At 37.0% G+C, this 141,590-nt stretch overlaps 13 protein-coding genes, 2 long non-coding RNA genes and 2 pseudogenes across 33 annotated transcripts; 9 read left to right on the top strand and 8 right to left on the bottom strand.

The window, feature by feature from the left end:
* Positions 1-11,314: 11,314 nt before the first annotated feature.
* Positions 11,315-14,285, top strand: LOC103443593 (cyclic nucleotide-gated ion channel 1-like). Of its 2 annotated transcripts, XM_008382470.4 has the most exons (6): positions 11,315-11,726; positions 11,821-12,259; positions 12,342-12,542; positions 12,723-12,985; positions 13,098-13,212; positions 13,345-14,285. In XM_008382470.4, exons 1-6 carry the CDS (start codon positions 11,701-11,703, stop codon positions 14,071-14,073), a joined length of 1,773 nt encoding a protein of 590 aa, XP_008380692.2. In that variant the 5' UTR covers positions 11,315-11,700; the 3' UTR covers positions 14,074-14,285. The 2 variants fall into 2 exon arrangements, with proteins under 2 accessions (XP_008380692.2, XP_008380700.2); XM_008382478.4 differs by lacking the exon at positions 12,342-12,542 and having other exon boundaries at positions 11,498-11,726.
* On the bottom strand, positions 13,711-20,540 carry LOC108174172 (uncharacterized). Of its 3 annotated transcripts, none has more exons than XR_011583807.1 (4): positions 20,190-20,451; positions 14,725-14,777; positions 14,397-14,509; positions 13,711-14,161 (listed from the first exon to the last, which is right to left on the bottom strand). It is a non-coding gene; the product is annotated as an uncharacterized lncRNA (long non-coding RNA). The 3 variants fall into 3 exon arrangements; XR_011583808.1 differs by having other exon boundaries at positions 13,736-14,161; positions 20,197-20,538; XR_011583809.1 differs by lacking the exon at positions 14,397-14,509 and having other exon boundaries at positions 13,736-14,161; positions 20,197-20,540.
* A 2,862-nt stretch (positions 20,541-23,402) lies between these two features.
* On the top strand, positions 23,403-27,384 carry LOC103417875 (cyclic nucleotide-gated ion channel 1-like). Of its 8 annotated transcripts, none has more exons than XR_011583798.1 (8): positions 23,431-23,729; positions 23,825-24,263; positions 24,346-24,552; positions 24,679-24,941; positions 25,060-25,174; positions 25,320-26,128; positions 26,309-26,400; positions 27,016-27,384. XR_011583798.1 is itself a non-coding variant. In XM_070826990.1 (6 exons), the coding sequence occupies exons 1-6, from the start codon at positions 23,704-23,706 to the stop codon at positions 26,055-26,057; spliced, it is 1,788 nt and encodes a 595-aa protein (XP_070683091.1). In that variant the 5' UTR covers positions 23,431-23,703; the 3' UTR covers positions 26,058-27,384. The 8 variants fall into 8 exon arrangements, 1 of the variants encoding a protein (XP_070683091.1); XR_011583790.1 differs by having other exon boundaries at positions 25,320-26,135; XR_011583794.1 differs by lacking the exon at positions 26,309-26,400 and having other exon boundaries at positions 23,403-23,729; positions 25,320-26,135.
* On the bottom strand, positions 25,378-27,871 carry LOC139198365 (uncharacterized). The gene is made up of 2 exons (XR_011583799.1): positions 27,610-27,871; positions 25,378-26,109 (listed from the first exon to the last, which is right to left on the bottom strand). It is a non-coding gene; the product is annotated as an uncharacterized lncRNA (long non-coding RNA).
* A 4,943-nt stretch (positions 27,872-32,814) lies between these two features.
* On the top strand, positions 32,815-36,443 carry LOC103443541 (probable protein phosphatase 2C 76). The gene is made up of 9 exons (XM_008382418.3): positions 32,815-33,116; positions 33,443-33,806; positions 33,968-34,095; positions 34,596-34,694; positions 34,956-35,114; positions 35,290-35,376; positions 35,503-35,594; positions 35,905-35,979; positions 36,168-36,443. Exons 2-9 carry the CDS (start codon positions 33,481-33,483, stop codon positions 36,324-36,326), a joined length of 1,125 nt encoding a protein of 374 aa, XP_008380640.1. The 5' UTR covers positions 32,815-33,116; positions 33,443-33,480; the 3' UTR covers positions 36,327-36,443.
* A 147-nt stretch (positions 36,444-36,590) lies between these two features.
* Positions 36,591-40,081, bottom strand: LOC103443558 (uncharacterized). 2 transcript variants are annotated; one of them, XM_070826983.1, is made up of 9 exons: positions 39,929-40,081; positions 39,272-39,362; positions 38,864-39,004; positions 38,654-38,759; positions 38,247-38,429; positions 37,612-37,774; positions 37,260-37,492; positions 36,997-37,086; positions 36,591-36,852 (listed from the first exon to the last, which is right to left on the bottom strand). In XM_070826983.1, the coding sequence occupies exons 2-9, from the start codon at positions 39,284-39,286 to the stop codon at positions 36,806-36,808; spliced, it is 978 nt and encodes a 325-aa protein (XP_070683084.1). In that variant the 5' UTR covers positions 39,287-39,362; positions 39,929-40,081; the 3' UTR covers positions 36,591-36,805. The 2 variants fall into 2 exon arrangements, with proteins under 2 accessions (XP_070683084.1, XP_070683090.1); XM_070826989.1 differs by having other exon boundaries at positions 39,272-39,390; positions 39,929-40,065.
* Positions 40,082-41,356: 1,275 nt separating this feature from the next.
* On the top strand, positions 41,357-45,231 carry LOC103443572 (uncharacterized). Of its 6 annotated transcripts, none has more exons than XM_070826975.1 (3): positions 41,501-41,531; positions 42,470-42,709; positions 42,820-45,231. In XM_070826975.1, the coding sequence occupies exons 2-3, from the start codon at positions 42,664-42,666 to the stop codon at positions 44,904-44,906; spliced, it is 2,133 nt and encodes a 710-aa protein (XP_070683076.1). In that variant the 5' UTR covers positions 41,501-41,531; positions 42,470-42,663; the 3' UTR covers positions 44,907-45,231. The 6 variants fall into 6 exon arrangements, with proteins under 6 accessions (XP_008380673.2, XP_008380669.2, XP_070683069.1 ...); XM_070826969.1 differs by lacking the exon at positions 41,501-41,531 and adding an exon at positions 41,817-41,913; XM_008382451.4 differs by having other exon boundaries at positions 41,357-41,527; positions 42,470-45,231.
* A 5,763-nt stretch (positions 45,232-50,994) lies between these two features.
* On the top strand, positions 50,995-61,305 carry LOC103445424 (probable trehalose-phosphate phosphatase C). Of its 2 annotated transcripts, none has more exons than XM_029104307.2 (10): positions 50,995-51,399; positions 58,994-59,206; positions 59,332-59,472; positions 59,565-59,636; positions 59,745-59,870; positions 59,986-60,039; positions 60,153-60,254; positions 60,349-60,426; positions 60,536-60,676; positions 60,767-61,305. In XM_029104307.2, exons 2-10 carry the CDS (start codon positions 59,000-59,002, stop codon positions 60,965-60,967), a joined length of 1,122 nt encoding a protein of 373 aa, XP_028960140.1. In that variant the 5' UTR covers positions 50,995-51,399; positions 58,994-58,999; the 3' UTR covers positions 60,968-61,305. The 2 variants fall into 2 exon arrangements, with proteins under 2 accessions (XP_028960140.1, XP_070683056.1); XM_070826955.1 differs by lacking the exon at positions 50,995-51,399 and adding an exon at positions 56,605-56,733.
* An 8,725-nt stretch (positions 61,306-70,030) lies between these two features.
* Positions 70,031-73,212, top strand: LOC103443519 (abscisic acid receptor PYL8-like). 2 transcript variants are annotated; one of them, XM_008382402.4, is made up of 5 exons: positions 70,031-70,270; positions 70,354-70,674; positions 70,764-70,931; positions 71,701-71,916; positions 72,577-73,212. In XM_008382402.4, the coding sequence occupies exons 3-5, from the start codon at positions 70,770-70,772 to the stop codon at positions 72,793-72,795; spliced, it is 597 nt and encodes a 198-aa protein (XP_008380624.1). In that variant the 5' UTR covers positions 70,031-70,270; positions 70,354-70,674; positions 70,764-70,769; the 3' UTR covers positions 72,796-73,212. The 2 variants fall into 2 exon arrangements, with proteins under 2 accessions (XP_008380624.1, XP_008380616.1); XM_008382394.4 differs by lacking the exon at positions 70,031-70,270 and having other exon boundaries at positions 70,322-70,674; positions 70,747-70,931.
* Positions 72,877-75,034, bottom strand: LOC103445416 (protein spt2-like). Its single transcript, XM_070813908.1, has 6 exons — positions 74,892-75,034; positions 74,660-74,780; positions 73,862-74,566; positions 73,678-73,754; positions 73,488-73,589; positions 72,877-73,401 (listed from the first exon to the last, which is right to left on the bottom strand). Exons 1-6 carry the CDS (start codon positions 75,032-75,034, stop codon positions 73,275-73,277), a joined length of 1,275 nt encoding a protein of 424 aa, XP_070670009.1. The 3' UTR covers positions 72,877-73,274.
* A 2,750-nt stretch (positions 75,035-77,784) lies between these two features.
* Positions 77,785-85,729, bottom strand: LOC103406582 (polypyrimidine tract-binding protein homolog 2-like; annotated as a pseudogene).
* Positions 85,730-90,276: 4,547 nt separating this feature from the next.
* On the top strand, positions 90,277-92,394 carry LOC139192226 (pentatricopeptide repeat-containing protein At2g13600-like). The gene has a single exon (XM_070813880.1). The coding sequence runs from the start codon at positions 90,277-90,279 to the stop codon at positions 92,392-92,394; it is 2,118 nt and encodes a 705-aa protein (XP_070669981.1).
* Positions 92,395-93,104: 710 nt separating this feature from the next.
* On the bottom strand, positions 93,105-94,718 carry LOC103406642 (bidirectional sugar transporter SWEET3). The gene is made up of 7 exons (XM_070826917.1): positions 94,590-94,718; positions 94,446-94,482; positions 94,135-94,357; positions 93,838-93,999; positions 93,623-93,742; positions 93,322-93,519; positions 93,105-93,220 (listed from the first exon to the last, which is right to left on the bottom strand). Exons 1-6 carry the CDS (start codon positions 94,615-94,617, stop codon positions 93,340-93,342), a joined length of 750 nt encoding a protein of 249 aa, XP_070683018.1. The 5' UTR covers positions 94,618-94,718; the 3' UTR covers positions 93,105-93,220; positions 93,322-93,339.
* Positions 94,719-103,390: 8,672 nt separating this feature from the next.
* LOC103443499 (MYB-like transcription factor TCL1) lies at positions 103,391-105,661 on the top strand. Its single transcript, XM_008382374.4, has 3 exons — positions 103,391-103,579; positions 103,674-103,761; positions 105,277-105,661. Exons 1-3 carry the CDS (start codon positions 103,516-103,518, stop codon positions 105,434-105,436), a joined length of 312 nt encoding a protein of 103 aa, XP_008380596.2. The 5' UTR covers positions 103,391-103,515; the 3' UTR covers positions 105,437-105,661.
* Positions 105,662-112,367: 6,706 nt separating this feature from the next.
* Positions 112,368-114,831, bottom strand: LOC103445389 (RNA polymerase sigma factor sigE, chloroplastic/mitochondrial-like; annotated as a pseudogene).
* Positions 114,832-127,760: 12,929 nt separating this feature from the next.
* On the top strand, positions 127,761-129,791 carry LOC103406579 (probable WRKY transcription factor 53). Its single transcript, XM_008345563.4, has 4 exons — positions 127,761-127,889; positions 127,982-128,361; positions 128,453-128,581; positions 128,978-129,791. Exons 2-4 carry the CDS (start codon positions 128,021-128,023, stop codon positions 129,549-129,551), a joined length of 1,044 nt encoding a protein of 347 aa, XP_008343785.3. The 5' UTR covers positions 127,761-127,889; positions 127,982-128,020; the 3' UTR covers positions 129,552-129,791.
* A 1,246-nt stretch (positions 129,792-131,037) lies between these two features.
* Positions 131,038-133,921, bottom strand: LOC103417877 (transcription factor SPEECHLESS-like). Its single transcript, XM_008356029.4, has 3 exons — positions 133,288-133,921; positions 132,260-132,907; positions 131,038-131,584 (listed from the first exon to the last, which is right to left on the bottom strand). Exons 1-3 carry the CDS (start codon positions 133,771-133,773, stop codon positions 131,519-131,521), a joined length of 1,200 nt encoding a protein of 399 aa, XP_008354251.3. The 5' UTR covers positions 133,774-133,921; the 3' UTR covers positions 131,038-131,518.
* Between the last annotated feature and the right edge of the window lie 7,669 nt (positions 133,922-141,590).

Raw genomic sequence — 141,590 nt, 5'->3', positions numbered from 1 at the left:
CAGGATCGCTTTCTCAAAAATCGAAGAGGCATCGTTCTCCGAATCTCGAGAGCCAGATCCCCGACATGATTGCTTGTTCGAAAACCGAAGAGGCACCACTTTCCCAACTTCAAGAGCTGGATCTCCTTGGATAAAGCTTGTCTGTAATCTTCACACGCAACATCAGCTTTCCAGATACCACAGACCACTTTTTCAAAGTGCTCTAACAGAGTTAAAACATGTGAAGCTGGCAGCTCCCACTACTGTGTTATGACCAAGCAGGGTAAAGGAATAGCATTATTACTTGATGTTAGGGAGACTCCTATATATGTCGACCTCCATCCCTAACGGACAGGCAGACCTGCAAAAATGCTCAACCCTTTCTCTTATCTGAGAGGGCACTCCCAACGAAGCCTTTCGAAATATTCAGCTTTCTTTCCCCCCGATAATACCTCTGTAAACAAGCTATACTAAAGCAAGAATATCTCATATCATCAGGGTTAAAAGCAAGAGTATCCCATATCATGCTTTTTCCCTGTCTTTTCCTTTGGCCTTGTTCTTACCTGCAAGACAAGGAGAACGAGAGCAATCAGTCAGCACTTGGAATCAAGCTTCCAGCCAGGAACTGACTGCCTGGAACCCCTTACCTGATTACTTACCTGGCATTGCTCTTGAGTACCCATCTTCAACATCTTATGCTTCCAGGGAAGATAACGCATCTGCCTGAGGAACAGATAGGGCAAGTGAGAAGGATACAAGGAAGCATGTGGAGACAAGCGTAACAGCACACGTGGCGATACATCCACTACTCTGTCAAAAGCAACAGTATCCCATATCAGCAGGGTCGAACGTACTCTAGATTTGATGGACTTGTTTTGACCCTCAAATTCTTCAGTCGGCCTTATACTTTGGAGGAAACCAGAAAACCCTGCAGCCCGGTTCAAGAATAAGCATGTGGAAAGTTACTTCTTCAAAAGCAAAAGTATCCCATATCATCTCTTCTCATTTTTCTTCTCTTTATCCTTCATACTGCCTGCAAGATAGGGAGAATGTGAACAATCAGCTGGAGCTCTGATTGCTTACCTTGTCTGTCACCTCTTTCAGCAGATCCCCTAGCCCGGCGACTTGGGGGACTCCTACTACATGGTTTGTATCGCGCTTGACCAAGCCTGAAACTACAAGTAAGCTTCAAGTGAAATTGATACATTACCTTGTGCATCTCCACCAGTTACAGATACTACCCCTGGATGGAGGAAAAGTACTTCCAGAGAAGATGCCACATCTACCTATAAGACAGATAAGGCAAGTTAAGACGATACCACACTCCGGTACTTAGAAGTTTCGTGGTTACGAGATCATTCTCCCACAATATTTCTTAATGTCATTTGTACTAAATCATTCACTTGTACTCACTAAAGGAGAGCTTGAACCTATGTACTTGTGTAAACCCTTCACAATTAATGAGAACTCCTCAATTCCGTGGACGTAGCCAATCTGGGTGAACCACGTACATCTTGTGTTTGCTTTCCTAATTCTATCCATTTATATACTTATCCACACTAATGACCGGAGCAATCTAGCGAAGATCACAAAAAGTGACCGTTTTCGCTACCTAGGATCTATCTTGCAAGAGAACGGAGAATTAGATGAAGATCTCAACCATAGAATACAAGCTGGATGGATGAAGTGTAAGAGTGCATCCGGCGTGTTGTGTGACCGTCGTAGGCCACTGAAGCTCAAGGGAAAATTTTATAGGACGGCAATAAGGCCAGCGAGGTTGTATGGCACAAAATGTTGGGCGGTGAAGCATCAACACGTACACAAAATGGGTGTAGCGGAGATGAGGATGCTTCGTGGGATGTATGGGCACACGATAAAGGATAAGATTGGGAATGAGGATATCCGAGGTAAAGTAGGAGTAGCCAAAATTGAAGGAAATATGAGAGAAAATCGGTTCCGGTGGTTTGGACATGTGCAAAGAAGGCCTACTGACGCTCCGGTTTGAAAATGTGACTACGGGACAGAGGTTCAGGGCCGAAGGGGTAGATGAAGACCTAGGAAAACTTTGGAAGAGACCCTAAGAAAAGACTTGAGTACTTGGATCTAACGGAGGACATGACACAAAACCGAGCACAATGGCGTTCTAGGATTCATATAGCCGACCCCACTTAGTGGGAAAATGCTTTGTTGTTGTTGTTGTTGTTGAACAAGGAGCATTGGTTCGTGCAGTTTAGGCTCGTGCAGGCGAGGAGCCTCGTGTCCTATAGTTTAGGCTCGTGCAGACAAGGAGCTTTGGTTCGTGCAGTTTAGGCTCGTGCGAACAAGGAGCATTGGTGAATTTGTCAAGCGATTTTGGAGAGGCGTTCCTCACAATCATCATAGCAAGGAGCCTTGATCGAGTGATTGAAGAAGTCTTCAGGAAAGAAATCGCGCATCGTGATGGGGATGGACGATCTATGTGTTGAAATTTCATCATTTTCAACATGTTCACGTTGCTTTGAAGGTTGACAAGAGCTGCTTTGCCCCCTTTCTGATTGGCTGACTTGTGGAGGAGACGTATGCTTCTTGTGCAATTTCTTAGGAGTGACTTGAGTCCATCATTTAACTTTGCTTGTCTTTGAGGATGCCCCCAGCGGTTGAGGTAAAAACTTTGAGTCGGAAGAGTCAGAAGTGATGGTGGTATAGTTTGACTTCAGCACATCGTCAAGATCTAGCTCGATGATTCCTTTCTGAGCCAGCTTCATCATGAGATCTTTCAGCACGAAGCACTTTTCTGTCGGATGACTGATGAAGCGGTGGAATTTATAGTACCTTGGACTGTTGGTGCGATTCATCTCTTTTGGCCGTCTGTACTCAGGCAAGCCGATCACCTTCTTTTCCAGCAAGTCTTCTAACATGGCAACCACATCAGAGTCGGGGAATGGATAAGTTTTCTCCTCAAGCTCCTTCAAAGTGCGTCTACGCATCTCTTGATCACGAAAGCCTTCGGCTTGAATCGCCTTACCTCGTGTAGGGATTTTGACGGGAGCTGTGTTGACTGTCATTGCTTCCTTGGTGGATTTCCACGCAGCCTTCTCCACCTTTGTCTCAAGAACTTTGTCGTTCTTGTAGTCGGCGATCGGTTCCTTCTTCCCATGATGGGCGATGCTCAACTACATGTCATGGGCGCAGGTGGCCAATTCCTCGAAGGTCCGTGGTTTAATGCCTTGAAGGATGTATTGCAAACCCCATTGCATGCCTTGGATGCACATCTCGATTGAAGAGGTTTCTGAGAGCCTGTCTTTATAGTCGAGGCTTAGAGTGCGCCATTTGTTGATGTAGTCAATGACTGGCTCGTCCTTCCACTGCTTTGTGCTCGTTAGCTCTAGCATGCTCACAGTGCGGCGGGTGCTGTAGAAGCGGTTTAGGAATTCCCTTTCCAATTGTTCCCAGCTGTTGATGGACTCAGGCTCTAGGTCCGTGTACCACTCAAAGGCGTTTCCTTTCAGCGAGCACACAAACTGCTTGGCGAGGTAGTCTTCCTCCGTCCCCTCGTTGTTGCAAGTTTCGACGAAATGTGCAACATGCTGCTTTGGGTTTCCTTTTCCATCAAACTGCATGAACTTTGGTGGTTGATATCCCATCGGCATCTTTAGGGCATCAATCTTCTTTAAATAAGGCTTTGAGTACAACCCGGAGGTATTTGAGCTCCCTTCGTACTGTGCCTTGACGGTGCTGGCAATCATCTCTTACAACTGCTGGATAGAAAGAGATCCCATGAGTGCCGCTTCTTGGTCTGGCTCCGGCTTCACATCGATTCTCTCCACCGTAGGCTCATCTTCTGGGTTAGGGTTCTCGCCGTCCTGTGGTTCCAGTCGACTGACGAGTGCAGCGATTTGCAAGTCTTTTTCTTCCATAGTTCGGGTTAGCCTTGCAATTGCTTCATTCATTTGAGCCAGTTGTTCTTCGATGGAGGTAATGCCGATGGTCATGACTTGTGCAACCAATAGACGTGACTTTCCTCTAGACATCCAAGATGCTGACGAAGAACGTCGTTGGTTATTTTGGGATGTCATCTTGTGTGCCTCAGCAGCATGCTTCGGTGCCCCCAGCGAGGTCAGGTTGATGACAGACTCACACCTTTGATGCTCCCTTTGCTCTTTTAGCGGCACCAACTTTGAAGTGGCATATTGAGGAGCGGTTGTGGCGCCAATGGATTGTCCATTTGCGGCAGAAGTGCTTAGGATCCTTCCCTCAGTGATTGCGAGAACGGCTTGTCCCTTGCCTGATGCCATTGACTTTAAGGTGTGTTTGGATTCCTTGAACGGAGAAAGAGATTAGAGGTAGAGATTATCTCACTGGGCGTGCCAAATTGTGAACACGGAAAATTCCTGAAACGAAAGAGACAAGAACAACGTGCACAAAATAATATTTGTGTTTGATGATTTTGGGTTACAATCTCTCTCAAATTTGATCATCTGATTCGATCTCCGTAAGGTGTTGATTTGTGGATGTTTCGTTGATCCAAGGGCCGTCGAGGCTTGATCTTGGATGAACTGTTAGAAGTTTCTTCAAGGGGCCGTGGGCTTGATCTTTGAAGGTGGATTTGAGCGGATCTTCAAGGAGCCGTTGGGGCTTGATCTTGAGGATGAGTGTTTCTTCAAGGGCCGTTAAGGTTTGATCTTGAATAACGGTGATGAACGGATCTTCAAGGGCTTTTGGGCTTGATCTTGAAGAACGGTTGGATGTGTGGATTTGTTGATGTTGTTAATCCAAAGGGCCGTCGGGGCTTGATCTTAGGATGAACAGTTGTGTGGATTTGTTGATGTTATTGATCCAAAGGGCCGTTGGGGCTTGATCTTAGGATGAACAATTGTGTGGATTTGTTGATGTTGTTGATCCAAAGGGCCGTTGGGGCTTGATCTTAGGATGAACAGTTATGTGGATTTGGTGATGTTGTTGATCCAAAAGGGTCGTCGGGGCTTGATCTTAGGATGAACAGTTGTGTGGATTTGTTGAACACTTTCTTCAAGAGCCGTCGATGTTTGATCTTGAATTGGTGGAAGTTCTTCAAGGGCCGTTGGGGCTTGATCTTGAAGGAGAAATTTCTTCAAGGGCCGTTAGGGCTTGATCTTGAAGGAGGATTTGACGAAGAACGAAGAGGGCTTTCTTGATCCTTCAGGATTTGCTTGAATTTGGGAGGTTGGATGCTTGAAAGCTTTAGAGTTTCAAAGCTTCAAAAATTTTGTATGTGTGGGGAGTATTCTCTTCCATTTTGGAAGTAGAGAAATGTATTTGTGAATTGGTTCTTGATTCTTTGATGGAGGAGCCTATTTATAGGCTTTGGGAACAAATCACCACCATCCATTTGTTTTGGTGGATGTTGTAGGTGAATTTTGGTGGATGTTGTAGGTGAAACTTGGTGGATGTTTGTAGGTGAAACTTGGTGGATGTTGTAGGTGAACTTAGTGTATGATGTAGGTGAAGTGAATGAATGTTGTAATTTTAATACAATGGTCAACATTTATTTCACCAAAATTTCAATGTTTACAAATGTAATCTTAATGCAATGGCTAACATTTATGCCACCGAAATTTCAATGTCTACAATCAGACGTCACCAAACAATAAAGTCTGAGAGCGACTAAGTGAACAGATTGTCCATGGCGGAAGAACCCAAACAGAAGCTTCTCCTTGTGATTATCTCCCAAGACCCATATAGCTTTTCGTGCTGGATATTCAATCAGTGACAGAGAGAGAGAGAGAGATTGATTGATTAGAGAGGAAGAAGAAGCAAAAGAAGAAGAAGACGAAGGTTCTCGGAAATGCGTAGGAAGTGAGTCAGTGGGTCTCCGAGTCAAGTGAGTCGAACACTCCGTCGTGATTAAATTATAGATTTTGAGACAGGCGTTCGGACAGAGACGGGGAGAGAGAGAGGAAGTCCAACAAAGTTTGTGATTAGGCAGATGAACAAAGTCTTGTGGCCTGGATCCCACTCCCGTGAACTAAAATATTTTGTGCTCTCTCTCTCTCGCTCTCTGCGGTTGCAATTCGCAACGGTGCTTAAGTTCGCCGATGACCGAAAAGTGAATTTGTGCCCGCGTGCTTCCCGGGAATATGGCTGCTTTTTATCTTTTTTTATTTCCAGTTTCAACCGTTTTCTTTTCTTTATTTTTTTGGAATTTAGAATTTATTTTTTACTAACCTCTCGTCAAACTCTAATGCGTGCAACAAATTTTTTTTTTAAATTATTGGTATTTTAAATATTTTATTTTTATTTGAAAAATCTATCTTGGGTGGGGTTATTTTCTTTCGATTGTTTTATTAATTTATCATGATTTAATTAAAGTATGGTGATATTTACACCTTTTTTTTTTACATTTTACACAGACTTCTGGATTTTTAATCGTCGAAACGAATAATTAAAGAAGATTAAAAGACATAAATTAACAATGATTGTGTGAAAGATAAAATAAGTGAATAAATAACGTCACACTAACAAAATTCTTCTTTTTAAAATTTGTAAGAATGTAGGACTATCATAAATTTGCACTCCAAATCTCTCCCAATTATTTTCTGGCTTTCTATTTCTGAAATTGAAAAAGAAAATCCCACTTAAATATTTTTTTTGTTCTTTTGGTTATACCTGAATAATATCTTTTCAATTAGGTTTGTACGTTTGAATCCAAAATTGTCTTTTTATTAAGCAATTATTACAAATATTTAGTATTTTAAATCCCACGTGAAAAGTATTGCGTGAGCAATGATGGTTAGTCGATATTATAAACATTTTTTGGTTGGAATTGTCGATAATTTGTATTCGAGAGAGCCACAACTCACAAATATCGGATTAGGATGCTCTTCGTATCTCTTTTATCTGGATTCTCCAAATCCTTTAATCATTTTCTTATTTCTTATCTTATTAATTTCATAAAAAATAAAGCAAAAGCGGGTAGCAGTAATCGAACCCGCATCGTTAGCTTGGAAGGCTAGGGGTGACACACCCCGACCTGGAAAGTTCAGTAGGATTCCGAATCAAGCTGTGCTGGTCGACACCTGTAATGTGACGAAGTTATAAAGTGTAGTGATGTGGAAAATGTGAATAATTTTAAACTTAAACGTGCCTAATTAGGAGTGCGCTGTGAGCGGGAATGAACTCATTTCACACGTGATGTCAGAGCATAAGTAGAGTACAGTAGAGTGAATTGTGAATCATACCATTATAGGTAATCTCCAATACTAAGATTTGCCACGAATCCTCGTCGATAAGAAAGCTCTGCTAATAAAACATGGAGGGATGAAAAACAAATCAGAGTGAATGGGCTTGAAATCAAAGTTTTAATAAAGATCTTTATAACCCTTCGTTGTAACACATGTTTAGCTTCCAGAAATTCATGACACGCCCCGACCCTGATATTACCCAAATACCAGGATAGGCACGTGCTGGCCGACACCCGAGGGTGACGAAAGCCATTTATTAAATGCAAAAGCTGAGAATAAGGAATAAATACGGGTTATGAATTAAAAAAAAAACAATGAATTAACAATTTAGGAACGTGTTCAGAGCATACAACTAAACCTAGTCACTAACAAGAATTAAGATAAGATTGAATGAACAAAGGAGTGGGTCCTACCCCGAGAGGACTCGGAAATGCCGCTGCGGAAGTACCTTGATGCCAGGATTATATGCCTTGATTCAAATTCCTGAATGGGGGCGCAAAACAAGGGTGAGTGGACCAAGTTTATATACATACATAGTACGAAAACAGTTATGAACATACTAACCCCCACAGTTTAATAATGAAAACTACTAGAATAATAAGTGATAAGCTTTTCAGAAAACTCTGGCATGCCATAAAACAATTCATATATCCATCTGCAAATCAATCTTAGAAAATCATATCAGAAATCATATCAGGAAGCATAACACAAGTTGTGCTGCTAGTGAGTGCACTGAATAATAATACTCCCGGCCCAATGCCTGCACCTTAGTCTCTGTGCCCGTAGCCAGAGATATCTCCCTCCCGGCCCAATGCCTGTCTCCGTGTCCCTCGACCTTTCGCTAGGGATTATTTCTCCCGGCCTCAATGCCAACACCAGATCCTCGCCCTAGGCGGCATAGTGTTCACTAGGTACCCACAAAACATAATTCATCTCTAAAATACAACTTCGTAGAATAAATTCATCGATCCTCTATACTACGAAGAGGTGTTCGAAAGTCATTTGGAACACATCCTTAGCATCCTATCGTCATCGATCAGATAGTCTACCAGAATGAGGGTTCTATAGAAAATACAATATAATGAAAATAGTTCAAAAAATATATATATAATCAATCATAATTAAATCATCATGCTTCCTGTAAAGTATTCCTCAAATCAATAATTCTGCAAGGCATGCTATTAAATTATGCAATTCTATCAATAAAACATGCAATTTTCGAAGGTGGTCCACTCACAGTATTTAGCTGCCAAAAGATACACCACTAGCGAAGACGGAAACGTTGCAATAATTGCCCCTAAGCACATAAAGGGTACAATTAGTCATAAACTCGTAAGGCATGCTATTTATTTATGCAATTAAACTATGAAATCATGTAATTTTAGAAGGGGTCCACTCACCGTACACAGATGGTGTACAGTTGTACCAAAAAGGAATAACGGAATCACAACTAATAATTGCACCTATTCATATAAAAGGTTACGTTTAGTCAAACTCTATTCAAATGATTGAATTTAGGAAAACGGACTTCAAAAACGGGTCCAGGACGTCGAAATTAGCCTAAGAAGGGTCCCGGACGAAACCCTGAAAAGTCAACGTTGACCGTTGACCAGTCAAAGTCAACTCCGACTGTTGACCGAGTCAACGCTGACCGTTGACCGAGTCAACAGTCAGAGTCAACTGGTCAAAGGGTCAGACTAGGCTTGGATTTGGGTTGGGTCGAATAGGCCCTAAGGGTTTTGGGTTTAGAGGGTTTAGGGAAATAGGTTTAGGATGTTGGGTTTTTAGGGTTTGGGCTTAAAGCCCTTAATAGAAGTGGCCCAAGGGCCCTAAGGGTTTTTAAAACAATTACTTTAAATAAAAAGAAGATGGGCTTAATGGGCTTGAGGCCCGAGTTCCTCCTGGCCCTAAGGCTGGAAGCCAAGGGTTTTTGGGTCGAAGAAAGAACGGGCCGAATGGCCTATTAGGAACGGCCCGAAGACCTTTGGGTCTTAAAACAATTAAAACAACCAAAATTAAATAACTAAACTGAAGGGAAAAAGGGTTTTAGGCTGAGCTCACCACGGGCCTAAGGCTCGAGTGTTTTGGAAACGCCCTGAAAGACCTGGGTGCACCGGAGAAGAACGCCGAAGCTTCTACAACTCCGACCGACTGCAAACAACGACCCTAGGCTTCGATCTAGGTACCAAAATGAAGCACAAGACAAAGGAAGCAATTTTATACCTTCCTTTTTCCGTAGAACGGCTGGAGGCGACCGGAAAATCCCTCGACTCACACGGGTTCGCCAGAGATGGGTGTGCTTTCCCCCAAACTGATTTCGTTCTAAAACCTCAACAACAACGCAATAAAACCCATTTAAAACACATTCATACTTCAATCTAGAACGAAAAGAAGGAAGTTCAAGGCTCACCTAACCGAAAAATTAAGAAAACCTCGCCGGAGGTTTCTGGGGTTTCGTCGTCCCTACAGCAATAGGAGAGAGAGAGAGAAAAAAAACTGCAGAGGTTCTGATGATGATGGTGGTGTCTTCCTCGAGCAGGAAATGCAGATGGGTGCGTGTGGGTGTGTGTGTGTGTGTGTGTGTGTGTGTGTGTGTGTGTGTGTGTGTGTGTGTGTGTGTGTGTGTGTGTGTGTGTGTATGTGTGTGGAGCTCGGGCAGAAGGAGAGTGCAGAGAGAGAGAGAGCACGGGGAAAAGGAAGAAAAAGATGACTGAGAGGGAAGAGATAAGAGAGACTCGGGGGACAAAAAAATCAAGGGTGGGCCCCTTAGGCTCACCAATTAAAAACTAAAAACCATTTTTAAATAAAATAGGGGTGGGGTGTAACAGAACTGCTGACGAATATATATAAGCCATTCTTGGAGTTGCATGCATTCATGCTATCGTCAAGGTCTTAACTGGTTCTTCAACTCTAGGGTTGGCAAAGATAAGTGTATAGTCTGTCCATATATGTGCAGTGCAGATCACATAGTCATTCCAATCCTTTTTACTTTTTATCTCCCTTTGTAGTTGTAATGCTTCTTCAACATCAAATGTTCGGTGATAAAGACTTTTTCATAGAGTTATGTATGCAAGCCGATCCTTCGAAGCGAAATTGATTCTTCTAATTACTTCAAGCATAAGTATAGCTAATAAGTTAAGCATGCTCTTAGTTTTAACTTTTATAATCAACGTCCTAGAACCAGATGTTCAGATGTGCATGTGAGCGATCGTCCTTTAATATCACACACACAAAAGTGTATGTGAACTTTGAATTAAGCAGATGCATGTTAAGCAAATTGGTCAAAGCAGTGCGGTCAGTTTGAATTCTTCTTCTTGTCAATGCGAAGTTGAACCAATGACGGATCCAAAAATTCATCCTTGAAGGATCACCTTGTACAAGCATCCAAAATTTTTTAGATGAAACCATTGTTGGAGAACAATTCAGAAATAAACAAAATAACAGAAATTCTACTATTTTATTAACCAAAATATACTTGTTGTGCAAAATGAAAATTATACAATGAATACAGAAATTAATGTTACTAACTTGATTACAGAAGGTAGAGGTTAGCGTAAAAGCTACGTCCTTCGAACAGTATTTTCGTCCTACTCTTGTGCTTGTGGTTCTTCGACGTCTGCTCGACCAGGATTCAACTATCTAATTCTACAATCCGCACTGGATTCTAGAACTCTAGCGAATTTGCTTTTTGTGTGTTTACTCTCTAGAAATTCGTACAGATGAAAGGAACAAGAAAAGATAATCCATTTGGAAACTGTGATTGCAAATATATAAGTTGTTTCACACCCTTTCAAATACCTGTTCAGTGTAATTGAAGGTACACAACTCTTTCTAAGAGCTGTGTCTTTTAATCAAAACGTTTTTAATTAATAAATTAATTAAAAACTTAATCCGAAAATTAAAATTAATGAATCAGATTAATTTTAAATTCCAAGGCCCAAGGCCCTTGTCTTGATTAATTAATATTAATTGTATTTAGGCTATAATATACAAGCCTAATCCACACAACCATAAGGCCTAAGCCTTCAATCCATTTCCAAATAGCCCATGTTGTAATTACTAGATTAAAGCATTAAATCTATATAAATGTCCTTGTGAATCTTTTTTTCTCCAATGTGGGACAAGAGTCTCAAAACTTTCAACAACCACATTTAAAAATTAAACGATAATTAATGTCATAAGCCCAAGTCATCAGACTCAGAAGACTGGTTGACTTTATTTGTTGCCTTGTGAGGAATGAAATCTCCTCGAAGTTTCTTTGAGAATACTGTGTAAACTGGATCCATGCCCTTGAATGGGTCTGTTGACTTGAAGGAACTAGTCTGTTTTAGCACTTCTTAGGGTCGCTGTTGCTGCTGCTTCCTACGTCCAACATATTGCATTTCTTGGAATTCAACCGGTTTTCATGAAACCTTTCTGACACTTGATCATTTTACTTCTTTCTTCTTCCCTAGTTTTCGAGTCGTTTCTTTTCTTTATCCCGGCAAATAATCTGCTAGGTTAGAATTTGAGGCACTGGCAAATGGCCATGGTGGTTCAAATTCCGCGGTAAGCGAATGCTATCCTTTTTATGTTTGCCATTTTGAATTTTAAGGGTAAAAGTTCTAAGCCAATTTCTGTTTGTAAATGTTGTATAATTCAGGGTACATCACTGTGACTTAGAAAAAAATGCTGCAGAAAAATTCCCAAAGAATATTAGGGAAGCACAGAAAAAATTCCCCATGAAAAAGCGTCTTGATTTACGGGAGTTCGTCCTGCAGAGGTGGAATCAGATACTTTTAGTTTTCTGTGTTATCGCTCTCTCAACCGATCCTTTGTTCTTTTACCTCCTTACGGTTAACAACGAGCAGAATTGCCTTACCCTGGACAAAACATTGGGGACCGTAACTGCGCTTCTGCGTTTCAGCATCGATTTCTTTTATATATTTCATATCATTTTTCAATACCGTGCAAGCATTGTTGCTCATTCTTTTCAAGCCTCTCGACAAGGCGAATCGGTTGCAGAGACTCGGGCAAGAGCACGGAAATATTTGTCGTTGTACCTGCTACTCGACGGGCTTATGATTCTTCCATTTCCACAGGTATGGAAAGCCGTTTTATATATAGTTAAGCTATAATATTTACAAGGTATGCTAGCTTATATGCTTGCTCTGATATGTCCAGGAGCTAGTTTTTGCTGTCTTTCCAAAACGAAATAACTCGAGCGTTTCCGGTGAAACAAATCTATTGATCTTGATGTTTATGTTTCAATATCTGCTAAGGGCTTTTCGAATCGTCTCTTTGTTAAAAGTATCTCTAAGGGGTTCTAGCATCTTCGCCGAATCTGCATGGCCTGATCTCTTTCTTTTTATGCTTGCGGGTCATGTAAGTTCCATAACCATTTTGATATATAGAAGGAATTCAATCATCAACCGCCACATCATGTGTTTTACAAAATATGGTCTAAAAAGATGGTCTCCCTATCATTTTCCTTTCTAATCAGTTCTTCAACATTCTGAAACACTTTTGTTCTTCTATATTCCAATTTTCTGGTTCTGTACGTAGGTTGCTGGAGCCTTTTGGTATTTTTTCTCTTTAGGAAGAATAGCAACGTGCTGGCGACAAGTCTGTGAATCGCATGGAGATGCGCATTGTTATTTATATTGCGATGACACATTTGAAGCTAAAGCATTCGCATACGACTCTTGCTCTACAGACACAATGAAATTTGGAATATACTCTGATGCCCTTAAATTTGTAGTTCTGGATTCAACTCCTTTTGTAAAAAGGATTTCTTACTGCTTCTGGTGGGGGATACAAAATCTAAGGTTTTGCTTATCCAAATTATCCTACTTTTGAGAGAATCTCTTTTATACTGCTTTTGGATTCAACAATTTTGAGGATCTCCTCTTATATGTTTTGTTGTAACGTGTTATGCAGTTCCCTCGGCCAAGGCCTCAAGCCCGCTACAATCGACGTATGGGAGGTATACTTTTCACTACTTGTTTCGATATCTGGCTTGGTGGTAATTGCAATTCTTGCTGGAAATCTGCAGGTTGGTGCTAAACCATTCCCTCCTAGTTCTTTATCTAATTATCAAATGACCGATTGCGTATTGGTTTATCAGATAATCTAATTTACTTATGTAAACCTGATGAGCAGCCTTTTGTTGTCGCTTGTCACACAGAAATATTTGCTGTCAAAAGTTGCGAGATCGGAGGAAATGAGATCGAAGGAACAAGAAATAGAATTGTGGATGTATTACCATTCACTTCCGCGGAGTCTTAAGGCGCGGATTTGGCAATCCATGAAACACAAACTGAAAGAAAACATACGCAATGAGAATTTTCTTCACCTTCTTCCCGTGGAACTTTGTAAGGATATAAAATGGCATCTCTGCTCAGGTCCACTCAGAGAAGTGCCAATACTTCAAACCATGGACGAGCAACTGTTGTTCGCCATCTGCAAACATCTCACGCCGGTGCTGTACGCGAAGAACAGCATCATTTTTCATGAGGGAGAGCCACTTGCTGAGATGCTCTTCGTCACATGCGGTAAGCTATTGACTTACACCGCCTCTGCTACTGCTAGGGTAAGATTTCTTGGCAAAGGTGACTTCTATGGAGAAGAGCTTTTCGATTGGGTGCTGATCCACCTTGCCAGCTTATCTAACTTCCCCTTGTCAACTGAAACTGTCAAGGCGCAAACGGAAGTTGAAGTGTTTGTTCTAAGGGCGCAGCAATTGAAGACGGTAGTCTTTAAATTCTGGTGGCTTTTCACCAAAGAGCAACGCCACCACTCGAGCCTTAATACTAGCTTTAACGTGGAGCAATGGAAACCAAGGGCAGCTTATGCTTTGCAAGCAGCTTGGCGTCGCCATAAAAAGGAAACCTCGACGGTGCGAAGGACAAGTTAATTATTGAGAAGCTCTCCATTGTGCTGCTACTTTGTAACAAGTAAATTTTACTAGCAAGAGTACCCGCACAGTGCTGCAGGTTTTCAAACTGTACAAAACATGTATAAAGTTTTAAATGTATGTATGATAAGCCATACTACTTATATACATGTGGAAAATGTACTTACAACACTATCTACAATAAGGAACATGAGTAGCATTCTTTAATCTAATTGGTTTGTTTTCATTTTGCTTAGCATTGTTGACTGAAATCAGGTGAGAAATAGTAAAAGAATTTCAGAAATTGTCTATGAAGCAAACGAATTCAACCCAAGATCTATTACCTATAAGGAAGAAGACTTGGTAAAACCATTTTACAATCAGGAAACGTCTGCTCAAATGATTTGTAAATTGCAACAAATTTATCTCCATCACCAATGCCTCGAACTTGCAAGATCTAAATAAATAAATAAATTAATAGCTATTAATGGACATTCATCACCAAAAATGAAATCATAGACCCTAAAACTACCATCATGGCGAAAAATATAAACATTGCGCAACTTAAAAGAAAACAATTTTGAAAACGTAAATGAGAAGAGGGATTACATTGAATGGAAACAGCAAACACAAACCGAAACAATTCTTATAGGATGAGTCAGTCGAACTTACAAAGTAGTGAAGAGTGCAATCTCACTGCCACATTTTAATCCTTCAAACTGTTCCTGAGACAACAACAACAACAACAACAAAGCCTTTTCCCACTAAGTGGGGTCGGCTATATGAATCCTAGAACGCCATTGCGCTCGGTTTTGTGTCATGTCCTCCGTTAGATCCAAGTACTCTAAGTCTTTTCTTAGAGTCTCTTCCAAAGTTTTCCTAGATCTTCCTCTACCCCTTCGGCCCTGAACCTCTGTCCCGTAGTCACATCTTCGAACCGGAGCGTCAGTAGGCCTTCTTTGCACATGTCCAAATCACCGGAACAGATTTTCTCTCATCTTTCCTTCAATTTTGGCTACTCCTACTTTACCTCGGATATCCTCATTCCCAATCTTATCCTTTCTCGTGTGCCCACACATCCCACGAAGCATCCTCATCTCCACTACACCCATTTTGTGTACGTGTTGATGCTTCACCGCCCAACATTTTGTGCCATACAACATCGCTGGCCTTATTGCCGTCCTATAAAATTTTCCCTTGAGCTTCAGTGGCCTACGACGGTCACACAACACGCCGGATGCACTCTTACACTTCATCCATCCAGCTTGTATTCTATGGTTGAGATCTTCATCTAATTCTCCGTTCTCTTGCAAGATAGATCCTAGGTAGAGAAAACGGTCGCTTTTTGTGATCTTCGCTAGATTGCTCAGGTCATTAGTGTGGATAAGTATATAGATGGATAGAGATAGGAAAGCAAACACAAGATGTACGTGGTTCACCCAGATTGGCTACGTCCACGGAATAGAGGAGTTCTCATTAATTGTGAAGGGTTTACACCCGTACATAGGTTCAAGCTCTCCTTTAGTGAGTACAAGTGAATGATTTAGTACAAATGACATTAGGAAATATTGTGGGAGAATGATCTCGTAATCACGAAACTTCTAAGTATCGGAGTGTGGTATCGTCTTGACTTGCCTTATCTGTCTCATAGGTAGATGTGGCACCTTCTCTGGAATTACTCTTCCTCCATCCAGGGGTGGTATCTTTAACTGGTGGAGATGCACAAGGTAATGTATCAATTTCACTTGAATCTTACTTGTAGTTTCAGGCTTGGTCAAGCGCGATACAAACCATGTAGTAGGAGTCCCCAAGTCGCCGAGCTAGGGGATCTGCTGAAAGAGGTGACAGACAAGGTAAGCAATCAGAGCTCCGACTAATTGTTCACATTCTCCATATCTTGCAGGCAGCATGAAGGATAAAGAGAAGAAAAATGAGAAGAGAAGAAAAATGAGAAGAGATGATATGGGATACTTTTGCTTTTGAAGAAGTAACTTTCCACAGACTTATTCTTGAATTGAGCTGGAGGGTTTTCTGGTTTCCTCCAGAGTATAAGGCCGACTGAAGAATTTGAGGGTCAAAACAAGTCCCTCAAATCTAGAGTACGTTCGACCCTGCTGATATGGGATACTTTTGCTTTTGACAGAGTAGTGGATGTATCGGCACGTGTGCTGTTACGCTTGTCTCCACATGCTTCCTTGTATCCTTCTCACTTGCCCTACCTGTTCCTCAGGCAGATGCGGTATCTTCCCTTGAAGCATAAGATGTTAAAGATGAGTACTCGAGAGCAATGCCAGGTAAGTAATCAGGTAAGGGGTTCCAGGCAGTCAGTTCCTGGCTGGAAGCTTGATTCCAAGTGCTGACTGATTGCTCTCTTTCTCCTTGTCTTGCAGGTAAGAACAAGGCCAAAGGAAAAGATAGGGAAAAAGCATGATATGGGATACTCTTGCTTTTAACCCTGATGATATGAGATATTCTTGCTCTAGTATAGCTTGTTTGTAGAGGTATTATCGGGGGGAAAGAAAGCTGAATATTTCGAAAGGCTTCGTTGGAAGTGCCCTCTCAGATATAAGGAAGGGTTGAGCATTTTTGCAGGTCTGCCTGTCCGTTGGGGATGGAGGTCGACATATATAGGAGTCTCCCTAACAACAAGTAGTAATGTTATTCCTTTACCCTGCTTGGTCATAGCACGGTAGTGGGAGCTGTCAGCTTCACATGTTTTAACTCTGTCAGAGCACTTTGAAAAAGTGGTCTGTGGTATCTGGAAAGCTGATGTTGCGTGTGAAGATTACAGACAAGCTTTATCCAAGGAGATCCGGCTCTTGAAGTTGGGAAAGTGGTGCCTCTTCGGTTTTTGAACAAGCAATCCTATCGGGGATCTGGCTCTCGAGATTCGGAGAACGATGCCTCTTCGATTTTTGAGAAAGCAATCATGCTGGGGGTCTGGCTCTCGAGATTCGGAGAGCGGTGTCTCTTCGATTTTTGAGAAAGTAATCATGTTGGGAGTCTGGCTCTCGAGATTCGGGGGGCGGTGCCTCTTCGATTTTGGAGCAAGCAATCTTGTTGGGAGTGTTTTCTCGAATGTAAGTAAAGGTTGGGCATGTTTGCTAGTCTACCTTTCCACGAAGCACAGAGGTTGACACACAGGGACTTTCCAATTATCCAGCAATGGTACTGTTCCTTTACCCTCTCTTCGATTTTTGAGAAAGTAGTCATGTTGGGAGTCTGGCTCTCGAGATTCGGAGGACGGTGCCTCTTCGATTTTGGAGCAAGTAATCTTGTTGGGAGTGTTTTCTTGAATGTGAGTAAAGGTTGGGCATGTTGCTAGTCTACCTTGCCACGAAGCACAGAGGTTGACACACAGGGACTTTCCAATTATCCAGCAGTGGTACTGTTCCTTTACCCTTGTGGGTAATAATATGGTAGCTAGACCTTCAAAATTTATGTGTCTAAACTTTGTTAGTGCTGTTTCTTTGCTATTCTTTTACCCTTCTTGGTCAGAGCGATGTAGTGGGAGCTGCAAGCTTCACGTGTCTCAACTTTGACAGAGAACTTTGGCAAAGTTATCTGTGGTACCCATGAGCTACTGTTGCGTATGAGAAGTGGGTGGTTGAACAGTAAGATTCATGTGCTTTCTACTTCACCAGAAGTCTTCGACAGAATGCCCATAATTTCCGCAAAGCTGAGTGTGCGTGTGACAGGTGCTGACAAGGCTGGAAAAGTAGGTGCCTCTTCGATTTCTGAGATCGGCCATCGTGGTCTCTGAGCAGCCCAGCTTTTGAGAAAGCAAGCGCCTCTTCGATTTCTGAGATCGGCCTTTGTGGTCTTTGAGCAGCCCAGCTTTTGAGAAAGCAAACGCCTCTTCGATTTCTGAGATCGACCCTCGTGGTCTCTGAGCAGCCCAGCTTTTGAGAAAGCAAACGCCTTTTCGATTTCTGAGCAGGCGCCTCTTCGATTTCTGAAGCTCCGTCGAGTGCAGATTTTTATAGGGGCTGACATTAAGTTCCAAAACACACTTGAATTTCCACCAGTAGAAGCTCCATTCCTGCACTTCTAAGATCTTGATTTGTCCGACCTCTTCTCTCTTCAACACCTTTGAAAATGTCTGGCCCCTCCGACCGTCGTTTTGACTTGAACCTTGTTGAAGAGGCAGCCCTGCCTTCTCCAGACAACATATGGCGCCCATTCTTCGTCTCCCCTACTGGTCCTCTTACCGTTGGGGATTCCGTGATGAAGAATGATATGACCGCTGCGGTGGTGTCCAGGAACCTTCTCACTCCCAAAGATAACAGACTACTTTCTAAACGGTCTGATGAGTTAGCTGTTAAGGATTCTCTGGCTCTCAGTGTTCAGTGTGCAGGTTCTGTGTCTAATATGGCCCAACGCCTATTTGCTCGAACCCGCCAAGTTGAATCAATGGCGGCTGAAGTGATGAGTCTCAAACAGGAGATTAGAGGGCTCAAGCATGAGAATAAACAGTTGCACCGGCTCGCACATGACTATGCTACAAACATGAAGAGGAAGCTTGACCAAATGAAGGAATCTGATGGTCAGGTTTTACTTGATCATCAGAGATTTGTGGGTTTATTCCAAAGGCATTTATTGCCGTCGTCTTCTGGGGCTGTATCGCGTAATGAAGCTCCAAATGATCAACCTCTGATGCCTCCTCATTCTAGGGTTCTGTCCAGTACTGAGGCTCAGAATGATCCCCCTCCGGTGCCTTCTATTTCTGGGGCTCTACCGACTGCTAAGACTTATCCTAAGCAACCTTTGTGAAGGCTCCCTCTTGTTTGTTTATTTTGACTCATGTATATGTACATATTTGTAACTTATCGGGGATATCAATAAATAAGCTTTCCTTCATTTCAACGTATTGTGTGAAATACACCAAAGCCTTCTTCGCTAAGTTCTTTGAATTTTCTTTTGTTGAAGCTTGTATGTTGAAGCTTTGTGAGTGGAGCATGTAGGTTGAGGTAGTGTTCCCTTAATTTCCCGAGTGAGGAAAACTTCTCGGTTGGAGACTTGGAAAATCCAAGTCACTGAGTGGGATCGACTAAATGAATCTTAGAACGCCATTGTGCTCAGTCCTGTGTCATGTCCTTCGTTAGATCCAAGTACTCTAAGTCTTTTCTTAGAGTCTCTTCCAAAGTTTTCCTAGGTCTTCCTCTACCCCTTCGGCCCTGAACCTCTGTCCCATAGTCGCATCTTCTAATCGGAGCGTCAGTAGGCCTTCTTTGCACATGTCCAAACCACCGTAACCGATTTTCTCTCATATTTCCTTCAATTTCGGCTACTCCTACTTTACCCCGGATATCCTCATTCCTAATCTTATCCTTTCTCGTGTGCCCACACATCCAACGAAGCATCCTCATCTCCGCTACACCCATTTTGTGTACGTGTTGATGCTTCACCGCCCAACATTCTGTGCCATACAGCATCGCCGGCCTTATTGCCGTCCTATAAAATTTTCCCTTGAGGTTCAGTGGCATACGGCGGTCACACAACACGCCGGATGCACTCTTCCACTTCATCCATCCAGCTTGTATTCTATGGTTGAGATCTCCATCTAATTCTCCGTTCTTTTGCAAGATAGATCCTAGGTAACGAAAACAGTCGCTCTTTGGTATTTCTTGATCTCCGATCCTCACCCCTAACTCGTTTTGGCCTCCATTAGCACTGAACTTGCACTCCATATATTCTGTCTTTGATCGGCTTAGGTGAAGACCTTTAGATTCCAACACTTCTCTCCAAAGGTTAAGCTTTGCATTTACCCCTTCCTGAGTTTCATCTATCAACACTATATCGTCTGCGAAAAGCATACACCAAGGAATATCATCTTGAATATGTCCTGTTAACTCATCCATTACCAACGCAAAAAGGTAAGGACTTAAGGATGAGCCTTGATGTAATCCTACAGTTATGGGAAAGCTTTCGGTTTGTCCTTCATGAGTTCTTACGGCAGTCTTTGCTCCTTCATACATATCCTTTATAGCTTGGATATATGCTACTCGTACTTCTTTCTTCTCTAAAATCCTCCAAAGAATGTCTCTTGGGACCCTATCATACGCTTTTTCCAAATCTATAAAGACCATGTGTAAATCCTTTTTCCCATCTCAGAAACTCATATATAATTCCCATACGATGTACCTGGCCGTGATTTCAAGGCATGGTGTGCCCAGATTGGACTAAAAATTCGTCGGAAAGCCAGTCTGAACTCCGGGGTTGGAGACGAAAATAAAGACCGATATTCTCAAAGTCTTGCGCTGGCGATTGTGAGATCGAGATAAAACGGTCGAAACAAATTTGAGGGGTTTTGACAAAACGTCGAGACATCTGGGTTTCCAAGGATCGACTCTTCCTCCGAATATGGAAGCCGCAAACAAAATTCCTAGAACAACAAAAACCAGGGTTTCCTTTGTGGGTGTGTTGTGAGAGAAAGAACGCATGGTTGGAGAGCAAGGGAGGGTGAGATCGAGAGAGATAGGATAAGAGATTTGTGAGAGAGTTGCGAAACAGAAAAGTGAAAAATGAAAGGTAAAGCAAGCAACCCAGTCGAAAGAGAGAACCCAGCGATGATCAACGCCTAGATCAAATGGGCGAAACCGACTTTTAACTGTTGAAAAGTGAAAAGAAGAAATCAGGGGCATTTCTGTCCTGTCACTGTTGATCGAAGGAGATGTGCTGGCACTTTTGCACGAATCTGATCTGGTACTCACGGATGAATGTCATTGAAATGATTGTGAATAAGATGCGAATTCATATATACATATATATATTTATATATATATTTAGGAGTATGCTATTCACACACCTCTTTTTGTTTTTTTTTCCGTGGACCTATAACGCAGATAAGAAGTGATGGGCGGATTGAGGAAGAAGAGTGGAAGGAGGTTGTGTTGAAATGAATCTCCCGCATTTAAGTAAGCAATATATTTAGAGTGGAAGGAGGTCAGTCGTTACTGTTACTGCCTCTACGTATTGCTTATTTCCGTTCTATTTCTTACCACTTAGCAGGGATATAACATGAGTATTTCCTAACTTAAATTAAAAGCATTTGACGCCCAATGCAACCAATCCATGTCAACTTATAACATTTCGGTTGGAAGAAATGTTGTTGTTTTAATGTATCGGTTGGAGATGCTCTAAGAAGTTGGATTAATTTATTTTTTATTAATCACATTAAAAGTAGTTTTACGCAATTAAAATCTCAAAATGATTTTGCACACTCATTACATAATTTTGTTTGTCTTTTTATCTCGATTTACTTAATTTATCGAATTCAAATGTCAAAAATAAATAAGTGTATGTGAGGAGAAAATGAGTTTGCTGATCACTTTCTTCAATTATATACTCATGAGCTATGCAAATTTAAATTTTAGATTTTTATCTTTGGACAAATGATAGATAATATGTGCTAAATTTATCTAAATTATGAGGAGACATGGCAAATGTTGGTTGCTATTTCGAATCACAATCGACAACATCAAATACAGTACCGCTATCACCTCGCTCCCACCAGAGTAGCCAAATCAAGGTCAATCATCGATTGGCAACCGAGAAGAGGGCATAGAAAGACGAAGCATAAGCTCAAATCATCAGAATCATTAAACTGGTTGTACGGGTGAGTATAAAAATCGTGGAATCGCAAAATCGAATAGAACAACTATAAGATAAACTGTAAAAGATAGTGTTGACAAAAAAAAATCAACTTAGGTTCAAGAACTAGACCGAACCGTTCAATGCAGTTTCGATTTCGATTTTCATGTTGGCGGAACCGCTTAGAACTGAACCGAACTGTAAATATAAATAATTAATTGGGTTTTAAAAAATTTCTGAATTTCAACCGTTTGATCATGTTTCATAATAAAAGTGCTTCGGTCTTTGTTTTTAGATTGTTAAATTAGTAAACCATAATAGGTTTGGTGAGCCAAATTTGTTAGTTATGTGTTTTTGTTTTGTGAATTGTTGATATGAATAATATTCATTAACTTTATAAAGTTTTTTTTTTTTTGGAAAAAGACTTCTTCACTTTTATTACAAACTAAACCATACATATAAGCAAACCCAAGGCCCAAACAACACAAATAAACAAGCAAAATACGGGCCCAAAAAACAAACTACAAAGGGTCAACCATAAGTTGAAGCCCAAAACGCACAAAAGACCACAAACACCAAAAAGTTCTACACCAGTCGTCGCCGATCTCGATCCGACAAGTCCTCGTCCATAGCCAAGCATCGCCAGAGTAAATGCAGCATCTCACCTCAATGAACATCCCGAGCACAACCACAAAGAAAGGATAGCCAGCAAGTGGTCGGAAGAAGCCAATTATCAAGATGAAGTTCGTGGCAACCCATGAACAACACTGCCAGAAAAGGCAGAGACAGTGAGAAGGTGGTGGTGTTGAACACCCGAGCAGGTGGGACCACCGGAACTCTACACACCATCTCAAAGTACCGCAACAAATCGCAGTTTTGAAACTGCTGCAAATCGGAGCAGAGATGAACAAGGAGGAACGCCACTGGGGGTAGGAAGAAATGGCCAGATCGGAAATGAGAGCAGGGGAGAAAAGGGAGAAGCATCGGAAGAAGCAAAAAGAAAAGAAGAAGAAGAAGAAGAAATATAGAAGAAAGAAGAACTAGCAGAGAAGGGAAAATGAGGAGAAAACAGGAGGAGGAAGGGAGAAGGGGCGACCAACTCTAGCCGAAGCTAGAGTCAGCGTCGAAGAAGGTGGGCAAGAGAAAGACCCTCACCAAAACGGGGGGGGGGGGGAAGAAGGTCTCTCACAGAGAAGAGAGAGTTAACTTTGTATAGTTTTGGTGCCATTTAACTTTTAAATCTCTTTCAACTGTAGTTCATAATTTTTTATGATTGATGATGCCTGTTCTTCGTTATGTGATCCAATTACTATACTATAAAATTCTTTGACTTTTTTATGTGCTCTAAATTTATGTTTGTAAGATTCAAATGATTTAGTATTCGGAACTGTAAACCAACATAAACTGAACTGGAGCTGTCGTAAACCGAATCAGGACTATTTTAGTAATAAATTTAAGCAAAACCGCACCAAATCGAACTGTTGATATTTTCTAATTCCGATTCCACTTTTAGGGTAGAGCTAGACCAAACTACACCCCAACAAGATCCTCTCTGAATCTTTTTGGTGAGGATCTTGGGGATCCGTAAAATGTCTGTTCATTGTATATTGTGCAGTCAATTTTTATCAAGTACTATTTGTATATAATTTTAAATAAAAGTATTTAAAATAATTTATAATCGTACGATGTACGATAAACGAACACGATTCACGAATTCCCGAAATCCTCAGAAAAAGGATCCAGCGAGGATCCAAATTCAACCCCTAACTAGGTGACTTGGATTGGTTGACTTGTGAAAAATGAAAGCTCCTGGAGGTTTCTTTGACAATGTGTGTGTGAAGGACCCGTGTGTGAATTGGATCCATGGCCTTGGCCGGCTCCCTTGACTTGGCCGGCTCCGCTGCTTCAACTTTTTACTTCCAACTATTGCATTTCTTGGAACTCAACTGGTTTTCATGAAACCTTTCCGACACTTGATCATTTTACTTCTTTCTTCTTCCCTCGATTTCGAGTCTCCCGGCAAATAATCTGCTAGGTTAAAATTTGTGGCACTGGCAAATGGCCATGGAGGTTCAAATTCCGCGGTAAGCGAATGCTATCCTTTTTATGTTTGCCATTTTAAATTTTTAGGATAAAAGTTCTAAGCCAATTTCTGTTTGTAATATGTTGTATAATTCAGGCTACTTCACTGTGACTTAGAAAAAAATGCTGCAGAAAAATTCCCAAAGAATATTAGGGAAGCACTGAAAAAATTCCCCAAGAAAAAGCTTCTTGATTTACGGGAGTTCGTCCTGCAGAGGTGGAATCATATACTTTTAGTTTTCTGTGTTATCGCTCTCTCAACCGATCCTTTGTTCTTTTACCTCCTTACGGTTAACAACGAGCAGAATTGCCTTACCCTGGACAAAACACTGGGTACCGTAACCGCGCTTCTGCGTTTCAGCATCGATTTCTTTTATATATTTCATATCATTTTTCAATTCCGTGCAAGCATTGTTTCTCATTCTTTTCAAGACTCTCGACAAGGCGAATCGGTTGCAGAGACTCGGGCAAGAGCACGGAAATATTTGTTGATGTACCTACTACTCGACATGCTTATAATTCTTCCACTTCCACAGGTATGGAAAACCATTTTATATATAGTTGAGCTATAATATTTACAAGGTATGCTAGCGTATAAGCTTGCTCTGATCTGTCCAGGTGCTAATTTTTGCTGTCATTCCAAAAATTAAACATTCGAGGGCTTTCTTTGTCGCAAGTGTATCGAAAAATATGTTTGTCCTTCAATATCTGCTAAGGGTATTTCGAATCGGCTCCTCGTTAAAAGTAGCTCTAAGGGGTTCTACTTCTAGCATCCTTGCCGAATCTGCATGGGCTAATCTCTTTCTTTTTATGCTTGCCGGTCATGTAAGTTCCATAACCATTTCTAATTCGGGTGATGCTTGAGAGACCATTTTGATATAAAGAATCAGTCCTTCGACATCTGAAACGCTTTTGTTGTTCTGTATACCAATTTTCTGGTTCTGTACGTAGGTTATAGGAGCCTTCTGGTATTTTTTTTCTATAGAAAGAATAACAAAGTGCTGGGGAGAAGCCTGCGAATATCATGGAGGTGCGCACTGCTATTTATTTTGCGATGACACATTTGCAGCTAAAGCATTCGCAGACGACTCTTGCTCTACAAACACAATGAATTCTGGAATATACTCTGATGCCCTTGAATCTATAGTTCTGGATTCAACTCCTTTTGTAAAAAGGATTTCTTACTGCTTCTGGTGGGGGATACAAAATCTAAGGTTATTACTTATCCAAATTATCCTACTATTGAGAGAATCTAAGGATTTCTTACTGCTTCTGGATTAAGCACTTTTGAGAATATCCTCTTATATGTTTAGTTGTATCGTGTTATTGCAGCTCCCTCGGCCAAAGCCTCAAACCCACTACTGCCTACGTATGGGAGATAAACTTTTCAGTTATTGTTTCAATATCCGGCTTGGTGCTACTTGCAATTCTTGCTGGAAATCTGCAGGTTGGTGATAAACCATTCCCTCCTAGTTCTTTATCTAATTATCAAATGACTGATTGCGCATTGGTTTATCAGATAATCTAATTTATCTGATAATCTATTGGTGTAAACCTGATGAGCAGCCTTTTGGTTATCACTTGTCACACAGAAATATGTGCTGTCAAAAATTGCAAGATCGGAGGAAATGAGATTAAAGAAACCAGAAATAGAATTGTGGATGTATTTCCATTCACTTCCTCGGAGTCTAAAGGCACGGATTTGGCAATCCATGAAACACATACTGAAAGAAAATATACACATTGACATGGAGAATTTTCTTCACCTTCTACCCGTGGAACTTTGTAAGGATATAAAATGGCATCTCTGCTCAGGTCCACTCAAAGAAGTGCCAATACTTCAAACCATGGATGAACAACTGTTGGAAGCTATCTGCAAACATCTCACGCCAGTGCTGTACGCGAAGAACAGCATCATTTTTCATGAGGGAGAGCCACTTGCTGAGATGCTCTTCGTCACACGTGGTAAGCTATTGACTTACACCGCCTCTGCTACTGCTAGGGTAAGATTTCTTGGCAAAGGTGACTTCTATGGAGAAGAGCTTTTCGATTGGGTGCTGATCAACTGTGCCAGCTTATCTAACTTCCCCTTGTCAGCTGAAACTGTCAAGGCGCAAACGGAAGTTGAGGTGTTTGTTCTAAGGGCACAGCAGTTGAAGACGGTAGTCTCTAAATTCTGGTGGCTTTTCACCAAAGAGCTACGCCGCCACTCGAGCCTTAATACTAGCTTTAGCGTGGAGCAATGGAAACCAAGGGCAGCTTATGCTTTGCAAGCAGCTTGGCGTCGCCATAAAAAGGAAACCTCGACGGTGCGAAGGAGATGTTATTGAGAAGCTCTCCATTGTGCTGCTACTTTGTAACAATGAAACATGTCCATCAACACTGCAAGAGAAACATCTAGGTGGTTTGTATGTATCTCTCTCCGGGTTATATTTCTTGACATGTTTTGATTTATCCAAATAAGGGGATCTAGCATTACTTCTTCTCATGCCATATCTCCTTGTGATTCTAGGATTATAGTCATAAGCTGCTTGGCTTTCGCCTTGCGTAATTGCTTTGACTTCTTCTTTCTTTTCTTTAGGAGCACGAACTGTAGTGCCCTTTCTTCCTCTGCCACGTCCTCGTCCTCTTCCTGAAGAAGATCTTGGATTCTTTGGTGCAGAAGTATGAGAAGTAGGTTTTCTTTTCTTAATAGGTTTAACATATTTAGGCCTGTGAGGATCTCTATCATACTGCTGAGCAGTCCAAATATCTTCACAGTAAGGTTGTCCTTTAAGTTCGGACTTTGTTTTTAATTCTGTGCATTTCTTTTCTAACACATCAGAAATGAATATAACTGCTTTGTGTATTGTCATTTGAGACAATTCTTCTTCAGTTAATGTGGTTAAATATTGTTTCCACATGCTTTCAATTTCCCTTCCCAATGTATTAGGGAGTTTAGAGAAAACTCTATTTATCAATGGCAATGCTAATGCATTTCCAGAGAACACATTTCTAAACCAATTGTGATGGTAAATTTTTTGAGGATCTAATCCTTCTAATCCTTCTTGTTCAAATTTCTTTAAATCTTGAGTTGGATCTATTATCTCAGTAAGTGAGCTAATAGTTGGTTCCATAGATTTCTTTTTAAACAGACTTTTAATACCTGTTTCTTTGCTTTTTTGATATTTACTATCATCAATGCGTCCGTCGACAGCTTTGGGCCGTTCAACTGTGACTATTGAATTAGAAGTACTGGGTTTAGAAGTCATTTTATGGCTTGTAAGCTTCTAACCTATTTTCTCGCAGGGATCTGATTTCTGATGATTCGCTTCTGCTTGCCTTTGTTCTAGGCGCACGGTTGGTGTTGTGGATGATCCTAGTTGTAATTTTACTGATAAGCTGTGTGCTTCTAGCCATTGTATTTAAGGGCTTCCGTCCTGGAGTTCACGGATCTTTAGGATTTCGGATAATTTTATTTGGGGTTTTGGGTTGTGTTTCTCTTTTATTAGATCAAACTTTTCCATCTGTCCAAGGTATAGATATCCTTTGGATAATTGAAAAGATGTGTACAGGATGTACTTTGATCATTATTTTTATTGGTACAATTGTAGCTTGTAAATTTAGTAGAACTATGTTCTTGTGTTAATTGGAATTGATTTTGATTTGTGACTTGAATATTTTGTAATTCCATAATCTTTTCTTTGAATCTAAAACTTTTGCAGAAAAACACTTTAAATCTTTTTAAGGTTAAAAACGATCTGAAGATGATTAATGTTCTACTCGGTACTTCTATGCAGATAATAATATGAATATTAGATGAACCTCTTTTTGAATAAAACAAAATAAACATGCGTAAAAACATATACAGATCTAATTGCAGAAGATTAAGATAGCGCGTACCAGATTTCTTCAAGCTTTAGTCTTCCAAATATCTTTCAGGTACCAACATAGCTGCCCGTAGTGGCATCATATCGTAAGATGTCCAGATCCAGTCCTTATTGCAGAAACAACCTAGCCCCTGGTCCCAAAGCGGCTACTGAACGGCTGAGCGGCATCTATGTGCCTTGGCGCCTCATTCACCTGACGGGTAACGTACGAGCATCGGCAATTCCGGCAAACTCTATGAATCCTTTCACCTTAAAGACGAGTTTCGACATGCCTGCTGTGCAATTTGGCATACAAAAGTTGAAGTACAACAGCTTGTAGATATGATGTCTAATAAGCCTAAGCAAATAGAAATCGAAACAATATTTTGGATGAAACTGAAGAAGGTCCATTAGGTCCTTCTAATCAAACTCAGATGGGTCCTTTGGTAGATTCAATACAAAATATGAATCTAAATTATCAAGACTCAACTGAATTTGAATATACCATGCCCGCTAGGCAATATCAAGCGGAAGGTCCTTTAGGAGAATCCTTTGGGGATCGTTATGGAGTTGATACAGGAGGATTTATTCCTGGACAAGGATCAACTACTTATTCTGCCAATTCATTTATGCCAAGACCTAGAGTCTATCCCAAAGACGAGAGGGAAATGGTTGGAGGAGAATATGAATCCTCAGGGATTAGAGGCAGGTATAGCCACATAGGAGAACACAATGCTCATCCTGTGTTAATGTTACCATCAACTGACCTTCAAGCATGGAGAGAAGCAGTTGAATTATGGAAAGGACGTGCATTAGCCGCCTTTGAATTAAGAAAAACACAAAGTATGACTACGGAAGAAGTTTTCCGAGTTATGGAAGGATATATAGGTCCAGATCTTAGAGCAACTTGGGAAAGCTGGAAAAAGGAGCATAATGCCAAATCAAATCCGATCTAATAGATGAGAAAACATGCCTTAGCTTACGTAATACAGAACATCATCCTTCTTGAAGAGTTACGTACTACCACAAATCCGATCTAATTGATGATGTAACAGTATTGTGCTATGCATAGTCTAACACAACATCATCCTTTGATATATGATAGGATTTTTAACGTCTATGCAAATAGGGTCAAAATCACATGAAATACTTGCAAGAATACAAGGATGTTGTAGTATAGATGCTCATGCAAGATCGTTTTCCTCAAGGACTATTTGGATAATTTATGTAGAAACAATTCCTAATCAAAATACTTAGAATTAAAACTTGAGAAAATAGAGTTTGAGATTGGGTAAATTAAAATCGAATTTTAATTAAAAACTAATATAATCGAAGAAAGATTTTTAAATACCAATTTATAAAGGCACTAGGGTTCCACCATCACCTAGCAATTCTATGAATTTCTACCAATTACTTACGATTTACACATGCCACTTCAAAGGTTAGGTTTTCCTAATACATATTCTCCTCGTGATATTCAAGCAAGAACGTATATCTAACATGCAATCCGTCTGTGATATTCAGATCAAATATGAACATGCAAGACTCATTAAGTTTTATGAAAACCTTTTGAAGACCATGCAACCCCTAAGAACGTGATATTCGCCTTAGATGAAATTACAATTATCAGTCACAAGAAGCAATACTCAATCCTCCGGTGATATTCCGACCGAATTGCATCCAATTACTTGTCTAAACATCCTAATGGTGGTCAATCATCAAGATAATTAGATAGTTTAAAACAGTGATCAATAACTCAAAGTGTGCATGCAATCAATCATAAGTAATTAAATAAAAATTACATATTCATGCTAAGGCTCAAGGTTTCGCCCTAGCAAAAGGAATTAGTTATGCATATTCATAATTGAAATCATAGAAAATATTATTACAAATAAAAGGAATGAAAGCACCTTGAAGTAGAAAATCTCCAAGAACCCTAGCCAAGTTCTTTGTCTCTAAAGTTGAATAATAATAAGCGTGGTCCAAAAATTGTAGACGGCCCAAGCAATATATATGCTCAGCCCTCACAAACCCTAAGACATAGGTTTTTTATTCCAACTAGGAAACTAAGAAAAATAATAAAATATCTTAGAAAATAAAACCCTAGTTAAACTAGGAGAATCTGCCAAGTACTTGTCCAGCCACGTTTTGGCCTCAAATCTCCTCCAAATCCGGCCCAAGATAGCTTGTTTTAAATATAAGGACCTTCCGAACACATCTCCAGAAGGCCACGAAACCATCCGAGGTCATCTTGGGCTCCAAAAAGGCAATTTAAGCCCAGAAACGTCATTTTCCAGCACCGCGCATCACTCCTTTATTTTATCGCCAGAAAATAACCGCTTGATGGAAAAATCCAAAATTTTGATACGACCAAGCTAAGTGACTCACGAACGTCTTCCAACTGGAATTACTCCAAAATTCATCCATTTGTCCATGTTTTGCTTCAGAGGAAGTCGAAAGTCCTATATTGAAAATACAATTCAAAGTATCAAAATTCTTCCAAAATATTAACCAAAATATACTAAGAATAGGGTTAAATATATAATATAAAATTCACTTATCAATATACTGTTCTCATATTTTTATGAATTGTCATTAGACTTAAATCATGTTCAAAGGAAGGAGCAGTCCTTATAGACAATATTTGGAAAGCTTCTTATTCTGATTTGAAAGACGCTATGATAATGGCGTTAAAATGTGCTGTAAATTATATCATGTGTTGACCCTAAAAACTACCAAGCCTACGTGGCGCGCAGGCCGAGTAATTAGTAAGTTAACTACGTCCTTCGGTTGTATGCAGCATGTGGGATGGCATGTCCCCATGCAGAAACTGCAAATTTGGTTTTCATAAGCAGAGTGCGGGCTATTAACTGAAGCCGCTTGATCAATGCTTCTGCCTCTTCGATATCTGGAATCGGCGCTTCGACAAACTGATCGTGATTTCCGCAAAGCTGAGTTTGCGTGTGACAGGTGCTGACGAGGCTGAAAAAGACTTGGAAATTTTTGGCCAATTGTTGACTAATAGCCTCGCCTCTCGAAACATGGGTAAAATGAAAGGGATGGGCCGGGGAGGAAAGGGGGAGGGACGAATCGAAGCGACGCATGGCTGAATCTCAGTGGATCGTGGCAGAGTGGCCTTTAATCCCAAGTTTGTCCTAGGATAGCCTTATCTTTGGGAGGTGTTATCATTCTAATTCCCATAGTGGCTAGGGATTTTACTAAATCATCATTTTCTATTTTGTAGCTAAAATGTCCAGTTGCACTGCCTCTTCCGGCAATAGCAATTGTTAGCTGTATATTTTTAAATTCTGTATCCCAATCAGAATATCCTTTAGCTTGGATTCCTATTTCCATCCGAGCTATTCCATCTTCTAATAATGTCATAAAATTAGGTGCACAATAAAATATTGCTGCTCCTGCTCTGAGATCTATCGATAACCCCACTTCATCTTTCAAAATAGCTGAAATACCAGAAGGTATTTTACCTTTAGAAAAACAAATATGGGGAAAAGTTGAAGAAAATATTTACTCTGACCAAGAGAAATATTATGAAAATATAATTGCTGAAGCCTCAAAAGAACTGGCCAAGGCTGAAAAAGAAAGTGAATTAGAGTATATATAGCAAAACAATTGTTGTCCCAACAGAAATGCATAAACACATCAGTTTTTCTTCTTCTCTAAGTAATTGTTGCCTTTGTATTTCTTCAGAGCTAAGTCTGATACTTTCTGAGTCAGCAACTTTTACTTTTGATAAACAAGTCATTTTCTGTCATGTTTTAATATTAATTCTATGAATTCGGAACTGTCAGAGATCCGAAAAAATGGTTAAATTCAGGATTACAGCCTGATGTTCAGTACATTAAAGAAAGTTTGGCAAAAATACATTTTATATCTATACAGATATAGGGTTAAGTAAAGAATCATTAGTTATTCGCTCAAGCACCCGAGGTTTCGTGTTCGTAACTCTCTTCCCGTGCTGGAGGTTGGTTTCTCTCAAGTCACACTGGTCATTATATTTCAACATTCGAAAGACCATCGAGAACTTGCGCCATCGAAGTTTAGAAGTAAGAAGTATAGCTTGAGGTACTTCATAGACGCCAGAGCCAGAGAATGATGAGCCGTCGATAGAAATTGTAGCAATAAAATTATTCAAAACGTTGTTTTTAATGTGCCTCGTACCACTAATTGATTTTAGGACGGATGCTCTTATGTATTTTAATGAGCTTTGCTCTCATATAAGCATCAAAACACTAAAAAAAGGGGTTGAGATTTAACTAAATCTCAATCGTTATTTCATGAAACAAATGTGCCGGTGATAATCATGCATATTCTAATATGGTATCGACATATTGTACATTAATAGCCTACAATTAAACTTCTATAAATTAATAGCCTTGGAACCAAGGAAAATCTATTAATCTAGCAAATATTAAATTTATCAAGGTATTCTTTATTTTCTTAAATATTGTACATTTTATTAGTTTTTCGCCCTACGAACTAACAATTTTATATATGTTTAACCAAGTAAAATTTATGCATTTGCTTTTTTTTTTCTAAAATAGATTGGTCATTTTTCAATGTACTAATTATTCTATTTTACGAAAATTTAACCAAGTGAAAACTCTATTTAAATAAACAAAAGCTATAGTAACACAACACATCATACATGCAACAATGGTTTCTAATCTCAACCATGTAAAGAAATCACAAAATTATTAATTTATATATGTTATGTGAGACCTATATGAAACTTTGTATAATGTATTATCTTATAAATTTAGTGAATTATTAATTTAGCACGTTATCTCCAAGTCGAGACTTATTATTAATGTCGGATATTAAATTATCGAGATTGTATTTACTTTCTTCCACTTATATAACAACATACGACGTATTTCCTTGTATTCCTAGCAATATTACCGCTTGAGAAATTTTTTATTGTGACTGAAACATGAGTGGTATACCATGTGTTTTTATATATATGATAGGAAATTTTATTTTTTGAGTTATTAACTTTTCATCACACGTATCTAATCATTTATACAGTAACACATGGTGTATCACTACGTTTACTGGTCACACTAAAAAATCTCTCTTACCGATTAAGGAGAGGAAGCAAAGTAGAAAAACACGTGGCATACAAGTATTACGAGTCTCAAAACCCCTCGTGGATGCGGCTGCACCATATGACTCCTAAAGTGGATGTATGAAAGCCGCCACGTGGCCACCTCTATTCACTGACAAGCTGCAAAAAGCATCTCTCTTTCTCACTTCGTTTACTCTCTCTCTCTCTCTCTCCTCTCTCTATCCACCGCCTGAATCGCACTCGCTCACTCAGTCTCTCTCTTATTTTCTCTCTCTAGGGTTCCATATTCTATCAGGTTTTTAGAGCGAGAAAATTGTACTTTAAACATTCCTGTGCACGCATGGAGCTGATTGGATCACACTTTTAGATTCGGATCCTTGCCGTCTGCGCCCGGTTTATCAATCCGATCCGATCCGACTCGGTGCTCGAACTCGAAGATTTCCATCCACAATTCTGTAATCAATTCAACCTTTTCTCCTTAATTTCATCGCGAAATTTGATCGAATTTAGCTCTTGATCTGCTTTTGATTACCTGTGGACGTGCGTATGTGTTTTCTGTTTGTGAACTTGTCAATTAACTTCCTGTTTGGTTGCCGAGAAAGCTGAGGAGGAAAGTGATAGAAACTAGAAAATGTTGTTTTCATTTTGCATCTTCCTGTTGCTTGTTTATGAAATTAGCTTTAGCTCAATCGGAGTAGGCTCGATTAATCGATTTACTCGAAATTTTGTTAGTTACGTTGGCATCTTTTGGTGATTTTCGATTTCTGCTGTGCATTTGCAGAAGATCTGGTTTCCGCTGGTAGACCGGTTTATGTTTAGATGATATGCAAAAGTTACATAAGGAGTGTGATTGTTCATGCTGGGCATATCGTAACGTCTACGAAGGCAAGGGTGCATTTCAACAATACTGATAGATTTTGCATGCTTGCCAATTCGCGGAACCGAGCATTTAGGGCGAGTTTAGCAAGGGTGCATTTCAACAATACTGATAGATTTTGCATGCTTGCCAATTCGCGGAACCGAGCATTTAGGGTGAGTTTAAGGATGATGGTTGATACAGGTGCGACGGATAACCAGGGATCCGTTTTTGATGTGCTGCCTGACAAAGATGAGGATGGTGAATATACCAGTGGAGGGTGTAAAAGGTTTATATCGATTCTCCTTATTTGTCTTTATTTTTTGGGTAAAATTTATAGGCGAAAGTGATACCCTTATTCAGCTATAAGTTGACCCGTTCTGAGATTGAATGATCTAACTGGTGCCTTTTGGACTTACCTTCATGTTCCTGTCTTTGTCTCGTTGACAGCGAAGGTGGAAAACTGAGTTGCGGTTATTCAAGTTTCAGGGGAAAAAGAGCAACCATGGAGGATTTTTATGATGTTAAAATGTCCAAAATTGATGGGCAAATGGTCTGCCTGTTTGGAATTTTCGATGGTTAGATTCTCGTTATATTCCTTTTTTGTTTTAGATAACGGAATATGTTCTGATTACTAAAAGTCTTAAATGTAGGGCTAAAAATCATTCGTTACAATGTCTATGGAATGCTGTCTACATAAGAATCAAGAGTGTTTGGACACGTGGAGTATATTTAGGTTTTTCGAACATATTTGGGACCATTTAGTGGCTGAACCCTTAGGAAACTGCAGTGGCAAACGGTTGGGCAAAACTGATAACTTTTGCTGCTTTAGATGCTACGTGTGGTAACTTTCCACGTAAAGGAAAAAATCAAAGCTTGTATCATTTTAATTACGGAGTCGGTTGATATTACTCGCATATATCTGAGGGTACTGCTACATAACTTTGACCTTATTCCTAAGATGTAATTGTCCTGAGATTTCAGTCAAATATAAGCATTTTGCCTATTGGCTGAAGTAGAAAGTACTTGTCCTATGTATGATGCAAGGTTTTCTAATTTTTTTTGTCTGTCTTTACAGGTCACGGTGGTTCTCGTGCTGCTCAATACTTGAAGGAGCATCTATTTGACAATCTCATGAAGCATCCACAATTCATGACAGACACAAAGTTAGCTATTAGTGCGTTCCTTTATACCTAAATTTGTGCAGCACATACAATAAAGTGTTAGGGTGATATGGTTGTAGCATGTCTATTGTTCTGACACAGGATCCCATACAAGTGGAATTATTTAGTTTTGTGTCCTCTTAGTTCATTTGGAAAGAGATGAAATTTTTTTACACCTGTCATTTCATCAAGCTGTGGGGTCCTGCACTGAACACTATTCTACCCTGTGACATAGGTCTGTTTGGTTCTTCTGGGTAACTTGGGTGACCTTGCAGGTGAATCGTATCAACAGACCGATGCAGACTTTTTGGATTCTGAAAGAGATACATACCGGGATGATGGTTCTACTGCTTCAACAGCAGTCTTGGTTGGTAACCATCTATATGTTGCCAATGTTGGAGATTCACGTACAGTAATATCAAAGGCAGGAAAAGGTATAAATTGAATCCTTAGTCATTGAAAAGTGGTTAAAAATATTATGATACGTAACAGAATTCATCATGAAGTATATCCGACACCTTTCCATGCTGACAATGTTGAATGTAAGAGTTTAATATTTTGATATGCTGGATATCTAAAATTAACTTTTTTTTTTCCCATTTTGGACAGCTATTGCTTTATCCGAGGATCATAAACCAAATCGAAGTGATGAGAGGAAGAGAATTGAAAATGCTGGGGGTGTTGTAATGTGGGCAGGTAATGTGCTATTCAAGCATCAGGTGTTGATTTTATTCATGGGCTTGAAAATTTCTATACGGTTTCACTGTTTACAACATTATGATAAATCAGCAAGTGACCTACTTCTTTCTGCTATGTTCTCAGGCACTTGGAGGGTAGGAGGTGTGCTGGCTATGTCTCGGGCTTTTGGGAACCGCATGTTAAAGCAATATGTTGTTGCAGAACCTGAGATCCAGGTGATCATTGAACTTGTCGCTGTTTGATTCTGGATTAACTTATTTCTTTATTTGTTTTCTGAGGATTTAATCTGTCCGTGTGGTGAACCCGTCTTTACTCTTTCTGAATGGTAAATGGTAATTTCCTACTAATTGTTGTATCCGAGGAGTCTTATTTTGGTAGCGTATATCACAAAATACTTGTTTACTCGTGGATGTTACATATATTTGTATCCCCTAGATTGGAAGATTTTTCATTCCCGATTTCGAAAACCAACACAGATTGGAAGTTAAAGCAAAATTTTCATCAGTTTTTTTCTTTCTATTTCAGGACCAGGTGGTGGATGATGATTTTGAGTTTCTAGTGCTTGCTAGTGATGGGGTATGGGATGTGCTAACGAATGAGGTAAATCCTATCCTGGCTGTTACCTTCGATTTTGACACATATGCAGACACAAGGCCATTCACCGGTCCTTTCACGATCGGACATGGGATGGGCGAGTTCTTTTGTGTAGGCGAACGGTTGTTTTGCAATATTATTGCAATGATAAGAACCCTGGCTCCCTGCTTATCTATTTCTGCCTCATGTTTCAGGTTGCTGTTGAAGTTGCCAAAACAGAAGAAGAACCCGAGGCAGCAGCTCGAAAGTTAACGGCGGTCGCCTTCTGCCGTGGCAGTGCCGACAACATAACGTGCATTGTGGTGAAGTTCCGGCATGACAAAGCAGAGCCAGCCAGCGCTCACCAAGATTAGAAATTTTACATATTGCATGTGTGGTTTTGTCAACATTTTTAAGAAAACTGAATATTACATTTGCGCATGCAAATGGATGAATGTGCTTATAGAAATTAAAGCAATTTTGTTTATTCATTAGTTTTGTATCTAATTTTTTCGATTTCCTGTACGTAGAAGACGGGGTTTTCGACCTGTTTTGGTTGCCGTATTTGTACATGTTTGCATTGTATACCTCTTCTGCATAGCTGTAAAATGTCGGATCGGGTGTTTTGAGTGGCGCACTTCATGTTTTAGGGCTCAATCCCTAAATTATTAAACATGTAGAGTCTGAAGTCGGACCCGTAAAAGTCGAACCCGAAAAAGTACGTACAAAAACGAAGAGAATCGAGACTCAAAATTTACATGTACTCATTGCTCAAAAATAGCATCTACCTCATCCTAAACAAAAGAGAGCTCCAAAATACACGAGACCGCGTTGCCTTGGCGCGTAAGAAAGGTTACTCCGATTGAGAGCCTTCACCAGGGTCGACAAAGAACTCTTCCACTGCGAAAATAACGCGTAAGGTAGTACTTAGTTTTCTTCTCCAAACCAAAGAATCATCGATGCAATCAAACTAGTAAGAAACGAAAAGAATGTTCAAATGGAAACATCGAGGGACGAAGCATTTGAGTAATGTGGTTTTAGTACCCATGTCATTTTGCTCTGGAGAATCAAGCATTATGTCCGAGTCGGAAGGCAGAAAGGGTGAACCCGAATAGTTTCCAAGTGATCCAAGATCTGTTCATGAAATAAGTTGAAGAAGAATCCATCAATAAAAGAGGAAACGGTTAACAAGCGCACCATGGCTTCACACCCAAAACTTATTAGAAACTCTAGTTCGGTATACTAAACTGTTTCCCGTGTCCATGTTCTTCAACATAAGATTGTGCATCAAGGAAAACTGTTCTTACCTGGTAAGTTTGGCCATCCAGCAGTATCAACGAGGCCGAAATTCCAAGGAGCCTGTCCCGATAACTTTCCACCATCTGTTCCATTACCGAACCTCTCCAAATTTGCAAAGTGAGTAAATGCAGGATCAAGCATCGATGTGTCTGCGCCTAGCCCTGATATTTCTGATGTAGTGTAAGGAAACTGGCCATTGGACACTGATACAGGACTCGAAACCATCTCTGTCTTGATACCGCTGTCAATGATGATCAAGAACACATCACAAACGACGGTCACTGTGTGCGTGCGTGACAGAAACTTTACTGAATGTTTAGAACAACTAAAGAAAAAGTGGATGCGAGATAGAATCCTCACTCTTGACATAAGTTTAGGGGCATATGGTGGAAATTTCCATGAGCAGGGATTCCATTGACCAAATGACAACTCGATATAGTGCCCATGGAATTGATTGGGTGATGACCCTTAGACGGAAATGGAGGTTGCTGCATGACGGGGTATCCCATAGGTAAATTGTTAACTGCACTAAATATAAACAAACGAGGAATAAGGGATCACATTACATTTAGATCTATGGCATAGAATTCAGTTAGAAGTAGCCGACAACCTTCCAATAAACCAACACCAAAAGTGAGAAGGAATTTGAATACGAGAAGACATGCATTTTAGCCATTTGCATTCAGTATGGCTTACACTTTACATGACCATGCTCAGGAAAGAAATGTCTCAACAAATAAGCCAAACAAGGTGTATCTCAATTACGAGTAAATTCCCCCTGAATATTTTTCCGAATTTAAGTATAATTTCCTCCTGAATATTTTTCCGAATTTAAGTATAATTTTCCTTTTTACCAAAGTTGGAATTGGAACTCAAAAACTGGTCATTGGCATTGAAAGAAGAGAAAACGGAATGCAGCTCCTACTCCTTTCTTCTACAAAAATTTAAAACGCTGACGTGTGCCTATACATTCAAGTTCTCGGAAAAGAAAATACCTGGCATGTAATGCATCCCATTATGCAAGGGAGGCAATGGAACCTCTGGAGGCTCTTGCTGTTTCATCAGATGGTATTGTTGCTCAAGCAAACGGTTGTACATAACAATTTGATTTTTCAGCTTTAGCCTCGTGTAGTAAGCCTTGAAAAATTCTGCATTTTCTACTTCCAATTTCTCAAGTACTAAATAAAAAAAATAAAAAATATGACAATTAGAGCAATTCGAAACATATAGCAGCAATATAACGACAAAGTCAAAATCTTCCTTTGCGCCATCAACTAGTAATACTTATGCATTGCGAACAATGAAGAAAATTGAAGATGTCATATAAAAGGGAATGGAAAGCTTTATTTCCATGTGTCTGGAGGAAGAAAAAACAAAGGAAATTATGTATGTAGTGGCATACCCAAGCTTGTAAAGCCCGGCTCAATCCTAGCACGATCTAACAGGGTATTGATGACTTCATTTTTGTTCATATACAACCGCAGACATCTTTCAACCAAATTCTGGACCTACAATGTTCATTAATTACCCAAGCAAAACAATGTAATTAAGTTTCGTCCTTGGAACAAAATCAAACTCAAGCTCAAACAAGTAAAGTAAAAATATGTCTTACAACTTCAATATCTTCACGCGTGACTTTTGTACTCTTGTTGCTGGAAATAGATACTGAACCAGAGTCCACCGTAGGAACCTCGCTGACGCCATTTTGTTGGTCATTATGGGGAAATTGCTTCTCCATTGACTTCTGTTTATCCTGTGAAAGTCCTCTTGCTTAGGGATACGAAGCTCAAAGAAGTAAACAAGACTTGCGAAATAAATGTACTGTTTTGAACTCATCAAAATGTGAGGCTATCTAGGAGGGGGGAAACAATTCAGTTGTATGGTTTATGGCAACAAACAGCTAAGAGCTTTTCATACAACAACACTGGCTTAGAGAAATTCGGGTGCTATCATTGTCTGTCAGATTAATAAAATCAACGATAACTCGCAGATTGAGAATACATATAAATGATGCTAAAACCTGCAATATCTTCATTTCACTTCAATGCACCTAAACTCCGAGCTTTTGTTTGGCTCGAGATCTTCTGTTCAACTTTCTACGATGGCTAAATCTGAGAGACCAATAAATCCAATTATGACCTGAAATATCATAAAAATTGTGTACAAAAGGATGAACAATTGGAATGTCGAATATGCAAGACGGGCAAATTTTCATCTAACAAGATTAGTATAACATGCCAAACAAGGAAATGGATTGATTTCACCACTTCCAATCATCCATTTATGTAAAAGGAACAACTTTGTTTTTCTGTTTCTGGAATTAATTGGTAAATTACAATCCTTCTCGTTTTCCATCAACTCTCGGCATCTAAACAGAGAACAAATCTCAGAAACCAACAACCAATGATCACTTCCCCCTGAACCCTTGTTTGGTTGCCAAGAGAATCCAAGAAAGAAAAAAAGAAAACAACACATCACCCCCCCCCCCAAACCCAAATCTCCAACTCAATTCTCTTCTTTTCTTCCTACCCTTTTCTCAGCAACCAAACAAACATCAAAATTTATGATAAGAGAACTGAAAGGAAGCATCTTGAAGCAAAAACAAGCAGAAAGATAACCCAGAAAAAAAAACAAAAATCGTGTGGGGGGAGGAAAAAACAAAAAGGTTTGGAGTTACCATAAAATGGAAGGCTTCGGAGAGGAGGACTGCTACTGCTACTGCTAGGGTTTCCAGAGGCAGGCTTTACTGAAACGTTGGTGACAGAGCTTAGGCATTAGAAATTTAAAACCAAGTGGGAAGGGAAACAGAGTGAAAACGTCGGTCGCAGGCAGGTGGTGTTTTGTTTTTTTGTTTTTTTACTACACGATATTTTTACACCAGATAAGAAGTTCGGTTAAGTCACACAATAGACAATTTAATTTGGTATCGAATTCGTCATTTATGAGATTCGAAATCTCTCATTTTCGAGTGAAGAGGTATACTATCAGATTAGTACTGAGTGGCAAAAGAACATGCGGTGTTTTGTAGTTTTTGTGTTTTTATGGGGGTGAAATTTTGAGTAAAGCTGCTTGTACCATGTGCCGTTGATGTTGTACGTGGCTTGGTCCTTTTGGTTTTCATTTTGTGTTTTGGTGACAACATATGGTGTTTCATTTGACCTAGTTGTGGTTTTCACCTTCATTTTCTAGTTACAATTATTTTGACAAACAATAATAATATTCTACATTTAATTTATTTAAATTACGGAAGAGAGATATGACCATAGAACGTTAGATGCAAAAACGAATACTCTTAACTAATCGAATTACATACTATTTACCAAATGAAATTTGGTTTACAGTTGGAAGAGTGCATACTAACCTATGCTTAAAATTATAATATGACTAAATGTTAATGTTTTATTGATATTTAATTATCTTATTTCTTAAAAATGTAATTTATATATATATATATATATATATATATATCTAATGTAATTTAATCATTTAAAATTTAAGAATGTTTGGAATGTAACACTTATCCACATTATTGGCAAGAGTTAGTCTTTTTCTTGCCAACCCAATTGCATATAAAATTTGTGTGTACCATATGTTTAAAAACAAATTAAAGAACTAAAGAAATATGGTAGTTGCATATTTTTTAATTAAACTAAATTTCTACCCACTAAACGGAACACGGTCGCAGTACGTTTTTTAAAAGTTAATATGCGCGTTGAGAATCGAATTCAAGACATGTTTCGATTATAATTTTAGTTCTCTCACATGTACAATGTCTGGCATCCATCTGGCGTGACGATTCTCTTACATCTAGAATGTGTCATTCATCTGGTGTAAATCTTACGCCGAGGTTAAAACTTAACCCTAGTTAGTCTTCTATTTGGCGTAACGGTTCTCTTACATCTAAAATGCACGGTGACCATCTAGCGTAAACCTTACATTGACTTAACCCTAGTTAGTTTTCCATCTGGCGTAACGGTTCTTATATATCTAGAACGTGTGGCGTCCATCTAGCGTAAATCTTACGCCGAGGTTAAAACTTAACCCTAGTTAAGCTTCTTGGGTTAAATCAAACCACTATATATTCTAAACAATACTAGAGCCTAGAGGCACCAAAACGCGTCCCTACTTTTTCCCTAAAAATTTTCAATTTTTAAATCTGCAATTAAGAAATTTCTCTAGGGGTCCAGGGGCTAATGGGTCAGTGTCAGTGTACCTGGCGTTGATGGTCGTCTCAGAATCAAACTCCTTCAAGTCAGACTCGTCCTCTTCCTTCTTTGTGGGTAATCACTTTTTCTCGTCAATTTTCGCTTTTGCTAAGTGCTTTTCTGGTTTTGTTCAATTTTTGGAATTGGCACAGAGCTAGGGTTTGTAAGACTTTCTGAAATTTTGAAAGTGCTAATTTCAGACCTTTCCCACTCAAAATATTGAAGGTTTATATCAGAAGTTCGGGCGGTGTTACTGAAACCCTAAAAGCTCTGTTTCTGTGAACCCGCACAGAATTCTGATCATTATTTTGTTGGGGACTTTTTCCTCCAAGTGGGTTTTGGGGATTTTTTTGGAGGGGATTTTTTTTTTTTTTTCCCTCGAAAAGTTGGCTTTTTTATTTGTTGCATTTTGTTGATAATGTGACATGTTGTATGCATTTGGCGAAGCTTCATTATGGTAATTTCTTGTTGAATTTCTTGTAATAATGTGCAATGGCGTGCCATATATGGCTTCATCAATTGGTTAGATCTGTTGGAAATTGTAGTGGAATTGTTGTGTTGGGGAGTTCTGTTGGTGTAGTTCCAAGTGTTTGATGAAAACGCATGCCTAGCCTTTGTAATGAAGCGGAATCCTTTCGTCCTTGAACGGGGAAGTCTGTGGTTCAAGTCGAAAGGCAGAGATTAAGAATGCATTGCTAATTTGCTACGGCATCTATCGAGATTTGAAGTTAATTTAGTACATTATCTGTTTCTGTCAATAAAAGTGATACTTGTTTCTATTCAATGTGATGGGATTTCTTATTTTCTAATGTTATAGCAAAGACTTGGTTTTGCTCGGTGTCGGTGGGGGAGGGTTTTAAATTCAGTATTCGAACAATGTTCATTTCGATATGAATTTTTTGTTTCTGCATCCAACTTTAAGTTTTTAGCATAACTGTATTGGGTATTATTTTTCTATTCAACAAGGGTTGTAGAATCTAATACTTTTTCTCATATTATGCTTACTGCTCTAGTTAAGTAAAGAGGAAGTGTACTGAGACTCTCAAGGAAACTATGGAGTGCAATAAAGATGATGCGGTCAAGGCTAAGGAACTTGCTGAGAAGAAGTTTGCAGAAAAAAATTATGCTAGTGCTAAGAAGTTTGTTTTGAAGGCTCTAAATTTGTATCCCGAGCTTGAGGGTCTCTCCCAAATGTTGACTATACTTGATGTTTACATCTCTTCGGAGAATAAAATTAATGGGGAAGCAGATTGGTATGGAGTACTTAGTGTTACTCCATATACTGATGATGAGACTATTAAGAAACAGTATAGAAAGTTGGCTTTCATGCTTCATCCTGATAAAAACAAGTCTTTTGGTGCAGAAGGCGCATTTAAGTTGGTTTCAGAGGCCTGGAGTTTGTTATCAGACAAGGCCAAGAGGGTAGCATGTAACCACAAGAGGAATGTACAAGGGTTTCAACAGGAAGCAGCGTCCCGTACTGGGGGTCCGTCCGTGCAACCTAGTGCAAGCACCTTTCAAAATTCTATGAATAGTGTCAGGAAGACTGTAAAAACGTCTCAACAGGAAGCTGCACACTGTAGTGGAGGTCCGTCAACGCAACCTAGTGCAAGTACTTTTCAGAATGTTATGAATGCGAAGACCCAGCAACCTAGTGCAACTACCTTTCAGAATGTTACGAATGCAAAGACTAAGCAACATAGTGCAACTACCTTTCAGAATGTTATGAATGCAAGGACCCAGCATGGTCCCACCCTGATAACTTCGTATGCAAAAGCTGCTACTTTTTGGACTGTTTGCAACCATTGCAAAACTCATTATCAGTATGTCAGGATGTATCTTCGTCATCTTCTTGTCTGCCCTAATTGTAGGAATACTTTCTTGGCTGTAGAACTGGCTCCACCTGCGGAGCTTTTCAAGGCGTCCAAGAGCTCTTCTTCCCGGCAGCATCAGAATTCAAGACAACATGCTGCTGCTGGTAACTCAAATAGTTCTGGAAGACACTGCGCTGCAACTCAAAATGTGGGAGCTGGGGGGTCTTTGGGTCCTAATTCAAACAACAACACAAACTTAAACCAGGGCTCTATCTCCAAAATGACTAGTATCAGTAGCACGGTTGCATCGGGTCATGTTGCTGTGGACGGGGGTCAGCAGACAAGTGAGAATGTAAAGAGGGATGCAGAGCGGAGACAGTCAATTGCTGAATGGGAAAGGAGTCAAAATTTGAACGGAAATCCTTCATTGAAAAGGAGAAGAATGGACGATCCTCATTTGAACGGCTATGATAAAAACAAGGCGAATCAAATGTCCATGGGAAATGGTGGAGCCGACTTGGGAGCTATATCTGAGTTGAGTAAAGGTAATGCTGGAACAAAAAGAATTTATGGTTTCTCTAGCACATACGATAGGCCTAAGGTCCTCAGAGAGGTTCCATATCCGGTAATAAAAAAAGCTTTGGTCGTGATGGCACTAACTTCAATTCGCAATTTTCTTGAGCGGAGCTCTGCAACTGAAGCAAAGCAGGCAAACAAAGAGCAAGAAACTGTGAAAGTAAATAAGAAACAGAAGAGCGTGGGAAATGTTGACACAAGTACAAACAGTGGTCCAAATGTAGAGGATAAGTCACCAATGCCGATCAACGTTCCAGATCCCGATTTTCATAATTTTGACTTGGATCGAACTGAAAGATCCTTTAGAGAGGACCAAGTTTGGGCTGCATATGATGATGATGGTATGCCTCGTTATTATGCTCGAATTCAGAAGGTGATCTCCTTGAGGCCGTTTAAGATGCGGATCAGTTGGCTTAACTCGAGAAGCAACAATGAATTGGGTCCGCTGAACTGGGTAGGTTCTGGTTTTGCTAAAACCTGTGGGGATTTCCGGCCTGGCAAATATGAAATTTCTGGTACTTTAAATTCTTTCTCAAGCAAGGTTAATTGGACAAAAGGCACACGAGGGGTGATTCGTGTATTTCCTACAAAGGGGGAAATCTGGGCTCTATATAGGAACTGGTCCCCTGATTGGAACCAGCATACCCCAGATGCAGTAATCAACAAATATGACATGGTGGAACTGCTCGATGACTTTACTGAGGAACACGGCGTGTCTGTCGCTCCTCTATCTAAGGTTGCTGGTTTTAAAACAGTGTTCCGTAAGCACACAGACCCCAAGGAAGTGAAGAGGATTCCTAAAGAGGAGATGTTCCGTTTCTCGCATCTGGTCCCTAGTCTCTTGCTTACTGGCGAAGAAGCTTATAATGCCCCAATGGGTTGTTGGGAATTGGATCCAGCAGCTCTCCCTTCGGAACTTTATCAAGTTATAACAGAAGTTCATGATGCACCAATGAAACAGAATGATGTTAAAACAGATGAAGAAATTCCAAAACCTCAACCAATGATGACCGACGACAGTGGTGCATGCCAAGTTGGCCAAGTTGGCCAAGGAAACTGAAGCTATAAGCGCAGCACCCGTAGATTATGGACATTGCTAGAAGATAATACCGGTTGTCTGGATAGGTTTGGCCATTTTTGTTTATGCTAACCCTTTTTGTTTTTGCTAAGACCCGTTGCAAATGTACATGCTGCCGCATTATTTGCAGCAATTGGTTAGCAGGTTGGTGGTGATACCATCTTTTTTTTTGCATTTTTTGTGGAAAATGAAAGGTCAGATGGTCATTGGATTTTAGGAAAGTTGAAAACTTTTGTATACTCATGCCTGATCTCTCTGAAGATCAGTTTTATAATTGTAGTTTGGAAAATGAAGGTTATTTTGCATCTTTCAGTGGACTAGTTACTGCATTAATATTTGCTTTTTCATCTGTGAACTATGATTTGGCACACAGATACATCTTCTCTGTAGCGCCCGGCATTGACATGGCTTTCCGGTTGCCTCTGCCGGTTTTGTTGGTTTGGCGATCGGTTCCTCCCACACGGTTGGGTTATCGGACCGTGCCCGTCCCTTATCTGTAGTGGCTTTAGCAGGTTTGGAATGGACATCCTGGAAATCTTTTAGACTCAAACACGAGCCCACGCGCACACTGTACAATTTTTCTGTTAAAAGCCCAATGCGTTTATCTCATTGCACGTTTACGACTACTTTTCGGCTTTAGATTAAATAAACCAAAAGAAAAATCAATTGATAACAGTAAACAAACAGAAAGAGATTGCGGAAATCGTATTCCTTTCTGAATCCTGACAAAGTGGGATATATTTGTTTTTGTATGGGGAAATCGACACGTACAATAATAGAAGTTCAATGCTCTACTCCACTTGTCAAAGAAAAAGAAAGGATTACGTATTTTTCAAAAAGAAAGAATGTGTGCGACTGCGTCAACACATATGGTCTAAAATATCATTGGATTCATCCGGAATTATCAATATTTTTCACCAACGATTACGTATTTGTAAAGATTTAACAATGTACCCTTACTGTCACGACAAAGTTACAACTTATATCGGCATAAGGAGTTAATCACAATTAGGTGTATTCTCGTCATCCATAGCATCATTCTCGTCATCTGGATTAGTCGAATCCAAGACTTCATTCAATTAAAGGAGAAAAATACCAACGCTGGTTGGTCGGATTTAAAAAAGAGTTTAATTAGAGATTTTGTCTGTGTGTAAGAATTCGGGAAGGAGGCTTTGAATACTGGCGTGTCTTCGTGCAAGAGTTACTTTACATACAGTCATCCATGCAACAATGCAAAGAAGTTTTACATTGCCTTGCATGAGACGGAGAACCTTCTATTTATATTATAAAATTGCTTTCATCACACTTTATAAGGTTTTGTCCTTTATAGAAAGTAATTGGAGTAATAGGCCTTGGAGAATACAATTGAGCTCACACTTGGGGTTGGACTTTGGGGTGCACTAATTAATTGGTAATTAATTATATTTAATATATATTTAATTATCAAAAGATGGGCATTGGCCCTTCGGGCTCTTGCGCTCTGAAAATTAAATTCTTTAATTAATTATTTTTAATTAATTTCGAATTTAATTAACTTAATTTTTATGAAAAGACTCATCATTTCAGATGAAGTCTGAGAGTTCAGAAAGAACGTAGAGCAAAGCACCCCTTATGAGAAGATGCTTTCCAACAGATGTATCTCTTCCCCATACCTATTGCGAACAGGCTTAATCCCTCTATATATATATATATATACATTCGTCTGCATGACATTTAGAGTACAGAAAAACATAAATCTCCTATAATCCATAACATTCTTACTGAGAGTACCATACAGAAATTCGCCAGAAGTTAAGTTTTCCGGTACTGGAATTCTAACTTGATCGTTGAATCCTAGTGAAGCAGACGTCCGTAGAACTACAAGCACTGAGTAGGGACGAAATTTCTGTTTCAAGGACATTGCGGTATGCAAGCCTCGATCATCAATTTTTCTGTTTAAATTTATTTCGTCGTTCATACTCTGTTCAATAATTTTTATATTCGCATTTATTGTTTATTAGCATATATATAATTAAATCATGGATTGTTGACATACACCAACAATATGGTTCACATTCAAGGAACTTGCTTATTCTTGTCGATGAACAATTGAACAACTAAAAGCTAGAGGCATTGAGCAAATTACTCATGCCTGTTCTCTCTGACGATCAGTTTTATAACTGTAAGGTTGTTTGGCATCGTGGGTTTTAACTTTTATTTACGTCTTTCAGTTGACTAGTTACTGCAGTAATATTTACCTTTTCATCTGTGAACTATATATGGTCTGGCACACAGATACATCTTCTCTGTAGCGCTGGGCATTCTTACCCAAAAACCACGAAATTGGCTGAACCGACATGGCTTTCCGGTTGCTTCTGCCGGTTTTGTTCGTTGGCGACCAGTTCTTCTCACACGGTTGGGTTATCGAATCGTGCCCATCCCTTATCTGTTGTGACTTGGCAGGTTTGGAATGTGCGTCCTGGAAATCTTTGACTCAAATGCAAGCCCACGCGCACACTGCACATTTTTTTTCTGTTAAAAACCCAATGATCTTTTTCTCATTGCACATTTATGCGTATTTTTCGTCCTTAGATCAAATAAATCAATTGCAAAAATAAACAAAGACGTGTAGAAGCAGAAAGATTGCGGAAATCATCTTCCTGAATCCTGACAAAGTGGGATATATTTGTACTGGTATCAGGAGTCATCAAGTAAAGTGCTAAGCAGCGAAGGACACGTACCAAAATAGAAGTTCAATGCTCTACTTGTCAATGAAAAAGAAAGGAAAAAAAAATAATCACATATAATTGACACCATGTAAATTTTGACTGAACACAAACATTTGCATCTGCTATCGAATGTGTGTGACTGTGTGTCTACGTACATGGTCTAAAATATTATTGGATTCATCGGAAATTATCAATATTTTCACCCACGATTATGTATTTGTAAAGATTTCACAATGTATTATGACACAACGACGTTAGAAATTATATCCACATAAGGCGTTAATCACAATTAGGTATATAACTCATCTCTTGTATCATTCTCGTCATTCATGTCAGTCGATTTCGAGACTTCAAACAACAACAAAAAAATCTTATCTCACTAAGTGGGGTCGGCTAAATGAATTCTAAAACTGTGCTCGATTTTGAGCTAAGTATTTCGTTCGTAAGGATTACATAAATAATATGCATACACAAACATGCATACGATGACAAAACAAAAAGGAAATAGGATTACACAGACCATGCCTCTGTGCAGCAAACAAGTACAACATGCATTTATGCAATATAAGTTTTACGTGAAACTTACTTGAAGAAGCCATTGCAAAATTAGTTCGTCTTGTACTTTCAGTACTTCAAAATATCTCTCTGCTGTGAATACGGTTTAGCGTATTTTGAGAGATTGGGGGTATGGAAGCATGAACATAACCATAGTATTTATACCATTAGGGTTTTCATCACAGTTGGCCTATTATTGGTTGTGAAAACCAAACCCTATCACTTGAGTGTTTAAGTCCCACCATGATTCTATATCTTCATAGTGAAATCTATCCGATTTCTTTAAGATCAATTGCAAAGGATAAGACTCCATAATCCTTATTTCATTAGGATTATCAGATCACTTAAGTTGTTAACAACCCGATAGACAAGTGGCCTACAACATAAGTAATCCAATACAGCATTCATTGTCATTCACAACCTTACATCGTTAGCTCTTAGTACTCCATGTTTTTTCTTATAATCTATTTCCAAGTCTTCCTAAGTTCATCTACCATTTTTGTCTTGAGCCTCAATCTCATAATTGCATCTTCGAACGCGAGCATCTATAGGTCTTTAGTTGACATGTCCAAACCACTTTAACTAATTTTCTCTTATCTTATCTTCAATTGCGGTCACTTCTATTTTACCTCATATATCATCGTTATTAATCATATCCTTTTTGGTGCACCCACACATTCAAGCCCCAACTAAAAAGAGACAAATACCACCAAATTAAAGGCTAATTAGTCGGATATTTAGAAAATAGTTAATTAGTGATTTTGTCTTTGTCTTTGTCTTTGTCTTTGTGTGTAAGGATTCAGGAAGGAGACTTTGACTCTCAATACTGCGTGTATTCGCGTAAGAGTTGCATTACATACAGTCATCCAAGCAACGATGCAAATAAGCTTTGCATTGCCTTGCATGAGACGGAGAATCTTATATGCGTGTATATATATAAATATACAGAAGAGGACGACCAATATATGAATAATTTATGAACATCTGGGTTGATTTTCATCGTCAAGTCATGTGGGTCGAAGGCCATGCAAATGCCGGCAGCTCCTGAAAATTCTAAAGTCCAAGGAAGGTTCACACGAAAATTCCACCATGAATGTCGAACCGGAATCATCATATACAATTTATAATTTGTATGGTCCACATACAAGGGACTTGCTACTAGCTTATTCTTTTTCAGAAACAATTGAACGAATAAAAACTAGAGGAATTGAGCAAATTACTTACACATTCATACGTGGACTCCTGTACTTTAGTATAATATTCTACCTTTTTTGTCAGAAACAAAAATTAAATTATACATCAATATGCCATTTAGTAATACGTAATACGATCTAGTGGTATTCATATTCACTTATAGGTGAAAGCCTGAAAGGTCTTAGATTCATAAATCGTAAATGATGAGTTCAATACCAATTTATTTTTTTCGCATTAATATATTAGGTCATTCTAGGAGACATACGTTAGGTCTAGTACCCCATGGGCAACCACCACATGGTGGCTCAGTGAGTTAGTGGTTTGAGACGAATTTCATGTCTGTATTTCACATGACATGTTCTAAGTTCGATTCCTGGTACTGGTAAATCACATGATATAGGGCTGTTTGTGTAACTTTATCATGTATATTGAACTGGATACTACTAATTTTATTGTAATTTTCTGTCTAATTTTTTTTGTTGACGTAGAATAAGCCCCCACGGTGAATGCCAAACCTAATCTTGTATATTGCCATCTCTATCTCCTTGTCATGGTCGTACATAATTTGTTTCTCAATAACTTAATTTGGAATTCACGGACGAAATAGGCATTCAAAACATAAGAAATTTGTAGGTCAAACATTAACATTAAATACTCCTACAACTCAAGGTTTTTTTTTTTTTTTTTGAACAAATGATACTAGGAGTGGACTTAGCCTCACAATGGGCCATATCACTTTGTTTAAAATAAATAAATAAATAAAAAGAAAAAAAAGTGAATTTGTAGAATCACGGTGATGACATTACTGCACGGAGTAGGATTCTCTCCCTTCCAAATTCTTTTGTCTCTCCTTGGAGGGAGAGAATCCTACTCCTTAATGCACCTATCAATCCAGGCAATCACGGCTTTAAAATTCTCGATTAGAAAATCATGATGAGTAATGAGACTTTATTATTACATGGTATAATTAAATACAATGAATACTCACATATAAGAGAAGATTACGATTTAATTACATACCAAAAAAGAAGATTACGGTATTATACTTTGTTTGTGTATGTATATAGCTGGTACATGCGACTAGGTTAATAGCTCTCATTATTTCTCTCGAATTTTTTTATAAGGATCGGGAACATTAGCCACGTGGTATATTATTCCACGTGTTATAATATTGAGAAGTCGGTGCTCTGCACTCTCATTCAAGTCTCAATTCCCATATTATAAATTTAATTAATGTATCTCAAATGATTTAGGGAAATATGAAAAGTACCTTGCGCCTATTTTTGTGTAGAGAAATGCTAATGGGATTCTCTTAAAATGAGACTTCTCATGAATTTTCTGTTACCTTACAATTTAGCGTCAATTCTTGTATCAATATTATAAAATATTGTTGCAAAAAACATTAGCGACAAAGAGTCCCTAAAGAATCTCACCTTCGAGAGAGTATCATTAGCATTTCTCTTTGGTGTAAGCAGTTAATTGATTAAAGTCCAACAAATTAGAAGACTCCCTCAAATAAAAAAGTGGGGTTGGGGTAAATTTTGTTGTTGGAGGAAGTTGTAATGCAATGCGAGACTGAACCCATATATGTATATCATGTGGCATACATCCACGTCTCCTTTTGTCCTTACAAATAAACCCTCCCTTCTCCTCCTCCTCCTTCCCCTCCCCCGCCCCCTCCTCTCCCTCCTCTCCCTCCTCTCCCTCTATAAATAAAACCCCCTCCCCGCTTTCCTCATCCCTCCTTTCATCCTCCTCCCCCTCCCCCTCTCTCACATTGAACCTCTCTCAGCCTCCCTCTCTCTCTTTCCCCACCCCCTTTCTCTCTCTCTCTCTCTGAAAACTCCTTTTATTTCTTCACCTCCATCCTGCTCCTTACTCGCTAGGTACCACCCCCCCCCCCCCGCCCTTTTCTCTCTCTCTCTCTCTGAAGACTCCTTTTATTTATTCACCTCCATCCTGCTCCTTACTCGCTAGGCTAGGAAACTACAAGCTCTAGGCAACGAAGATTTCATTAGGTGAGTCTTTCTTTGCTTACATTCCCGTACTTTGATTTCATTATTCATTATTATGTTATCACGTTTTTATTAGGAAAAGAAAATCAAAACTGAAGACCTGAGTGCAAATTTAAATACCCGTTAACCAACTAAGCTATGAAACTTACAAAACTTTGTTATCAAATTTATTATTTATATTGTTTCGTGTATGTTTTGGTCTCGTAGAATGTTGTAATTCAAATTGGTGTTTGAACAATTTACTCGTTGATTTAATATTCTTTTTGTGTGTTGAAGTTTTGAATTTATTTATTTTGCTCAATTATTATTTAAAAGTCAAAGTTTTCGGTTTTTACGGTTTTTTTTTAATGGAGAACTCAGCGGTCGAACAAGAAAGCGGTTGGTGGTCGTTTCGTCTGACCTCCACCTCCTAATCAATTTAATTGTATTTCGGTCCTAATCAATTATTCGTTTGACCTCCAACTTTAAAATAGATCATAAATTTTGTTTTGTTTTTTTTATTTTTTTTAAGATTTCTAGGACGCAAAATTAAACATTTGCTGGCAATATGGCCACAACATCTTTCTGGTATTTTCCTTTTATTTTAAAATTTTAGTGTGATATAATATTTGTATTTTTTGTGTGTTATATATGTATACATATAGATTAGGATCCGAGACAACACGTTATTTACTCACATTTTAACACCTATTTTTAGGGTCTGCTTTGTTATGTATTCCAGTGAACCGTCTATATTTTAATACATCATTCATAAATCATCCTTGCAAAAAGTTAGACAAATCTAAAATCATTAAGTCATTCATGTTTAATAAATAAAATAGACGAATAGGGTTCTACAAAAAACACTAAATTTAATACAATATTCATATATGATTTAGGAATTGGGTGATTTTTGGAAGATATAATATTTGAGGTAAAACATAAAAGATAGTCAGCGTTTGAATCGTTGAAATACATTACGAATATGTCCAACAAATGTTTCTCATAATTATATTTGGCAGAGATGAAATTTGAAGTAAAGATCGACAGATGTGTGTCAAAATGTATATTTGAATTATATTTATATATTAGTAGATCATTTACATAAGCAATTGATTGCTTGTTTTATTGTTTGTTTACATAAACAAATGCTTGCTTGTATTATTTGTATCTTGACTATGTTAGCTAGCTTGTTCGATTTGCTAGTATACCCAGAACCGTTGGAAATTTAGAACAAACATAATTTGTTTTATGTTTTTTCCATTTTATATTTATTGCATCTTTCATAGATGAATTATCTTGGAAGATTTTTTGTGGAAATTATTCTGGAAAAAGATAGTTTTAGCCCAGTTTTCTAGAATTTTTATAACCTTATTCATAATTGAGGGGTTCTCAAGAGAATTCGGGCGTGAATGAATGTTTGAGTAATGTTAATGGAGGCTCGAGTGACTATATTCCTAAATGTTGAGAAGATAGTTATGAGTTTTTAGGTATACTAACAAGGAAAGTAATTTTTTTTAATTTTTTATATATTTATATTTAATTTTAATCCTTAATTTATCCAATTTAGTGCTCGTAAAAAAAAGGTGGGAAAATTATTTTGATGTTAACAACATGATTAGTTTTTCCACTTTGTCAAGATTTGTTTATGTGGGGTCCTAAGTGCTTGCTTTTTCTTTTTTCTTTGAAGTCCTCTCTTTTCTCTTTCAAACATACTTTGAAAGGTCTGGTCTACGTATTTCACAACAGAATAAGGTTTGGTCGGTACTTGATCTGTAAATTATTGAAAGTGAGAATGCCAGGTAGAAAAATTAACACTTTGCATGTATGCTTCATATAAAGTTTTGCTTCTTGAAACTATTATTTTTATTGTCAATTAATTGTATAAAGAATTCAACTCTTAAATTAGAACTAGTAAAGCTTCCTATAAGTTCTCATATGTTCTAGTTTCAATGTTTGAATATTTAAACATACAAGTCCCATTATTGGGTCTCTTTTCCTCAGTACAAAACGATGAAATGCACATCATATGACCTACACGAAACGCGTCGCACACAAAGTCATACGAACTGACCATCTTTTCACTTTTTAAATAGAGAAATATTATTCCTCAAGAACACTAGTTTTGTCGTCTAATTAGCATAATTATATATCTAATTAGCTGCTAATATTATTTATAGCACTTTCATTTCACTTCCTGGTAGTTTCATTGTGACTTGGACAGTTCGTCCTATTCGACATGTCTGGTTCTAAATTCTGAATACTACAGCTGCCATTTTCTCTTCTCCAATCTTTGTTTTAGACGTGGCCTCTGTATACAACCAAAACGTACAAAGCTTGTCGATCCAGTCGACAAGTTAAAGTTGTTCTCTATATATATTTGCATCCATGGCTTTCCCCATATTTCCAACATTTGAACTTTAGGTTAGGAAAAGTCAAGGGTTCAAACCCTCTTTTAAAAAACAATTGATATGTAATTTTCTGAAACTTAAAGGGCCATGTCAGTTGAACCAAAGAAGTAAAATTAATTAGGAGTGGTCAATTGTTGCTTATTTGGATACACGTGTGTCCCACGGCAGTTTTGGGAGTGCATTTTCGTTATGTTCAGGACATGATCACATAGAATAATCATTTAACTTCGTTTATAACACTTGAATTTGTTTTACTTTTAATTAATATATATTATTAGTATGGCATATCACTTATGCCCATTACCCTTATTTAATCATAAAATAGTATACTACGTGACTTGTTTGCTTTTCATAAATGTTTAATGAAATTTTGTTTTAAGGCTTATTTTTTGTATGCCCCTAGAACTCAACACTAATTTCATATTGCTTTCTGAAATTTAAATATTATAATTAGCCTCTTAAACTCAATTTTCACTTCACTTTGCAAGATTTCGTCAATTCCATCAGTAAATTTTGTTAAATATCCTACATGGCATGAGTGAAGCCCACTAGCTTGATGACATGTTTGCCACGTGGCTACCCAGTTGCCACCTCATCTCCTAACTCGAAAGAACGCATCCTCTTTCATCATTGCCATATGGTGATATTTAAGTTTTTAAAGGGCAAAATGTGATTAGAGTCGACTTTCAAAGGGGCATAAAAAAAAAATTAAACTGATGAAAAGTTATCAAAAACTTTAGTTTTAATGAAAATGACAAAATTAAAATGTAAGTTAATAGTACCAGGTGTTAGATCCCACATCGTCCAGGGGTGTGGATCATGTAAGCCTTATATGTATATTGTCATCTCTACCTAGTACGAGGCATTTTGGGAGCTCACTAGCTTCATGTTCCATCGGAACTCCGAAGTTAAGCAAGTTTAGGTGAGAGCATTTCTAGGATGGGTGATCCAGTGGGAAGTTCTGCTCGCGTGAGTTCCCAGAAACAAAACCGTGAGGGTGTGATCGGGGCCCAAAGCGGACAATATCGTGCTACGGCGGAATCGAGCCCGGTATGTGACACCATGAGTGACTTTTCAAGGTAAAAATGTCATTTTCGTTAAAAGTGAACAGTATCGAGACCATTTAATTAAGAATCCCTAAAAAAAACTTGTTTTAATTTCTATCATCATGTGTGTTTTAAATAAGGGAACTTTAACGAAAAGCTCCTGGTACTGTTCACTTTAACGAAAAGTTTCAGGTACTGTTCACTTTAACGAAAAACTACATTTTAACACTAAAAAGTCAATCCTGGTATTATTCATTTTACCATTTATTTTGTCGTTATTTTTAAAACTCAAAGTTTTCAAGTCATTGTAATTAGTTTTCCTTTTAAATAAATAAATGGTGGACGTCCCACAACTACAAAAGGCTACAACCCTATGTTATTTTATCAACGACCTTTTTTATTCTGCATATTCAAAGAATTGTATTTGGTTTGTTCAAGTCAGTTGGTTATTTATAAAGTGGGTTTTGAGTCAGCTGAAGAACTTTAATAAACAAAAAAACGAATAAAGTATGTTCCCTGATTGATCTTGTATTAGTTAATTCGGTTACAGCATTAGTAGTAGGAAGATGAAGGAAAACATCGATCATGCCGGGCCCTCCTAATAATTTAGGGGTTGTGAGAATTCGTATTTTGAAAATATTTGTTTAATTATTATTATTTTGAAAAAGCTATTATTGTGTTCCTTATATAATATATTTGCTTCCTATATGTCCATCCACACATTTATATGATTATAAGTAAACTTGGCCACTACGGTTGCAGCGACCTCCTATCGCTATAAATAGGGAGCTCTGCCCCATTGTTTTTCCATAGTAAAAAGTAAGGCATCATGCAGAGCATGCATTTAGAGTGTCACGTGTAGAAAAGAAAGTAAGAGAGTTTAGGTGTCAGTGGCTTGTCAAGGTTCAAGCTATCTATCTATCGAGGTAAGTGGTTTATATACTATGTCGTAAAACTTCTTATTTATGATACATGTGAAAACCATGAGCTATATCATGGAGTTTTCTCTATTTTCAAGTCAAGCATGTTTAGTTTGGAAATTTCCTTTCAGAGTTATTATATATCTGATTAGTGGATTGTTGAGGGAGCATGAGAACTTTTTTGTTGCTTTATGATCTTAAGGATAAATGTAAACTGTACACAAAGACATCAGGGCAAAAAAAGCCATTAAGGGTCACGTGGTGAGTTATATTTGATGAAGGGTATAATAAACACGTACAGAAATGATGTGATGAAATTATGTGGTATGTGATTTTATATAAGTACTTTATTTTTTAGAGTGTGTAAAACTATGTTGCTTGATGACGTATTGAATATTTTATTCACTGGCCAGCGGTGGGTGTTGTTCACCCATCACCTTTTTATTTTATAAATGAGTTATTTAGCAATATATGGACTAGACGAGCTGAGTTTGTGTTAGACTGGGACTTAAGGGTTTTCTTTCATTTTTGTACAATTGTAAGGTTTTGGGATTGTATGAATAAGAAGATTTTATTTTTTCACCTTTATTTCAGCATTTTTATTTTATTTACGCGGGGTTCACTAACCTCCGATCCGGGTATGGTAGGGGTGTATCCAATTGAGATTCTAATCGATTTTAAAAGATTTTGAAATTCAAGTGTATTTAATTAAGATTTTAAATGCTATTGTCAAACTCTGTTGGTATTTAATCTTGATTTAAATGAGTATGTTAAAATTTGGTGATATTCAATCTTGAGTTTTTTAAAATGTTTCAAAATCTGGTTTTTAGTGGATTCTAGAGTGAAACATATAAATACCAAAAACCTTCACAAATCATACCTTGACCGTTATACCTCTAAAATTCATCGTGATTCCTCCCCCTACAAAATATGAGATGGCTTGGATATGAACAAACTCTTCTTCTAAGCAGACATATAAAGGTAACACGCCCAGAAATACGCAGACTTCATTTTTTTTCCATTCTTCTATCTTCTCTGTATGGTCAAATTTTTTTATTGTTTCTCTTCAAGGAAGGAAGACCACTAGTGATCAGCGATTTTCCTATCTTCTCCTCATGGCCAATTTATTTTTTGTTTTGAGAACCCTAAAATCCCAATTCAACTCAATCGAATTATAATCTTCAATTTCCTTGCCTGATATTATTTTTGTTTGTTCGTTCAATTTCCTTAATTACCTGATCTTGGTGTGCCATAATTAATCACCCAAATATATGTTGTACTTGCCAACACTACTCCCCTTCATCACCGTAGAAATCTTCCTTTCTTTTCTACTTTTCTTTTTATCATCTTCAATGTGATTTTTGGCATCCATTGGAGTATAATTCCATTAAAATTCATCAAAACCTCAAATTCCATGGGAGTCTATATTTCCATTAATTAGCTAGCCAGCAATGATATTCTTATACCATGAATGCATGTTGTTTCACGTGTATTGTGAACTTCAGAAACATGAACTGATCAACGTGCAAGTGTCCTACTCTTTCAAACCATGAACCTTTCAAGAAACATTCTTGAATTCGTTGGTTGTCTTCTTAGTTTGATCGCCCATGTAAGTTCTAGTATGTTCCCAGATTTTCAGTTGTCAGATTTTAGTTATTAGATCTTTAATGGTGTATAGTATACCGAAGTATATTTGAATCCTCGATCAATCATTCCTAAATTTATAGGATTTTCACTTGGCTAACATACCTAATTCTGCCCAGTCTCGTCCAATTTTTCCCTAAAAAGTACACTATTGCGTTCTCCTTGAATATTTGATTTTGATCATGTATTTGCACTGCGTATTCTCAGAATTTTTTTTTGGTTGAAAACAACTGTACTAATTAGTACTGTAGTCATATTATTTTGAAACAGATATAAGTTAACAATTTATATTATGATTCGATACCTATCAGTTGGGTAGTAGTTCAGTCGGAATGAGGCAAGATGAGAGTTAGGGTAGGGTCCAAAAAACCAACCATATATTTTACAAAAAAATCGTTTTATATACATGTGGTGTCATCATCTGAATCAGCCAGATTGATGACTCACCCTGGGACAAACCTTTAGGTTTTACATGTAACGTCAAGTCACCAAATCTAATTATTCAGACACTAAATCGGTCATCTTGTTCTTGTTTTGTTGTGTCTTTTCTCCACGAAAAGATGTTATCGATCACTTGAAAATGACATTATGTAGCTCCATTTGAAAAGAAAAAGGTGTTTTAACCGGAAACGACCTTAATCTTTTTAAATTATACACACATATTAATATTTAATTTGATCATTCTGTTCTAGCACACTGAAATTAGCTACACAAGTACTTTCAAATTAGCCTAATTGATTAAGAAATCAGTTTTGACCGTATTTAATTATCCTTGTAGCTTGCTTTTCGTGTGAAAATATGACCATACTAATTGTTTAGCAAGTCAAATGAGAACTATTTGTTTCAAACTAGTTAAGCACTTCAACCACATTCTAAATAATATTTTTTCAATATTCGGAAAGATGGTTCCCTTTTTACTCTTAGGATTTTACTAATATCTTTACAACTTCTTTTGATAATAAACTGCATCAAGAAAAGCTGATTTGAAAAACCGGGATGGGCCGTGGATTGTGCCAAGTCCTGTCATCTAACAACAACAAAGTCTTATCTCTTAAGTGAGGTTGGCTGTATGAATCTTAAAACGTCACTGCCTTAAGTTCTATGTCAAGTCTTCTATTAGCTCCAAGTACTCCATGTCTTTTCTTAGAGTCTTTTTCCAAATCTTTTTCCAAGTCTTCTTAAGTCTTCATCTACCATTTTTGTTCTGATCCTCTATCTCATAATTGCATCTGCTAATTGGAGCACTTGAAGGTCTTCAATTCAAGTCCTGTCATATGTCAAAATAAAAAAGGAGAGGATAACGCGAATGACTTTGACCTAATAGGTGGCAAAAAGAAAAACAATGTCTTGCTAGAAGCGAAAGGGTTCTGGACCCAGGAAAAGCTAAGAGGATCTCAGTTTCCTTAACTTATAGAACTATGTTTTAAGATCATATATAAAGGAATTCAGTTCATCTATTCTTTGTAAGTTCGAATTGTTTAATTTTCTCTACCTCATAACCTTGTTAAAAATGGTAAAGTTTGGTTTATATAATTGTGTGACACTCTTTCTTATATATAGCCTCATCATATTTTCGTTTGGGATTGTACGAGAATAGGTGAACATGACAAACTCGGCGAAGCTGAACCGGACAATGGGACTCCAAAGGTCATCAACTTCCAATAAGCAGAAGGTGCAACCCATCACGAAAGTAGTTAAGAATGACGAGAACAGTGTCGATCTTTCCTTAGCATCAATCACCTCAAACTTGCATGATATCTCTACCCCTAATGGACCAATCTCCTCAGATTTAGCTTATAATTCATGGGTGGTACGTTTTAGCCATTTGGACTGAGTTGATGATGATCTTATGACAATGCTTACTATATACCATTGCTTTCATTATCCCTGTTCTTTTTTATTTTATAATTTATTTTCGGGGGCTTATATGTTTAGGCCGAGCACCCTTCTGCATTAGGCTCATTTGATCGGATGATGAAAGCAGCAAAAGGGAAGCGGGTGGTTGTTTTCCTAGACTACGATGGGACCCTTTCACCAATTGTTGATGATCCTGATCGTGCCTTCATGTCTGATGAGGTACAATCTTTAATTTTCTTGATAACAAGATTCCTATCTTTACACGGCTCAATCCACCCTAACTATATTGACTATGTTCCATATGCCGGCAGATGCGTGCAGCAGTGCGGGAAGTTGCCAAGTATTTTCCAACGGCAGTAATTAGTGGAAGGAGTAGAGATAAGGTAATGAATAAGTCTAACATCAGTATGATCTCGAGCAAATTTGAGATATTCATCAATAAACAATGTGTTGCACATAAAATAATTTTCTCATTTAATTTGGTTCTACAGGTAAAAGAATTTGTACAGTTAAGTAATGTATATTATGCTGGAAGCCATGGGATGGATATATTGGTCCCAACAGGGCCACTAAATCCCTGTGATGCCAAGAACCACACTGCAGCCATTGATAAAAAGGTCAGTGATCACTGATCAGTCTAGTTCTATGGACTGGCGCAGCCCTAATGTGTGTGTGTGTGTGTGTGTGTGTGGCTTGGTCAATAACAACACAGTAGTACTATTAACGTTGCAGGAGAGTGACGTTCTCTTTCAACCTGCTAAAAGATTTCTGCCTGCAATCCAAGAGGTTAGCTAACAAGAAATTTAAATGTGCCTTGTGTTTAGTTGGACATACAGAATTCAGATGCGCCTGTGTTTTTTACACAAGAAATTTCATGTACGTTTTAATTGGAAATGCAGATACGAACACTGTTAGAGGAGATAACCAGGAAAGTAGAAGGTGCTAGGGTAGAGGACAACAGATTCTGCATTTCTGTTCATTTCCGCAAGGTCCGGGATGAGGTAATTAATTAAGAACATTCAAATTAGCTCTCTATCATATCAATCCTGTATTTGATCTTCATTGATTTGATAAGTGATGTATGTACAATTGTAGGATTATGACATATTAGAAGCAAAGGTGAAGTACGTACTTAAAAACTATCCCGAATTTCATCTCACCTTGGGCAAAAAGGTAGGGTATATATAAATTTCCTAAGAAATTCTTCCTTGTAATAAGTTATAACTTGCGTACATATTGTTTTATCAATAACATGTCTTCATTTGCATCTTTATATATTCAGGTCTTGGAAGTACGGCCATCCATAGAATGGAACAAAGGTCATGCCCTAGAATATATACTTGACACTCTTGGATTCAGCAGTTCCAGTGACGTCCTCCCGCTGTACATTGGGGACGATCGGACTGATGAAGATGCTTTCAAGGTACGTACGACATAGTACTGTTTGATAAATTTTCATACTTACAGTTAGTTTTGTGGATTCATTCTAGCTACTTGCTGCGCATACATACAGGTGATACGAAGTAGAGGACTAGGGTTTCCGATAATTGTGTCTTCAACCCCGAAGGATACCAAAGCTTGCTATTCCCTGCACGATCCGTCAGAAGTTTTAACTTTCTTGTTGCGGCTTGCAAGGTGGAGAAAAGAGTCTTCTTCTAGCAGGTCACTTGCTCAAATTTGGGGTCCTGGGAATTTACCTAGATCAGTCAATTAACTAGATTTTGTGCATAAACATTTAAGAAATATTATTAGGATTAAGGTCAGTATTTGTTATGGCCTTAACAACCCTAATATATATAGCTAAGTTATCGGTCGATGAAAATGAAGGAATAGAGTTACTTTTTGTTGTTGGAGAAGGCATAGAGTTTCACTGCTATGTTTTAGTCTGTTTCAGTGAAACTCTGGCCCATCCCCATGCATTTAACATACATACATACATATGTATGTGTGAATGTACGTAATTTCCAGCTTTTTTTTTTTAATGTGTCTGGTGTGTGCTGTATCATGAAATATTGTGCATATACTGGTTAATATTGGAGTATTTTCATGGTATAGTTTTATCTATACATTAAACCGACATTTAACAGAAAAATCTCTTTTGAATTAAATTTGGACTAAACTACGTGGATTTAAATTCTAATTTTTTTACTATGCAAGCTATTTTCCTATTACTTTATCACTATGTGGACCGTTTATCTAATTTGGTTTTCAGCTGAATGGGGGCTCTAATAGAGACTTGGAACCCTTGAAGGCTCAAGGAAATATTTAAGATTGGGCCACGCCTTTTGGGTCTTGACTCATCAAAAAACAAGTTGACATGTTCTTTTCTATTTTTTGTTCATTAGAAAGAATGAATTATTGAATTAAGTTGACCAAATAATGAGAAATTGATTACATGATTAGCAACAACTATTACAAACTACAGTGTCCTACTTAAAAGCGATTATCCTATATATCACATCTCACCGCACATGCCAAAAGCAGAAGATAAGAACGAATAACAAGATTAGTAACAGAGAGAGAGAGAGAGAGAGAGAGACTTCATGACTAGGGAAAGGAGACTAAGTCCTATGGTGGCTTATACTCGACATGATTTTGTATGAAGTTTCATTAACGTCGGACACAAAAAATTTCAGTGACGATATAGCGAACTGTTCAATTCAAAAGTTTAGTCTAAACCTTTATAAATTTATAAAATAGGTAACTATAACAAAACGTCAATCTAATTGATTAATCATGTCCCGTCTCAACCGCGAAACGTATGCATCTACTATATTCTAGTCTACTTTATGTAACATTCTCAACCACATTTACCAGCTTTTATTTCTTTTACAAGAAGGGGGAAAAAGACTTCAAACTCCTGAATTCCTAGCAAAAAAAGATCCTCTTTTGAGCAACGTCTTTGAAGATGAATCTTTTGATTAGGTTTGTATAAAATAACTTTTAGTTTTTTCTTAATGTAGCAACAAAAACATGCTGATAAAGCGTTGTGACCTATTTTACTAAAAGGGTGCCACAAAGAGAGAGAAATGGAGAATGACTTGAGCGTGTGCTATCCCTCATGGCTTATGCCTTTATTTATAGTAAGCCAAGGAGGATTCTTTGCTATGCAAATAATACAATCATAAACGGATAATATCTTCTAGTATCCTAAATACAATCTCCTAATAAATTACACAATCACACATATTCTAAAATATATGTCACAACACTCTGCCTTAAGTGTATAACTACTCTCAAGTAGATAGTCATCAAATCTTCGGACAAATTTGTTGAATTATTTTGGAATTATACATGTTCTGATTTGAGCCTTTTGCAATTTGTATACTGGTGGATCGTGGATCGTGGATCCCATTGTTAGATATTAATGTTGGACAGTTCATAGAAGACCCGATTTAGGGTTCTTCCAAAATTTATTCAATTAACTTTTGTAACTCTTCTTGGGAAAATTGATTAAATACAAAGATACAAATCGTACAGAGGCAAAGAAAATACTAATGGAAATTGACAAGGCCTCGTCTTTGCACTTTGCATCAATGGTCGTTAATATAAATAACATAAGAGATTATAAAAAATTTGAATCTTAATAAAATAATTAGTTTATGTGCTAGTGGCGGGCTGGTGGCTGCTGCCTTGATGCACTCTGGAGAAGCTGATTAGTTCTTAAATATATAATTATAAATTTCATTGTTTGTCATACTGCATACCAATAATTTCTAATTAACAATTAAGGAAAGATTAAGAACTGATGCTAAAAAATATAAAAAATAAATAAAGGAAAGAATTGATGCTCCACCTTTGTGAGAGTACGGATCACTATCAACCATCGTTGTTTCTCGCTAGCTAATTTCAAAATCCCCAGAATCCAGGATTTGCATACAGTACCAACTACCATGCTAGCCAGTTCGATATATTAATTAATTTGGTGAGTTCTTATGCACAAAACCACTTTGATTATTTAAATGAATGATGCATAGATCCACCGAAAAATTAAATAAATAAGAAGAGCCATTTGCATAAATTGCTCCATCGTGCTCTAATTCAAATTATATAAAATACACTTGGCGGATGTACGTAACGCTATCTTATTCCTCATATTTAATTTTTTTTGCCTTATATATAATTAGTGTTGTAAACCTTAATTAGTTTTGTAAACCTTGCCGACAAGGATCTAGATATTTTGGCCACCATTTTATTGGGATGAAGCGCTAATCTATGAATAATGTAATCTTTAATTTCTTACAAAAATCTCATATACTATGTTATTAAACGACTACTAAGGTCATATTTACCTACGCAAAATAAAGATTAAAATTAAACACTTTAAAATTAGGATCAGATCAATTAGGGGGAAGGGAGTGAAGTTAGTTGATTCAATTCTCTTTACTTTCCTTATTTCTATGTTCTTCGATTTCTGTTAAGTAAGCGTATTCTAAAGTAATTAATTACATTACACATCAAATAAAAATATATATAGGACCTGCACTAGTAGTACTCTAAAATGTTTACATTTAGAAATGACCCCTTGCTCGACCCAACAAAAAAACAAAGAAATGATTCCTTGCGTTGCTCAAAACAATAATGCATGGATATAAATGGTCTCTATTTGCTGCATGTTTGACAGGTGTCCTCTAGAAGATGATATAGTACTCTAGCTAGTTAGCTACACTGCACAAATGGATTCCGGCAAGTGTCACTGAAGGTAAGGAATTGAGTACAGTCCTGCATGCATGGATAATTGGATATGGTTTTGCCCTAAGTAGCTCCAACGTTATCCTATGATAGGATTAAAAGCACACCACAAAGTAGCACACAAATGTCTTATTGATTTTCCTTATTAACACTAAGATTTGTCAATTGTAGCATATGAAAATAAGGGTCTTTCCCACAGAAGATTGTTTTATCTAACTACCTAAAATGTCACAAAAACTGGGTTGCTGTCCCTACTGACCAGCCACCGAAAAATAATTATTAGACCGACTTATACTTATCAAAAGTCTACGAAATTTTATATGCAGATACTAGACACACAAAGCTACACTCACACAATTTTTTAGGATTTTTGGAGTTGATTTTCTATTTAAATTAAATCGAACAAAAACAGGATAGAAACAAATTTTAAGTAGTTCACAAATTAAGAAAAACGAGTTAGGGGTATTGCTATCCACCACCAAATAATCATGCAAACATGTTATGTTTCATTCAAATTTCTTTTATTTCCGGATGAAGATGCTCAAGTTGGCTCAATGTTAGAACTCAACCTATTACTCTTTCTTACGTAGTATGTTAAGAGAATGGCGTTTTCAACTTAACTTAGTCCCTAGCATGCAATCTAGAATGGCGTGTTCATAGATTTAACAAGTAGAAATCATTAAGAACGAAAAGAGTTTGAGTCTTCACAAGGCATCGTAAGTACTGGCGTTGTCTTACTTATCCTATAAATTGGTTCACATGTTAATCGCAATTAACAAGTACTACTTTAGAACATATGTAGGTCCTCATTCGACAAGGGCAGACACACACATATTCATAGCATTAAAATCCTATATATGCTTAATACGTATGCATCCATAGAAAACAAATAAAGAATTCATCAATGAGACAAGTAGTGAACCAAGTTTCATCCATTCATAAAAGTAATTCAACGAAATGTCATAACAAAATTGCAATCATATTCGGTGCTTCAAAACAGCCCCTAACTTCTAAAAAATTAGTTACATATAGTTCTCAAAATAAACCAAAAGAAAGACATGAGTTTGAGAAGATAAAACCGAGAGAAGAGAATGCCAAGATTTCCTCCTTCCTTTCCTTCCTTTCTCAACGCAGCAGCCTTGCCTTTTTTCCTTCCTTTCCTTCCTTTTTTTCTATTTTTTTTTCCTCTAAAGAACTCTCTTTTGCTGCTGCAACCTGCAGCCTTTATGCCCATGCTTGCTGCCCCATTTCTGCTCCATAACTCACCCCATTAACAGCCATTTAGTGATGACAATAAGTGAGAGGAAATGGTAAACCAATTGTAACTTTTTGGGCAACCTTTATGCCAATTACTCCCACTTAATCCTCATCTTTAATTCCATTTCATCTGATATTTGAAGAGGTGTCAGCTGGCTTGTTCTTGGCTGCATCAGTTTTGGCTGCTAGTTTTATTGGATTTATTGCCTTCAATGCAGTTACAAACTGCTCAGCGTATTGGAAACATTTCAGTGTTAAAACGGCCATAACTTCTTCTAGAAAAAAGATATTAACAATCCGCGAAATTCTCTAGAAAATAGACATCCTTAGCTTTCCAAGCATATAAGGCTCATTCTCTAATTCATTCTGAGCTGTTCGCAACTTGCTTCCAAAGTCAGCTGACCTGCACAGGCAGTTTTGACGAATTTGTTACTTAAAATCCCACTTGTGCTATTTTTCTTTTATTTGTTTGACAAATCCTACAAAACACAAAAACAAAGTAAATAGCTCAAAAATATAAGGAACTAACTAAGAAAAGACAAGTGAATTTAATGTAAAATATATATAAATATGAGCTTATCATCCTACAACACAACCAGTATGTTGGCCCTAATGCAGTAAACAAGATATATCTGATGAGAACCTAAACAGAATATAATTTATTGAACTTGTCCCAAAATCAAGCCCACGTTAATTTCTCAAATCTTCGGTGGAAATGTAATATAATTTCAAGTTAGTTGTGCTCCCTAGTTCTGGGTTTGATGCACAAAATTGACAAAAACATGAATGATTCTTTGGTTTAAAGCTTTGGGATGACGTATGATATTTAACTGTGACTATTTGTGAGCTGAAATACCTTTAACCTTTCCGGAACCCAATAAAGATTAGTTATCCTTTTGGGATGTGGGCGTCGGGAAAAAAAAAAACTTCATCTACTTAAGTGAGACAAATACAACTAAACCAGAAGATAATTGGTAAATGGACTTTATCATTTAAGTGTCTTATTAAAACTATTAAATTGTTTTGTGTCTGGATAAGAACAATTTTTACTTAACTTTCAGGCTTCCCATTTAGGCATTAGGATATGGTTGCTTAGACTGTATTGGTAATAAGAAAGGCAAAGCCATGAGTATGATCACTGTTTCTCGAAATTAAGCTGCTAATCACATGCGAAAGCACATTACTGTGTGATTGTGTGTCTAAAGCAAAACTCATGCAATGATTCGATACATATATAGTGGTCACGACTGTATAGAGATAACACAATCAACGATCCAATCAACGATCCAACACACGGGACCATGAATGTCCTTGGCCGATTAGGTAACACAATATGATTGTGTGCATAAACCCGATTAGGTAACTAATTATAATTCATACCAACGTTAATTTGGTAACTGTTGTAATTAGATGACAGTTCAAAATAATATCCCTCGTACTTTTTTTTTTCCAGATAATTGCAAGTTAGCAAAAACGCCCGACACGACAGAATTTGGTTTTTTTTTTTTGCATGACAATGCTAAAGTGGATATCTTTTTAGACCATATGATATACGGTTAATAGTTGAATTTCTTCTTTAAACTAATAAAAATGAAGTCCAATCATCAACCGTCATATTATGTGATTTACAAAATGATCGAAAAAGATTATCTCCATAACAGTTTTCCATTTACAATAGAGTTGCACCATCACAATGACGGCACATGAATAGCTGGCCTTCTTATTTAATGTAAGTTTTTTCTCATTACAATGTAGTCATTAGTCAGAGTTAGCTTTTAGGAAACAAAATCGTCACAAACATATTTCGTCTTTTGGTCTGTGTGGGGAAAATTTTCAGTGAGTTTAGAACGCGACATGGTAAACTATTTGTCATTGTATAACTGGTGAAAAGTTTTTTTTTTTTTTTCAAGTAACTTTCCAATTACATAATAATATACGGCATACTGTCATGTGTCTCAGATGTGCCAAAAAATATTTCGTTTGTGTGAGCTGATTATGACATCTACACCTAACCAAAAGCTAATTGATACTCTTTTCTGCATGCATAAGTTTTGGTTTATTGGTTTACCATTTTATGTCATGTCACTTTCATACAAAAATTAAGCCCAATTAAGAATGAAATGAAGTTCATAAAAGTCGGACAAGGTAGTTGTAGTTTTTACCGACAATGGTTGGTTGAATACAAAGATATAAGCCAACCCAATGGATTAAACCCATGCCAAGGAATCAAGACAATCAAATATTTTCGTGCTTTTTATTTAAAAAGGTCTATGTGGTAAAAAATCTCTATTAAACTGGATAAACCACCAGTCAAGGGGGGAGTTGATTTGACAAAAATCCTCTCAATTCACGGAGATTTCTCACAAAATGACTAAAAATTTTACAATAGACACCCTCAAGAACCATTTATATCAATTTAAAATCTAAAAGACCAAAATGAGGATTTATACATATTTCCAAAACTATTTTAGATAAAGATCTTTATTTTAAAATGAATTTAGCAGTTCATAATCTCACACACAACCCATGACCATATTTAATTTTTCTGGTCTGACCCAGACCCATGACCCATATTAATTTCCTCACATAAATTACGACCCATAACCCATCTTTTTATCCTCACCTGCACGAGAAAGCCTTTCTCGGTAAGAATGCGCCCGCTGTGTGCTTCGAATCCACACGTGGCGTCGGAAATGGACCGCTGCTTTCTGGCCCGCGGGACCCATCTCATAAACAAATAACGACAATAGAGAATATTCGAGGCACCTGCTTAAAATAATAAAAAAAAATTATAAGAGTAATTAAGAGTTAATACTACTCTTAAGAGTGCCTTGACCTTCAGGTTTTTAGTTGAGTTTCAATTATTTAAGAAAACTAAACGAAAATAATATTATTCCAAAAGTCAAAGTTGACTCTTTTGTAGGTGCAATGAACATTTATATGTTCGATTAAATTAACGAATTTGTAGTTTAAATAGTTGGATATGTTTCTACGTTCGAAATTTTGTATTCGATTATTTGGTTCTTTTGTAAGTGCAATGAACATTGCGTTGTTTTCAAAATTCAGATAAATGATCTTGGTTGGAGTGTAATATAAAAACAAGAATAAGAAAACATATATTCAAATTGTAAGACTATATTTTGGAGAAATACTAAGGTTTTTATTTATTTCAGAGATGGATAAAACTTATCTACGTTAAATGTAATGTCATGATTGTTTTTTTTTTTAATTGCTACTAGCATATGGGCACACACAAAGTGTGTGAGAAATTTTTTATTTTTTATTTTTGAAATAGAAGGAGAGAGGAAGAGAGTGATAGAGAATGTGGGAGTGAGAAGTTTTTTATTTTATTTTTTTTGTTAGAGATATGTTAGGATTACATGTAGGCGATGCTTTGAAAAAAAAAGCAAAATTTGGTTGTATGAAATTACATTTCTGCCCCATATATTTCTTATTCATGTTTTGTTTTAATTAGAGGGTTAAACTGATAATTTCATAAATTTTTTGTTGACAATGAGTATTTTATTAATTAGTAGAGATTACAAACTTTACAGTGACAATTTTATGTCTCTAAAATTGAAAGATGAGTCTCTATTTCTTTATTTATATTGTTTCTTTCTCTCTCTTCATTTTTTTTTCTTCGTCATTTTCTTTCTCTCTCCTTCTTCCTATCCCCCACTCCCTTCTCCCTCATCCTCCTTATCGTTCTCTCTCTCTCTCTCCTCCTACATCTTCTTTGCCATTCTCTCTCTTATTTTTTCTAATCTTACAGAAGTGCATGAATTATGAACTAATCTTGTAGAAGTGCAAAAATATTTTCACAGATCTAAAATCAATTTGAAGTCTTTACAGATGATGTCAGTCTAGAGTTTTGGTTTGGTTAAGTAATAAGTCTATTGGGGGCACAATTGAAAATTTAAAATTTTAGTTTACTTGTTTTTGGACTAGGTTTATCGGAGTTTGAACTTTTATCTTTCTTTAGAATGATACAAAACTAGTGAAGTTGTATGAAATATATTTGAGTGTTAGTCTTAAAGCTCCCATAAAAATATATAGCATAGTACATAAGACCATTTGGTGTTATCCATTATTCATTCAAGGCCATGTGACCCTAACTCTTTAGGGCATAGGCCACTATAAGCTAAACAAAACAATATAATTTATTTATTGTAAGAATCAAACAAGTAAATGACCTTTAATTAATTATTCAATTGAATGGAATGAGATTCCCTTCTCTCCTATTACCATCATCTTCCATTCTCCCATCTCACACTCTTCTTTTTGTCTTATTCACTATATAAAAAATTCAAAACAAGATGTAAACGTAATGTAATGCGACCGTTTAAATAAGAGAGAATCCCAATTGAATAGTAGTCTAACTTGACATTAATTAATGACATAATCTCAATAGCGGAATTCTCTTAAGATTGCTTCATCAATTACCAACGACAACTACAATATTTATTCTTAACTTACCTACACTCCGATGTCATTGTGGTGAATCAAGTATTGTCACGTGAAGAAACTAAACACATAATCATGCAAGATCAACTATGAATTTAGCTCCACAATAATATTGTGAGGAGATAACCCGTTAGAGGCCGCACTCATAAGAGATGGGAGTTAAACCATTTATAGTGCGAGTGGGGTGCCCACACGGTAAACCATCCAACTGGTCACGTTGCCATACCAAAACCCTTACGCAACAGTCAAGTAAATCGGAAGTGTAAATCAAGCAACCTTAGAGGACAATTTAGTCATAGAAAAACATAATCCTCATAAACAGACAATGAGTGATGACATGTTCACATTTATCCTTTGAAAGAGAAGAGATTTTTCAATGCGCTCGAAACACGAGTACATACACTATATATCATTAAATAAGTGAGATGTCTAAATAAGTAAAGCGATACTTCAGAAAAAAAATTATGTCCACTTATATAATGACATATAACGCATCGCAGCTACCGCTCCATGTTCGGAACACATTGACAAATCTCTCCCAGAAGATAGGCATTTGCAAGACAAGAAAAGTATAATTTAATGCAAGTTGCAATAACAGACAAAGGTAATTGCTAACTTGCTTTAATTAATTAAAGTTGTAGGTCTATTTTTTGTTTGGTTGGGGGTTTTAAAGTATTAATTTATTAGGAAGGAGGTGAGATAGGTGATGAGGATGATGGGGAGGCCTGAGGCGCTTCTTCTCCATCTTCTATGGCGGTGAGTCTCCTCTCTCTTACTAGCGACCAAACTTCTTCCTTTCACACTCCCAAGCTTTGACAGAGTCGAATCGGGTCCTTGGACACTTTTCTCTCTCACTAGCGACCTAACTTCTTCCTTTCTCAATCCCAAGCTTTGATCGAGTCCGACCGAGTCGAACGGGGTTGACTCTCTCGCTCTCTCAACCAGTATTGGAATTGCAGACGGAAAGTTTAGAGCTTGAAGGTGGAAGATAAGGCGGCGTTTTGATTGGTGAGTTTGTGAATGTTTGATTGGTTGGTTTATTGTGAAAGGCGATTTATTTTTGTTGGTTTTGATCGACAGTGTTGTGATTGGTTTAGAGGAAGATGAATGGGAATAGGAATGGAGGCGGAGGAGGCGGCGGCGGCGGAGGAGGTGGTTTTGGCGGGATAGTGAGCGACTACATTCGGAGGCACCACAAGCACGACCTTAACGACCATCAGTGTACATCTACTCTCGTCCGGCACATCAAAGCCCCTGTCCATCTTGTACATCTCTCTCTCTCTCTCTCTCTGTGTGGATATCTATCTATCTATGAAGCTCTAGGATTTTTGATTTATTTGATTTGTTTGATCTGGGATTTGTATATTGGAGATGTAAATATCATGCATGTAACATATAGGGAGGTGGGTGTTTATGTTACAATTGGATTTGGAGTTTGATATAGGAGTTGAGGTATCAGTTTGTGAAACTGGGGTTACCGGGATTCGATTTCGGATTGTTTTTGCTCTTTTTGGTCTGTAAAGTATTGTTCTTTTTCCTTAAGGACATGTTTGATTGCATTTTTGGAGAGCATCTGGTTTTGATCCGTGGTGTTTTCGGATGGGTTGCTTAATGATTTTGCCTACGTTAATGTGGGGGTGTCGATCGATTAGGTAATTGTAGTTCTTCTATCACGGCGTCTCTGTGCGTGCAGTTAAGAAAATTGAGGAGAAACAGAGAAAAAAAGGAATTTTTGATTGCTTTTTTGGGGTTTTTTTTATGTTCTTGTTCGTTGGCTCAGAAATGTAATTACTGCATTTCTTGTTTAATGTTCGATTGTTTTTAATACCTATCTTCCAGGAAACTGGAAGATTAAGGTGTATTTGAGAGAGATCCTCGTTGAGAATGGGCAGGATAACTGCGACGATAGTTTGCCAATAAATACTGACTGCAATTCTGCATCTCTGGATGGTTGACATGAAACTACTGTATTAGTATAAATATGTTTTTTGGTTATCCCTTTTCCGGAATGTGAATTGTTTTGTTTCTCTTCAGGTTTGGTCGTTGGTAAGACGATTTGATCAACCGCAAAAGTATAAGCCATTTGTCAGCAGGTGTGTGGTGCAGGGAAATCTTGAGATTGGAAGTCTCAGAGAAGTTGATGTTAAGTCTGGGCTTCCTGCCACAACAAGTACTGAGAGATTGGAACTTCTTGACGATGACGAGCATATTCTTAGCATTAAAATAATTGGTGGGGATCACAGACTCAGGGTATGGAGATTCATTCCTTTTATAATCCAGCACATACTTATCTTTTCCTTTTATTTGGTTGCACATTTCTGAGCATACAAGCTAAAAGGTTAACTAGTTCACAAGATTTTAATATGAAGTTCTGTGTTCACCAGAGTCTCTGCATTTTAGTTTTGAAGTTTTGGGCCCGTTGAACTTGATCTCATCAAAATTTAATGGAAACAGAAAAAGATTTCCTGAAACAGGCTTCAGCTTTGGCTGCACAAAATTTAAATTTACGGTGTTGGTTCCTTGTTCCTTTTAATCAGTGACCACTGGCATCTGTCTCTAAGTTCAAAATTGGTACTTGATGGCTTATGGATGAATTCGGATGAGGTTATTGACGTGAATCCTACTGATAATATAAAATATATATGAATGGTTACATATATATATCAATCCTTAGGGTTAACCATAAAACTCTCACGCTATCTGCACTAAGCAGCAACGAGGGTGCTGCCATGTTGACTAAAGTAGGCCTGTTTACAAGCCTCTGAGTCGGAAACTGATCCTCCTATAATATTTTGGATCAGTGGATCTCCAAACTCAATGAGGAGTCCTTGTTTTCAGTTTATCCTTTTGTTCTGCTATTATGCAACCATCCTATGTATATTTAACTTGTTTGTATTATTTTTTTCCCAGAACTACTCTTCAATCATCTCCCTCCATCCAGAGATAATTGACGGAAGACCGGGGACTCTGGTGATTGAGTCATTTGTAGTTGACATTCCTGAAGGGAACACCAAGGATGAGACCTGCTACTTTGTTGAAGCCTTGATCCAGTGCAATCTCAAATCTCTTTCTGACGTCTCAGAGCGACTTGCGGTACAGGACCAAACTGAGCCAATTGATCGGCTCTGAAAATTGGAACCGATAGCACATGGTGGCGGCCAAAGACTGCAATGGATGAAGCTTCCGAGGCTTTCCTAACTCGGAGGTTTTGGAGACGGACAGGCAGTTGTACACTTCCATTTCACACACGTGAAACACGCTCATATTTTTGTTTCCCTTGTTTTCCATCAGTACAAAAAAATTAGATTGTTAAACTTCCTGTGTTTAGGATCTTAAGAACCACATCCGTCATAAAGGTTTCTGTAACCCTTTCGCGAATGAAAAGTACAGGAAGAAAAAACCGGACTAGTTTCTCTGTGAATTTCGGGTTCTGTTTCGGTGATATGATTTTGGTTGTGTATGTATGTGCCGAGAGACGGCATTTGTACATTTGCTTCTGCTTGCATTTTATGTTAAGTTTGGCGAGTGGTTAGCCGGATTTCAAAAGCTATGTGGATTTCACTAACATAAAAATATCATACTTTTATCTATCAATTAGGTCATTTACATCAAGAGTTGGAATCGCTTTTGTATGCTTTCAGCTTCTGCTTCTTTGCTTTTCTTAACCTCTCTTGCTTCTCTTCTTCTTCGAGCCGTAGACGCTCGATTTCATCCTCCTTCCTAGCAATTTTTGAACTGTCAAATGAGAGGCACACTTAGATTTTGCACGTAAATATACAACTAAGTTGTAATTCATTACTTGAAGAGGAAAAGTATGGCACCTCCTGTTCTCTTCTCTAATAATATCGTGAAAGGTGGAAACCATTGCAGCGTCATCCTCGTCAGAATCGGAATATTCCTCCCGAATATGCTTACGTTTACGTCTGAAAAACCACAACCCAAAATATTAAGACAATACGAAACATGAAAAGTGGAAACCAAGAAATCAGAACATAAAGACAGAAGTTTTACCTAAAAATTGATTGGATCATAGAAGAAACTTCGACTTTGTCATCATAAGAACTCTCCGCCACGTCGCGTTTGATCTGCTGAAATTCGATTCAGAGAAATTCATGAGCTTCGTCACAGAAAGATGGAAAGAAATATGAACAAACAAATGAATGGAAAATATGAATGCATGTCAGTGAGAAAGAACCTTATTTTTCGAGGAGTTTTGCCGTTTCGGCATCACTCTTGTGTTATTGGGTTGGAGGATTTGCTTTTCTTTTTTAATGTCGTGCTTTGTCGAAGATGGTAACTTTGATGAGGAGGCTTTGTACCTATCAAGATTCTGTCGTTGTGGAGGAGACTGAGTTTTATCATCTGGTTTCAGTTTTGCTTTCGCAGGTTGATGCAAAACCTTTCGTTGCTCCAATTGTTTCTTCGATGCAGGCAGTGACTTCGTTGAATTCTCTTGTGGAGGAGACTGAGTTTTATCTGGCTTTGGTTTTAGTTTTGTAGGTTGATGCAAATCCTTTCGTTGTTCCAATTTTTTCTTCGATGCAGGCAGTGACTTCGTTGAAGAAGTTTCATTCACTTTTGGAACCTTACGTTGCAAGGAAGACTGCCTTGGCATCAAATCTTGTCTCTTCTCATGATGTCTCTCCTTATCTTCCCAACGTTGCTTCTTTTCAGGCTTCAACTTCGCCACAGGAGCTCTATTCGTACCAGAAACCGGAGTTCTTGCATTGCTTGAATTCGAGACAGAATCTTTACGGAGTCTAGACTCCCCTTTTGAAGTTGCCGGTGTTTCTGCTTCGTTTAACGACAAAAAGGAGTAATCCCGGGACTTCTTTATAATTTTTAATGTCGAACCAGACTTTGTTGTAATTGAGGAAGGGGTCTTCAGGCTCTTTTTACCCTAGAGAAGAAATTAAAACGCTGAGGTGAAAAATTATACACTAATATCACGATACAAATAAATTTCATGACAAAGGTTTCATTGATTGCATACCTGATCATCAGAACGTCTGACCTTGGATGCCAACTTCGTTAATCCCGGCATTAGTGCTTTTCTTTCTTCGAGCACTCTTCGCGATATGGTAGGTTGTGAGGGTCCAAAGAATGTCCCGAAGCTGCAAAGATGAAGACACTGTATGTGTCGAAAAACAACTCATCCATCTCAAACCAAATGCAGCTTTATCAATTCCTTCCTCGTCGATGAACATCCGAAAAGAAAGAAAAACTTGTCACTTTTATTCTTATCGATGGGACGATCATTAGCAGACCCCGATTCCTTCATATGATTGATTCGAAAGCGTTCTTTGAATTGTTGCCTTTGTTGAAGGAAGTCCAATTCGGCTTCACTAGGATCACTAAGTGCTCCCATCTTTTCCCAAACTGTTAAGTTAACTATTGAACATAGCTTTTTATAAAAGCACAATTTCTCACCTGCAATCCAAGAGTGAAAAATGCAAATTAATATGATTTGATGCAGAGATTATCAATAGTTTAACAAAGACGACACATCAGTTTAAGTGCAATTTCTCTCCAGACCCTCGCAAAGTTGTGAGCCTTGTTGGCTTGGGTCGCCCTATATATATGTGTACTTGTAGAATGTGGGAAAATCAGAAGTTTTCCTAAACCCTAATTTGTTCGATAATATGCCGATACATTTCAGAAAGAATGGAAGAAACATAGAGTAAAGGGAAAATTAAAAATTAAAAAAATAACACACGAGTTGAAGAAAAAACAACAAATCAACCTCTAACCAGCAAGAATTCTTAGGAATCGAGGTTTCCTAAAACCAAAACCTAAATCAAATCCTATTCAAAACTTAAAACCTATCCAAAAAAATACGAGATTCGAGAAAAGGAGCAATTAAAGTAAGTTGAAAAACAGATAAAAACATATAATCGTACAACGAAAAAGCATCAAACAAGTAGGAAATTGAAGTATTTAGGAGTCCTTGTTCTACAAGTTAAACCATCTGCTTGGTAGTTCCCAGAAAGCAAGAACTCGTGAGCGTAAAAAATAAATAAATAACATCGATCGATTCACCGAAGTGAAAAACAAAAGAAGAAAACGTGCAAACCCTAAATATTCAACGTTGAGGAGAGAAAGACTTACAATGACGAAAGACTGCAGAAGAAGAAGTGAAGAAGAGAAGAGGGGGTGTTTGGCTTTGTTGCATGCAATGGAAGCTCGAAGGCTCCCTCTATTTATACTATTCGGCTGTGATGCTTTTTTATTTAGAAAACTTCATTTTAATCCCTAAAAAAGATGAGTTTTAGATTATAACCATATGTAAGATTAAAAGCCAATTTTAGTCCCTAGCACATTTAATCATATCATTTATTAGTTGTATTTTGATGTTTTCTTTTATCTTTTTATTTTTATTTTAATGTATTAATTACATTTACATTTACATTTCATTTTTATTTCATTCTCCATAATATATTTTAATGTCTACATTTAGGCAACTAAATTTTTTATAATATATATTCCGATAACAATTTTGTATGTTCTTCATTTAGGTACATTAATACATTTGAATATTTTGGTATATTTATCGGTACAAACATGTAGTTACATTGATTCAATATAATGCATTTCGTTACGTACACTTTGATACACACATTTGAGTATTGACTTTTAGGTACATTAATTCAATTATTATTTCGGTAAATACATTTAGGTACATATATTTTGGTATTGATATTTAGGTACATACATTTTCGGTATTGACATTTAGGTACATACATTTCAGTATTGACATTTAGGTACACTTGTATTGACATTTTTTTATTTAGGTACATACATTTTCGGTATTGACATTTAGGTTCGTACATTTTGGTACATACATTTCAGTATTGACTTTTAGGTACATTAATTCAATATAATACATTTCAGTACATACATTTAGGTTCATTATAATATATTTCGGTACAATCATGTAGGTACAAATATTTTGGTACAAAAAAGTCAATTTTATATATTTTGGCACAATCATTTTTGTACACTTATGTATCTATATATTTTTGTATCACAATTTTTTTTAATATTTTCTCATTTACGTTCATTTCTAATTAAAACAAATTAAATATGTGCATATTAATAAAATTAAAATTTAATATGGGGAGATTAAATAAAAATACACATTAAATAAGAAAAATTGAATGTAAATTTTGATAAAAGTACACTCAAGGGATTAAATTGAATATTTAATTTAGCATCAGGTTTTTTTTTAAATTTTAATCTTTTGCAAGGACTAATGTTCAAAAACCCCTTTTATTTCTGTTTTTGTAGAAGCCACAGGATTTCTTGGTGATCAACCGTTTAGGTATTCCTAGTGCTGACAGGAGATGGAGGTCTTTTGAAACGTATACTTAAAAATAAAAACAAACGGAAAATTTCAATTGGAAAGAAATAGTAACAATTGGGCTTACTTGACCAAGAAAATTTTGGGTGGAGTCATTCAGATTACGTCATTCGATTTTCACAAAAAATACAAGATTTATCGTACCTTAATTCAAATATGTATTGAGTAAGAGTTATATATGATTATATTAGTAAATTTATACAGTGTTAATTAGTAGCTCGATGCACAAAAGAATCTCATGATCTGAAACCATTTATTTTGTAGATCATCATTTATAGATCAATTTGCAAAAATTCGCTTAAATTGAAAATCTTCAGCCTTTAATTATTATTTCATACTTTTCATTGTTAATGTTGTCTATTTATCAAGCCACAATCAGATAATTAAACGACTTTCAATTTTAGAAAATTTTTCATTAATATGATCTTCGCTGATCCACCTAAAATGTGAATAGTTCAAATTATATGATTTCGGATTTGAGTGCTTTTTGATACACATGATCTTTGAAGAAATACCTAAAAAATGGATAATTTGGATCATTAAAATACATTACGAAACAAACCTACAAAAATGTGCGTTTGTGTAAAAGAAGTGATGCCACAGATCCGACCGTATATATATTTTTACTATAAAAATTCATACTAAAACTATACGGTAGAAGACGGCAATACTATGGTGAGAAAAATTGTAATTTGCAAATTTGGACCAAAGGCAGGCAGCAAACGCCTAATTTCCTTGTCCCATACACCTATAACTCATTTAAACTAACAGTTGATATTATTATCTTAATAAACCTTAAAACAGTCAACAACACAATCAAGTACTTGAAACCCACTGATTTTACAGAATCTCACTATCAAAATTTCAAGGAAAAGAAAACAGGATCATGAAATTTTCCCAATTAGGCTGCTTCTGCAGATGGGAGACTCCCTTGTTCAAATGCTCCTTGCATATGCAGAGGTGGTGGTTCCATAATCCAATGACCGGAGATTCGACAACTTTAACGGTTAATTCCATAAGAGAGGTGTCATTGCACATGACCATGGTGATAGGGCGGAGGCGGCGGACCACTCTGCATCATCCCAGGGCCCATTTGAGGAGAAGATATAGGCATAGTTCCGGGTGGCATGTACGGTTGATTATGCATCTGAAACGGCAAGGACTGAGGAACTGCCGGAACAGTTGGTCCCCACCCTGCAGAAGGCTGAGGCATCACAGCCTGATCAGCATACTGAGCCCTGCTGTATGGAGGCACTGCAGGACTCTGATGAACTGGCTGTTGTCCCAGAATTGACGGTTGTGCGGCCACAATTGGAATGGTAGGGATCGTATAGTCTCTGCTCCGATCATTGTTCACCTGTAATCAGCATGGTAGGCGCAGAACATTAGGCACAGCTCGTCTCCCGAAATCATGGGAAAGTTGAAAAATAAAAAGGAACACCAACAAGAAGTGCAAATGACCATTCCAGGAGACCTTCGGAGAATATATTTAACTTGCCTTTATGCTGAGATCGGTATGGCGTGAATATGAGATGTGGAGCTTGCAGAACCCTCCATCATATATGGAGTGCCCTTCCAAGGCCTCCTTGGCAACAACAGCTGTCTGAACATCTGCATGCCATAACATAATTAGCCCCATGTATAATCAGCAGTTTACTTCTACAGGAATTGTAAAATGCAGCACCTTGTACATGGGTAATAAACAACCTAACATTCACTCAGCAAGGCTAAGGTGGTTTAAAGTCAGTATGCCTTAGGTTCAAAATCCATAGGGCGTAGGCTCAAAATCAGTATGGCTTAGGCTCAAAATCAGTATGGCCTAGGTTCAGAATCCGAAAAACTTAGGCTCAACCATACACATGTCAGCTGGCTGGTTCCCGATTAATCAGGTCAGATCAAACCCTTACTTTCCAATTTTGAAAACCATGAAAGAGAGCTAGTAGAAAGGTACCTGGATACTGAATCAAGGCCTGAACCCCTCCATTCTTATCAAACATGGCGATCTTTTGAATAGGCCCAAAAGCAGAAAAGACCTAGTGGCAGGAAAAGGAAAAGATCAGTTTCCAACTGAATCCACATGGCTGAAAAGAACACGATCATATTTATAAATAAATCAGATATACCATGTGTAAAACGTCCAAGGTGACAGCATACTGCATGTTTTCGATGGATGCAAGAAGCACATTACTCTCCGGTTCTAGCTTTTTCCCATCCAATCCCACAATTAGCTGTAATGATGAAACAATGAACCCTATTAATAGAGGTACGATATAACATGCTCGAAGATACAAGTTTATATCACAATTTTGAACTAGTCTCAAGTATTTCCTAGAAAGAGCACCAGCAGACGAATTTAATTCCTGTTTTCCCCAATCTATTGATACGTACCAAAAACACCTCATAAAAATACAGAACTTTTTATGTGACATGCATGCCAAGATCGAAATGAATAAGGGCCTTGGTACAGAAAGGTCTGCCTGCCTCACCCTCATGATATAATCTAATAACAGATTTTTTCCCCCATCACTGCATTACCTGACCACTTCCATCTATGGCTGATGGAGCAACTGGAAGGGTAGGATTAGTGTAGTCCCTGAATCAGCAAAATGGGTAAAGTGAGAACAGTGGTCACCTACATAGAGATAAAGACGGTCCAATAATAGAAAATATTTATTTATTTATTTGTTTGTTTTATAAATAATTACAAGAACAGGAAACATCATAAATACAGAAACAATGTAGGAGGGTGCAACATAAAATTAGGTATTATTTCCAAGGAACTGGAATAACAAAAACAAACATGTGAATACCTGCTTCGGTGACTTTGAAATTTCACACTCAAATCAGTGTGCCCAGAATATGTTATCCTGAGAGTACATGGTCCCACATGCTCGGGCAGCAGATACCTGTACCAAAGAAAAACAAGTCAGAAGACAACACGTATTAGAAAGAATACAAGCAGAAAATGAGCCGCCATCAGCAATATTTACAACCACCACCCAATGGAGATTATAGCACTTGAACACGCCCAAAGTTTAAAAATCTGTTTTCCGAGAGAGCTTTCGTCCCCTACAGGCTGTCTAATATCCAACAGGTGACGAGATCCTATATGTGTGAACACTTTTTAAATCTGATAATTGATACCACGTAAAACAATTAACACAACTGTCACCTAGGGATGATTCTTGAATCCAGTGCAGTTTTGGCAGAAGTGGCAGTTTCTGCATCTGAAAATTGCACCAGTGCCTGAAAAGAAGAATACAAAATGAGATTATTTAGAGAGGGAATTGGAAGCCGGTTATAAATTTAGAAGAAAATTAACTCATAAAGACCTGGAATCCCGCAGTCTTCTCAAAAGTAGTTATCTTGTGCACAAACCCAAAAGCTGAAAATACCTGCATCACTAGAATAATATTCAGAAAAATATACATAGGGAAAAGCTGAAAATACCTGCATCACTAGAATAATATTCAGAAAAATATACATAGGGAAATACACTTCAGAAACTTGAAAACAAACTTTCAGAGATAAGCCCTCTACAAATTATTATCAAATAATAAAAACACACAATTTTTTTTCCCAACTTTAAAAAGCTTACAATTGTTACTCTTTTCTTTATAGCCTATTAAAAAACAAAAGTGACATTGAGTTTATTTTTAGGGAGTGTCTTAATTTTCAACTAATATATTTAAAAATCATTATCTTATCTACAAAAAATAATAGAACCTTACTACTTTGGAATGGTGTACAGAACTATGGGGCCATGAATTTCCAGTTTAGTTAAAGGAAATAAGAGTGATGTCATTAATCTTTTAACAAATTTCATTAGAGCATATAGCCAGTTTCTGTATAACATTCTCCTAAATTTACAAGGGGGGTGCAATTAAACACTTGAGAGATACTATAACGTAAAAGTGTGAGACAATCACGCTGACGAAACAAAGCAACAGACAAAAATTCTATAAAACAAGCATGTATAAATTAAAAAAAGGGGATATGCAGGGTGCAAAAGAGAAGAAATGAAAGCAGTCCACACTATTAGAGTGGTAGGATTAGGATCATGAGGAGGAAGAGTAGGGAAGAAAGAGGTAGTGTTAAGAGAAGAAGAAAGGAGACAAACACACATGTGCTCTTTCTCCCGATGCACTAAGCTGCCATTGAAGATTTTCTCTTGAAATAGGCCTGCTGATCCATTCACATTCATGTCAAACAAAAGCACCCTAGAACAAGAGGATTTACAACCCAAACACAATACCTTAATGCTAACATATTTGTACTGAAATGTTTACCTCTTTAACTATAACATGGAAGCAGGCAAAATTGCTTACCAGGTGTAAAATATCTATGCTGACAAGGCGTGCATCTGCACCTTCAATTGTTACTAACAGTACATTTCCTGCAACATCCGCGGCAGTTTTGTTGTTCACTATTTCTTGCCTGTTGGAATACTGTAGGTAAACAGTTTTCCCTCTTACTTGAGCGGGTTCTGAAGATGACGCATAATATGATATCATTGCAATAGCTTGATTTAAATCTGCCTAAAAACATTCATGAAATATTAAAGGAAAAATATAATCAGTAAAACATATATTAAAAGCAGAATGAACCAAAGCTAAAAACTGAAATTACACTCACAAATTCAATAAATGCCTGATTACGGTTTGCTCCTACATTGCACTTTGTGTTGACAACTTTACCAAATGGTTTTCCCAGTTCTATCAATTCCTCCTCTGTACACTCCCATGGCAAATTCCTCAAATGAAGCACCTTAGATGGTGGCTGAGTGTACCGGAACTGTGGCTGACTGGACACAGAAGCCATTCTGTATACCAACCCAATACCTACAAAACAACACCAGATAAATACTCAGTCCCTCTGATCACCACACCCAGACGCATTTCACAATTAGATTCTCCATCACAAGAAAATGAACTCATTACTCTTCATCTTAACCACGCACAATGAAAAATTACACTTCATGCCCGTAATATATACACATAACTGCCCAACCGTTACAGGTGATTGATCTCAACCATTTAAAACATTCCAAATAACAACCTAAAGCTTTGAAAACTGGACATCCATTAGCTCACCAACATTAAGTGATTCATCACAAGCATTAAGTGATGACGTGGACAAATGTTGGATCGGGTTTTCACCCTCGTGTCATCTGTGGAGCTCTCCATTCCCCAAATCAACTCCTTTTAGTCAAGTTAGGGTAAAGGAGCCGATCTAGAGATTTAGAGCTCCATAAATGATGTGGGAGTGAAAACGCTCTTCAATAGTTGTCCACATGATCCCTTACATCACGGGTGACCTAACAGATGTCCAATTTTCAAAACATCAGGCAGTTATTTGGAATGTTTTAAAGGGCTACGTAGCTATCCGTACGTATGCCCTACATACACACACACATATATATGGAATGCATGTAACTATTTGTATATTTGATTGTGAACGATTGTAAATGCATATGCAAATCAAAGTAAGGATATTTTCATGACGGGAAAAAACATCAATGTCCTCCAAATTCAACCTTGTTTATAAATTATAATAATTCACAATATAGCCGAACCCAGCAAACGTGAAAAAATGCAAATAACAAGTGCAATATCCCAGCCAAGCTAGCAATGGTAACTACATGCATGTCGAGAGTGAAAAATCGAAAAGGCAAAAGCAAAATTTGAGACGAACTAAACAAAAAGAACCATGAAAATTGCGAATTGAAAATCAAAATTGGGGGAAAAAATCGAAAGGATTAAAAAGGAGGAAAATTGGGTACCTGAAGAATCGAAAGGAACTAGAACCTCGATGGGTTGTCAGCAAATTAGGGTTCTTGCGACTGAGTACCCGTGTTGCGCAGTACTCCACCTTGCCTGCTTAGTACAGCAAAATGTTTTCGGGAGGAAGAAAGAGAAGGATTTACAAAACTTGAAATGTGGGCTTCGAGCCCATTTAACTTAAAACGAAATATTATTTTGGAACCCATTTGGTAACGTTTTGCATAAAATCGGATTTTTATTCCGAAAGAGAAATGCTAGCTACCTCTTCTATTTGTCTTTTTCTACTTATGATTTGATAATATAAAAGGCATAAGTGCATTTTTCAGGTGTTTGGTTACCTTAAATGCTTTTAACTTTTACCATTTAACGTGGGAGAAACGCTTTTGATTCAATCTAAGAACTATCAAACAAGTCAGAAGTTCTACTATGTCATATGATAATATTTTGCATTTGGTTAATTGATTATGAGTTATGAGAAGAAATAACTGAACTAAATCGGAAACTAAGGGCTTGTAATTTACTTACAAAGAATGAAGTAGAAATGAATTCATATTATTCTCATTCATGTGTTTACTAACGATTAAAGATCACATAATATAGAACACCCCGGAGTATACTAGAAAATCTTGAATCATACTACTAGTTTAAGACCTAAATTGAACCATTTCGAACTGTGATGCTAGATTGTTCACCGCCTAATCCTTCATAAGACCTAAATTGAACCATTTCGAACTGTGATGCTAGATTGTTCACCGCCTAATCCTTCATATCCCGGTTTCTTCTCATGGTAAGTAAACATGTCCTAAACAAGTACCGAAAATTTTATGGTGCTTTGGAATATTAGTACATCGAGAACTTTAACTGTTGAATCTTGATTATTGCATATTTAACTAAGAATCTAAAGATTAAATATCACAGAATAAGAAAATCCTCAATCATACTACTAGTTTAAGACCTAAACCGAACCATTTCGAACTGTGATGTTATTTGGCGTAATACTTTATCGTGCAAAAGTTAGTCATATTCCTTTCTCCAATTGTTGTGACCGTTGAGCGTTTTACTCGCAGCTGTGGCTTCCGGAAACTGTTTGTATGCAACTCAAGCTTTTCAAATCCCTTTTGTTCTTCCTTAACGCGAAAAATAATAAAATATCACTCACTGGCACCGAGTGCTTACAAACTACACTGCATGGCCCTTTAAGTATATACTATTCAACTTGTCTGACCAACAAGAACATCTTTGCAAGGAGTTGGAGCTGGTTCTGCAGCTACATTTGGATTTGGTTCCACATGATGCGTATGATGATTGTTATCGTAACGAGCTGATGGTCTTTGTGACCATCTCCTCCGATGATCTTCGACGATAAGCGGAACATGGCCTTCCCTTCCGCGAACGAGCCTCTCCTGCGCCCCTCCCCGCAGTTTCTCAAGCCTCAGTCCATCACCCATTTGTTGCATCTTGAACACCTTCACCACATTTGCTAGTCCTCCAATCAGGAACAACAGGCTTCCTCCCGTCCCCAGCCACACCCAAGTTCTACCCTGCACACATTTACCGATAAATTATTTGTGTAAAAGATTATAATAATCAGACTTAAAGGAACTTAATTAAGTTGAGGAGGAAGGACTAAGGACTAATTACCAGTATCTGTAGGCCATGAAGGGACAGTCCATGTTGCTCACGGCTGTTGAGAATTGCAGCTACTGTGAACAACACACTCCCAATCAGAAATGGGATATGCACACTTTGTTGAAGTATTTGGAAATGCCCGTCTGCCCTCTCGTAGATTTGGCACGAGTTGTGGATCGATCCGAGCAGCCACAGAACAGGACCAGCAATTAGCATGTTCTTTGCATGCCTCTCAAGCTTAGAGTACCCATATCCTTTCTCCAACTGCCAATCGTGACAATACGTAGCACTCACAAGTCACAAACAAATGAACACATTGCAAAGATATGTCCAACATAATCAACGGTCTGTCAACAATTACAGTATGAACACGTACTGAATACGAATACTTGGAAAAACCCACAATCGTTAAATCGTCATGATTTTGGCCCATTGAGTGGTGTACTAGTACCACTCCACGGGTCTATTGCACCATCTCAATGCTCACTTTTCACCATCTGATGGGTCATTTGTAGGTGTTTATATTAAGTACGAGTTTGTACGCGGAAAAGGGGTATGATCAATATTAGTTGGTTTTCTTAACTAAAAAGCTAGGGAGAAATCGAGAATGAGAGTATTTTTAGAGTGAGAAATAAAGAAAGAATATGCTCCGTGATTTCGAAATGAATGGTACAAATTCAATATTTATAGTTTGTGAGTTGCTTAAAGATTAAGCTATTACTCCACTATTCATGAATTAACAATCTTAATGATGTATACTTAATTAGATCCTAATTACTAGAGTGAAGTCAAATACTTGTACGAAACACAATTAAGGTAGATAGTTCCAAATTATTCAATCAAAATATGTGATATTTGTGATCAAATACCTGAATAAGAAGGAAAAGAATCCCCAAGAACGATAGAACCGTGCCTACTGCATGAACCACCGGGACAGCAAACTCGACGAGGGCGAGCTGCAAGTCGAACTCCATCAACGGCATCCGGTAATCGAACATGGCCAGGTGAGCCACAAGATCATGCAAATTCACCACCAAAATTAACGAGAAGGCTATAAGCATGAGGAGTCGGCCCGACTTGGGCTCGTTCGACAGCTGGGCCACGAACCCGAGGAGCAGCACCGCGGTGGCAAACACGTAGAGCCCCGCGTTCATGTACTCGGCACGGTTCCGGCTCAGCTGCGGGCCGTACATTCGGAACTCCCTTGCCGACGCCAGCTTCACCATTGTGTAACAATATATATCTGAGAAAATTAATGATTTTCGTATGTTTATTGTGAACTAATAAAATTATGAAAAGGGCTTTTCAGCTTTGTTCTTCTTTGTGGTTTCCTGGGCTGAGAGTGAGTGAATGGGGCAAGAACAAGACAGACTCTGCAAGTGATGAGAGAACAGAACTGGTACGTGGCTTCGTGCATGGAGGACGCTTGTGTTTGGGGAGAGATTTTTCAGGTTCCGTCACACGAAGTGGTACAACACGTATTCCTATATAAATGGTGGGTTATGGGTGTTAAAAGGTTAATAACTTAAAAATTAAAATTTTCCCCCACTTGCATAGAACATATGATGTATCATCTGTATTCCTGTTACAACTAAAAATTTTCCGTGTTTGGGATTTTAATGGTGGGTTGACAACACGTGGCAGCTTGGGACTGAGCTTGAATCGACACGAAGTTCTCCTGTGAATCATGGAAAATTTGATAACTAAAGAAAAATGTTTGAAAACTTTGAGTTTTAACAATGATGATCAAATAAAGAGTAAAGTGAATAATACTAGGATTAACTTTTTATTATAAAAATATGATTTTTCATTAAAGTGAACAGTACCGAAAGTTTTTCGTTAAAGTTTTCTATAATAAATTCACAAATAAATCATGTTATATAATCAAAAGAAATATTTGAATAATGCAAAAGTTTTAACAATTTCTTTGAATATATCATCTGTTTACATGCTCAAATCGTTAAAGTTATTAATAATGGTACAGGTTTTCCACTTTGAAGGCTATTTCAATTAAAATCTGGAAAAGATAGATCAACAGGCAAATATGAAGGTTTTTTAATGTGTGAGAAACAATCTAATATATTAAGTATTATAATACAAACAGTTGGAATGTTTTTAATATTTAACCATTTGTATTAAATTACACCAAATCTAATTGTTTTCTGGCATACTAAAAATCACTCTAATATATGAGGCACTAAAATGAAATGTTTATTTACATGCAACACTAAGATATATAAGTGGGAAAAGGATCCGCGCCAGATCTTTTTCCTAGGGATCCAGTAATCGTGTCCGTTCATCGTACATTGTACGGTCAGTTTTCGTTAGGTACTATTTATATTTGAATTTTAAGTTTTAAATTTTAAATAATTTTGACCACACAATGTACGATTAACGAACATGATTGTGGGATCCCTATGAAAAGGATCCAGTGAGGATCCTTTTCCATATAAGGGCATTCCTAGCTAGAAGATGTGTAACTTGATTGGGAAGCAACACGTAAGGATGGGCAACTGTTATAATGGGTGGATAACCGCGATTATTTACCCATAACCGTTTATTTTCATACTCGCATAACCGTTTATTTTCATACTCGCATAACCGGTTACCATTGGGTAATTGCATAAACGGTTATATTCATACCTATAACCGTTTATAAACAGTTTACTATATCCATTACCATGTATCCATTTAACCATAACCGTTTACCAATTTATTCATAACTATTAACCCGTTTACCCTTTTTTGAATCCGTTTATCTTTTTTTTTTTACCTATTTATCTATTTTTCACTCGTCTATATGTTTTTTTAACAACTTGAAAATTACAAAAGAAAAATTTACAATAATTTTTGTTTTCTAACAATTAAACACCGTTATAGATATATTTTAGTATGCATTTTCCTATTTTAGACGATTAAACTTAATAAACATGTAATATTTGGTTCGGTATGGGATACCGAACCGGAAAAAGCATATCAATACCAAACCGGAAAAAGCATATCAAGTCCCAAACCATTTATTTTCGGAACGAAAATCTGAGGACCGATCACAAACCAAAATTTATGTATTCCCGAAGTTCGGGATTCCCAAATATTTTCGGTATTTCGGGATTTTTCGAAACCAAACTGAACCTGCATCAAAATTTAAAACCCCAATTTAAAATCAGAGATTCGTGGACCTCCCACTCCCCTGCAAGCCCACACGGCCACACCTCGTCCCAGATTCCTCGACCTCCCCACCCCCATCTCCATCCCTCTTATTCCTGGGTTTGTCTTTGCTGCCTTTGGGAGTCGGGGAGCTTTGCGACATGCATCAAACATAATCAAGTACCCATCATCGTCGATGAGTGAGCTTTTCCATGTTTTGCAGAAAGAAATTGCCATCGGAGGGCTACTCTGCTTTGCAGCGATGGCGCCGCTTCGTAGAATTCTAATGCCATGACATCGATGTGTGGTTGTTTCCAAATCCTAAATTCGTGAAGCTTTCTGGATCTGAAACAAGAAAAAAAAAAAAAAAAGCTACAGAGTAACACTCACTTTTTTTTTAAGATTGAGAAAGGATTTGGAGGCCTTGGGCTTGCTTCCTTCCGTGCATTTGAGGGAGTCGGTGGAGGGAGAGAGAGATAGAGGATGGCTGTCAGTGGGGGAAATTTTTTAGGTGTGATGGGAATACAGATGGTACACTACGTGTTTTTATGTAAGTAGTGAAAAATTTTAATTTTTAAGTTATTAACATTTTAACACACATAATCCACTATTTATTTTATTTAGAGATGTATGGTGTACCACTTTATTTTATTTTATATTTATGGCTAAATTTTTTATCATATATATATATATTTTTTAGTTTGTACTTATTTTTAATTTGTACCAATTTTCTTTTCATTTTCTATTTGTACCCATATATTAGTTTCTTTTTGTGCCCATATTTTTTAAAGTTTTATTTGTGTTTGTACCCATGTGTATACTGTCACGTGACATTGTATATTTAATCAGTGATGGAAAAATTACATATGGTATATTTATGTTTTATGCCTAAACCTTGTATCATATATTTATATTTTTAGTTTGTACCCACTTTTAATTTGCAACATTTTTTAAAAATTTGTAGTATTTTCTTTGTAGTTTTATTTTGTACCCATGTATTAATTTCTTTTAGCACCTATATTTTTTTAAAAATTCATTTGTACTCATAATTTTTAATCTTTTATATGTACTCTAATGTATTTATAATGTACTACTTTGTTATATGTGAAATGTACCAATTTTTTTGTAAAATGTACCATTTTTTTTAACACTATGGACACATTCTTTTGCCATTTCTTATTTCTTATTTCTACATAGTTTTTATCCATTTAGTCAATTAAAATGTTTGAATTTTTTTATTGTAACTGTTTCTAATAGTATTATAATGAGGGATTTTAAATTTATAGGATTATAAATCTCATAAAATATCAAACAATTAATGTCAAAACTATAAAACTATAAATATTAATAGTAATATAATGAGGTGTACAAAGTTAATGGATATTGATCAAACTTTGAATACTATTAAGGTTTTAATCAAAGAATGTTAAGGATTAGGTACTGCATCCAAAGTATAAATTTGTAAAGATTGAGAAAGGATTTGGAGGCCTTGGGCATGCTTCCTTCCGTGCATTTGAGGGAGTCGGTGGAGGGAGAGAAGAGATAGAGGATGGCTGTCAATGAGGGAAAATTTTTAGTTGTGGCGAAAATACGGATGGTACACTATGTGTTTTTATGCAAGTGGTGAAAAATTTTAATTTTTAAATTATTAATATTTTAACACATATAACCCACTATTTATTTAGAGGCACATGATGTATCATTTCGTGTGATGGGATCACTGAAAAATCTCTCGTCAGTGGGAGTGGGAAGATGGCAGACAATGATGCTATCAAGAAATAAAAAAAAGAAAAGGAAATGAATGGTTGGTGAAGATGGCAGACAAAAGGAGAATAAAAAATGAAAAAGGTGAAGAAGAAAGATAGCTATTGCTAGAGGAACGGACCGAAAGCCAAAAACCCTCATAAAACAATGACAATGATTGTTTGCCCTCCACTTCCCGTGTCTTCGTCGTGCTCTTTTGTTTTGTATGATCACGGTTAAATCACGTTAATATTTTATATTATTTTTTATAAATATAATAAGATAAAAATGAATAGTAATATAAAATGTTGACGTGACTTAACCGTGACCACACAAACAGGAGGGCACGGAAAGAACATCGGAAGTGGAGGGCAGACAATCCTTGTCCAAAAAACAAAAGGTTTTGGGATAAGATTTGAAAAACCAATCCGACTACTTCGGTATTTTTCGTGATGAGATTACCGAACTTGGGGATGGTTTTGGTTTGAAATTTTTCGGTTTGGTTTGGAAATTTTGAGAATTTTTTCCAGCCCTAATTTGAATATGTGTAGGATATACATAAAAAAAATATCGGATACGAAACACGTAACACGTATGGGCCAACGAAGACGTAATAACTGAGTAGATTTCAGTCTGACGTTTTCAATGGGCTTACGGAGGTCTCAGAATCGAGTAGAGGCAACTTTGCGACTTAGCAGCACGTCTATGAATGATGAATTCTGATAATGGACTAGCGATAATATATAGTACATTTTCGCATTGACATCCCAAATCCAAAAAATAGTGATCGCTTTCTTAAAGGAGCTGTATATATTTGCAAAAAGAGTTGCATACTGAAGATATGAACACCAACCATCATTTTGTTACATTCATAAACCGGGGGTTAAGGCTGATACTATGACGACGTCGTCACCTGCATTCACCTCTTTGCTCTCTCTGAAAACGTTGATGGCGGGAACATGGAAGCACAACCGATGGAAGCCAAACCTTGAACAATTCTCAACCCTGAATTACAAAACTACGAAAACCCAAGACCCCAACATAGTTTCCACCAACATTTGCATAACTCGCCACTGCAAAAGCGGGCAGCTAGATGTTGCCCGGAAAATGTTCGACGAAATGCCAATGAGAACCCTCGTCTCATGGAACACCATGATTTCTGGATATTCAAAGTGGGGAAGATTCAGCGAGGCTTTATGGTTGGTCTCAGATATGCATCACGGCAATGTAAGGCTAAATGAGACGACTTTTATGACAACTCTCAGCGCGTGCGCGCGTTCGGGGTCTTTGAGTGAGGGAAAGGAGGTTCATTGCTTGGTTTTGAAATCTGGGTTAGAGTGCTTTGAGCTTTTGGGTAGTTCTCTGTTGTACTTTTACGCTAGTTGCCTTAAAATTGAGGATGCTAAGCAGGTTTTCAATGAGCTGCGCGGTGGAAATGATTTGTTGTGGAGCTTATTGCTTGTGGGCTATGTGCAGTGTAATTTGATGAGTGAAGCTACGGAGTTGTTTGTGAACATGCCGAAGCGGGATGTTTTGGCATGGACTACAATGATTTCGTGGTACGCTAAGAGCGAGGATGGGTGTAAGAGAGCCTTGGAGCTGTTTAAATGGATGATGAGTGATCGGGTGGCGCCTAACGAGTTTACTTTGGATTGTGTTATAAGGGCTTGTGGGAGATTAGGAGAGCTGTGTGTAGGGAAGGCTGTGCATGGAATTTTGATCAAACATGGTTTTGAGTCTGATGAATCGATTGGTGGTGCATTACTAGAATTTTATTGTGTTTGTGGAGCTGTTCATTGTGCCAGGAGAGTTTATGATAGAATAGAAAGCCCGAGTTTAAATGCTTCGAATTCGCTTATTGGAGGACTTGTGTTGATGGATAGGATTGAAGATGCAAAGCGAATTTTCGATATACTAAAAGAAAAGGATTCAGTTTCGTATAACTTGATGATTAAAGGTTATGCAACGAGTGGTCAAGTCGATGAATCAAAGAGATTATTTAAGAGTATGCCTCATAGAACTATAATTTCTTCAAATACTATGATTTCTGTGTATTCTAGGAATGGTGATATCGATAAGGCTTCAAAGATTTTTGAAGAAACAAAGGAGGAAAGAAACCCTGTGACATGGAACGCCATGATGTCGGGTTACATTCAAAATCACCAGCATGAGGAGGCTTTGGAGTTATACGCAACAATGCACAAATTGTCAATAGACCGTACAAGATCCACTTTCTCTGCTCTGTTTCATGCCTGTTCATGCCTTGGATCCCTTCAATCAGGACAAGTACTTCATGGTCATTTGATTAAAACACCATTTGAATCAGATGTGTATGTTGGGACATCCCTGATAGATATGTACTCCAAATGCGGAAGCATCACCGATGCCGAAGCATCATTCATCTGCATTGGTTCACCCAATGTGGCAGCTTGGACAGCTCTCATTAACGGGTATGCACAGTACGGGCTTGTCTCAAAGGCAATGTTGCTGTTTGAGAAAATGTTAAAGCAAGGAATCATTCCGAATGCTGCTACTTTTGTGGCAATTCTCTCTGCTTGCTGTCGTGCTGGTCTAGTCAACGAAGGGATGAGAATTTTCCACCTGATGGAAAAAAATTACGGAGTAAACCCTACACTTGAACACTATGCATGTGTAGTGGATCTTCTCGGTCGGTCTGGTTGTTTACAAGAAGCTATGGAGTTTATTCAAGAAATGCCAACTGAACCAGATGGGGTTATCTGGGGAGCTCTGCTAAATGCTTGTTGGTTCTGGATAGATATGGAACTGGGCGAGAGGGTGGCTGAGAAAATGTTATGTTTCGATCCAGAACCAGCCTCCGCATATATACTCTTATCGAACATATATGCAGTACTGGGAAAGTGGGGGGCGAAGATGAACGCGAGGAAGCGATTGAGAAACTTGGAGGTGAAAAAGGATCCTGGATGTAGTTGGATTGAGCTGAACAGGAAAGTTCATGTATTCTGTGTAGAAGATAAGTCCCATCTTCATTGTAATCTGATTTATGAAACATTGGAGTATCTGACAGCAAATATATATAAATTTTAGCGTTCAATCTGATTGTGTTATTAGCATGGTCTAAAATATTCATAATATCCCGATATTTCCATCGAAATTTCCGTGTTTTTGGACTACCGATATTTCCGATATTATCGATATTTTAGACCTTGCTAAGTCACTCATGTATCTTACCATGCAATGTATAAAGTGTAAAATATTGTACTAATTCATTATATATAAATTATTATGGTGTGTTTAAACTTCTTTTATTAATTACTACATATTTTCTACACTCATAATGTTTGCCAGCTCGCTATATAATCAACTTAAATAGTTATATCTATCATGCAATGCATTTCCTTCTAATTTTTTGTGATAAACTAATAGATAATTGACTAAATAAACATTCTGCAAAGTTTTAATAAAAATTTCCAAGTTTTTCTTACAATTTCCGTGGTTTTTAATTTTATCGATATCGATAATATTTCGATATTTCCATCGAAATTTCCGTATTTTTGGACTACCGATATTTCCAATATCATCGATATTTTATTCCTTGATTATTAACGAAAATCGGATTACCATCGTAAGAGTTAATATATCAGCTCTTTGTCGAAGCTAATTATCGCTGTTACTTCTCTCTATGGCGTACATCGGAAAATTTACGAATTGATACTGAGTAAGAAAATAAACTTTTCATTACATATCAGCGATTTTATATACAAATTTGACACACTTAGTAAGTTCATAAGAAATTGCGACAGTTTAAGAGCTCTGTTTTACAACACCCTACTGCTTTCACCGCCCCCTCGGAGAATTATTGAGTTAAACCGATAACTGCTGTGAGAAACTGTGTTTTCAACTAGCTGCGAGTCTGCGACAGAATTGTAAATGTGTTAAATCTCCACTAACATATACTTAACATATTAAACCTATTATTCTTCAAGAAAATGGAAGCACTCTAATTAAACCAACCTTGAGTATTCTTTTTCTTCAGTTTTTGCCATTTTCTGTGTCACAAATCACAACCTGCAGCTGTATCGTCTTTTCGTCGTTAACCTTATTCCCTTCAGGATCCCTTTTGTTTGGTAACTCCACTGTTCCCCCTTTCCTGTACTTGCAGTACAGAACTAGTTGAAGGATGCTCAATGGGGTTCCGACCAGATTAGGAGACTGCAATTCAAGTTGAAAAATTCAAGTTAATCCTTTTCATACTTCCATTTTTGTATCAGAACAACAATTAATAAGGTGTAGAGTATAATTTTTTTATACGAACCGCAACAAAGATGTCGTGGCTGAGTAGTCCATAAGCCATCCAGAGGGAGCTTGAGATGAACGAGAAAAGAGACACGTAGAATGGCATGTATTCGACGTTCTTTGTTAGTATCACTTGCTTCTGCAATTATAAATGTTCATTTGAGAAGCTTTATTTTTTGTAACCGATAGAAAGATTTTAATGGTGTTTGAAACAATGCGTAAGAAATTACTTACCACAACCACCAGGGGAGAAGCATACATTGACACAGAGGCCACTATAGCGACGCTTCCGACAAATACTTTTCGATGTTGGTGATCATGGAAAACGACGGCTGAGATAATGGCGGTGATGCAGAACACCACAATAGCAGGTATCACAGTCGCAGTTACTTTTATCTGCAATTCCATAGTATTCAACAGTTAACGTATATTACCTCACCTTATATTTTCACGCATCCCATGCAGATGTTGCATGGCACCTGAAACTTTTCTATGAAAACCAAAATATTGTGTCAATTAATAGAAACTTGCCTTCCCTCGTGCTGTAGAAAACCACAAATAGATGATGATGAATGAGAGCTCGAAAAGAATCCCTGTGCCGTTAATGGTGAAGAGCGGAACGTTTTCCCACTTGTTGCTTACAACTGGGAGTCCATACCAAGTGTAAAGGAGACAGTTGAGCAGCGTAGTGACGTAAGGTACACACGAAAACCCCTCTGTGCTTTTCTTCCTTACGATTCTCGACATAGTCAATCTGCAGGAAACACATTTAGTATTATCAGCTACGAATTTTGAACTAGGTAGTAGAATAAAAGTAAGAGTGTTTTCACAGTTGACATTACGTTGGAGCAGCGAAAAGCAGCAAAGCGGCAGCATTCCCTGCAACAAACAGTATACAAATTATGATATAATTAACATTGCTAAGAAACCTTTCTGCTACATCAGTATGAGGTTTATGAACAATGTAGTAAGTATATATCGCTCACCCATCACTCCGATCACCAATCGCAACATCTTGGACGTTGATTTTTCCCTCGGCAATGATTTGTAGTTAAAGACAAGATTAGTATTCACTAAGGACTTAAGAATGAATAGCCTGAAGTGTTTGACCGATATGTACAGCCTGCTGGGAATGCATATATATATATATATACGAGTGAGTGAGATGAATAGTTAGAGAACAATAAAAAAATTAAAAGCAGAACAAGTGCTCTGTGTTTTTTATAAACTTGTGGATTGACTTTGCATCTTAGATTTTGGCGTTCAGAATGAAGCTGCACAGGAGCGACGCATGCATATATTCTAGTTGGAAGACATGCAAAATACAAGTTGAGAAGTGTTAGCTGTTTTCACTAATGACGTGGCTTCCATTTAATCATGCTGCAGTAAGGTTAATTACTGTGAAATCCTACTTTTCTACTTCAAGCATCTTTTTAGTCCCTAATCAATCCAGGAGAGTGCATAAAGAACAGTAATTGCATTTAATCAAGGATTATTTGTTTGTATGATCCCTGCGGTATATACCGGAAAATCCACTCTGTGTAGAATTACGAAGACGAGAATACGTGGGAGGATGATGAAAGAAAAAATCTAGACGAGTGATGGTATATAGAATTGTAACTCCTTGTATTGAAGTGTAAAAATATTACAACATATATAGGGTTATATTAATCCCTATTGAGGTAGGAATCCTATAATAATTACAGCTGGAAATTACATTCTTATACTGCATTTTCCAATTACGAAGAGGATTTTAGATTAATTAAGTCTAATATAACACTATCATTTCGTGTCCCATGTTACCTGATTTCGTTATGTTGGTTAGAAAAATAGTTAATTTTAGCTGATGCATAACTGATTTTTTGCTCGAAATATTACATTTTCTTATACATTCAGATTGAAAAACGAACATCTAGAATTATTCACTTTTAGGAATGATTCGGCATCTATATTTTGTTTCAAACTTAACCTGCACCATGGTTTTGTAAATAAATTCTAGACGTGCTAGTGATTAGAATTGTGAAACACACAAATGTTGTTTTCACTGATGATGTGGTTTCCATTATTCTTTACACAATTTATTCTGTATATTCCTGAATTTCATAAACCCTAAATTTAATTCCGGAAATCTTACTTTTCTACTTGAAACAACTCTCTAGTCCCTAGAAACAACTCTCTAGTCCCTAGTTTGAGGAGAGAACAAAAAGGAAAGCCATTGTATGCCTTTGCTCATACACTTTCATTACCTGATCTATGTTATCCAGTTTTATCTAGTTGATCAGAAAAATTGCTAACTTGGCTGTGTGGAATCGATGTTTTGCTCGAAACATTGTTTTTTTTTTCTCTCTCTCTAGTTCTACAACAACAAAGTTAACATTTTCCTAACTTGAAGTAATGAGGTCACTTGAGACTCGGGATGAAAATACATAAAGCAAAGCCGCAAAATTGCAAATTCAGAAGGAAAAGCGAGATTTTCATCAAGCATAGTGTTATTCACACACTTATTGTTACCTCTCATACACTCTTGTTAGTTTTTGTCCATTAATATTCTTAAATACATTGATTCGACGATTAAAAATTAAAAAAAAATGTATAAGACATAAAAATGAATGTATGAATATCATACTACCACCACCCTTCATCAAAAGGGGCGTATAAACGGAAAAGCATTTAATAACAAGGAAGTTCCATGAATATTTGCTTTCTTAAAACAAACTAATTGGCTTTGGTTTTGTGACGAAGGAAGGAAACCATTGGCAATATATTATTTGAGTGGAGGATTTTTGGTTTGGTCAAACCATTTTGAGTGGAGCTTGATCAAGCTCATGAGCTACGCATCCTATTCGACCGTCGTCCATTCACATTTTTTGAATAATATATTTCCAGAACTAAACATGGGGCTTCAATTCTGTGATCTTATTGGCAAAGATGTAAAAATTTGTAGTTTCGCAGAACCGATGGACCCAAAATTCATCATAGCTTTGAAAGTTTTCACCAAAACTCAGCAAAACATTTTTCGCCAGCAATGTAATCATTTATTTTTCATTTTTTTGTTAAAAAACCCTCGTACCCCTGAAGTTTCTTAAAAAGTGCTAAGAGCTCTATCACTTGCCTTTTCATCGTATAACCTCACATTTAAAATTTGCCCCTAGGAAAATTTCATTTTCAAGTTCCACAAAGAGAAATTTGAAAACAATATATACCAGACAAACTTTCGAACGGTTCTCGGTTCTTCATTTATATAGAAATATCACTCCGTGTAATATTTTTTTTTTAATAAAAACGATAGCTTTATTGATAACAAACTCATCAAGAGAGCAAATCATAAACCCTATATAAATCCTGGGTAATATTGCTAGGGAAACTAAATTTGTAAACAAAATTTGCAAATTAAATGATATGTCACCAATAGAAATGAGCACGTTTATCAATTATTAAGTAACAATCCAATCATCAACTTACATGTCATTTACTTTGCAAAATTTTACTATAAATTTAGTCTCTCTAGCACTACCCATCCATATTTAGATGAGTATCGTACATTAATGCTAATTGAAAATTACATTCCTATAATACATGCAATAATTACAAAGATAATTTTGGATTAATTTCCTTTACTTTGACAATTTCAATAATCTATTAATGTCTTTTGCTTTTCATTTTCAAGTTGATAAATGTTAGTGCTAATAAGTAGGTAGGCAGCCAAATCATGAACCATGCACAGTAAAAAGAATGACAAATAAAAAATACAAAGAATCCGAGTGCATATAATAAGAAAATTCTTACCAAGTTGCTGCCTGTTTCGGAAGGTTCGCGACAGGATATTCTGCCTTAACACCTTCACCATGTAATATTATGTTCCCTGGCCTAGTAGTCTATACGATCTTCCTTTTTCTTTGCCAAAAGGTTGATTTGCAACTTAATTATTTAATCACAACAAATCAAAGTAAATTAAACCTATACACGGTTTTGTTTAAACTTATTAAAAACGTTGTCATCAAGCTCAAGAATAAATTCGGAAGTCAAAAATTTTCACTCAAAGATGATGATGATGATGTGTCATTGTGTTGTGTTTGAGTCATTCTTCCATCAGTTGGTGAAGTTGTGTTTGAGTCATTCTTCTCATCATTTGGAGAACCTTGTTTTCTATTTTTCATGCTTCCATTCATTGTCTTCTTTCGAATAGGGGACACAAAATGAAACTAAAAAACAAAAAACTGAAAACAAATTCAAATTATTAGTTTTATTGTTAACTCCTTTTCATATAATATCTTGTATTTTCCCTCTTAAGATCTTACCCCATCACCTCCCTTCACACTTCTTCATTCTCCACGGTTTTTATATATATTTTTTTTGAAATATTCTATTCCAATCCTTAAAGAAGATTACTATTTGAATTAAACCTTGTCTGAGATTAAAAATTAACTATAGTCCTTGGTATTTAATTGTAATTTTCAAACATTAATTAGGCTGTAATAATTACTGAATTCTTTATGTAGGTTATATATTGATTCTCTTAAACAATAAAAATCTTAGGAGAAGTGCCGATTTAGTCTCTGGATTATCATTTCAGTGAAAATTAGGTCCCTGAATTATTTTTTCGGAAAAATAAGTCCCTAAATTTATTAAAAATTGTTAATTTCATCTCTACTATTATATTCAAAGCTATTTTATCCAATTTTTCGTCAACTTAAGTCACTTGACACACTTTCGAGTGTAAAACCGTCATTTTTCACCTATAGGCCCTTAACATTTTATATAGGTTGTGAATCTAATGTCTAATTTACCCTCTAAAGTTAATTTCATACACTATTTCTTTATGAAAAATTATCAATCTACCCTCCAATGTGTATCACATGCAAGTAACGTGACTTGAATTGACGGAAAATTGAATATAGTATCTTCAAATCTAATATTAGGGATGTAATTGGCAGATTTTTATAATTCAATGACTGATTGTTCTAAAAAGTAGTTTAGAGATCTAATTTTCACTTGGGTGATAATTCAAGAACTAAATTGACAATTCAACCAAAATCTTATATATCATTGATAATTCATTAAATTTTCATAATAAGAAATCCATATATTGTCATCTATTGTGTGCAAATTTCTCCATATGCATACTATGTACCTATTTATGCTTAGATACTATAGCTACGTACTGATACATTCATACCGAAACTTATGTACCTACATATTTGTACCAAAACTTAGGTACATTTGTATATCGAAACTTATGTACCTATATATTTGTGCCGAAACTTGTGTACCGATTTATTTGTACCGATACTTCCGTACCTACGAGTTTTTGAAAATATAAATTGTTTTTTTTTTGTTGTTGACTTTCTTTTAATGATAAGAATTTGAATTATGAATAAATTGTTTTATGTATTAATATAATTGGAGCACACAAAAAATACATTAATTATAGATGAGTAGAGAATTTCATATTGTTACATCCCACATCGTCCAAGGGAGTGTATCATGTAAGCCTTATATGTATATTCTCATCTCTACCTAGCACGAGGCCTTTTGAGAGCTCACTGGCTTCGGGTTTCGTAGGAACTCTGAAGTTCAGCGAGTTCGTGCGAGAGCAATCCCAGGATGGGTGTGACCCATTGGGAAGTTCTCGTGTGAGTTCCTAGAAACAAAATTGTGAAGGCGTGGTCGAGGCCCAAAACGGACAATATCGTGCTTACGGTGAAGTCGAGCTCGGGATATGATGGGGGCCCGGGATGGGATGTACCAATTTGGTATCAGAGTCAATCCTTGGCCGAAAGTGTGCCAACGAGGACGTCGGGCCCCTAAGGGGGGTGGATTGTTACATCCCACATTGCCTAGGGGAGTAGATCATCTAAGCCTTATATGTATATTCCCATCTCTACCTAGCACGAGGTCTTTTGGGAGCTCACTGGCTTCGGGTTCCGTAGGAACCCGAAGTTAAGCGAGTTCGATCGAGAGCTATCCTAGGATGGGTGACCCATTGGAAGTTCTTGTGTGAGTTCCCAGAAACAAAATCGTGAAGGTGTGGTCAGGGCCCAAAGTGGATAATATCGTTTGAAGGTGTGGTCGGGGCCCAAAGTGAATAATATCGTTTGAAGGTGTGGGCCCCAAAGTGAATAATATCGTTTGAAGGTGTGGTCGGGGACCAAAGTGGATAATATCGTGCTACGGTGGAGTCGAACCCGGGATGTCGTGGGGGCCCGGGCTAGGATGTGACACATATGCTAAGTTTATAATAATAAATGTGCTATAATTACTTAAAGATGGTAAATTTTAAAAATAAGAACTTAAACTGAATTTCAAAAACCATTCAGATTAAAATCTAAAAAAAAATCTTGTTTAAGTCCTAAAATCTAATAAACAAAAATAGTTTTTAGCAAGACTATATTAGTCCTAAATTCTTAAATATTAGAGAAATTTCGAAATAATTGTCTCTCACATTAATATTCAAGTTTTTGGAAAAAGTAATATAGGTAACATTGTGAGACACCTCCACTCAAGCTTTTCTCCTGAGATATGCCAATGAAAACACTCATAAATGATAATTTATCTTTAAGGCAAATGCTATAACCTAGAACCTAAATTTGGATCCTCACCAAACTTTATTGTTCAGAGTTTAAAGACAAGAAAATTTGGATTTTGGTTTATGTGAAAAAGTGATCAAAACTCTTGGTTTGTGTGATAAGGTAGGCTAGCGAAATGGGTTAATGGGGACCGACATATTCAATTTAAGCGATCCGGATTACCTGATCTTGATGCTCCGAACAGTGAGACCCGGAGTGAATCTATGCCCCCTCGCTTGATACCAAGTAGTAGTAGTAATGGCGTATGTTCTAGGATTGAAATAGAAAGGCATTTTGTCTTGGAATGAGGATCCTTGCCGGATCCTCTTTGTGAGGATCTCGGGGAATCTCAAATCACAACCGTACATTCGTACATTGTGTGGTCAGAAATCATTGTAAATTTTTTTATTTAAAATTGAATATAAACAATACCTGACAAAAAATGACTGCACAATGTACGATGAACAAATGTGATTGGAGGATCCTCGGAATCCTCACAAAGAGGATCCGGCGAGATCCTCTCTCTTTGTCTTGGTTCAAGCTGCCGGATCCTCTCTCTTTGTCTTGGTTCAAGTTGTGGAAATGTATGCAGAGTATTTTAAATTTACATATTTGTACTGGGTGATGCTAGACAGATTATTTATTTAGACCAAATTTTATAAATTAATTATATAACGTGACGGTTGATGTTTGAATTATTACTGAAGTGTTGATTAACATGTTAAATTTTCATTTGTGACACAAATCACATAATTTATAAATTTTGTCTAAAAAATTGATTTGCCTATCATTACTCATTTGTACGAGCTATAGATATCAAAATGTTGAAGCACTGTAACTATGTAACCATTCGGTACAATATTCCCGTGCTGTAAAAGTAAGGCATGATTCCTCTATCCAGTAGGACAGACAATGAATTATTGAAGAAGATGATAAAATCCACGCATGTGACCCAAACAACATAATGAAGAAGAAGAATCGTTCAAATGCTGACCACCATGTACTTACTACGTATGCTACGCACCTTTCGTACCAAGACTTCAAACTGTCTTTAATGATGATATACAGGCTGGTATATTACTGAGTCAATGTTACTATCATAGATTAGTATGATTTGATACATAAAATAACTTTTATGTTACGAGTGCAACGCAAATAAAGTTGAGTATTTAAATCAGAAATGGGTGAATCGGACCAAATGGAGCTCTCAACTAACTGAATCAAACCAAGTGTTCTTGAACTAGTCCAATTTAGTTAGATTTACATGGTATCCAAAATCAAATCAAACCAAATTAAATCGATATATTTTATAATTAACTTTTTTTTTATATTTCAATTAGGAAAATCAGATTGAATCAACCCGTGCATGTCTACCCCACTTAAAAGTCAGATCATGAAAATTCCTATCCGAAACAAGGGAACAAGATTTGTCACCCATGCGTGTTGGAATAGTGTAAATTTTAAATTTCAGGTAGACGGGTCATGGGCCCACTCCAACAATATTGATACTGTCTCCACTTGGTCACCTGCTCAATCCGTCAGGTGTAGAGTTTTAATACAAAAGGCCTCGACGTTAGTTAGAGTGGGGTAATTCTATATAAATGGCTTGTTCTCAAGCCTTCTGGTCGATGTGGGACAAATGAATTCTAACACTCCCCCGCACGTGAGACCCCATTTTATGGATTACACGTGGAGTTCCACACATCGACAACCACGTGGAGCCAAGCCGGGGCTCACCCGTTCGTGCTGGGCCAATGCACGTGGCACGGCAACCACGTGGAGCCAAGCCGGGGCTCACCTGTTCGCGCTAGGCCAATGCACATGGCACGGCAACCACGTGGAGCCAAGCCGGGGCTCACCCGTTCGCGCTGGGCCAAAGGGGACCCACCCGTTCACGTGGATATACGGACCCGTCCCCTGGCTCTGATACCATTTTAAATTTCAGATAGACGGGCCATGGGCCTACTCCAACAACACCGATATTGTCCCCACTTGGCCACCTGCTCAATTCGTCAGGTGTGAGGTTTTAATACAAAAGGCCTTGGTGCTAGTTAGAGTGGGGTAATTCTATATAAATGGCTTGTTCTCAAGCCTTCTGGCCGATGTGGGACAAATGAATTCTAACAGTAAATGCCCCCCCCCCCCAAAATCTATTTCAATCCGTCTATTTTTTATCTAAATTTGGTCAAATTGTTTCACCTATAAAGAAAGTTAAGGTTCTATCATAAAATTACTTGATAATATGAGGAGTAGCTAACTATTTATAAGCACATGCAAAGATCCTAATCTCATCAATGTCAGATTCATTTTCAACAACTTAAAATAATTTTGTCAAATTGTGCAGACCACACATGTGACAATATTACTGTTTCATTCTCATCAACGAATAGTGCAATGCAAAAAGGTATTAATTATACATATGTATAGTTAAAATTACGATTTTCTTTCGAACGCAGTTTAAAAATTGCACGTAAAATTTACATACACGAGCAAATTCAATGTTTTAGGCCATGAAATGACATTTTAACTACGTATATAAGCCTCAAGTGTAATTTTTGGACAAAAATTATAATTTTGACTAATGGTAAGATAAGCGACTTGATGAAAGTGTTGAGAAAAAAGAATACGGATTCTCTCCAGATCCTCTTGGTGAGGATCTCGGGAATCCATGTATCTTGTCCGTTCATCGTACATCGTGCGGTCAGAAATTATTTTGAATTTTATTATTTAAAATTAAATACAAACAGTATTTAAGAAAAACTGATAACACGATATATGATGAACAAACACTATTCACGGATCCCCAAAATCCTCACAAAGAGGATCCGGATTCGAGAGAAAATACTATACTGTTTGATTCCTTCCATGCATATGCTAACAAAGGTAAAGAGATGAATGAACCTTTTAGGGAAAGCAGTTATAGCTAGGCAACTTACATACATATAAATAAATATATACATATATATATATGTAGATAGATAGATATAGCTTTTGCCTATTGCCATTTCTTCTTTCTTCCTCCCTTCTGCACTCTCTGATGTCAACTACAAGTCTACAACCACAAGGCCTACGAGTCAACAAACAAACAAACAAACTCTCTCACGTAAACACACTTTGTTGTTGTTGATTGTTGGGCAGCTTAAGCTTGTATTTTTAATATACATACATACATATATATTATATACATATATATAATATATGTATGTATCATTCGTGATCTCATTCTCTAGCTCATTCCAACTTTCCAAGCGCAAACCCTATTTATCTACTACATTTCTACCCTTCTTCATTCGTTCATTCCTTCTCCTCCCAAACATTTGCTCTCTTGTTTTTGGTGTAAGAATCAATGGAGAGCATGGACCGATGTCACCAGAAGCGACCCAAAATCACCATTACTGATCAGTCTGAAGGTCTGTGTGCATTTCATTCCTTCCCAACAAACTTTTACTCACCAGTTAAGTCTGAGTTCTTAATAAACTTAATTTTCTATATTTATTTGGGCAGAGGTTATTAGTGATGAATGGAAATTCATAAACATGACTGAACAAGAAGAAGATCTCATATATAGAATGTATAGGTTTGTTGGACCCAGGTATGTTGTTTTTTTTTCCAAATCAAAATCCAAATGTTTTTCTATTTAATTTTGCACCTAGTAATACTAATATAAATGTTTTAAATGTCTAGAACTTAGTTTAAGTGCTTAATTCCTTATATTTTTTTTATAAAATAATTCGTTTATGATTCAGATTAGTACATAGACTTATTTTATTAGTCGCAACAATCGAAAGATGAATTGAAGGACTGCAAATAGAAGCGTAGTGTAACCAAGTTCGCCGGAGTGTTTAGGCCTCCTCTACACTCAAGCTCGGCGGCTCTCCTATATAAAATATAGAGCATTGCTCGAATAATTAAAATAAGAATGAACGTGTGTGTTTGAATATTTAATGAATACATGATAATAGTACCCTTTCCCACCCAAAATTTTCCTTTTCTATTTTATCTCTAACCCTCTCACAGCAAAATGCTAGTTAAATGTAAAAAGTACAAGTAAGAAACAAAATGCACTTTGTATCCACTACTAAAACCAACAGGATCCTCTCCGGATCCTCTTGGTGAGGATCCTCTCCTGATTCTTTTGGTTAGGATTATGGGAATCCGTAAATCGTGTTTGTTTATCGTACATTGTACGGTCAGTTTTTATCAAGTACTATTTGTATTTAATTTTAAATAAAAATATTTAAAATAATATTTGATCATACGATATGCGATGAACGAACATGATTGATAGATCTACGGATCCTTATAAAGATAATTTGATGAGGATCCGGATTCCTACTAAAACTCTAAAACACAAAGCCATGTGATTATCCAATTCCAAATAAAAACACACCATCTGAGAAAGTAGTGTCTTTTTCTTTAACGAGTGAGAAAACAAAGAATAAACGTCTGGTACTCGCACTCTGAAGTTGTAAACTTTGTCTTTTCTACTGTCTGGTCTGAAAATCACAACTGCTTCCACGGCTGTACCCTAGATATTTACCTTGTCCAACCGTCAAATTTGGCTTTGAATCCCTATATACAGGATCCTCAAGCCCCTTTTTTCGAAAACACTTTTGCTTATAAGTATTTTTGTTAAAATATTGGAAACAAGTCATTTTTTTAGGAGTTTTAATATAACTCATGGTATTGTTCGCTTTTAAAGTTAAAGACATTTTTACTTTAAAAAATCGCTCATAATACTATTCACTTACAATATATTTTTGTGCTTTTGGTTAAAATTCAAAGTTTTTAATTCTTTTTCATTAGTTTTTTTTTTTTTTTTTAATATAAAACGTAAGTGCTTCTATAGGAAGTGGAAGCGCTTATGGTTGACGGAAGGGACTTCGATCTATGATCTAGAGGCATTTTCAAGTTTTATTGTCAAACTAGTTAAAAGTGTTTTGGTAGGCGTAAAGCGCTTTTAGTATTTCCAGAAGCAATTCCAAGCAGACTGCAAAATCAGGGTCTTACATGAATAATAGTAAATATTGTCTTGCGGTATTTGAATCACCGTGTTTTGGTATAAGAATGAGCAGAATTTTGTCTTCTTCTTTTTACTTGGTTTCAGATGGGATTTAATAGCTGGGCGGATTCCAGGTCGAAAAGCAGAAGTACTAGAGAGGTTCTGGATCATGAGACATTGTGATGCGTTTGCTGAAAAACGAAATCAACGTAAGATAGAGGGCTCTAATATTGATCGTCGTCAAATGTTTAATGGATTTAAGTAGTAGTCTCCCTTTTTGATTGTTTTCTGTGCCTTTCTGTTATTGTGTAGTAACTCAGTTCTTGCAGTTCTCTCTCTCTAGATAAACTGTAATGAGGGAAAAGAAAAGGTAAATTTCAAGTTGTCGCAGCGAAAGCGAAGCAAAGCGGGGGTGAGATAATAACACACAGTTCGTGTAATACTTATGCGTAAATCGGAATAATATAATCGCACATTTCATCCTACAAAAGGGCGAAAAATATTACATTTCATGTATACAAAAGGTAAGTTTATGGAATCTAAAGGCTTTATATATCATCGGTGGAATTGTTGAGAATGAATTCTACATTAATGAGAGGAAAGATCTTGCATGGAATTCTACATTAATTGATTTTATGGTGGAACCTTAATTTTCTTCATAGTATCAAAGCAGGTTGTCCCACGTGTGAAGCCAAACGGCCAGACACGCTCCACGTCACCCCGTTGTGTTGTCCACGTGTTAGGCTTGAAAATTTGTCACACGTGAGGGGATTCTTCACTAGACGTTATGCAATCTCTATTTCACTGAACTTTACAAAAGTTCTTCTATGGTACAAATGTGACTAGTATACAACATTGACATGACAATCAGTAGTAAACCGAAGGCGGAAGATCTTTTTAAGACGAGATGTATATGTGTCGATTACTGTAGATGTAGCAATGATAGTTTGTTTAGCACTCTTCCAGGAAACAGCTCCACCATTCAACATGAAAATATAACCACCGGTTGACTTTCTATCATCCACATCACCTGCCAAATTGAAGTCAGTGTACCCCTCAAGGTCCAAAGATTCACTCTTGCCATAAACCAACATAAAGTTTTTAGTTCTTTGCAAGTATCTCAGAACCTTCTTGGCATATATCCAATGTGCTTCTCCTGGATTTGCTTGAAACCTTCCCAACATTCTTACTATAAATGTAATGTCTGGTTGTGTACATACGGTTACATACATAAGGCTACCCACCAGAGAAGCATAAGACTTAGATTGCATTTTCTTTATCTCCAAATCAGTCCTTAGGCATTGATTCTTCGAGAACTTATCCCCTTTGTTAACTGGGACTTGGCCACAACTACAACTTTCCATATTAAATTGGTGCAATACTCTATCAATGTAACCTTTTTATGATAAGCCAAGAAATATTTTCTGTCTATCACGTACAATCTGAATTCCCAACACAAAGTGTGCTTCTCCCAAATCTTTCATATGAAAACTTTCATTGAGCATCCTCTTGGTTCTTTGTAACAACTAAGGACAAGAGCTTGCTAGAAGGATATCATCAACATAAAGCACCAAAAGAATAAACTGTGAACCAGAAAACTTGATGTAAATGCAATCATCCAATTTATTCTCTGCAAATCTCTAAGAATAAACAATCTGATCAAACTTTAAATACCATTGTCTAGATGCTTGTTTTAATCCATATATCGACTTGTTGAGCTTGCAAACCATGTTTTCCTTCCCCCTTTCAATAAATTTAGTTGGTTGTTTCATGTAAATACACTCTTCTAGGTCTCTATTCAGAAAATCTGTTTTCACATCCATTTGATGCAGCTCCAAGTCAAAATATGCAACCAAAGCCATGACAACTCGCATGGAATCTTTAGAAGACACTGGGGAAAAAGTATCGTTGTAATCAATACCTTCTCTTTGAGTGAAGCCCTTTGCTACTAATCTAGTTTTATATCTCTCAATTCGACCAAGAGCATCTCTTTTGGTTTTGTATACCCACTTACAACCCATGGGCTTAATTTGAGGGCTAGACTCCACAAGTATCCAAATATTGTTTTTGTACATCGAATCTAGCTCTTCCTTCATTGCATTCTGCCATAAAGTTGATTGTGAACTCTCCACGGCCTGAGAGTATGAAAGAGGGTCATCAATATCACCAATGTCAAAATTTGCTTCTTGCAAATAGACATAATCACTCACAGCTGTCAATTTCCTAACTCTGGTTAACTTTCTTGGTTCAAACAAAAGCTGGTTCTCAACTAAAACTAGTTGTTCTGAATCTGAAACAGATGCAGGTGCAGGTATTTGGTGATCAATTTCCATAGTTTGATTTATAGGAGACTCCAAATCTGCAATTATTTCTTATCCTTCAGTTAATGATGATTGACGGAATAATGTGACCTGGTTGTAGTTGGTAGCTTCAGAGATATCATGCGACTGATCCACCTCTTCAAAATTAAAGTTTTCTTTTGTCAAATCAGAAACATCTTGATCTTTAAGAAAAACTGCATTGTGTGTCTCCTGGATTCTTGTATGACCCTTAGGTATGTAGAATCGAAACCCGACTTTTTAGGATAACCTATAAAATAGCACGATTGTGTTATGGGATCCAACTTCCTCTCATTTGGGTTGTAAAATCTAGCTTCAGCCTTGCATCCCCAAACATGAAAATAGCCAAAATTAGGAACTCTACCATGCCATATTTGAAAAGGTGTTGAAGAGACTGATTTACTTGGAACTTGGTTGAGAATGTAGTTGGCAGTTTTCAAGGCTTTTCCCCATAAGAATCCTGGCAACTTCGATCTTGTCATCATACTTCTTACCATGCCAATTAGAGTCCTACTCCTTATCTCTAAGACTCCATTTTGTTGAGGTGTGTCCGATGTTGTATATTGAGCTACAATGCCATTTTGCTCCAAGTAAAGTGCAAATGGTCCATTTTGTTGTCCTGATTCAGTGTACCTGCCAAAGTATTCTCCTCCCCTATCCAATCTAACAATTTTAATGACTTTACCTAACTATTTTTCAACCTTAGTTTTGTAAATAATAAAGCACTTAAGGGCATCAGACTTTTCACTAATAAGAAAAGTGTATCCTAGTCTAGAGAAATCACCTATAAAGTTAACAAAATACTTGTTTCCACATATTTAAAGTTAACAAAATACTTTTTTCCACATATTGTTTTGACTGGAAAAAGGGCCACAAATATCAGTGTGTACGATTTCAAGCAACCCTTGACTTTTCTTAGCATCTAATTTCCTAAAATTGGTCATTTTACCCTTTAAGCAATCAACACATTCTGTTGCAGTGGCATGATCTAATTTTGGTATCAATTCAGCTTTAGAAAGTTGAAGAATTCTTTCTTTAGAGATGTGCCCTAATCTCTTATGCCAAAGAATATAAAAAGTATCTTGTTCTAGCATTCTCTTTGAACTAAAGTTTAAAACTGAGTGGTCAACATACTCAACTAGACAATCTAGATGCTAGAGATTTTCAGACAAAATGGCAATTCCCAAAATTTTATCAAAATAGTCTTTTTTAAAGATTTTCAAACATACATCATCAGCAGAGAATGCATAACCATCTTTTATTATTTTAGAAGCAGAAACCAAGTTTCTTTTCATTTTGGGCACATAGAGCACATCTTTTAATTGTAAAACAAAACCAGGTGTCAGTTTCAAATTGACTATCCCTATGGAATCCACTGCAACCTTAGTCCCTTCCCCAACATAGACATGATACAAAGCATTTCCAATTTCCTTTTGTTTTTTAAAACCTTTCAAAGAGTTAGTTATGTGTACTGAGCATCCAGTATCAAACCACCAAGAGTCAACAAGTACTTCATAAAGATTTGACTCAACACGGACATGTACTTGTTCTTTCTCTTTGATCTTAACATAATCTTTAAAAAATTCACAATTAACTTTTAGGTGCCCTTTAGTCTTGCACCAAAAACACTTAAGTTTAGACACATCTTTAGGTTTAGCCTTAAATTTGATAGATTTTCTAGGGGAGTCATTTACTTTAGCAGATATATTGAATTTGTTTGAATTTTTAGTGAATTTAGAATTCTTACCAGGACCAGAAGAGCCACCATTGTTGAATGATCTCTTATCTCTTCCAGATTACACATAGTTTGCTTCTTCAATCTCCTTGCCTTTCTCTTGCTTTTGCCGGGCTTCTTCTTGCACACATTGTGCAATTAGTTCATCTATATCCTAGCTTTTCTCTTGTGTATTATAGGAGACTTTCAACTGACCATACTTTGTGGGGAGGGCTTGAAGGATCATAAACACAAGTTGCTTCTCTCCAATGTTTACATCCATGGAATTCAACTTTTCAACATCATCTGTCATTTTCATTATATGATTTCTTATAGAGCCAGTACCTTCAATTTTGTATGTAGTTTGCAAGGACATGTATTGGCTCACTTCTGCCTTTTAAGACTCTTTAAATTTCTTTTCAATTGCAGCCAAATAGTCCACATCCAGTTCTGGTTTCTTGATTCCTCATCTAATGGTATCAGTCATCCCAGCTTCTAAGATGGAAAGTGCTACTTTGTTGGCCCTTGTCCACCTCTCAAAATCTGATCTTTCTGCCCTGATACTTTGATCACTTATGACAGGCCTAGGATTATCAATTGCTATATCGAACTCATTTAAAGTCAATAGTAAACTGATATCCCTTCTCCACTTCTTGTAGTTGCCACCACCGGTAAGGATCAGAATATTTGCCAAGTTTAAGCTCCTCATCAGTATTGCAGACACTGATGAATATGAAATCACCATATGAACATTTAGAGTTCTATTTTTTTTTTCCATAGTCTATTGCACATCAAAGCTTTATAACCAATATCCATATATACAATCTTAACAACAAACAGTTGATAGGCGCATATAGGATTAAGGGTTTCAAGATAAACCATGGACCGATCACTAGACCTGGCATTTTAGACCCGACCCGACCCATTAATATTAGTATTTGGGTGGATGCTTAATGGGTCGGGTTGCTAATGGGTGAACCCGTTAACAACTCGTTAGATAACGGGTCACTTTGGATCAACCCGTTAGACCCGTTAACACCCGTTAGTTGAGGATGTTTTAATAATTTCAATAAAGTCTTAACAACAAAATATAAACTCTATGCAAAAAAATAATAATAATAATAATTGTTAACGGGTGAAACGGGTGATCCGTTAGCTTAACGGGTCGGGTTTGGATGACCTGTTAGCTTAACGAATTGAGTTCGAATGACCCGTTAACTTAACATGTCGGGTTAAACCCGACCCAAACCCAATAAACCCGACCTGTTTACAGGTCTACTGATCACCATGTAATCAGGAACAACCATCTTTTTGTACTGATTTGTTCCATATATCTCAGTTCATGGTTTTGATAGCACCATTAAGTTTGCATAAATTCGAACCAAATATATTTCTTATGAATGATCATTTTAACATGCTTTATTCCAAGAAATTGCAATCATATTTTAAGAATGACATTTTTCATGTTAATCAAAAGATCATTCTACAAGATTCATATAAAATTTTATTTTATATGATATTCATATTGCTAATCCGAGTTTTGAAGATCACATACCTTTTAAAGAGATAAACATCAACACCCAGCAGCGGAAACATTTTCGACAGATATTGAACACTCAACAACAAGGTTTGATTTACTCAGATTGCTGATGAATGGGTCGGGATTAAAGGAACAAGATAAAGTCTTCATTCCCAAAAGAACAAACCTAGAAAACCCAAAAAAACAGAACAGATTTCGAATACCAACAGTCATAATTATGGGCTTTTTATTCAAAATGGTACCTGAGATTTGCATCATCCATAATTTTGGTCCCTGAGATTTAAAATCAATAAAAGTAGTCCCTGAGATTGTCCACCATCCATGATTTTGGTCCTTCCACTGAAGCTTTTGGCCGGAAATTTGGGCAATTTTCAAAGCTTCGTAACTCAATTGTTTCTTAACCAAATTCGACCCATAATATATCAAAATGAAGATAGGAAAGTGTAGAATAAGATTATATTTATTTGGAAGCCCAATGATTGCAGGAGTTAAATAGCCTCAAAGTTGACTGGTCAATTTTGAGGCTATTTTCCGACCATCTCCGGCAATCATTGGTCTTCCAAATAGATATAGTCTTATTCTACACTTTCCTATCTTCATTTTGATATATTATGGGTCAAATTTGGTTAAGAAACGATTGAATTACGAAGCTTTGAAAATTGTCCAAACTTCCGGCCAGAAGCTTCAATGGAAGGACCAAAATCATGGATGGTGAACAATCTCAGGGACTACTTCTATTGATTTTAAATCTCAGGAACCAAACTTATGGATGATGCAAATCTTAGGAACCAATTTGAATAAAAAGCCTCATAAAAATCTAACTAACCTTATTTTACCAAAAACGCACCATTTAGGAAAAATTGTTGTGAGACCTAGAACCGGCTTCGAAACCTTATTATGGTGATTTTCAGTGTTTTTTTATTTTTTATTTTATTTTTTATGCTTCAATCGACCTTGCTTGATTGAATTTAAGAACTTAAACCTAAGGCTCTGATACCACATGTAAACTTATATTGCCAAGAACAAGATTAAGTCGCATAAATCACAAACAAGAAAGCATGAAAAACTCTTACATAAATATGTAACGAACTCTGCAATACCACTGACCTGATGAACTGCCATTGGAAGATGCCATAGCTGCTGCCATTCAGTCTCAGTGCGTTGCAATCCTTCTCCTCTCTGTCAGATGAATTTATGCTCTAACCAAGAATAGGACTTAGTTATATATATATATATATATATATATATATATATATATATTGTGACCTCTGCTCTCACAGATGCACGCTCAATTAAGAACTAAGTCCTATTCTTGGTTAGAGCATAAATTCATCTGACAGAGAGGAGAAGGATTGCAACGCACTGAGACTGAATGGCAGCAGCTATGGCATCTTCCAATGGCAGAGGTCACAATATAGGACTTAGTCCTAACCAAGAATAGGACTTAGTTCTTAATTGAGCGTGCATCTGTGAGAGCAGAGGTCACAATATATATATATATATATATATATATACACACACACACACACATACATACATATATCTCTCCTAATCCAATAAGGATTCCCTATTAAAATCCCTGCAGGAAACAACTTATGTCTCCTAATCCACATCAGTTCACCACTATGATAGACTCCTCCATCAACAAGAACTCACACTCATCTTCCTATAAGGCTTTCTTATACTAATTGGTCCAAATAGCTAATAACAGTTCACCGAAAACTCATGTTCATATTCTTACATAGACTACGTATCTGCGAAGATATTCTACTCGAGCTGGATGTTTGAGCTTCATGAGAGCCTTAACTTCATGCTTTCGAACCATTTCTCGTGAAATATACCCGAGCTGGATGTTTGAGCTTCATGAGAGCCTTAACTTCATGCTTTGGAACCATTTCTCGTGAAATATTTAAGTTGCCAGCAATCTCTCCTAATGTTCTATCACCCTTACCATCAAGCCCGTATCTCTGTGTGTCTGATCACCAAGCTTTTCCTTCGGCTTCAGGGAATCAAGCTGGGAGAGAATATGCATAGAAAGGATTAGCGTAATTGAAAAAATGTAGCTTATAATAATCCTATTGATGTCATTTTCAAGCGCAGAAAGCAGTGAAGTATGAATCTGAGGTTTTAGGAGAGGATAAGTACCACATCATCAATAGCAAGCCTGAGAAGAGCAGGTTTCCGCCGGTTATCACCTTTAACACCATCAATATCAGTACTACCGTTAATATACTCCTCTCGTGTAGTTGCATGCCTTGAATGAAGAGAGAGAACAGGCTTTGAGGCCCTCATTACTTCATGATACCTCTCGGGAAATTCCAACTTTTTCGATTATGTCTTCATCAGTTGGCATTCTTTTGAGCTGGCCTTTTGGATTTCCGCCCTAACCTGCATAAGTTTTCATTACTTGAAACTTGCATTCTACGACGCTGCCATTCGCTTAAGCAAGTAAAGTTCCTAGAAAGATAACGCTGCCATTCATTTCCTCTTCTATCACAAAAACTTACCGAGTCCAACTTTATAGCCAAAGTCTAGGACCCTCATCTCTGTGAGCTAAGACCGCCAATTTCCATGCTTATGTACTATTGTTGTCAAAGGATTCATGTCAATGATTATACTGTCCTGAAAAATTATAGCCCTGACCTAGCTTAGGTAAAAAAAATGCTTACCGACTCAAGGCCAAATGAAACACGAGTAAAGCTTGAGACTGTCATGGAACGTATGATGGCATGCCTGATCCAGAACAGACCATATGTGGAAATCTGAAAACTCTTTTTTGGTTCAAAGCGATCAATTGCCGTAATAAGCCCCCTCACTCCTGCCTGGCAGAGGTCTTGAAATTTTGGACCATTTGCAAAATCTTGAAAAGATTTATTAATGACAAATAACACGAGTCGGAGATTGTGCTGAAAGAAATATCAGCATTACCAGTTTCTCTGCTTCACATTTAAAACTAATATAATCAGTATTGAAGGCTTAAGCCAGACAATGCTTGCCTTGATGAGCTTGTTTCGTGCAGCTCGACCAACTTCGAAATGTTTTTTCACTTGAACCACACTCATATTTGTCGCCTCAGCCAATTTGCCGTTAGTTGGTTTTGTCCCCAAATCCTTTTGTAATTTCTCTCTCACTTCATGAAGACACTGGATCATGAAATGTAATTATTTAACAGCAAAATACATCCCACACAACACAACAAGGGAACAATTCCGCAACACACAAGACAATTTTCAAGACTACAGCCAGAAAACGGAAATTTGAGAAGGCTCACCTTCATAGGTTGCATTAGCTTAAACAACCAAGCATGCTCTGAAGAAGTTAGAACCGGAGGAATCTTCATCTTTTTCCATTCCAAACTGACCAGATCAGTTGAAGCCGAATACTCCCTAACCAGCGCCTCGATCTTCTCATTTTCGTTCTTTTGATCTTTCCTCTTTCAAACTACTAAAGCAGCCACTTTCTCATCCTTATTCCATTTCAATACAACCCTTTTATCAAGATTCAATCTTCTAGCATTCTTTGTCTTGCTCCTAGCCACATTACCACTTGTTCTCTTCTCTTCTTTCTCATGATCACCTTTGCTCGTCTTCTTCCTCTTTTTCCGATCCCTCCTCATCAAGCCGTCTGCATCCTCCACATCCGAATCAGCTCCAATCTCGGGGCTACACTTGTACAAGTTTTCCAGCTTGGCAGCTGTTTCATTGTAATCCACTTCCAAAGTAGTACACGGAGCAGCTTCATCAGTAGCGGTAGGTTTCACACTTTTCGCGAGTTTTCTAGCTTTCCCTAGCCTGTTTTGGTGCTTCTATAGGCAAAGGTATTTTTACCTGGGGTGCAACCAATGCCGTCTTATTGGATTCATCTGTTTCAAATGCAACTATCAACGGCTTTCTGAATGTAGATCTCTGACTTGTCGATTTTGTGCTCAATCGTAACGGAGTCCCTGCCGGTGAGGTTGAAACTGTCACAACCCCATGCCAAGTTGCCTCAGAAATAGTCGAAGCGATGAGGTTGACAGCTTTATTTGTGCACAAACTCTGCAAGCACATATAAAGAAATGTAGCCATATTTTAGCCCTTCCCCGTCTAGTACAATTGCACATATACAATTATTTCAAAATATACAAATATGCAAAATTATCTCAAGTTCTTAATTTCCAATTCTGATCTCTCCATTTCTTTTATACAAGCGATACTCTTCTTTAAGTTGATCTATAGTGCAGAAGGAAAATTCTAACTCATGTGCATAAAAGAAGCACTTTGCGCTCTATCCAATGTGACTACATACACTTAACGCCATTTCCAATGTCTCTAATTCTGAAGCTTATAAGTTATGATAAAAATAAAACTACATACTAAACTAAATTGGTCTGGTTGTCTTCATCAATCCCAACTCTTAAATCCCATTGATTCTGTACTGTATGATTAATATTTAACACCCTCCAAAATTCATAGAAAATTGAAAATTAAGAACTAAGAAGCCTGTAAATTATCAGTAGAGCAATAAAATAATTCTCGCAATGGAAAAAAGGGGAAATTAGACAACTAAAATTTCAGAACATTACTGGTCATGAAGCACAATTCTTTATATATAATTTTCTCGGGAAACAAACACATTCCAACTGCTATCGAGAGCTGAGTTGCAGAGAATCATACCTCTTTTGCATAAAACAATGCTCGACTGATCCGATGACAATAATTTCGGAGAATTTCAGGAGTAAGAGTTTAAGAAAGTTCCAGACTTTTTTTTGGTAACGAAAAAGTTCGAAGCTTTAGAAGTGACAACGTAAATGCGGGAAATACGGTGTCCAGAAATTAATAAGTAAGCCGAACCAACGGTCCGGAGTCTGGTACTCTAACATCGACGGCAGATACGTGGACACGTAGGTCGTATAGACCCGGGTAATATTAACTACGGTGTGTGGTTGTTTTTGAGCGGAGGATGGTGTTTGTGAAGCTCTGGCGTGGCCGGTTGTGATTGGACCACAGGATATCTGTGGAGGGAACCAGATCCCCTCCGAACCCAAATAAATTAAGCCTCCTGAGCAAAGGATCTGAACCGTTGAAATTTGATCAAATGACTACAAACAGAGGACCCCTCTAAAAGTTATAATAATTGTAATCGTTGGATCAAATTTCAACGGTCCGGATCCTTTGATTCTTAAGCTTAGTTTATTTGGGTCCAGAGGGGATCCGGTTCCTCTGTGGAGAGTTGTGGATGAAGTTGGTGACACATGGGCAGGTTACTATTGGACGGGGTGTATTTGTTTGTGGAACCAGATCCCCTCCGAACCCTTTGAAATTGAGCCTCCTGACCAAAGGATCCGGGCCGTTGAAGTTTGATCCAACGGCTACAAACAGGGGGTCCCTCTAAAAGTTATAATAATTGTACCCGTTAGATAAAATTTCAACGGTCTGAATCCCTTGGTCAAGAGGCTCAGTTTACAAGGATCCGGAGGGGATCCGGTTCCTTTGTTTGTAGTTTGTGGGACCTACATAAATGTTGGTGGTCTTTGGTATATACTGCCTGGTGAGAAAGAGGAAACTGCTCCCCTAGGGTAGTTGTGAGGAATCCAAAGAGTCTGCGTCCGAAGAATTTTCTGAGGAAAATTAATGAAAAGGGCTTGAAAATTTTGAGTTTTAACGATAAAGACAAAATAAAGGGTAAAGTGAATAGTACCAGGATTGACTTTTTAGTGTATAAATGTGGTTTTTCATTAAAATGAACAGTACCGGAAGCTTTTCATTAAAGTTCCCAATTTTCTAAGATATGCTCGCTGCTCAGTTCTGACCTGCTCACGGATCTGAATGCTTGCGCCGAAGTTTGCTGAAAGTGTTGTGAAAGCAATGGGCCTGAGTGTTTTCTCAAAGCGCTATGCTGAAGAAAGAAGAGTTTCCCTCTTAGCCACTATGTAGAAGACTCTAATCCTGACTATTGAAACCATGCGTCCTGAGAGGGATGTGATTTGTGACGCAAAAGAAGCTGAAGTTGTGATGACTGTCAAAAATAGTTGAAGGAATTATTTTTCCTTAATAATTTGGAGATCAAATCCACAGCATACTCTAACCAAACAATACAGGAATCACATTAGAATTAATATGTACTTACGAACACAGGCATTTATCCTGGAGTTCAAATCATGTACGTATGAGTAATGTTATTCATACCATGTTTTTATACCATATTTTCATACCACTTTAGGTGGCATTTGATGTGGATAGTCACATCATTTGAATTAATCAGATTTTTAAATTTAGTTCATTATTTAATAAACTAATAATTAAGAAAAACTAGTTAATTAAATGATAATTGTGATATACATGGAGTCTTTCTCCTTTTTTTCCTTGGGTTTTGTAAATTTTTCAAATGATGTGGTTCTCGACATCAGATGCCACCTAAAGTGGTATAGAAATATAATATAAAAACATGGTATGAATATCATTACTCCGTACGTATATAAAATTATACTTTCCACCGTTGGCAGAAAGAGAATGCTTTGGCCAAATCCTATTAGTGATTAGGTCACCGGTCTGCCGAGTGCAGATTATTTCTCAATCATTCCTTGTTATTAGCAAACCAATCACCAATCTTCAAGAGCCAAATTTTAACATTTACGTACGTTTTCAGATGACAGAGACCCCGGCTATATCTCTATGACATCTTCAGTTTGAATTCGTTTCTTTGAGCTCTGACTTGTGAACCTGTTGACCCTAAAAACTACCAAGTTTACGTGGCGCGCAGGCCGAGTAATCTATAAGCTAACTACGTCCTTCGATTGTGTGCGGGGCGTGCCAACTCGTCGGCCGAGGAGTAAAATATGTTGATGTTGCGTTGGATGTGTGGCTGACTTCTGCGTCTTACGATTGTGGCCGAGGAAGGAACTTGTCTCAGCCTTCGGGTTTTAGAGCCTGAAGACAAGGCTGCTAACTTAGCGAAGTTCAATATGTTCGGCTTCCAATGTGCCGAATGTAGTAACTCGTAACACCTCACTTCGCCGAGAATGCTGATGAGATGACCTCGACCAACAAAGATTCGGAAATCCTTCTTGACCGAGACTTGGATAGGTAACCAGTCGGCCTCGACGCAGTGCTGTTTATGCTAACTGAAGATGCTACGAGATCGGCTGATTCTACGGCGACAATGCTGTTTATGCCAACTGATATCACCGGTTGCCTCCACAGTGCTGTTTATCCAAACTGAAGGTGTGTCGGCGAAAAGAAAAAAGAAAAAAATCTCAAAGTTGTTGAGAGAATTTGCGCAGGGCAGTTCTGTGTTGAATTAGAGGTCTTTTCAACATTGCACCGAGCCTTGTATTTATAGTGTTCATATTTTCTGCTCGGTAAGGTCTGACAGTATTTGTAAAGTCAAACTGCAACTCAAACTTGTGAAAAGAAATTTGATCCATATCAGATGGCTATCCTTCAGACTGTCGTGCTTTCTCAAACAAATCAAAAGCCTATCAAGACTTATCACATCATCTGACCAGATAGTGATATATATAATAATATAATAGATATTTGGGAGACTTTCGTACACACGGCATAGCCGCATAGGCATGCAGGCCTACTATATATATATATATAGTAGATATTTGAGAGACTTTCACATGCACGGCATCTCATCATACTGATCATCCCATTACATCCTTGTAGAATTGCTCCACGCAGTTCTGTATGCAAGATAGAATCATATAACCTCAATTAATTTGAACTCTGTTGTTGTTGCCTTCATTGGAGGTAATGAGAATCCCACTTATCCCGTCGTATAAAGAAAATGAATCATATTGAAAAATAATTATTACGATAATGATCATAATAACAAAACTATCTTCATTTTCCATCCAACGGTTAGGAGCTAGCTCTCTCAACGGCCTCGATTGCTTGGACCAATGGTGTTAAATCGGATCCAAACGAAACCTTAACTTCACTTTCATCCTATTTTTTCTTATGTTACTTTTACTGCATCATCGTAAATATATAACAGTTCTTATTACTTATTAATGGAGTAACTTATACATATTGGCCTGGCTAGTTAATTACTTGTTACTCGAGATCATACATCATTTGTAAATATCTGGGAAATAGTCATACGACATGCATATCATAAAATCGATCGAGGTATATAATTAAAGATCCTATGTTTTGAAGTTGTGAACATATTTAAACTCTTGACAATGATGGGGGAGCTGTATCCAGTGAGATTGCCCTGTTATCAAAGAAATTTTTAGTTGTGACGGGAACACGGATAATACATTACGTGTTTTTATGTAAGTGGTGAAAATTTTTAATTCTTAGGGGGGTGTAGTCAAACTTGGATTTGAGAGAATTTTAATAGATTTTGATATGTGATGGATTTCATAGGATTATACAGATTTCTATAGATTTTGAAAGATTTTGTAACGTTGAATCTTAATCATCAAATCAATCAAATGATGATAAATGTATCTAGGTCATAAATTTAATCAAATGAAGTTGTTCATGATCTGGATCTGCATCCCTTGGAGCCGAAAAAAAGAAGTCAAGATTATCACATAAACCCAACTCCTCAAAGATCCCTAGTGCACCCATTTCCAATCCTACTTCCTCCCTCACTTTATTCTTATCCCTTTCGTCTTCACCTTATTTATTCTTAATATTTATTAATGAAATGAATTCATTTATGGTACCAAAAAAAAAAAAGCATAAATAAGCAGACATGAAGAAACGAATTCATTCGTTGTCACGTTATTCATACATGAACCCATGCTGCACACATAGCAGCAATTAGCATGAGGGTCCAACAACAGCGAAAACATTGTGGACATGAAGAAAGATTGCGACCCAACAACAAAAAATTGAAGAAAAAATCGCATAAAATGATGCAACCCAACAACAAAAATTGAAGAAAATATTGCAAAAATGAAGGAAGAAGATAAAGCAAAGAAAGTGGCTGGCAATGAGAAGAAGAGGAGTCGCTCAACTAGGATTTGAATTCCTATGGTGTGAGGTAGGATTCTATTTGGTTTTTGTTATATATACTTCCTCCTCTTAAATCCTACAAAATCCACAACTTAATGAAATCCTACAAAATCTTTAATTTTTGAATACATCTAAATTTGGATGGACTTTAAAACTAACTATTAAAATCTTCATTGACTACACCTAGATTTACATGGATCCTTAAAATCTATTAAAATCCATTAGTTGACTACACTATGATTTTAAAATGAGATATTTTGGATGCGGTCCCTAATCCTTAACATTCTTTGATTAAAACCTTAATAGTATTCAAAGTTTGATCAAGGTCCCTTGACTTTGTACACCTCATTGTATTACTATTAATATAAATATTTTTATAGTTTTAACATTAATTGTTTAATATTTTATGAGATTTATAATCCTATAAATTTAAAATCCCTCATTATAATACTATTAGAAACGGTTACAATAAATAAATTCAAACATTTTGATTGAATAAATGGATAAAAACTATGTAAAAATAAGAAATAATACATGGCAAAAGAATGTATCCATAGTGTTAAAAAAATTGGCACATTTCAAATATAACAAAGTGGTACATTAATAAAGAAGAATGTGTACATTAAAAATAAATTAGGGTACAGATAAAAAATTAAAAATTATGAATACAAATGAATTTTTAAAAATATAGGCGCTAAAGGAAATTAATACATGGGTACAAAATAAAACTAAAAAAGAAAATACTAAAAATTTAAAAACAAATGTTGCAAATTAAAGGTGGGTACAAACTAAAAATATAAATATATGATACAAAGTTCAGGCATAAAACATAAATATACCATATGTAATTTTTCTATCATTGATTAAATATACAATGTCACGTGACGGTATACACATGGGTACAAACACAAATAAAACTTTAAAAAATATGGGCACAAAAAGAAACTAATATATGGGTACAAATTAAAAATGAAAAGAAAATTGGTACAAATTAAAAAATATTTGCAAATTAAAAATAGGTACAAACTAAAAATAAAAATATATGATAAAAAATTTAGCCATAAATATAAATATACTAATTGTAACATTTTTAACATTAAAAGAATATATTTAAAAAAATTATTATTCAAATAATTAATGATGTTATTAATACCGAATGACCTTGATCAAAAATTGAAAATGAATAGGATTTTAATCTATGGAGTAACAAAAAGAATGATGTGAACCTAATTTTCCCTTTTAAAATTTTTTAAAATCCTTTCAAATTCAAGTTTGACTACACCCCTATTAAGTTATTAACTTTTTAACACATATAACCTACCATTTATATTGAGACACGTAATGTACCACCTCGTATAACGATCACATTAAAAAATCTCTCTTTGTTATGGCTCATTAATTAGTATTGACCTGTATCATATTGCTGGTCTCATTACTTTTTTATCTTCCCCATAAGAATTATTAAAAGTTACGTAATATGTTCATGATCATGAAGTCCCCTTGGACACAAATTTTTTATAGAAAGGTATTGGAAAAGTCACATTGCGGTCCTACCATTTCCACACGGCTAAAGCTTTTGGTTTCTGGTCAGCAACTTGGACAAATGAAGTGAACATAATCAGCATTCATCTAGAAGTAGAACGTTTGAACATGAACATAATTTTGCGGCTACACCTACGTACCAACTAGAAACATCAAATATATATGTACGCTGCAATTTCTCTCCCATTTCGTGGCATCACCTTTTGCTCTTGTGGAGTCAGTTTTATGCCAATAATTGAACTTTTTGACTCGGTCCAATTTATGTTTTGAATGACTCAGCGTATATATATATACATATGTGTGTGTGGGGGTAATACTAGGAATTGTTAAAAAAATCTGCAAATTAAATAATACGTCTCACTAATAAAAATGAGTAGTTGTCAACACTGAAGTAATAATCAAATCATCAATTTCTATGTCATTTATTTTACAAAATTTAGTCTCCCCTAGCATTACTCCATCTATAAATGTGGGTCAAATCCGTGACACTGCTATTTTTACACAACTTTTGACATATATTTTTGTGGAGCTCACTCTGTAATGTATTTTAATGATTCGAACTGCGTATCTTTTAGACCACCATTCATAAATAATTCTTGCAAAAAATTAGACAAATTCAAAACCACTAAGACATTCATTTGTAGTGAAAAAAAATAAATAAACGAATATGATTCTACAAAAAAACCCTAAACCCTTAATCCAACAGTTATATATTTTTAGATTTTGGTGTTTGTTGGTAGATATGATCTTTGAAGGAAGATCTAAAAATAACGGTTCGGATCGTTGAAATACATGGAGTTCAATTTAGAAATACTAATCATAACTATGAGGATATAATAATGTTTGCCATGATCAATTATTAATGAACAATATTTCTAAATCTAATCAGCATATTGGTCATGTATATTATGTATATACATCATCAGTTGAAGAAAAATTCATGACACTCATGAGTGGAATTAATATACATTAAACAATTAAAAAGGAAGTTTAAGGTCTTACGTTTACTGAATTTTAGTATATTGTCATAGTCATGCTGTACCATCATGTCAAAATAGCTTGAAATTGGATTTTAACTACCAAATGAGAAAGTCGTACAAAGGTACACGTTTTAGACCAACATGCATGTTCTTAATCTTAAATATGATTAGTGATTTTAATTACCATATGGTATTGATATACAGTTTAATTTCTTGCAATTTAGCAACCATATGTTATTGTTTTATACTCTTATGAACATTTATTCTCTAAATTTGGTTCAAATGTTTAGTATACGCGCCATTTATTCTCTAAATTTGGGGCAAATGTTGAGTATAAGCGTCTCAACTTGAAAAAGTGGAAAAAGCTCTCAAATAATATACTATATCAATGTTCTCAAACAACCTTATTATATTGTAGTAATGTTCTTAAATATTATTATTGTTGTATCAAATCAACAACAATTTTTAGTCTATATTAGTCTATATATATGCATACTAAAATTTTTTCCATTAACTATTGATATGATGCGTCGATTTATTACGATATAACTTAAGAATACTCTGATTCAAAACTGCCTACTCTTAATAACCTCATTTTCCATTTCAAACTTTCAATATCAATATATAGTACAAGGAAACAAAACAAAAGTTACAAAGCTGTCATTTGCTTTTCAATCTTTTGGGTTAGTAACTCACCTTAAGAGCACCTCTAGCGGGGGAGGTTGCTCGGGGGCCAGGCCTCCAAACAGTAACAAATTGCTGGGGGATGACCTCCAGCGTTGGGAAGCCTGAGCGACAGGCGAGGCCCAAGGAGCAGGCCCGTCGAGGATTGCCAGCCCGAGAGCCCGAGGGCTCGTCAGGCGCGTGCGTGTCACGTGCACGTGGACGCGCGTCTTCAGACAAAAAAATAGGCCTGGGGCCCACGGTGCTCAGTTTAATTGTTACCGTTGGGGAAGCCACGTGGCTTCCCCATGTCCGTTCAATTGAAACGGTCCTATTTTATGGACCGTTGGATTTCCAACGGTAAAAAATATTTAAAAATCTCATTTAATTTCATCCGTTTGATCTACGATCAACGGTCCACGTTATTAGGCTTTGTAAATTTAAAAAAAAAAGAAAAGAAAAAACAGTTTTAAAATCTAAAATGTTACCGTTATGACACGTGGCACAATCTGGAGGGTTGGAATTTAAATTTTTTTAAATCCAACGGCAGAGATTAATTAGGTGAATAAAAATTTAAAAAAATGTAAAAAATTCTTAAAAATCCAAAAAAAAAAATATGAAAAATTATAAAAAATTTTGATTTTACTTTTCTATAAATATCTTCTCATTATCTTGTACCCTACACCACAATTTCATATTTTCTCAACTACTTTCAACCACATTCATGTTGTGAAGAATGATGCACGTCATTATGATGGATCGAAGCGACTCTACATCAAACAATTTGGCAGCACCCCTGATGATCGCATAGCGAGCTTGGAGGATACCGAAACAACGCTCCACATCCTTCCTACACCTCTCTTGACATCTTGCAAAGTGTTTTTCCTTTGTACTTCACGGACGTGGCACTATTTTGACAAATGTTGACCACTTTGGGTAAATGCCATCAACTAGGTAGTATGGCCCATCGTACATATGTTTGTTGACCTCATACGTGACTTTTAGTACCTTTCCTTGCAAGACATCGTAGAACATTGGGGATTGGGCAAGGATGTTGAGGTCATTTTGAGCTCTCGGAACCCCAAAAAAGGGGTGCCAAATCCATGTATCAAAAGATGTCATCGCATCCAAAATGATACTTTTTGATCCTTTTCTGTCCCTATAAGTGCCTTGCCATGCACTTGGACAGTTTTTCCAAGTCCAGTGCATACAATCAATGCTTCCAATCATCCCTGGAAAACCTCGCATCTCGCCTTTCTTCAGAAGCCTTTGCAAGTCCATATGAGTAGGTCTCCGAAGGTACTCTGCGGTGTAGATAGATTCGATTGCCGAACAAAACCTCATCAGGGACTCAAGAATGGTTGATTTTCCCATCCTCGTTATCTCGTCCACTTGGTCTGCAGCTGCTCCATATGCAAGCATCCGCAAGGCAGCAGTAATTTTTTGCTCAAGCAGGAGACCCATAGCACCAAAAGCATCCGGCTTTTGCACAAAGTAAGAATCATGGTTGCAAACAGCGCCCATGATTTTGTTGAACAAATGTCGTTCCATTCTAAAACGACGTCGGAAGTATGTATCAGGGAATGCACTGTTACGGACAAAATAATCGTCCAAGAGCTCCTGACCTTGTCGTTGCCTATTTCTATCAATGTTTACAGCACGGTTGAGCCTGCAGATATGAGCCATAGCTTGGACGACTCGACGGGATTGTGAGGCTCCTGCCCTTCTTGATTCGTCATCTCTCCGTCTACGTTCGTCATCCTCTTCCATCTCATTTTGGGCCCAATCCCCAACATTGAACATTCCTTCTGATTAGTTAAACAATTCTTCCTCTTCTTGATCGATTTCCCACATCATCTTTGAAGAAGAAGAAGAAGACATTGTAAGAATGAAGTAAAAACTATGAATAATGATAGGGATTTTGGTGAAGAATGAAACAAAAACTATGAATAATGATAAGGATTTTGGTGAAGAAGGAAGCAAAAACTATGAATAATGATAGAGATCTTGAGAAAATTGGTGTGAGATTTATGAGGATGGATGGTGAATTATATAGAGGATTCAGAAAAGATTAGGTTGTAGATAATGTCACGTGGCATGCCGCAATTTGTTAAAAATTTGGTGGAAATCTATCCTCAAAGATTGTAATCGGATTGTGACACGTGACATGACGTGATTGGTTAAAAATCTTATCAAAAATTCATCACCAATAATTGTCTTTTCAGATAATGACATGTACCTTGACACAACGATTAAAAATCTTATCGGAAATCCATCACCAATAATTGTCTTTGCGGATAATGACACGTGGCGCAACGAGAACGATTAAAAATCTTATCTGAAATAACAAATAAAATTCTTTTGAATTATTTTATAAATACAAAAATTTTATTGCTATTGGCCTTTCGGATAATGAAACGTGGCGCAACGAGAACGATTAAAAATCTTATCCAAAATTACAAATAAAATTATTATGTATTATTTTATAAATTAAAAAATAATAATATTTTATTGCCAATTGCCAGGGCTATTCAGTGCAGAGGTGGAGATGCAAAAGGCAATTGCCAGGGGAATGCACTATTCATTAAGGGCAGTTACTGTTCACTAGGTGGATTAAATAGTGAATAGTCTTGGGGGAGGGCTCCTACACTGGAGTTGCTCTAAAGAACGTGTTGGTTGAACTAGAACCAATCAGATCCCACATAAAAAAAATAAAAAAATAAAAATCCATAAAAACAGATTCTACTTGAACTTTATTAATCATTCAACTCCATTCCCCTGTGTAATCTTAATTAGCGATCCTAAAAGTTCCATATTTATAAAATACTAAGCAAAGTTAGTGCTCTTGTTTGTTACAAAACATGTTCAAATTTACCATGCATGCATGCATGTATGTTTCAGGTTTCAACACGCTCGCTTGCTCTACGCGTGGGAACTGAGGACAGAAGACTGCACTATTTGCTTTTTCTTAGTTGGGAAATTATCTAGTTTTTAACTTTCTGTAAATATTATGAATATTAAATGTAATTAAAGGAAAAATATTACAATTAAGCTTAAGTATGTTACATGACCGACCGTTCTTCACTAATAGTAAGGCACGAAAAATACGCTAGCTAGTAGCTGGTTCCCTGACAATCTGAGTGTATTTTTACACTTAATTAATCAAATTTTCAACCATTGAACTATTAGATTATCAAGTCTGCGCTTCTTGTCTCTTCGAATACAGGAGATCCAATCCAATTTGCACGTTAACGTAAGCAAAGTATTGAAGCTGATGGCATGTATATGTCACTCCTTTGTTCTTATTTGTCCCCTAAACTCTTAAGAGTTTTCCACATTGGTCCTTTTATTTTGTCTCAAATTGGCTCATAAACTTTTGAAAAGTGTGTTTGTCAAGGATAGAAGGGTTTATCGTTACAAAAGTTAACAGAGTAGCACGTGACAACTAGAATTCTCTTTATTTCTTGGCACATGTCCACTTATGTTCGAGATTAGGCATATTGCTAAAAATGGACAAAACCAACAAATTCCATACGTCATTTTGGTTAGAGTAGTCACTTTTAATGGGGACTTAAAGTAATAAATTAAGACATAAAACTAGTTTTAACTATAAGAAAATCAACGATAAGTGACATGACGGTAGAATATGATTTAATATTCTTTTTATTAACACGTGTCTTTTTGAGTGGTTGTTTTAGTGTCACAAGATATACACGGTATCTCTTTATTCTTCATATATTGACCACATTTCTGATTCCTATTTGCATTTCAGTGGGTTGGTCTGGTATGAGAAGTTTTGGGAAATGGTGTATAACAGCATCTCTAACTTGTGAATTTCTAATGATCGTCGTGTTCCGCATGCTAGCTCGTTTACTATTCTATGTTCTTCCAAAAAGCGTACTAATCTCTATGTTGTGTGGAGCTGAGCATCTTCTATTCCCTAGGATAAAGCTTTTCTCTGCAAGGGCCTTCTGCTGTAAACCCCCTATGGATGGTCGTCCATCATCGTAAAGTAGTCCTCGTGAAGTTTTCGGGAATAAGGGCAGTCTTGTGTGTAAGTATAACATTTCTGGTTGAACCCACCCAACTTCCTTTGCCTTGGTTTGTTCCATTGACAAAGATGCCAAGTGACTTTAGATTTTTGAGTTATTGCTATAGCCAAACATGAGGGAAATATCATTTATATGGATACTAACAATATCATTAAACACCTTATCAATTGATTAATTTAGTGTCAGTTTGAAAAGCGTTGTTGCTAACCTAATTGAGACCGTGGTGTAATAGAGCCAAGAAAGAACGAAATGACTCTCCCACACCATTAAACTTAACTAACGTTGTCATCCAACACATTTTAAAAACTTTAGAGACAAAATGTGACGGGAGAAAATGTTTGAGGACCAAAGTGGAACAACCACTAAAGTTTAGAGGCAATTTTGTAATTAAGTTTTCTCAAAAGATCTCTCTTTGCTTTAGCTTTAGTAGAATAGTAGTATTAACGACGCGGATCTAAGTTTGAAGATTAATTTTGGTCTCCCTCCTACCTTTTTATGCTTAGTCGTCGATTTTCCTTCATTTCCCTCTTAATCTAAATCATCAAATCACCAAATGAGATGATGAGATATATAATTTTGGTGCTTAGCTTAGCTTATTGGACGGAGAAAGCGCATGAAGGCTGAAACGGTCAGCAATTGGACTTCCTCTATACTCTTAACTTTGAACCTCCCAATTCCTATGACCAAAGACTGGTCTCCTATGAAGAATTTCCACTTCGATTTTCCCAGTCAAACTTCTCTATTCCTTTCCCTCACATTCTGTAGATTCAAAAACACCTTCCCATAAATCCCCATAACCACCTCTCCCTCTCATTCCTCATCAAGTTTCCACCTTCAGATTCTTCCCATCTCATCACTAATCACAGTGATTACACATACTAATCCAAACACAAAAACTTACCCTTCTCACAAATCTGTCTCCCGTTTCATGGTCTGGTAGTTTTTGTCTCTGATTTTGGTAAAAATACATATTTTACTTCAATCTATTGAAAACCCAGTTCTTGTTTTCCGAAATCTTAACAGATAACTTCGTTCCTATATCTCATGTGCTGCTACTGACAAATGGAGAACTGCAATATACATTGGGAGCAAAAGAGTCTTGTAAATGAGCTAGCACAAGGGAGGGATCTGGCTAGGCAGCTACAGATCCATCTCAACGTTCCATCTTCCTCTTATGGAACCCGGGAATTGCTGGTTCAAAAGATCATACTTTCGTACGAAAAAGCGCTTTCCATGCTGAACTCTAGCAGCTCAGCCTCAGGAGGTGAGCAACAACAGCCCACAGGTCATGTTGCAATTCGAATGGTTGAGTCTCCGCCGCATTCGCTAAATGAAAGTCCCCGGAGTGAAGACTCCGACCGCGAATTCAAGGACCATGACAACAAAGATTCCTCTAGGAAGAGGTTAATATAGAAAGAGATTTTCATGATAATGTTTTAGTACTTAAGGTGATCTTAAATGGTTGTGATTTTTATTTTTTCATGAATGTTGCAGGAAAAATCTCCCACGGTGGACACAACAAATAAGAGTTACATCTGGTATGGGGCTTGAGGGGCCTCTTGATGATGGATTTAGTTGGAGGAAGTACGGCCAGAAGGACATACTTGGAGCCAAATATCCAAGGTATATAGGACTTTAGATTTTCTTCGTACATATATAATCTATCTTTAGGTCTTCAAATCAACTAGCTCCAATTATAGTTTAATCGATAGCTATGACATATAACAAGTCCATGCGAGAAAATCTTAGCTATCTTTATTATGTATATATTTTTCTCTTTGTCGTTTTCTTCGTATCTTTCTCATCACGTGATTGTCATGTAATGAAAGAGACAAACAGAGAAATAATACTCAACAATTTCATATAAGTCTTCTCCTTCCTTTATCTTAAATTACAACAAGAGCATATATAGTAAACATTAGAAAGTATGACTTGGTCAATTGAACCATTTGTTAATTACCCTTTATGACTGGTCAAATGAACCGTTGACAAAAACATTAGATTCATTCACCTTGGCAGAGGCTACTACCGCTGCACTCACCGAAACGTCCAAAGCTGCTTGGCCACAAAGCAAGTCCAACGTTCCGATGAAGACCCGACGATCTTTGAAATTACTTACAGAGGAAAGCACACATGTACACAAGCCTCCACCGGCACAAGTACTCCTCCTTCCCCGTCACCGTTGCAGCCCGAAAGGACGGAACGGCAGAATAACCTAGTGGATCCTCAACAAAACCAGCAACAATCACAACAACACACGCTCTTAAACCTCCCGGAAGGCCTCAGAGTCATTACTGAAGGATTAGACACTCGTGAGGAACTGTTCCCCTCCTTCAACAGTCCCTCACCATTGAACAACAGTTATGTGGGAAGTTTTTCTTCTCCATTTGCGGGACCTACAACTTCAGGAACAAACTATTTCTCAATGTCTCAGCGGGATTTTGGAGTTGACCAAAATTTTCAGAGTGGAGAGATAATCTCAGCTCCAACTTCAGCTACCAACTCTCCAAGTGTTGGTTTAGATATCCCATTTGGTCAGGCTGATCAGTTGTTTCCCAACTTCTCATTTGACGGTCCAGGATTCTTTTCCTAATTTCACAGGCTCCCACAACACAGAAGGTGGGGGAAATTGATTAGCATACAAAATTTTAATTAAGCATTCTGAATTTTAGGTATATTTGTGTGTAGCATCTGTGAGAAAGTGTAGAATAATCGGTCATGTAACATCTGTTATAGTAGTCTGATATATGTTCCATAAACAAAAAATAAACTGATATGTAGTTTCTTCCCAATTTTTATTCAGAAAAATAAACTGAATAATGTGTTTTAATGATTTTTTTCTATTACCTTTTTTTGGGTAAGGGCCAACCACAATTGTGTTTTACCATATATTGGGTTGAATAAGGCCCAATAGTAGCTAGGTCAGGCCAGTATTTCTTTTTTCTTTTTGTATTTGAGGGATATTTTAGTCTAAGTGAACTGGAGGAACATGCAAACTCGGATGTAGAAGGGTGAATAGCGAACGAATTGTTCTAATAAACTTTGTTACGTTTAGATTTGTATACCCATGATCTGTTTAAAACCGACATTATTTTATCCGTCCATTAACTATATTTTTTTAGTCATTTGCTACTTCCTCCATGGGAAAATTCAAAAGAAGAAAAGAAGAAACATAGGAAAAGGTGAAAGAAAAAATGTAGAGTAATGGTGTTTGGACTTTTTTGTTAACATATACCGAGTTACAGGGGAAATGAAATGGAATTTGGCTGTCTTGAAGAAGTGTGGTCAATGATCCATCAATATAAATATATGTTTCCCAGCCTCAAACATGCCGCTTGTTAACTAAAAGAGGCATCTCACAAGAAAAAACCAATGGAATTTATAGCAATTTGCCCCACTATATTGATGTGTGTTATAATGTTCTGGTAAATATGTCTATTGCTTTAGGGTTTGGTCCAGCTGAGTTGGTATAATCATGAGCTACCTAGCTATCTACAACTAGAATTTAGCTCGAGTAGGAAAGATTTTTCAATGTGCTCGGAACATGGGCACATACGCCAAATGTCATTATACAAGTGAAGAGACACTTGAAAAAAAAGTTTCCCTCCAATTCTGTAATTAATGACATTTGGCGTACCACCTCGTGTTCCGATCACATTGAAAAATCTCTCCTTAAGTAGTAGGGAAAATGATGTCCAACTTATAGACGAAGACCTTTATATGGATACATAAGGGTTTCACATCTTCTTCTTCCTTGCATTTAATTTTGACATACTCTCAACGAACGGTTGTAGTACTAGTAGTCTAGCATCCACATCGTTTAATTTTGAAAATAGAAAGTTGAATAAAAGATGTAAACACTATGTATAATGAATTCACATGTTATAAATTATATGTGTGACAATGAGTTTATGCTTTATGGAATAATTTTGAAACTAATATATGTGTTATAGCATAAGTAAATTGGTTATATACCACATGGTAATGAGTAAGACTTAGCTGTAGGAGAATGTGATCAAGTCTCATCTTATAATTATGTAACATTCGTAATTAAATACTTTCCATAATTTGAAGCGAGAAGAAGTTAAAGTTCATGATATATTCACATCCACATGGAGCTTTTTTTCAGTAATTAATAAAAAGAATTGCGAACTTAATTCATGCATGGATGTATACATGAAATAAGACCCTTGAGAATGCTCAATTGACAATTACAAAGGGTTACCCTAGATAGGCTTGCTAAAAGTAAAACAAAGTTATTAGTGGTCTCCAATTCATTGGTTATATTAAGAATATGGAAAAATGCATGGCTTCCCACATTCTATTTTATTAGAGCACCATTCGGAGATGAGAGACAAACAGAGAGATTGCGGTTGGGGTAATTTTGACCGAGTGATGAAATATGATAGCTACCGGCGGATGTTTTAGTGTGCTCCAGAAGATTCCATATTTCGAAACTTTTAATCGTTAAATCAATGGTTAAAAATACAATGATCAAAGATTTAACGATTAAAAATTACAGTGTATAAAATACTTCGAAGCATCATAAAAGAGACTCATTTAGCAGAATGTTTGCTGGATTTGGTGAACGAGTTCCTCGGCACTAAGTTGGCATTCAATTCCAATCTAGCAAGAAAGCACATACCAATCATTAGCAGCTAGCTTCAGTAAAATCACAATTTAGACACCACATTATTAATTAAAACAATCCCTTTTTAACATATACATTTGTACTTGGTAGCTATATTCAATGTCTGAAAATGAAAGATCGATGACCCAGTTTTCCACAATTTCTTCTTCTAGTGGGGTTTCAAGTAGACAAGCATTAAAATCATTACTCAGTTCAGGTACAATCAAACACAGTACTTGTATATATATGTAGCTGTTTTTTCTGTGAAACAGGAAATGAAATTACTGTAAGTATAGTACAATGGTGAGATAATATCCATGGCAGCTAGCTAGCTAACATATATTTACCTATTATATGATCTGGTAAAAGTCATTTACCATTTTACTATCTCAAGGTTTAGATAGTCGATCGATTGCTTTAGCTTTTATATTGTCTTTCTATGTAGTTAACACTATGAATGCTAAAAATAGTTGTCAAGATTGTGGGTGTCTCATGTAACACATCAATGGCTGAGCCCATGCAACGAATGTAGCACAGCTTTTTAACACTAAAGTCTGACAGGATTGGTATAAGCAAATATTTTTAAACAAAATCTAAAACTAGTAACTTATTAACGAAAGCAATGAAGTTAATCAATCATGTATTTAATTTAGAAAATGAAATTAAATTACCTTGATGGTGAAGGAATTAAGCATGGTTTCGTCAGCGGTGGTGATACTGACATGGAGAATTTCTAGCGAAAGGTCTTCAAGAGTGGAAATGATTTTTAGAGCCTGTCCAGGTATCCGAGGAGACACTGTTTTCAAAAGAACATTTGGACCCGAAAATTTCACCTCCACATCCGCAATGGCGGACTTGGAGTTGGCGAAAAGCTCGTTGAGATTGTCGATACTATTATTAATGGAGGAAGTAGCACTTGAAGAAGTAGGGGATGGATCAAGTGATGAGCTAGCAACCATTGTTGGACTAGAAATCAGATAATTACCAAAAATATTAGGAGCTGCAGGTAATATTTGTGGTTGTTGCAATATTGTCCTGGCTGCCGTTGGCTTATAAGGGCTTGTGGGTTGTGGAGTTCTTGGGCTGATGGGTGGTAAGCTGCTGCCGCCGAGCCTAGGGCTGAGAGGTGGCTTTCTAGGGCTGAGGACTGATGGTGAAGGACCAGGTGGCCTTGGACTGGAAACTTGCTGCAGCCTAGGGCTGCTTAACACTTCACAGCTGTATGCTTTTCGTTGCTTTTTGGCTTCAAGTGATTGAAGAACTTGCTGCAGCTCATTGATGTAATCAACCACCCCTCCAATAATTGAAGCTTGATCTCCCTGATGAATCAATCAAGACAAAAAAATTAGGTACAATATATATATATATATACAATTGCACTACTAAACAATTCATATATACACATATTTAAAAAAAAAAGGAAAAAAAAAAGGGCGAAGAATTTGTTTGTTCTTTTCTGAAATAACACCCCAATGGTGTGCAAGGGAAATTTTATTTAATAAGAAGAATCACTTCGTGCTTCAAGTAGCTAGTTAATACTCAACAGTGATGGCCTTCTACCTTTTTCAAGTTTGAGGTTGATGGTGAAGGAAGAAAACATATGCCGGAAAAAAGAAAAAAAATAGAGAGTTGTTATTGTTATTGACATTTCAAAAAAAATCACCAGAACTAAATAAAAGAAATAAGACAGGATACTGACTCGTTTAACATAAAAGCAAGGCATAAGAGAGCGCAAGACACTCAAGTGGTCGTTCATTTGCTTTCTACGGTTGCGCTCCACTGTTGTATGAGACATCCGCCCTCCATCCTGATCTGAAGGATTCATGGTTGTTGTGGTGGCAGTGGCGGTGGGGGTGGCAGCTGATGAGAACTTGAGTCTCTTGGTTTTGGGGGCAGAGTTAGTTTCATCAAGCTCGGTCTGATCAGCTGAGGAGGAGAAGTCTTTTGGTGATGCGCTAAAAACAGCAAGTAGTTGTTCATATTCCAATGGAGCTGTAGCTGACGGCTGAGGAAAGTCCACAATTCCCCCGCCTCCTCCTCCTCCAAACCCATGATCATCTAAGCTCTCTAACATGCTAAAAAGATCGTCTCCCAGAGTGCCTAAGTTACAATCGGTATCGCCGTGGTAGTACTGCTCATGTTCTTCGAGAAAATCAGATGAACGGTCGCGATCGTCCATGGCCATCTATGGTTGCTGGATATATAGCTTTGGTTAGCCAAAAAAGAACAAAAGGAAAGGAAAAAGAAGCCAACAGAAGGGAAAGGACCAAACGTGGGTGAGGGAGAGGGAGGAGGAAAGAGATGGTGAGAGAGAGAGAGAGAGAGAGATTGTCAAGATCAAGAGAAAGTATGTATGGAATATGTAGCGGTAGCTAGGTATACGGAAAGAAGTAAATAAGAGAGGCTCAGGTGAAAGAGACTAAACCATCGCCATCATCTCTCTATTTTTCATTTTTTTATCATGCATTGGCTTTGGTTCTGGCTTGCTTGGTTTGCAGTACTGTGCATGTGAGAGAGAGAGAGAGAGAGATAGAGAGAGAGAGAGAGAGGGGTTAATTCCTATTCAATTTTCTTGGTTCTGATTCAACTTTTAGATTTATATCTGCGTGGATCTTGTACAAGAATCAGGGAGGCACCAATGGAACACAGGTGACAGGTCCCAAGAAATTATGTGTGTGTGTATATATACATGGAGTAGATTTTCTGTAAATCTCCTTCAGTCCCCTCTCCTCCTCTTTCACTTTCCTCTTTATCTTTCTATTTTTATAAAGAAGTTAATGTAAGATATTGACGTGAGTCAGTCTCAAATTTTCTTAGAAAAAGGGGACTAGAGCCTATTGAGGGAAGGGAAATGAGAGATGAAAGAATCCAGATACTATATGTATCATGTAAAGTAAGTTCGGCAAAGATAATGTCAATCACACTAACTTGTTACGTTGATAGGGTTTTCAGTTAGAAACAAATGTACTAACTAATTAATCAACGTTCCTAACGTCGGAAAACCTAGGCCTTGGGGGTATATGAAGCTACGAGCTATGACTAATACAGGAAGCTAAGCTAGGGTTTCGGTGCAAGCCGCAGTAGGGTTTAGGCTTTTTTTTTAGAAATTTGATATCCACACACTTCATTTTACTTCTCACATATTTTTTTAATTTTTGACCGTTGGATTGGATGAATTGAAGAAGATCAACGGATAGAAATTATTAAGAGGTGTGTGAGAAGTAAAATGAGATGTGTGGATAACAGATCCTTTTTTTTAACAGATTGTATCAATTTTTTGAAAATATGTTTCGGTGCAAGCTGTAGTAATTTATGGCGTGGGTTTGGTTGCATAAAAAGGCACGTACGTACTTGAAAAGAATGACCTAATAATAATCTGAATTTACCAGAGGTCGCAGCAGACAATTCTAAAAAGTGAGGAATCAATTTAAGGACTTTGGTTCTTTAATTATAGGGAGGGGAGAAAGAAAAGACGTATGATATTGAATGTGCCATTGTTGTTGCAATTGCTAAAAGGGCTGAGGGAATGTTCCTCTGAGAATTATTAACCTCTCCCCCAAAAGTAATAGTACTATATATATATATATATATATCACTGATGGTCAGAGAGAGGCATCTGCTGTTGAATTGATCATCATCACTAATAGGATTGTTCGTCTTGAAATTAATTAAAAAGTCAACAGAAATATAAATAAATTATGATCTGAACTTCAGAAACGTACCAATATTAACCAATTTAAAAAGAAAATTATATATAAACTAGAAAAAATTAGATTCAGGGTTTGGAGTTTAAAAATTAAGTAATAATATTAGAAGCAGCTTAATGGGTGTTCTTGGGTTCTTTTTGGGTGCATGATGGGGTCTGCATTAAACTACTGCTTTATATATAGCTAGGCAAAAGTTCATACCCAACAGTTAGTACAAATATATCGATCTATGATATTATAGAAAATATAGGAATCTGTAAAATGGGACAAATTGAACAAATACATGTGTTTGGGCAAGAAAAGAGTAGAAATAAATGAATGAGGGACAGGCCACAGCAGGCAGCAGGCAGCCATATAGATCGATCCAGTTTCAGATGGTGGTGATGAGGACATATAGTTGAGAGGATCTGCAACTTGTTTTCCTAATTAATATTAATAGTTATATGGGCGAATTGAAATGTAGGCTTTCAATGTACGTGCAGACACGGCATCTCCGTGCCTACGATGAAATCCAAATCAATTTCAACTTGTTAGATATTGACATATTGTACACCCCTCCTCTCTCTGCACGCGACAATATGTTTTTATTTTAAAGAGAGCGATGATTTGTATTCATCATAAAACAAAGGATTGCAACCAGGGAGGAGAAATCTTAAGTCATGTCATAAGGGATTAAATAAGCTAGATTACACATCAGGTTTCGGACTTCGACTGCTAATGCAACATATATATATATATATATATATATATATATATATATATATATGTGTGTGTGTGTGTGTGTGTATGTATGTATGTATGTATATACCCCTTCTGCTGCAAGCAATTGGAAGAACCAGCCATGCTGTAATATGCTAAAACTAATTAGTTGTATATATATTGTTCATCTATAAATCAGCACGCAATATCTAAGTTGTTGTAAAAAGTCCAGAAAACTAGAATATAATACAATACAATACGTCACTAATCAAGTAATCAGTGTGAAACTGCCCAAGGGCAGTTGTGCAAATTGCAATGCATGGTGGCCGGGAAGGGTGAGTGACAAAGAGGAAGGGAAGTACTTGCAAGTTATAGCATGGGAGTGTACGCGTTTCATTTAAGTGGTTCTGTATGTACCATATAATTGGATTTCTCATATTTACTTCACTCCTACATATGAGTCCAATTCTAGGTTATCACCCATCAATTTGCACATTTACCACCCTCAACAACCTCCCCCCTCCCTCTTTCTCTCTTTACTTAGTAGAATGAGTTCACCGTCATTGTGACATTTCAAACAGCTAATATAAAGCTATGTGGAGAGAGTTTTAAACATCTTGTATTAGTAGTTTGGAATGTTACGAGCATGTTATATGAAAGTCTCTTTTATCTCACTCTCACCTATTCTATATTATTATAATCTGTAGTTGTTGTGTATATTTGTCGTCTTAATACCTCTTTCTTCTTCATTCTTCTTGTTATACAGATAACTGCGTTCAAATCAAAACAATTTAAAGCATCGAATCTCTCTTCTTGCTAATACTCTATATATGTGTAATATATTCCACCCTTCCTCTTTTCTTTTCTTTTTCTTACAACTCATCCATGGAATCTTTCTATTGGTGTACAACAGTAAAATAAATATGTGTAGTAATGGTGTCTGTTGAACACTGCATACCTATCTGACTGTAGAATTTGGATCCGCACTACTCCTATACATAGCATGTCCATAACCATAAGGCTGCATACCTATATAAGTATCACCGTACCTGCTGCAGTATTTTGGACAAATGTACGTGACGTTGGAAGAGTACGTAGGGTAGGAGTGAGGATCCGCACCGGATCCTTAAATCACATTTATTTATCGTATATCGTGCGGTCAGAAATCATTGTAATTATCTTCTTATTTAAAATTAAATATAAACCGTACCTGATGAAAACTGACCTCACGATGCACGATGCATGATGAACGAATATGATTGGAAGATCTTCGGAATCCTCACAAATAAGATCCGGCGAGGATCCTCTCTCCGTAGGGTAGAGTCTCCTAACTATTATGATGAGACTGATCAGTAAATAAGTGATTGCATTTTATTTTTTGAAGCTAGTTCTTGATAAGATGGCCTTTAGAAGAAAATGAAATCTTTACTCAGTCTTGTAGATTTAAGTTAATTTGCTTGTTTTTATGGAATTATGGACACTTATTTCATGCGTTTTAGTAATTAACCTCTCTCTATATATTTTTTTGACGAATTTAAATGTGTGTGTGTGTATATATATATCTTGTTTTCCTATAAAAGCTAAAAATATGCCCCAAAATAGTCTGAAATATATACCTTAAAATATTTATTTCCAGAAATTGTTGTTTTCACATTTTCAACCAAATTATTGTTCAACTTAACTCTTCTTTTTATAGGCATCTATTTGTTCATACAATAACACACAAATTACAACATAAGTGTTCTTTTGGTAACCTGATAACGAAATAAATGTATAGTCACTCACCTATACATTTGAAATCAAAAGTGGAAAACAAATGAATGTCTTTTTATTGTTTTAATTTCAGTTAATGGTGAGTGACCATAACTCTGTGGTCATCGGCTGAAGACCTAAAGAAATGAGACTTTACAAACTTGTTTTCAAATTTCAACCAAATTATAATCGATCGAACTTCTTGTATACTGCGCATTTATATACTGAAAACAGTAACACATAACAATGCATAAAGTTCCCTACAAATGAAACATGTTTCAAAATTTCAATCAAAATACTATTCAGAATCTTTGCTTTTTAGGTGGACATTTATACTAATAACAGTAGTGCATTTCTAATTTCATAGCTAGAGAAGTTAGATAGGTTCCGACAGTCTGCTACGTACGTATGATATAGATTTACCCGATCTAGATAAGTTCTGCATGAAGCAGCATCGATCTGTTTAAATGTGGTAAATGAATTGGAACATACCACTATTCATCATTTATATCTTCCTACAGGGAAAAATAAATGAGAATGTGGGACAAAATTTTAAAACGAAGTTGGCAAGAATCAATACATTGGGACCCTCTCCGTCCCTCCTCTTCAAACTTCATTCACTTCCAAATCTGCAAACTCATTCAATATACCCTCCACATACAATTTATAACACCCACGCAATGTATGAGAGAAACATTACTACTCCGCACAGTCCACCCTCCACCCTTATTACATATATATTTAGGGGGTTTTATTTGAAATTAAAGATTAAAAAAAAAAATTTCTACGGTGGTTGATGAAGTTTTAATGGATCTTTATAGATGTTATGTGGATTATGAGTGACTCCATGTGAATGTATTGGAATCCCTCAAAGGATACTACTTGCATTCTCTTTTGGGGGCATGCACATATCTCGAATATCGTATCCATGTTTGGAATGATTCAATTTATTAAGGGGTGTGTTCTCTACACACTTTCTTTTATTTCTCATACACCTCTGTTAATTTCTGTCATTTGATCTTCTTCAATTCTTCTGATCTAATGGCCGAAAATTAGAAAGATGTGTGAGAAGTAAAAAGGGTGTGTGGTGTGTGAGAAGTAAAAGGGGTGTGTGGATATTGCACCCCTTTATTAATCTTTATTTGAAGAACATTCGTACAAAAAATTTATTGGAACCGGAGTTCATTTAGTAATTCGAATATATCAAATAAATGGACAGTTCATCACGAATACGTTACTTGATACTCACACTGTATATATTTGTTCAATATACACATTTGGATGCATAAATGATCTCCGTATTAAATGATTTGCAAATGAAGATTAACAAATTGAACAATTCAGTTTATAAAAATTATAAAGTGAAGAATCTCAAGGGGAGAGACACGATTTGTTAAGTCTTGAAAGTCATTAAAAACTTTTCAAAATCTCAAATGAATACATCCAACCAAATTTATGTTCTTTCGTTTTCTCACTGAACTCATTTCATCATGAAATTGTTGTAGTATTAAGGATATATTGTCTACAGTATCCCCCATTTTATCCGTCGTGTTCCACGCCGGTAAGGGGTCGAGATCTCTGGGGGTTGTTGGGAATTGTGGGTCACGTTGAGATGGATCTGTCGGATAATTCAATTAGGGGCGGCACCTGTATCTTAAAATCTTGATTTTTGATTGCTTATATTTATGAATTTTAATATATGTTAGATTTTGTGTGTCCCATATTTTAATTTTGGAGCGTCATGTCTCCATCCTCTCTGCTCCCATTGCCGTTGGGAGCTTAATTTTGGTGCACCTCCCCCTTCCTCCACTCTCATTTGAGCTAATATCATATTTTATTAGTTCTGCAGTATGTGTTCATCTGCGTCTCTTCTCTTTTATGGATAGATAAAACAAATATCATCTCTCTCTCTCTCCCCTTTGCAGCAAACTTACAATTACACTTTTCACATGCATTTTGCAATTAGGGTTTCAAATTTGGATGAAACATTACTGTTTATGTTTTGGAAGAATAAGTATATATAGATTATACAGGAGATCAACTGAGCAACAAAGTTGACAGTAGGCCCCTTTAGATTCCAAGCCGATGAGAACGAATGTATAGATGCCAAAATTAAAATAAAATATTATTGGACAAACTATAAACATGCAATGCATGCATATGTGGAGATTCCTTGTTTGGTGTAGCCTTGAATGCCATTTCAACTTCGGCCGGCCTATGTTTTCTGTTCAAAAATTTCTGTCCAAAACAAAGAGAAAAAAACTTTGAATGATCGCTTTTTAATTAGTTTGCTGATGGTGAATGGCGATCGGTGAGATGTACAGGTTGTTCATTTTATTAAGCGCCTAGGTCCCAACTCCAAACTGTTCCAAGAGAATGTCCTCAAACACAAAAATGTTAGCCTTATGAGGTTATACAATTAAAACACAAACGAATGAGTAACTGACCTGATTCCAACAGTGGCTATGGAAATCGAACACAAAAGTAGTAGGGCACAACAACACCAGGATCTTCTTTAAACTCCTAACCGGATACAACTACTCTATGGGAAGCATTATATTGTGTGTTCTAGGGCTTATAGGGTCCAGTGTTTTATTTAGGCTAAAAGCTAGGGTTTCCATCCATAAAGGAAACCTAAACTTTACTTTCTTAGCCTCCAAGTCAAGTATCATAATCATATTCAATTAAGGATTCCATCAATCCTATTTCCAATATAAGACACCTTATATAGGATTGATATCTTTAAGAGATCAAATCACAATCAACATTATTCTCCAATATTACATTCCTATTACATGTAGTAGACCACTTAAAGGTCGATTTATATTGGATAAATCCAACATTCTCCCACTTGGTCTACAAAATGTAATAGGAATGTTTATACTTGAGATTGGAGATTAATGTCACTTTAGTGGCCATGTAACAGTGATTACATCTCGTCCTTAATGCAGCTTCTGTCAAATGCATTTCTTAACATGGAACTAACAAGGTTGTAGGATTGACACAACCCAGAACCTTCATAATCACACATGCTAAGATCCTCATTCACATGAAACACAAATTATGATCAAGAGATGAAACTTTAAATAAACTTTAAATTAACTAAAATGTCTTATTTTATATCATCTCAGGTCCACCTTATTGTAACTCACAAGTTACACTTTATGCTTTTTCAAAGCCTTAAATCTGCCAATGCAGATATCCTTCATCTAATGAAACCACCATAACCTGCAGGTGTGAATACATTTCCAAAACAATCATGCATCACTTTCATTAGATCAATAATAATACAAACGATATTTGTAGCTAACAGACACAACTGAAAATACCAAATAGGCACATGTCCAAGTAAAATATCCCAAAAACTTCATAAAACAAATTAATTCAACACTTGTGAGCAAGATGAATTAATATGTTTTGACACTAATCTATGCACCATATCAGTTACTTTCATAGTGATTTCCAACACATGCGGGCAAGATGGAAATCCTCAAAACTGAGGTAGTGCACAAACCATGTCATGCCATTTAATATGCAATTTGATAACAACTTGATATCTGATATATATATATTTCATCAAATAATTGACTAGCACATGAAAAATGTGACTTAATGAATCCAACTGGAGATTAATATGAATACATGGATTCTATACATACTGTTTATACCATATTTAGGGCCTCGTATTTAGACCTTGTATAAATACTCGGAGGACTTAAATGTAATTATGTAATAAAGGAAAGGGCAAATATGTAATAAGTGAGGAGTCCTTATTCTATAAAAGGACCCCTCACCCTCACAATTAGAGGAGGCCAATTCCTAAGGCTCCTCACCCCCTCTCAAA

Source organism: Malus domestica, chromosome 01, assembly GCF_042453785.1.
Source record: "Malus domestica chromosome 01, GDT2T_hap1".
Classification (NCBI taxonomy): domain Eukaryota; kingdom Viridiplantae; phylum Streptophyta; class Magnoliopsida; order Rosales; family Rosaceae; genus Malus; species Malus domestica.
Note: the sequence above shows the minus strand (reverse complement) of the source record. Positions and strands in the feature narration are given on the sequence as shown.

Bases quoted from the DNA above. Each gene is read 5' to 3' on its own strand.
- LOC103443593 (XM_008382470.4), top strand. From the start codon at position 11,701: ATGGCCATGGTGGTTCAAATTCCGCG. The intron at 12,543-12,722 runs GTAAGTTCCATA...TTCTGTACGTAG, and splicing joins TTTTTATGCTTGCGGGTCAT to GTTGCTGGAGCCTTTTGGTA. The intron at 12,986-13,097 runs GTTTTGCTTATC...CGTGTTATGCAG, and splicing joins TGGGGGATACAAAATCTAAG to TTCCCTCGGCCAAGGCCTCA.
- LOC103417875 (XM_070826990.1), top strand. From the start codon at position 23,704: ATGGCCATGGAGGTTCAAATTCCGCG. The intron at 23,730-23,824 runs GTAAGCGAATGC...TGTATAATTCAG, and splicing joins ATGGAGGTTCAAATTCCGCG to GCTACTTCACTGTGACTTAG. The intron at 24,264-24,345 runs GTATGGAAAACC...TGATCTGTCCAG, and splicing joins TAATTCTTCCACTTCCACAG to GTGCTAATTTTTGCTGTCAT.
- LOC103443541 (XM_008382418.3), top strand. From the start codon at position 33,481: ATGATATGCAAAAGTTACATAAGGAGTGTGATTGTTCATGCTGGGCAT. The intron at 33,807-33,967 runs GTTTATATCGAT...TCTCGTTGACAG, and splicing joins ACCAGTGGAGGGTGTAAAAG to CGAAGGTGGAAAACTGAGTT. The intron at 34,695-34,955 runs GTGCGTTCCTTT...GTGACCTTGCAG, and splicing joins AGACACAAAGTTAGCTATTA to GTGAATCGTATCAACAGACC.
- LOC103443558 (XM_070826983.1), bottom strand. The intron at 37,775-38,246 runs GTATTTTCTTTT...TATTTAGTGCAG, and splicing joins TGGGATGCATTACATGCCAG to TTAACAATTTACCTATGGGA. The intron at 37,087-37,259 runs GTAAGAACAGTT...TTTCATGAACAG, and splicing joins TGGATGGCCAAACTTACCAG to ATCTTGGATCACTTGGAAAC.
- LOC103443572 (XM_008382451.4), top strand. From the start codon at position 42,510: ATGGAGTGCAATAAAGATGATGCGGTCAAGGCTAAGGAACTTGCTGAG.
- LOC103445424 (XM_070826955.1), top strand. From the start codon at position 56,683: ATGAGATGGCTTGGATATGAACAAACTCTTCTTCTAAGCAGACATATA. The intron at 59,637-59,744 runs GTAATGAATAAG...TTGGTTCTACAG, and splicing joins GTGGAAGGAGTAGAGATAAG to GTAAAAGAATTTGTACAGTT. The intron at 60,677-60,766 runs GTACGTACGACA...GCATACATACAG, and splicing joins CTGATGAAGATGCTTTCAAG to GTGATACGAAGTAGAGGACT.
- LOC103443519 (XM_008382402.4), top strand. From the start codon at position 70,770: ATGAATGGGAATAGGAATGGAGGCGGAGGAGGCGGCGGCGGCGGAGGA. The intron at 70,932-71,700 runs GTACATCTCTCT...GTTTCTCTTCAG, and splicing joins TCAAAGCCCCTGTCCATCTT to GTTTGGTCGTTGGTAAGACG. The intron at 71,917-72,576 runs GTATGGAGATTC...TTTTTTTCCCAG, and splicing joins GTGGGGATCACAGACTCAGG to AACTACTCTTCAATCATCTC.
- LOC103445416 (XM_070813908.1), bottom strand. From the start codon at position 75,034: ATGGGAGCACTTAGTGATCCTAGTGAAGCCGAATTGGACTTCCTTCAA. The intron at 73,755-73,861 runs GTTCTTTCTCAC...ATCGAATTTCAG, and splicing joins AAAACTCCTCGAAAAATAAG to CAGATCAAACGCGACGTGGC. The intron at 73,402-73,487 runs GTGCCATACTTT...CTCATTTGACAG, and splicing joins ATTAGAGAAGAGAACAGGAG to TTCAAAAATTGCTAGGAAGG.
- LOC139192226 (XM_070813880.1), top strand. From the start codon at position 90,277: ATGGCGGGAACATGGAAGCACAACCGATGGAAGCCAAACCTTGAACAA.
- LOC103406642 (XM_070826917.1), bottom strand. From the start codon at position 94,617: ATGTTGCGATTGGTGATCGGAGTGATGG. The intron at 93,743-93,837 runs GTAAGTAATTTC...TTATAATTGCAG, and splicing joins CTTCTCCCCTGGTGGTTGTG to AAGCAAGTGATACTAACAAA. The intron at 93,520-93,622 runs GTTCGTATAAAA...CTTGAATTGCAG, and splicing joins GCCACGACATCTTTGTTGCG to TCTCCTAATCTGGTCGGAAC.
- LOC103443499 (XM_008382374.4), top strand. From the start codon at position 103,516: ATGGAGAGCATGGACCGATGTCACCAGAAGCGACCCAAAATCACCATT. The intron at 103,580-103,673 runs GTCTGTGTGCAT...TTATTTGGGCAG, and splicing joins CATTACTGATCAGTCTGAAG to AGGTTATTAGTGATGAATGG. The intron at 103,762-105,276 runs GTATGTTGTTTT...ACTTGGTTTCAG, and splicing joins TATAGGTTTGTTGGACCCAG to ATGGGATTTAATAGCTGGGC.
- LOC103406579 (XM_008345563.4), top strand. From the start codon at position 128,021: ATGGAGAACTGCAATATACATTGGGAGCAAAAGAGTCTTGTAAATGAG. The intron at 128,362-128,452 runs GTTAATATAGAA...TGAATGTTGCAG, and splicing joins AAAGATTCCTCTAGGAAGAG to GAAAAATCTCCCACGGTGGA. The intron at 128,582-128,977 runs GTATATAGGACT...TCACCTTGGCAG, and splicing joins CTTGGAGCCAAATATCCAAG to AGGCTACTACCGCTGCACTC.
- LOC103417877 (XM_008356029.4), bottom strand. From the start codon at position 133,773: ATGGCCATGGACGATCGCGACCGTTCATCTGATTTTCTCGAAGAACAT. The intron at 132,908-133,287 runs GTCAGTATCCTG...TTGATTCATCAG, and splicing joins CTTGCTTTTATGTTAAACGA to GGAGATCAAGCTTCAATTAT. The intron at 131,585-132,259 runs GTAATTTAATTT...CTTTCTTGCTAG, and splicing joins TTAATTCCTTCACCATCAAG to ATTGGAATTGAATGCCAACT.